The sequence below is a fragment of the Hippoglossus stenolepis genome, chromosome 12, assembly GCF_022539355.2.
Source record: "Hippoglossus stenolepis isolate QCI-W04-F060 chromosome 12, HSTE1.2, whole genome shotgun sequence".
Classification (NCBI taxonomy): Eukaryota; Metazoa; Chordata; class Actinopteri; order Pleuronectiformes; family Pleuronectidae; genus Hippoglossus; species Hippoglossus stenolepis.
The window spans coordinates 17151611-17264231 of NC_061494.1; the positions used below are offsets into that span (position 1 = coordinate 17151611).

Below are 112621 nucleotides of genomic sequence, written 5' to 3' on the forward strand. Positions count from 1 at the left end.
GGTTAAGGCCATGATTGTCTGCCGTGGCCCAGACAGAGGTCAGCAGGTCTCAGTCAGGGTTAGGACCCCAGGTGACCCCAAGTCTGTGCTCACAGTTGCGTGTTGAATTCATGTTTTTGTAGACTTTGCACCGCTGTCATTGCTGCTTCCCTGCTTTGTTGCAGAGTGAGGACACAGTGAGTGAGACAGAGACATTTTAAGGTTATGATTCATATTCTGTTTGGCCTGGGGATCTTCTAAAGCTAAAATAACCATATTTAACATTGTTGGATCATCTTGATGACATTGATAGTTTTACAAGTCGCTTTTAAAAGTGATTTTGAAGGGATGATTTGTAGTATCAGTTTTACACATTACTACTCCGCCAATATCTCAGATAAGTCTATTTGGCTTTCCTTTATTGGAGTCTGACAATTATTTGTTTATCAAGACTAATAACAGAGAGTTGCGTTCCCACTGAAAACATAAGCACCGTGTAGGAGAACACGATTTTTATGTCTTAAAGAAATATGAAATAATTCCTGATTTTGCCCTCATCAGAAGTGTAAAGAGGGAAAATGTTGATACTACGATTAAACATACATATAGACAAAACTGAGCATGTGAAGCCAGTATGAAGAAAACATGCATATAAGTATAATCACATAAAAAATCCCTACATTATCTTGACAACTCACTTGGAGCACATCTAACAGGTTAACAAGTGAAATGTAAGCTGAACACATCATCTGCAAAGCCGCCATTTCAGTCTCAGCTGGTGCGTTAAACATAACAGAGTATAATGTGTACTGCCACCCTACTGTACTATTCATTCCTTCATTACTATTTTATATATGCGTATGATTAACACTCATTGCGTGGCTCAGCTCCCAACCTCTCTGTCGGAGGCCTCCACTAAAGACAGCTCAAGCTTGAGAGACTTTTTTTCTCAGTCATTTAAATTTTTACACTTCCATTTACCCGCCTTTTAATTTAGCGTATAATGATGCCATTAGAACAAAATCCATCTGGAAGTTCTGTTGGGAGCGGTTAATGTTCCATGGCTTTTTGCTGCTAATGCCATTGCGCCTGCATTGGCAACAGATGCTCTGAAAGCAACAGATACATTCTCGCCCAGCATCATTACAATCATGCCCATGTCCAGGATAAATGTTGCTGCTTGTTCAGGACTATCATACCTGCAATGGGACTGTAAAACACAAAGGATATACAGCAGACTGTATCGCTGCCAGTGAATTGCAATTTTTCAAGCCGTTTATTCACGAGCTCGGGGTGTAAAAACGTGTCTCTTGTTCCAGACAATGGTGAAAGGCCGTAACTCTTGAAGAAGTAAAGCCGAGGGAAACGAATGGGAAAAGTTCAAGCTTTAACACTGAGCGTACTGTACAGTGTTTTGTCGCAGTAAAAATCTCAACTTACATCGCTTCTCCGTGCTATTTCAGAAAAATGTCCCACCCATCAACAAACACCCTTGGGCAGTTAATCTTCCGTGATCTAAAAACTGGAGTGAAAAATTGTTTTCAGTTGTTTTTTAGGTGATTAAGTACAACGGATAATTAAGTGGAATAACAAACAATTTCCTCCATGGAGTATTGCTGATTAGCGGTGCTCCCCAACGATGCCGTGGCCTTTTTTATCCTCTCCGCTTCAATTATGTTAATGCTAACTTTCTCTCCCAGAAATTATTGTGATTAATTTTCTCTTGTTTTGAATTACAATTGCGCTGGCTGCTAGCACTTTAAAGCATTCATTAATTCCCAATTAGATTGGTGGGCTCATTTGCTCCAGTGCTGCTTGGTTCTGTAGCACTTTGTGTTTAATGTGCTAATTGGGCGAGATTAAAAACAACTAACCTCTTATGAGAAGAGAAAAGTTATTCAACGGTTACATTAACATAATTTATCCCAGGATGCTTAATTAGACTTTGCCACAATAATCATGACAACTGGCTAACAACTGTTATCAACAGTTGGATACTAAAGCTGAAGTAAGTTCAGGATTCAGTCGTAATGGATGTAGCACATGTTGGTTTCCTTCGGTTTTGAGCAGCTTGTTAATGTGTTGTCTGTGCTTATCTCCAATCATCCAACATGTCTAAGACAGTGCGGTGTTTCTTCGATTTCTGTACTTGATGTCCCTCTTGTGCTTTGTTACAACCACTCGAACAGCATTAACAGCTCACTACTCCATTTACCCAAGACTTGGACTGTCTCTAACTCATTTACCACCATCAGAGGATCGGCGCTTCAGGCAAACATGAGTAGGGTTGGATGTAAGGAAAAAAGAATGCTTTCATGTCCCGATGTGATCTCCTCAAATGGGACCTGGAACCTGGGAGTGAAATATTGTTTAGCTGTCTGATATCGCACAAGCTTTTTCATCATAAGATGAGAGATGTGTGTAAGGCTGAGAACTGGTCCTGAGAGGTTTGGTAAAGAACTGGGGTTGTCCACATCAAAGAAATACAAACCTTGATCATTGCATCTTCCAGAGCTCGGTGTGGGGTTCTCTGGTCGAAACTTTTTTCAGATTACAGAGTCCTTTCATCGATAACTCAGTTTGGCATTCGGGAAAATATCATCCAAATTTTAAGGTTTTTAGTTAAGTGCTTATTTAGTAGCATTGCTTTCCACCTTGCTTATTTACAACCATCCGTGTTCTCCGGCTTCACGCTGCACGACATCTTCCGATAATGTGAGAAATATGTACGTAATTTCAATAATTGTTCATTTTATCTAATTCAAACTTAGTGGTTGTGTTGCAGGGGGCCTAAGCAAGTTCAATGGCGAATTTGGTGCAATTTCGTCATGCAGCACGTTCAGTATTAATACATTTTAGTTATACAGTCAAAAAGGGCTTTGTAGATTCATCAACATATCTGATGTTATTGATCACGACTATGACACTGATTCTCCAGTTCAGGGTTCTGGGTACTGACTCGAGCTGCACCGAGCTTTGAATAAATAGGTGAACAGCTTTGTGCAGCAGTGTGGGCGTAGAATCAGGATAAGAAGAAGTATAAAAATGAAAAATGAAATCCTTTAAAGCTCTAAAGTAACTGAAATTACTTGGTAAGGATTAGAGAAAGAGCATAGGTTGAATTATAATTTTGAATGATATAGTTGACATTGAATTGCGTAGAGTTCATGTTGCTGTTTCTAACCAACAGTGAAGGCTGTTTCTTTTAACTCTGACCATGAATCACTCAATGACATTGACCACATGTTTATTATTGTAACCATATTACAAGGTAACATAGCACTTGTTTTTAACCCAGACTACAATCTTCCACTAAAACCAGTCTGGTTGTTTTTTTGCCAAAACATAATCAAAAGTTTCACATCAGAAAAATTATTTCATTATCAGCAGGGATCTTTAAGTCTATCTGTGTCTTATCTACTGCTCCGATAGGTCACTCACACCATATAGAGACAAACTACCTATATGGTTGTTCAGGGTGCAGGACTTTGTTTCTTCTAGGCGTAAAATTTAGTTTCAAATTTTTCTTAATCAGGAGTGTGTAGTGGCTGCATATGAATCATGTCAGGTGTCCTTGTAACATTGCAACATTAGATGACCCAAAAGGAAGTGGAACATGGGGCCTACTGTGGGTTGGTATAATGACATCTGGCGTGAATAAAAACTATCATCTCAGTTCGCATATTGCTTTAACCTCTTTTATGTCTCAAGTGCTCGGACACTGGCAAAATTTATTAGCAGCCTTTTAGAATTACAATGCAGTGAATATCATCCTATCTAGTGTTTTGTTCAGGTAATTCGTGGAGCATTTCCAACAGTACTGAAGCATCAAGATGAACACCATTGTGTCTTCTGTACAAATGGACACTTACTTATTTCATTGCACACTTTTCATCTATATGGAAATGAAATGATGCGCTCTCAAGCCTTGTTTGCTTGTTTGTGTCCAGCACGGACAATGAAAGGAAAATAAGAATTGCCTGTGTGCTGAGAACTTCTGTAGCGGCAGCTCTCTTGCATTATTTCAGGGCAAGAGGATATGAGGGCCGGATAAAAGAGATGTCCAGATGTCACAGGCAGTCTAAATTTCTCATTTTGGTGAAGATCACACGCTTTTTCGAGGGTATGATTGCAGTGTTTGTGCTCATATGTGCATGCTGCTGTAAAGATGCAATAATTTGGCTGTAGCGTTTTAATCAAACAGATGATTCACACTAGTGAGGCTCTGGGAGATTGAGGGATCAAACATGTCACATGGATTCATGATGAACATAAACAGTGGCGTATCACGTGTGTTATTATATTACAGGTGCATGTTGTAGATAGAGGAAGAGAAGCATCTTCAGACCGTCCAGCTCCATCTCCTCCATTTCCTGCCTCAAACAGGGGGACAAAGGGACCCTTGTCTGCTGGTCATGCCCAGTGCCACTGGGAAGTTAAGGCGGGGAGAATTAGGAAGGGGCAGGAACCGAGCTCCCAACTACAAGGTAACAAGGGAAAACCAATCCCTCCTGGAATTATCCTGATACTGGAGACACAGGGCTCACCAGACAGCGGATCAATGTGTCTCTCCGGGGAGGAGAAGGAAGGAGGAGGGGACCAGAGCAGGATATTGCACCGAAGAAAGTGTGCCACACTGTGTCCAAATTACCCCCAAAGTTGTAGAGGATCCTGTTACCTGTTCAGATGTTTTAGTTTGAATGTTCACTTGCCTGCTTTGGCTGTGTGCCCATGCCACACCTACCAAGGAACCGGCTTTGGAACCGGTACTACAGATTACAATGGCACGGAATTGTCCAATAGGCTTTGTTCTCTTGAGGTCTACCACAGAACATAAAGCACAAGTCAAGCTGAGGTGAATGAAAAAAAAATTCTCTTAAACATTAAAACATATTGGCAGGAATCTTGCTGTAGTTTAACTGCTTGTACTTTGGTTCAGATTAGAAGTATTCTACCTAACTGCAGTGTCTTTAATAGATGGCGACATTTCAAATACCAAACCACAGATCCAGTCATGTGGTTGTATGGGTCGGCCATAAATGTGGGAGTTAAACATTTGGTAATGGGTACATTATGATTTCACATAGATTTAAAAGGTAATTGATTGTTCATTGACGGAAACACAAAAACTGCCTCATTGATAGAAAAAACTTGGGTCATGCCCAAACCATCAGTAATATCTGCAAAGACCACAGACCTATTTATTTCTGTGAGACCACTCAAAAAAGTGCAGTCATCCATCCAAGAAGTTTTTAACTTGTCATCTGGCAACATACTGTGTTGCTCAATCAAAAATCACTTTTGTTCAAGCACACATTCTTGGAAGATGACTTGCTTACTTACTAATGTGACCACAGTGGTCCTGATAGAATGATCATCATTTTGACAACTTACATTTCCAAGTTTGTTGCTTTCCCAATAATCCCCTTGTGAAATGTCTAGAAAAGGTCAGAGTGAGCCCAAGTGAGAATGCAGCCACAAAATGTCAGAAGATGCACAGCATACAAGTCGGCATGAAAAGGAGTGAAAACATGTGGAAGTTGTTAACAAAGATGTGAACTTAGAAAGACAACAAGACGCGAGAACTTTTAACGATAAAATTAAAAAGAGTTAACCTGAAACTCCTCGTGTGTTTTGGTTTTCAAGGATCTAACACTCAACCGACTTTCTTTGTGTTTTATCGTCTCACTGATTTGTGTGAAGCCTGGTAGGAGGCCTCCCCCGTGGTCCACCACTGACCACTCTCAGTAAGTTGTATTTATCATAAGCAATTAGAAACACACTGTAGTTTCATGAACAACGATAGTTCTGCTTCTAACCCTACTCCTCGCTAACAAAGTTTTCTCTTCGACTGTTTCTCCACCACTTTCCTCGCCCGGAGACTACCTGTTAACCTTCCAGCACAAGCAGATTCAATAAGACCGCGCTTCTCTTGTTTTCCTTTATCCACCAGCACACATTGCTCTTCCCCTCGCCTGTTGTCTGCCTTCCTGAAAGCATTAGGTATCCTCTTTGAGCCAACGTGCATTGGAAATGAAAGAGTAAGACACTCTTGGTCCTCGTCCCTCCAGCTGCCCCCAAACACACACACACACACCGCCGTCCCACCCTTACAATGCACTCTTTTCTAGTGCCATGTTTTGAGCGAATGTCATCATCCAACATCCATGAATGAGCGGAGCGCGCCGCGTCACATATTGATCCACTCCCTTTGTGTGGCCTCCCAAGCTTGGGATAATTAGCATCGTCCATTAGAGACTTTTCTGAGCTAACGTGCCCATTAAGAGTCAAAGCTTCTGTTCTTTTTCTGTGAACATTCATTTGGCCTGGATTTTCTTCTGTAAAGAGCATAATAAGGGAGCGGTGAAATTATGTTGTGGACCGACGAAAAGTGGAAAATATAAAGTGGGTGTTTAAATGCATTAAAAGGCATGTAGCTTTGATTAACACCTTAGGTAGCTGGCAGCTTTGTCCATGTGCTGTAAAGGATCATCTTAGCAAAGAGCAGAGCTATCATTTTGAGTACGTTTTAAAAAGGTGCTTTGTGGAGGCCTTTTTTCTCCTCATAGCCAAAATGCAAAACTTCTCTTTGGTCACAATGATTCCAGAAGTAACCTATTAGCAGGTCTTCGTGATTTTTGAAATTTGCCTTCATAAGGTGAAGAATTTGAGGGATTTGTTAGCAACAAAGCTCCCATTTCCCTGGCTCCTGTTGAAGATATTAATTAAAATGTGCACAGTAACAAATCCAATAGGAGAAAGAGAAGTTTTCTGATGACAGGGTGATAAAGTGTTAGGAGATCCAGCTATTCAGAACACGAACAAGTAGCTTCAATCAGAATATGTTGATACTTGATGGAATTGTTCCTTTGGTGGTCCAGGCCTGAGTATTGATTGCAACACAAGAGGTTCACATCTACTTGTTTACTTTCTCTGTTTACTGTTTGCATTCCAGTGGCAGACAAAGATATTATTTCTCAGTTGAGGACCCTAGAAAAGCGGTCGCACTGCGCTCAGTGTTCGACCCCGGCACCCAATGAAGCGCCGCTGATATAATGAGAAACTGTGAAGGGAAACTACCGCAGCCAGTAGAGGCTCTTGGCGAGGCATCCAAACGGCGGCTTTCGCTCTCGCCCCGGCGGATGGCATTCTGGGATGCGTGCGTGTCATGTTGACCTTACTGACCATCAGCTGGCTAAGAGGGGAAATGAGCGCGGTGCATGAGAAGGAGGGAGCACCAAAGTAAAGTGCTCACCCTGAGCCATTATGATTAACCATCAGCAGTTTTTGTGTAATCATCGGCAATGTGCACACAACAGACTCCTGCATGGAAAGAGCTGCAGAGAAAAATCAATCACATTATATTACTGTAGACGTGCTTTATTGACCTCTGTTGGTGTTCACACATTTCATACTTGATTTGTATCTACTGGCGGACGTTTAGAACAATGTGGGCAATTTGGACAATGAGGAAAAACAGGGCAGCATTTTCAAGCCTGGAGCCCGTGCTTATGGATTGAGTGCTGCTTTACGAAAAAGAGCGACCTATTTAGACGCACTTCCTGCATACATTTCGTGAAATATCCAGAAGCGGCGCATTGGAGCTGTGCCCTCGTTCAGGCCCATCGGGGATTATTTGTAGTTTGGACTGACTTTGCAGACAACAGTAAATAAGAGTTGGATGTCTCATTATCTGAACACCAAGCCGTGACAGCTGCATTCATCCAAAATGCATTGTATCTAAAGGTTAAGAGAAGTTATGAGAAAAGTAATGTATTATTAAAATACCTTTCGGAGTGAAGTAGCCTCTGATATATTTTCCTTGGTAATGAAAGAAGGATTCGGTAGAAATGTAATAATTTGGAGGTCCATTTCGTCAGGTCTTTATTCTCCCCCTCTCTCTCTCTTCAACAATTTATCCGGGGAAAGTGAAGAGCTCACAGCCAGCGAACAGACAGTAAACATTTTGTTATAGTCAGAACCATCTCTTATTACTGGTTTTTCATTAAAAAGGAAGCCTTTCGAAGCATTCAAAGCATTTCGGCAGATGAAGATGCTTCACAATTTTCTCCCTCTCACCCTCTTTCTCTCCTCACTACACCTGAATCCTTTCTCCTTTTGATGCTGTTAAGGGAGTAATTGAGTGCAGAAAATGGCTTGGCTTATTTGGACTGAGTCTGATCCAGAAATGATTAAAGCTAAAGGGGCTTGAGGTATTCAAAGAGAGAGAATGACAGAAAGAATATGGTTAATGCTTTTTCTTTTTTTCTCTCTTTCTTTTCCCATTTTGTGAGGAGCGAGGGAGACAGGAGGGGTGGTCAGGCTGAGCATTGAGCAGCCAGACAGGTTGGTGTTCGAGAGGGATTCGGGGGGGCTCACAGAATAGCCCCTACTCATACCCCTATTAAAAGCATCAGGATTGTCAGAGACGGTAAAGACAGGAAATCACTGTAAGAAATGAAGCTTCTTTTACCAATTACTGAATACCGAGTGCACACCTTGGAGCTCTTTGTCCTCTGTAGCACCAGCTCCCTGTCTCTCTACCCCCTCTTCTCTCTCCCTTTTTCTTTCTTCCCGCCTCTCGCTCGCTCGCTCCCTCTCTCGCTGGCTTACAGCCTTTGAGTCCGATGCATTAGCGCCAAGGCCCGGAGAAGAGGCAGCGTTTTTCAAAGCCCAGTTGGACTCACTTCTAGCCTGTCGTTGTGGCTCCTTTTCAGGCTTTTATTCACAGACAGTAGGGGCAGGTCTGAAAGAGACGCCCTCAACCTCACCACTCAAACATTTATCTCTTCCCTTTTTTCCCTTGCTACAGCAGAAATGATTAGCGGAGGGAGCCATTTACTGATCCGCGGCACCTTTTCACGCAGCGTGTTAAAAAATAAAAAGGGAGCACATTCAGCTCGTCAGATTAACACACACCTACACACTCGCTCATCCGCACATGAACCTTCAAACACACACGGGGCATACACGGGCGCAGTCTATCACACAAATCTGTAGCATTCAAATTGTGTAGTGGTTATAGGTGACAGCAGAATTTTTTACAAATAAAGTCTCTTTTATCTTTTCAATAATTAATAGTGTGTGAGCCTGTAGTGGAGGTGTCAGGTCATTGAGTTTGGATAGATGGGCTCTGCCGTGCCCTCTCACCCCCCCACCGTGACTCCAGGGACCTATAAACACCTGGAAGACTGGCTCTCCATCCCATATTGACCATGTCAGTTAATTACTTCCCAGTTAAAACAATACCAGATAGCTAATGTGGCCAGTAGAGACCATTTAGTGCCTGTGGTCGTGTGGGGTTGTAGGCTGTTTGTGTGTGTGAAAAGCACAGCGGCGCTCCAATATGAGTCCACGGGAGCTATCTTAACCCATTTTCACATTATGGGTTCTGCGAGGATTGTTGCTGCAGATGCGGTTATGGTGATAGCCACTGGTAATGGTGTCGTTAAAGAAGATATAGCTGCCAAATTATAGGTTCACAGAGCATATTTGCCAGGGCTATAGCTGCCTTCAGGATCCATAACGTTGTTAGTGGGTTTTCATAGACCATGCTGACGGATGCTGTCGGCTTGTTCGGGGTTTGCTCTTATCAAGACACATGAGGATATTATTATGTAAGATTACTCATTTTGGAGGGATTTAACTCAGGGTCTGTTCTATGGTATAGCCGCTCCCCTCGCACCCCAGCCCCGCCCCTGCCCCACACCAATCCCTTTACATCGTCCTCCGCTCATCTGTCATCCACATCCGTTGGCAGACAGCGGGGGGGACACTTTTCAAATCACCCAGTGTTTTGCCACGAGCGTTATGTTGTGATGCTAATAAGATTTTCATTCATTTGGAAATGTATTACTTCATTTTTGCTCCATACATACAGGTGTTTTTAATGGCTTGATATTTTTAGGTTGGTGTTAATGTCAACCATCAGGAAGTTGCCAGAGTTGACAGCGAGTGTGTGTGTGTGTGTGTGTGTGTGTGTGTGTGTGTGTGTGTGTGTGTGTGTGTGTGTGTGTGTGTGTGTGTGTGTGTGTGTGTGGCATGAGGCATCGCTGCTCTCTGGCAGCCATTTGCAAGGTTAATGTTGTAGAAAACAACATCCATCTCGGAGCTCCCCCCCTCTCAAAACAGTTTCATTAGTCCTCGTGCTCTGACCCCTCTTCTTATAGTGTTGTCAAATGTGACATGCATCATATTATAGGTGAGCGATGCAATCAATACAATTTCAAAGTCTGTGCTGCTGCCAAGTTGCCCGGCCCGGTGCTCGCAGCGTACATATTTTAAAACACAGGGTCAAATTGGCACCGTATATGTGCCGCCTGGCCGTTTCCCATTCATCCCAAGTTGGCTGATAAATAAGACAGGCTGAAGGCACTGACTATCAATAATAATAACAGAGTGGGTTTAGTTCGGGACCCTGTGATGAACGAAGCTTGCTCGGTCTTTGCACAGCTTTGTTTGGTGCTGACACATCGGTGTTCATATGGTGAGTTCGCCTCAGACAAACACTCTGATTCAGAGGATTGCATTAGTTAAACAAATATACAACTGAATCAAGACTGTGGTGCTCTCCATCTTGCTCTGCACTGTTTAATATGCTCCTCATATTTAATCCTCATTGAACTGAAATAATGTGCAGCCGCATAATGTCCTATTACTCATCCTGTGTATTTAAAACAACTCTTCCAGGTTCCTCATAATGTTGTATAAACAAAATGTCAGAACATTTAGTATATACCAAGAATTTGTAAATAAAAGTAAAATGATAGATTAGATTTCTTTGTAAGAATGAGAAAAATATCCAGTCAAGTCTAAAGAAACTGTAACTGAAACATTCTATGGTGATTTATGCTTAGATGTTGGAGCCTTGTTTATATTTACAGTAAAATGAATTTTGAAATGTGTGGGGCTGCAGCAGGTAAAGACATTGTCTGTCCTTACAGAGGTAATCAGCTTGAAACTAGAGAATACATGGACAGTCCTGGATTTAAGCTGGTTTCTTTGTTTTAGGGTCCGGAGTATAGACTGATATGTGATAACATAACATCTTGCTGCACAACAAACCATGATATCTTGCATAAATCAACAGCTGTATGAAAAATACATGACAATCCAAACAAACTAAATTACCTTAATTATAATCAGAAAATGGATGAATATTCATCCTATCATGCATCATTATAATCATTATTATTTGCCTCCCACCAAAAAATCCTAGAATCCCATTAACAGTTAAAAAAAGACAAAAATATGGACAAATTACTACAATCCCACAAATACACACTTTCTGCAATGGAAATCGGGCGACTGGGTTTTTTCTTTAGACTTGGCTATTTTTGATTATCTTATCAAACGAAAATGTTTCTTTTACCAAACTGTGAAGGCAAAATGTATTATGTGTTATAATGAGTGAAAGTTGTTGTGGTGTTGTATCGAATGGGTTTTTTTGTTAAGCAAGAAATGGTTCTTGCGGGGAAAAATAAATATGTACATTTACCTCCCGTAATGATATAAATTAAGTTATTCGAAAAAATATGCACTGTGTACATACTCCTTGTATATCTGCTGCTGGACTTCAGTATACTGTCAGCTTAACATTGTTATTTCCCGCCTGGACTCTGTCGAAATATGCTTCTTCTTTCTGTGCGTTTGTCAAATGTGTTTTTTCGAAATGGACAAAGCAATGGAGTGTAGGTCTCATGTTTAAACAAAGTTAGAGTCCGACTCGTTTGTGAAATGACCTGTGGGTAATCAGGAAGTAAAATAAGCTTAAGCCTGAGCCAATAGAAATGGACAAAAAAGCACTGATAAATTGCTGAGCTCATTGTCAATTCCATACTCAATTGTGGCATTTTCCAGGGTAAATTGAATTGTGCATTACAGTCTGAATATGCCTGACTTTGGGGGAGTGATACATTTTATTTTCCCTCTTTTCCCCCCCACAGATGTGGCCTGTGAAAGCCTCGGTATTGCGGTGCTTTCAGTGAAAAGGCCATCTTTAGGACCTCTTGATCAATCTGTGACCTTTAAGTACATAGCCATCTCGTAAATAGGAGGGTGCGCTTACAGAGACTTCAAAAGCAAGGGGACCCGATAATTTCAAAATGGAGCGGTGTGGAGTGGCGCTGGTGGGGAGTCCATAAAAGCCTGCCTTGTTCTCCACACACCTCCTCTTTGCTCCACAACAGCCAGTTAGGGTAATAGCTCAAGGGAGAAAGGGGACGAGAGGGAGCGGGAGGAGGAGGAGGGATTGATGGAGGGAGAGAAAAACAGGTAATTACTGGTAATCATTGGTCGAGGAAGAGCTGATGATCACTACAGTATAACAGATTGTACTGTTCCAGGTTCAAAAACACAGAGGAGACCGGATGTGATGCTGTCGGCAGGTAACGACTAAGAAATTAGTTGGTAACCTTAAACTCCCCCCTCCGCGCAATCATAGAGAAACTCTCTTTCCCTCTTCCTCTCCTTTTCTCCCTTTCTCTGTCATCGAGAGGAGTTACATAAATCTCAATGTTCCACTCAATAAGTACTGTATAAGTAGGGACTATGGGTCCTTTATTATATTACAATCTTTTTTATTTAGATTGGACATCAAGTAGAGGCAAGTAGCTGCGGTTCAACAAGGAGACAGGGGGATACAAACAGAAATATTAGCGTGAGAGGCAGAAGCACTCGGAGTTTGTGGCTTGATTTAAAGCGGGAAATATATATTCATGAAATACTTCTGTCTATTGTCTGTCAGAAATGTCTGTTTAGTTAAGATAATTCACTCTGGCTTTGATTTAAACTGAAGCACTGAGTCAGATTCAGACTGTGTCCACCAGGCGATGAAAGCCCTGCAATGAAATGTGTTTTTTTCTTTCTTTTTTAAATCCATATCCTGCTACGACACTCTGGTGTAATTCCCCTGCAAATAGCTTCAGTTTTCTGTCTGGCAACATTATCAATTTTCTGCTAAAACCATGTAAGTTAAACACAGAAATACAACATTAATTAAATGAAAGTGCCTCTAACCATTTTGTAGAATGTGCCTCAACCTTTTCGAGAAATGACTGATTTGATTGCCTTGATTACTTTTATTTTTTTTTCACCATAGCATCACATTTTTGTCCTTCACGGTGTAGATGAGAGAATTACAGTTCGGTGAAGTGAAGCCAAGCAGCAGATTTATTTGAGAAAAGTCTAACTTTTGTCTGGTCACACAAAAATGAATGTGGAATGCAAACTACTGAAAAATTTTACTTGTATCCTGATTTTTTATATTTTTTTTCCAGAACAAAAGCCATTGTTACCTCTGACAAGGAGGTTATGTTTTCACCTCTGTCCTTTTGCCTGTTGGTTTGCTTGTTTGTAAGCAAGATTTCCCAAAAACTACAGGACTGATCAGCATAAAACGTGGTGGAAGGGAGCGGTATGGGTCAGGGAAGAAGCCAATAAATTTTGGTGCGGATCATGGAAATGTTTATAAATTTTGAAACATTGAGAGATATGGATTTTTAGGGTATAATTCATAGATCTTGATGGAAAAAATCTGTCTTATTTAGGGAACTGCTATCTATGAGTTTGTTCAATTTGGTGCAGCTTCGTTGAATTTAAGGGGACCATGAGGTACGGGTATGCGCTCTACTGAGTGTGATTCGAGTTCAAAATGGACTCAAAGTATATTTGCGGTTGGTTAGGTTTCAGAACTTGTGCAATTAAAAATCATCAATGCGGCTTTATTGTGGCACAGAGTATCACTTCTCTCTCTCAATGATTTCTTACACAGCCCTTCGATGAGCTCCAAGAAGTGTAGACTTTAGCAGAACCAGTGTCACAGGGAGACTTATTGATTTTGAGCAGTGTCTTCCTTGGGCTCCGTGCGACTAGACGGTGGCCTCATCACGGTGGGAGTCTTTAGCGGATCAATCGGGAGCACTTGCACCACTTGTACCTGTTTGTAACTGATAAGACAACACATCAGAGAAGTGATAATGATTAGCTGAGGATAAACACAGCAAATCAACCTGCTGCAGAGAAGAAAAGGGAGGAAAATATGGATTATCCATTGTTTTTACAACACAAAATAAAGCGGCTGTGCGATTGTGTTTCAGTCACTTACTCACAAATATCAATCAAATTAGACTCTGAGATACTCAATGGCAGACAAACATTCACAATCAACAGCAGAAACCTAAGTCCTGCTGCTCAACAATGGGCTACGACCTTTTCTTGGGACTGCGTGACAACGTCGACTAAGTGGCCGTGTTGTTGTGTCACTTAAGACTCATGAGATCATTGTAGTTTCCTCCACGTCCCATAATGGTGACATGGTGAGCCCATATCCTGATCCGGTCCCAGCTGAAAAGGGAGTCATGAGATCATTCAGTCTTGACCTAGATGCTAAAGAACATACCGGAGATGACCCTGCCAGACACAAAACGGTTTATATATAAAAATGGAGGCACGGAGCATTTGAATGACGATGACCTTTTAATGGAGGAAGAAAGGATTTTTTTTTTTCTGAAAGACGAGGCCATTAAACAAAATTAAAGTCACTAACGGACTGGGAGTAGTGTTTGAGGGCAGAAGCCTCTCATGTTGACACGTGACAGGGCTAACTGTTGTCATGGGAAGCACATCAACTTAAAACAGGTCGGATCAAAATGTGCCGCTGGGAGTGATGCCGTTATCCGCTGGTGCTGCCAAACAAAGCTCCCTCAATGCAGGTGTAATTCTCACTCTGTTTGTTGTAGTATCACTAAACCCATTTACCCACACCCATGCAGTATCCTGTGCTTCTTTTTTTTTTAAGTCCGCCTTAGCCAATGCATAGTTTTTGTCATGGCCATTCAAAGGGAATTACCAATAACACAGCTAATAATAAAAGGCTTGTAACAGATACATAGGGGTTTGTCATACTGCTACAGTTTAATCTGGCCTGCAGGTACTCCGGCAGTGGAGGACAGGTAACGCGAGACTCAAAGATTCGCTGCATTAGTTCTGCTTAGCTAACCGTGAATGCTAATTGCAGGAAGAGCAAACTGCTATACTCTCCCCTCCTTTTCCCCTCTCCTCCCCCTTTTGGCCGATGGTGGAGCCCGCTGAGAGGCACAGAGAGCGTCACACAGCTTCGCTCGGAGCGGTAACAAAGAAGGTTGTTCTGCAAGGGAGATTCAATATGTAGAGGGTTGAACATACAACTGCTGATTTCCTCACAACCATCATGGGGTCCTAATGGACGCTATTAAAGTGTGCAAGCTGAGGATTCACTCAGCAGACCAACTGTACACTGGGTTTTTTAAGCTATGATATTGGTTTCAAATTGAACATGTCATTTTAACTAATCTGCTTTCAGACATGCACTGAACTCCAGACACTTTCCTGAAATGTTCCTGAACTTTTCCTGCCAGCCCCTTGTTTGAAGCATGTCTGATTTAGCCCATGTGAGAATACAGCAGCCCCTAACCCTAAAACATTCTAACATGAGACGGACCCCAAACTGAAAAACAAAACAAAAAGGATACTATTATCTCAGGATGAAAAAGATAGAGAAAGACAACAAGATTCTCTAACTTAGCTATGCCAGTGTGGATGTGTTGTAAACAAAAATGTTGAATTTCAGCAGCAGAATTAATGCGTCATGTCCTGTCTCCCACATGAACTCTGGGAAATGTCCCCTTAAATTGGGTCCGGACATTTTGGTGAAAAGCCTTTGTATCGCTAAGGCATCGCTTTCAACATAACCACGCCATGTAAAATACTGAATGTTGTGACTGTATTAGTCACCTTTTAAACACCAGCCTTTGAAACCCATATTCCCCTAAGATGATGCAATTATATTCAATAGATCTGCTCAGCATTTGATTCTGTTATTATTGTGCAGATGTCATTATCACAGATCTCAATTTTTAAAGTTGTTAGCTGAAATGTCAATAGTGTCACATAATGCTAGTATTAGCAGAAGTAAGACATCTATTACAGTATAAAAAAAGAAATCAGAGTCCAAAAATCATACTATTCTCAAAGGTTCACAGTGGAGGGCTTAAATCCTTATTTAAGGAGTGTGATCCTTTCAAAGGAACCCAACCATGACACGCCTTTGTGAGAAAACAAGACAATGAAAGAAAGAGGGCTGAGAATGGGAGAGTTAAATCCAGTACTAATACTGATACTGATACTAATCTGTGGGCAAGGTCAAAGACCCAGTTACACACCAGAGGCTACAAAGGCTCAGAGGTGCTGGTCAGCCTGAGCCGCCAAAGCTGTGATTGCTCTCTGAGGTTCTGACCTGGGCAAATGAGAGGCCACTACCCTAGTGGCAACCACTATCTCCCATCAGTCTTCTTTGCAGACATCTATAGGCTACCTGCAGGCCCTTGGGCAAGAGCTATCATATAGCCACTGTACCAAGCACCGCTGTCTTTACCTTCCAGTGGAGATTTATTGTAATTAGAAGATTCCTTTACAAAAGCTTGGGATCAGCGTTTCTTCAAGGATCCCTGTGCGGTCCCATGGGGGACACCCTTTGATCCCGACCTTCGAACCCTTAGGGTTAAGCCTTCCCTTTGCAAATGAGTTTGACATGGTGCACCACTTCCTAATTGGCCAATTGCTCCACAGTGTTTCTGAGTCCTGCTGGTTTAACAAGTGAACGTTTTCCTTCGCCCTCTCTAATGTCTTACCACATCAGCACTGATGGCTTTGAAGTGAGTCTTTCTCTGCAGCTTATACATTCATACACTTTTCTAAGGAGTTATTATGGAAAAGGTTCAAATGGCAAAGAAATGACAAGAAATGTAAGATTCAAATTATGTAGAGCTCCTTCATATTCTTATTGGAAAACAGATAAATGGATTGGGTCTTACAACTCAATTAACAATTTAAAATCAGTGTTATTTGTGTGTGTTTTTCATTGGGAGTCCCACGTTTTCTCTTTTTTTTCCTTTTGTGTGTCTCACTCTACCTCCTGCTGTGTGTTAGTCCGATAGTGCTGAAGGCTACAGCAGCTCTTAAACCATCAGAGACATTGGAAGAGAGGAGTGGTGGTGTCGAGTCCCACCCTGCAGCATGTGGCTTGTAAGTTTCTGCCCTTCCCCACCTCTGTTTTTTTCCCAATCAGATTAGTTTGTCTAATAGTGAGAGGAATGGTTGTTGCCAGTGGACCCTGCAGGCTTGGAAGGAACAGGTGGCCAAGTGCTGAAATGGTTTCTCTGCATTGATCTGCAAAAAAACGCTGCATCCATGTTAGACTCCTGAATGACAAAGTTAGAACAGCTATACGTATGAGACTCTACAACTTTGTAGCTAATTTTCATATTTACAATTTTACTTAAATCAGTCATCAATCGCTTTAGAGTAAAGCATCTGGTAATTGATGAATAATCCATCCTGTTCCTCACATCTCAAGTACAATTACCTTTATATTACCTTTATATATCTCAAATGTACCTGCAGACCGTTACCTCAGATGGATTACCAAGTAACCTTTCCCGATGACCTCTGTGGTGTTTGTTCACCTGCAGGACCATGGGAATCACCCCTGCCGAAGTACCTCCTCCCCACGACACCGAGAACGTGTCTCACCAGCCGCCCAGCAGCAAGACAGATTGTTTAGGGGTGCAAAATTAGTCAGGTCAGGGAATCCTCGGCCTCAGGCCGGGCTAATTACTTTCTAATGTGACGACGATTCTTTTGAAGAGCTGTTTTCTCGCTGACCAAATCTCATTAGAAGCATCTTGGGGGTGCAAAGGGTGCCAGGAGGGAGTGCGCTGGGGCAGGCCTCACCAGGGCCAGAGGGGGGGCTCAGGTTACACACTGCTTGCCATGATGCATTGTTGGTGGGACGCCTCGGCTCCAGTGGTCCCCCTCCCCCTCCTCAACCACCACCGCCACCTCCATCCTCCTCCTTCTCCTGCCACTGTCCTCCAAGAGAGGCTGCTGCAGAGCCCCGCAGAAACTCTGACACCAGTCCAGAGGATGCACTTTGCACATGAAACCTTACACTCAACTAATGGTTACAAATGTGTTTTCAAAGAAATCCCAGGTCTCTTGGATAAACCATAGACTCATCATGTTGGTTGTGCATATATGTGCACACACACACACACACACACACACACACACACACACACACACACACACTCACACACACACTTATTGTGCACAAATTGGGCACAGTGACAGACAAAATTAGGGACAGTTGGTGTGAGATTAATAGACGACTACATGAGTGTTGAGATATTTTAGTTTACTCCTGTGGGACCTGTGGGACCAAACCAGTTTATATTGAACTATCTAAAGCCAGCTCACTTATTTTACTATCATAGTGGTAGAGCATTAACAATGTACAAGTTGTAACCAGAAATATCAGCAAATCCACAGAGTTCTCTTCCCTTACAAATAGCAGGTGCCATGTGGCTTTGACTGACACTTCACATGGATTTCAGCAGCCTCTTGCTTTCTTTCTCTCACTCCCTCAAAGACAATGTATTCCCTTCCAGGGGAGTGATCCCTAATTAGCTGTCAGGTGATAGTGTGCTGCTTTCATTGTGCTCCCTGCTGCTGTGCTGCAGGCTATGTGGTCAGCAGTCGGCCTCAGACTGAAGTGACAGATCATCTCTCTATACACCAGACCCCTGCAGCTGAAAGAGACCACTTGGTCTTTACAAAGAGATCCCAAACTCTCAATATTAAAAAGAGCTCAATATCAAATCTCATAACAAACAGATCACTGACCCAGCGAAGACAAGAGGATCACTTGAAAATCTCTGTGCTCTCAAAAATAAAAACATAAGCGAGTGATGTGTTTGTCTCCCACCAACTGATGACTGGATTTAGTTCTGAATTATTTAGTGGCCATTTGTGTTTATCAGTTTGTTCAACGCAGCCAATTTTAATGGAGAAAAGATCTTTCTTATATCATGTTCCCGAAATTCACTGAAACTGACAAGAGCCTTTTGGAAAATCACAATCACATTTTACTTATCAGTGGGAAAAATAACTACCCTTTCCTGTATTTCCTAATGAAAGCCGTATCTTCTGACTTCTCAGGATATGGCAGGTCACTCCTGATACAAAAGATATGATTTCTTCCTGTCTGTCTGTTCATTTCACTGCAGGTCTCCTCCAGACAGTTCCAGTATCTACCCAGGCAGCAGAGGGACCTTGTTTGAAGGTCATGTCAGCACTGGGGCGTAAACGTTAGACCTTTTTGTGGTCAGGGTAAATGTACAAGGCCGCCCTGCGGGAGCACTCCTTCCCTCTCTTTAATCGGCGTATAACAGGCCCTTGTAGAGCCAAACTGTCTGCGACACATCAGCACTTAGAAATAAAAAACCCTCAGCCAACCCCGCGACGGCTGCGGTTGGAGTACGGCAGCAGGATCATTTCAGAGGGACATCGCAGACAGGTCTGCTTACGTACAGCAAACTGGAGAGGGAAATTCATTATAAAGCTGGGATGATAAATACTTTGTCTTTTACCTTTTCAAATTCAAACTTCTTGATATGCAAATGTTTTTGTATTATCTCTGAGATAAAAAAATAAAAAAAGTTCCCTTGATGATATGGAAATTAGGCTCTGCTGACTTTGTTGACACAGCAGCCGTGCAGCTGTATTTTATGGCTCTACCTGCCTATGATAAAGGAACCTTATTTGTTCCCATGTGGATTTCCTTGCAAATTAATTTATTATAAATCACATTTAACTACAGTTTTAACTTTCAGATTTTAAGCCTTTCTCTTTAAAAATGAATCATGTAAAATTGTCCAAAATAAAAAAAGATTTAAGATTAAGAGTTGTTTTATAATTCTTCTACGTATAGTTGTTGCTCTGTGATCTGGAATACACGACTGAATAAGGAGGTAATCATTTCAAAAACTGCTCCCTTTACAAATGTTCCCTTCGTTCAGCTGCTGCCGTAACATTCGCTGTATACTATAAATAAACAGGATACTGTGTAAATAAACAGTCGACATTTAATGAGACAAAACCCAGAATATCTCCCCGTCAGTGTGGCCAATCATTTGAAGGAGCCAAGAAAGCAAACTTAACAGTTCTGATGCTCCAGCCGAGAAACTTAATTTACCAATTTGCGGGAAGAGAAGATGGCAGGAAACAAGCCAATTTGCCACATGTGCAGCGCACAACAAACCCCAGCCTCGCTCCCCGGCCTCATGAGAGGTAATTATTCCTAAAAGAGAATGCCATGCTGTATTAAGATGTAGCCATGTCAAAATGAGGGAGACAGCCTCATTACAAGTAATTATGAGGGAATTAGAAACATCATTTAACTAAACGAGCAAATAATGTCCAGGATATTGAAGAAGCTGCCTGCACTTCTGCCGACCGCTGCAAGTCCCATTACAAAAATTGTAGGTCTTTAATAGAATAATGACATGCTTTATCTTCCCGGCCTCTCTCTGGAGCAGAGGGAAGGGCTGGGGGAGCGAGGGGAGGATGTGAAAACAACTGTTGCAGAGCTCTCTGTCCTCCATGTGGTCTCCCTCTTGAGTGTGTAGCATAAGGCCTTCAAGATAATCCCCCTATTATCCTTACAAATACAAAATGGAGAGCAGAAAATTGTATCTCACATCCATTATTACGTCAAAGGTAATGCTAATGGACTTATCTCTAGAGTAATAGCCGAGTTCTCCACACGCACTGCAGCCTGAAATAGTTTGATGCATATTGGACGCCGAATGGGGCTTCAAATCGGGCAGTTCAAGAAATGGTTGGTAATTTAACAATGGAGCATAATGCATTTTGCCATTAAAGCACCATTTCAGTTTTTGGGTTAAATATTGTTCTTGGGGAGTTTAACTTGGGGATGCAAATGCTTGGATTTCATCTTGAGTTACAAACATCTCAAAATAGCCATGAGTTTAAGATAACTTGGTTTCCCCCTTTTAACAAACTTAAAACCTGTTTTCATTCAAAGCTTCTCAAAGTTTTTAAGCCTTAAACCTTTTATCCATATTCTGCATTCACCATTTCCCTTCTCCTCATATACAGTAGCATGCTCCTCTCCTGATAAGGAGAAAGGGTTTGGGCTTGGGAGGAGGAGGAGGAGGAGGAGAGGAGGGGGCAAACACAATTTCCCTTCAGCTCCTTCATTTCCAGTTGATATAAAACAGAATCATGAAAAATCGCTTCTGGTCCAAGCTCTCCTTTTTAACCATTAACCCATAAATACAGAAGCTGGTTAAAGCCGGTGGATGACAGGGCCTGCCTCAAAAACCTTGTTACGCTCCCCTCAAATTCATTTAGGGAGCAAACAGGTCTTGAGAGTTGTCTGGCTTAATGCATCGCGATCGCTTTTAAAACTCTTGTCTCGGGGCAGATCCGCGGCTCTGCATCTGCTCGTTCGGTGTTAAACTTCATAACCTCCCACTCTAAAATGACGCCCGTATACCCTCTTTAAATCAAATGGCTGTAAATATGTTGGGAGGCAGTTGAAAAGCCCTCAGCCAAATAAGTGATGAAGGGATGGGACATGTAAAAAAAATGAGATCTTCATAAAGTAGAGGGAACATTATAAATTAAAAAAAAGCAAAGTGATATATAATGTTGTTGCAGCCTGATTAAATGTAATGGCATCTCTATTAAGTTAGTTTTGATCTCCATCATTTTATCTCAAGATGTAAAAAGAGGTGATATCCGCAGGTTTTAGTATAATTCATTATGATCCTGTAAATATGCTCTAAAAACTGTCCCGAGAATCAATTTGCCCAGTGCTCTCCGTCTTTGCGGCTCCCTCTCCACACTGTGTGTAGCCCACAGTTTCCATTACTCCCATCATAAATTACAGCGTGGAGTGAATTACACTTGCTTTTCACCTTACCAGGCAGGTTTGATGAATCCTAAGGCACAACACATCATCTCAACAAATCTTCATCACCATGCCAGTCGCTGTCTCTTTGCAGTTTAAACCACTTCAAATCATTTTCATTGCCCGGCTATTAAAATTTGTAATTCACACCTGCCATTGCAGTGATACATAGTTACATGGAACTCCTTCCCCCCTATATACCTCCCGCCTACTGTATTCCTCCTTTCACTTTCCCTCTCTCTCTCTCTTATTCTCTTATTTGCTCATCTCCACACCTTTCTCTCTGTCTCCCTGTCTCTCTCGCCCTGTCTTGTAAATCAAACAACCTCAGGTGACAGGTCATGCAGATTTCCCACAAGTCAGCGGGGTGTAAACATCCATCCAAAAGAGTGTCGCATTGCCGTCACACCTGATGACATAATGACCACTTGGAAACTAATAAACAGCTTCATTCTACCAAAGCTATTGCTCCTTTTCATAAGCGCTACGGTCCCCGATCCCTCTCCCTATCTGTCTCTCTCTCCCTCTCCTATCTGTCACATATTCATCCCCCTGCACCTCACCTCTTCGCTGGTGCTGCCGGAGTTACCCATAAATCACTGCTGTTGTCTAACGCTATCCATTTTCCCAGAAACACAGGGCGGCTGTTGCAGAAATTGGGTCAGGCATAATCTGCAGGGCAGCGGAGCCTAGCTAGTCATGATTCTGCTAGGTAATGTAGCCATTAGCACACAGTGAGAGATTGGTGGGATGCGTTGAAGGGGTTGGGTGGGTGCTGCATGGGGGTGCTGCTGCTGCTGCTGCTGGTGGTGGGGGTCCCTTGTAGATAATGTGACACCCAAGAAAAGCTGCCACATGACACAGTTTTATCGCTCCCCATCAACCACGGGACATTGGTGAGTGTGTGTGTGTGTGTGTGCTCGGCAGTGAGTGCATGAGTCTATAGGTGGCTGTTTTGTATTTGCATGGGTTTGAATTGTTATGAGTTAGTGAATTAAACTTTGACAGTGTGAATTGATTCGCTGCGCTGGACCCTAGTGGAAATCTCAACTGGCTTCTGAATTAGCAGGACAGTCACAAGTGTAACTGATACAGTCACTCATTACGCGGATGGAGAAGAGAGAACGGCTTCGATTAATGACAGCAAGAGTCTTGAACTTTGACAATATGCCTCTTTATTAGGTTTCCTCTTACAAGGCCTGATGCTGGAGAGCCGCGGGAGGCAGACTTCAAATGAGAGAAGATCCCGCCCAAAGGCACGATTGGCTTGTGATAGTATGTGCCTGACTTTTCCCTCCTTCATCTACGTCTTAGATACCTCTATTTATAAATGTGTTACGGAAAAATTGCTCATATTATCAACCTCTTGATTTAGAGAGTGCCGTGTTCAGTTGCGATGATTTTAAATTCAAAATCTATCTGAAAGCAGGACTTTAAAAGTCTCTGTACAATGAAAACATCTGCAGGGTTCAGACCCAATTTAACATATTTTATTCTGCTTGCAGGCTCATTTGCTCAGGAGTCAAACAAATATGGAAGCTACAGTACGAGTCTTGCAGAGGGACGACTGTGTTCAACATTACATCCCTTTAAAAACTTCCAGAGATGAAATTGAAATACACCTGTCAACAACCAGATAAGATGTAAAGAAGAGCCAACATTAATGTAAAATACAATATTTATATAATTTCACACCAGCTCTTTTTCCTCTCTTAATTTGTACTTAGTGAAAAGTGCAGCTAATAAAAGTATAGTAGTCCTTTAATATAGCAGATTATCATGGGTTATTAATGTCTCATATTAGAATGTGTTTGTATGATTCTTTATGGGACAAAAAAATTGTGACATAATTGAGTAATAAAATAACATTTTCCTTTTTCACAAAATGTTTACCTTCCGTGTGAAAATTGCAGTCGTGTTAATAGTAAAGTTATAGCACACAAAAATGAACAGTGCATAAAATAAAACCAAGCCAGCCCAATTTTCACTGAAATAGAAAATTTATTGAATGAGAAGGTTATTATTGAAGATCTAAATTACAATAGAAACAATGATATTTTCCCCTTTAAATGGAAGAAGTGTTCTCTTCCTGTCAGCAGTTTTAGTTCCTGTCAGGTGGAATAAAATGACTGACTGGTCTTTTGCAATTTGTTTGACAAACCAGTGATGAATAATAAAAACATTTTCTCGACCGTGATATGAATCCTAAACTCCAGTGTTTTACCAGTTAAAGAAGAAAAAATAAAATAAAAGTACAAAATTATTATAATTAATTATACACATGGTGTATTTTTATACATATAGGGAAGCTTGGTGGCTTTCTCGTGAGACGCACAGCTGCTGCATAATAATTTTCTTTTAACAAATAAAGTGGTACAATTGATATACAGGGGTTAATGTGGAGACACTTATATGAATGTATTGTAGTAATGTGTGTATTTTTTTACGTGGACTGCAGTGGTGCACATACAGCAGAGTCAATCAATACTCGATCTTGTTGTACAGGTTGTATAAAGGTAACGCTGACAGGCTGCTCCCCGGGTAGTACAGGGGCGTCGGGAAGGCGATAGACCGCGGGACGGGGACGCGCAGTAAGGAGTTATCTCTGAAAACCAGCGGCATCCCCACCAGTGTCTGTGCGGAGGCGTGGGCCATGTTGGCCGCCTCCAGCTCGGCGGAGAGCTGCCGTTTCCATTTGTTCCTCCGGTTCTGAAACCACGTCTTGACCTGAGTCTCCGTCAGCTGCAGGCTGGAGGCCAAGCAGGCCCGCTCCGAGCTGCTCAGGTAGCGCTTCATGTCGAAGGTGGACTCCAGCTGGTACACCTGACTCCGGGAGAAAACCGTGCGCGTCTTCTTCTTGGACGAGTTGCCCTGCTTGTCCGCGCCGTCCGAGTGTCTCTCCTCCGACAGCGGTGACATCTGGCGGCACGGCCGGTCCTGCTCCTCCTTATAGTCCTTCAGCAGAGGCTGGTGCGCAAGGTGCGGCCGCCGTGCCAGCGCGCCGCTCCCAGGCATGAGTCCTTTAGCGGAACCTGAACGCACCACCAGGGGAGAGGCACAATAAATATATTTCCACCATGCTTTTTACTGAGAGGGGGGAATAATCATATTACATTGTTTTAACATACTCAGTTGGAGAGTTCGTCAAGTGTGAACTCTGACTTGTTAAATCGACTGCTGCTGCGAGCCGGTGACTTTTTTAAATAAACAACCCAGAGTGTACAGTATAAGCTATTAATTAAACCCCCGCTCCGTGGATTTAACGCTCAATTGACGACGTGTAGTGCAGCCATTTTGGAAACAGGTTTCATCAATTAGCGGGCTCAATTAAATTTGAAACGAGAGGAAAGACAGGGGGAGGTAATTATTCGACCTTCCACTCCTCTGCCGCTGTGATGATGATGAGGAGGACGATAGTGTCTGCACATAACAAACAAGTGGAAGTGCATGAGCTGCGTGTGAGTGTCACCAACACAGGCTGATGAAATGTGAGCTCAAGTGCAAACAAAAACAATAAACAGGCCTGGTTGTTTATTTATATAAAAAAAAGAAGGCACCTAATTGGGCCTGATTTCATGACATTTATAGTGTAAATAAATAACTGTAAAGTGTCAACAAATGTGTGCTAGAAATATTTGTAATTATTTATGTATCACTTTAACCATTTGTTTCATTCCCTAATAATAATATTATTCCACAAATTTGGCAGTGACAGTAACAACAATAATAGTCAAATAGAAAAGAATAGTAATCCTCACCTAAACACGAGAAGTTGTGCGCTCGGCTGCATGGCTCGCTGTGACCCGTGTCGGAGCAGAAGCAGTCCGCCGAGTCCTCCCCGCCGCTGCACTCCTCGGAGGAGGACACCGACAGCGAGCGCCTCCGCTGCAGGGGCAGAGGCAGCGGCGGCGGAGGCGGCGGACCCTTGGAGAGAGCCTTGGTCCCGGAGCGCGGCGCATCGGACGGCGTGCCCAGGATAGACTGGATGGTGAAGCTGGAAATCGGGCCCGACGAGCACTTGCTCCCGCTGTCTTCTGCGTTGCTCATTCTCGCTTCATAACAGTATTGAAGTATTGACTGAATCGGTCTGTCCCCCTTGTATTCCGTTATTGCTTTCTGGTGCGTAACAATTACGAAAGCGCCTTTTTGTCCCCCCTCTCTCCCCTTTTCCCCCTTCGCCTGTTTAATTGTGGAGTTTTAACATTGAGCTTGTTTTTTCTAGAGCTCGGGGAACATGAGTGTATTCCTGGTCCTCCTCCTCACGCTCTGGATCGCAGGCAGCAAGGTTGCGTCGCTTCATTTGCATGTAGGTAACCTCCTCCATGGGCCAATGGCAGCCTCCGACACAAGCCCGGAAATTTCAAACTCCTGTCACTGTTTCGAGATGGGAAGGGGAGAGCGAGGGGACTGAGGGGGACCAGCACTGCTCTGCCCTGCATTTGGAACAGTTACAGTAATATTTCTAATTTGAACATAAGCATGGTCATAATATTTACCTCTTTCTAACTTTTACAACATTAAATCTGTCTATCCCAAAAGCTAGTATGGTTTTGAATGAATTAAAACGTGGCTGTTACATTTTTAAGTGTCACATTTTTCCTTAAAAAAATATGAGATTATGTATAATAATATTAGATTTTTACTCAATCTGCCTTTTAGAATATTGCAGCTCATGTGGCACAGGTATGGCACAGATTTACAGTTTTAGTTTGTTTAATCTAATGTTGCTCATGTGCAACATGTCACCTGTACAACCAGAGAAAGCTTCAGTCAACTGATGGTGACTTCATGCATGCAGACCAATATCCTAAATTGAGTGACGGTGACACGCGCACAGCTTTGGAACTAACACAGAGGCCCGACTACTTTTTCCCTGGAAATAATAAACTCGTTCCGCGTCCATTATCTGCGATTAAGAATTAATTTGATCATTACTGAGCTAATCTGCCTCGTGATGGCCGCGCGTGGAGTGGAGGCCGGCTAATTGATTGACTAATTGATTGGAGATGGTGGGGGCTGCGTGCGCGTGTTGTGAGAGGTGGGGGCGCGCATCCCACCTCCTCCCACCACACCACCCATGTTCTATATCTCTCTCTCTCTCTCTCTCTCTCTCTCTCTCTCTCTCTTCTCTCTCTCTCTCTCGTGTGTGTGTGTGTGTGTGTGTGTGTGTGTGTGTGTGTGTGTGTGTGTGTGTGTGTGTGTGTCTGCGGGACAGCTGCGGGGCTTGATCTGGCGGTTCGGGCACATTATCCCTCTTTTACTGCTTTGTGCGGGAGCCCCAGACACATTACAAATGGTCAGCTTTAATCATCATGTCAGCTCTTTCCCCGGTAGCCACACAACCGGCATTCGGTGCGGAATCAGGCTGGAAGAGGGAGAAGACGCCGCCGCCGATGATGATGATGATGACGGTGGTGGTGGTGATGATGCTGACGGTGGATTCTGTCGTCATCATCACCGTAACAGCCAGACAGACGCATCTGGATCCGTGCGTAAATATCGCGCACTGGCAGCGGGGCCAAGCAGCTGCTAAACGATCTTAACAAAACGCCCACGCAGGGGAGGCTTTACTGAAAGGGGGGCAAATATATGAGGGCAGTCGGTGCGGGTGCTGGATTTATGGTGGTTACACATAAGGCGTGAAATCTGCAATGACAGTTAAATGGGTTTATTTTATATGCCGCTCTTTTCAAACAAAGACCTTTGTCAGCGCAGCCGCCTTCATCACTTTCAGACGACTTTTGCAAAGTGAGATTGCTTCATCGCGGAGAGACAGTGGACACCACATGGCTGCAGAGCGTGATTTACACGCGTTGTTGTTTTTTATGTCAGGGGCTCAGATTCGGCGTTTTTATAGGCCGAGCAGCGGCGTCCCGTGTTCTATGGAAATGTCCCTCCCTGCAGTCTCACCGGGGCCCTGGCTGCACGGTGAGGCCCAAACGAGCGAGGCCCTAAGTCCGTGCTCTATCACAGTGATAGGTGGTGTATGGGCCGCCCTACCGCAATAACAGAACAAGATCTTTAGCAGCAGAGAAAGGTCTGAGAAAGACAGATGAAGTTATGAGGCGCTCTGATCTGGGAATCAAGCTTCGATAAATATTAAACAAAGAGCCTTTACACGCGTGTATTATGATATATGGCGTGTCCAGGTCTAGAATAAGGAAATTACCAGAGAAAATGATATCAATAAATTTTCTAAGTATAAACGTTGATTATGTTTCGATTTTCATTCAGGAAAGCGAGGCCTGCTCTTTTTTCACGGGGCGTTTGTGTGCGTCCGTGCGCGCATGTGTGTGAGAGAGAGAGAGGGAGAGAGGGAGAGAGGGGAGGAGAGAGAGAGAGTTGTAAACGCAAGCAAAGCGCCCGAGCCCTGGAGGTGTACAATTTATGTAATCTAAGTGTGGAAATGAACTGGGTAATTTATTGGAAAACACAAAGTCAGGAAGATTGGATCAGCACAGCCTATCCAAGGGCTCCTATCCATCAAGTTCCAATTAACAACCTAACCATTGAGTTTTAATGGCTTTCCAATCTACTGCCCTGATAGACTCATCAATTCCTCGGGGAGAAATTAAGAAAATCGACCGCCCCTCGGCGTTTCGGTGTCATTCTTCACAGCAACTATATGTCAAATTAAAAACACAATTAAAATTTAAACTGTTCCAATCAGACGGTGCCCCGCAACCTATGTTTCACTTAATAGAACTTTGATGAAAATCTGATGCTCGCATTCAATCAGGAAAGCAAATGGGATGGGTTTAAAGCGAGATTTCCTTCTTTCGAGATGTGTCAAAAAGAGTTGTTCAAACACTTTGGGCTTTGGGGGACACACGAGGTGCTCGGATCACTCCTGTGTGGCCCCTGATCCCCAGGAGGCACCAACAAAATAGCATCATTTATAGCAGGGTGGGTGTGGGCAGGCTAAGGACCAAAGGGAAGGAAGGTGAAAGGGGATTTAAATGAACTTTTACGCATATGTCACCATTTTGCCTGAGGGAGGGATTAGAGGATCGTATGTTTTTGGATGTGATTTGTTAAAAGTTGAATATGTGCAATTGCATTTAAGCTTATCAATCTCTTGATAACACTGGACTCGCATGGTTTCAGTCTCGGTACAGGGGAACCCTCTGTCAACCCCCAGGGACTTCAGAAAAACCTCTTTCCATGACGCACAGCCAGAATCTGTTCTTCACACAAACGTTTTAATATGTGTACACAGCCTTTAATATTCTCTGTCGAAAAAATTATCGCCCAACACTCATGTGAGCAGAGCCCAGCAGCGACAGAGAGGAGACCAGCATTGCGCAGGGTGGTCAGGGCCACTTGTGTGTTTCCAAACTGGCATTAAAACCACGAGGGGGATGCTCAACATTACCCAGTCAGCTCTCCATTTTAATGCAACACACTGAGCGAAGTCCTCGGTCACGTCCGTTTGCCCCCTTCCCCTGCAAATGTGCTTTATCTGATTTTGGCCCCCGCTCCCTTTTTTCTCCTTTACATAAAGATGTCGCACAAATGGAAATTATCGAGTGGTAATTTTTTCAATTTATGCGCGCAAATCAAGGTCATGAGCTGATCCGAAAGCGGCGAGCATGCGAGCGTTGCTCTTACTTGACGCAATGCGCTGCAGACGTTTGCGGATCGATATGTGCCAGAGGAATAATGCCATACTAATCTATTAATTTGCAGTAATGGGGCCGTGTTGAGTGTGAATGGTAGGTGCGCGTCAATACTTGGGTGATCTGACGATATTTGGATGAACCTTTTGTCTCTTGATGAGGTCATCATATAGAGTTTAGAGCTGACTGATTCATTTCCGATAACTGTATTAGCCCACTCGTGAAAATAGAAAATTGCCCGTGAACCAAAGGTTGTTCTGACTGAGAAATCCACGTGCGTCCCTTATGGTTGATTTTTTACTCAAAATCTCATTTGTTGAATTTTTAATTTCAACATTTTGCTCTGTTGGAATGGTGTAAATAGTGTTTTCACGTGTTTTTAGCCCATTATCACTGGAGACAGGTTGAACCTCTAAAACACACGATGAATAAACTACGAGTGAATCAGGCCTCGTGGAGCTCTGCTGTTTTATTTAAAAGGGATCACGGTTGTAGTTTCTCTGCAACCTGCATGGACCCTGTCACCTGATGACAGTGTGAAGGTGGAGCCTCCTCACAACCTCTGATATTAAAACCTTTATTTAAATTTTTAAAAAATGCATCATAGTGATTATTTATAACTGAAAATATGATTTAATTTGTAAAGAATTATTACTGATCAGTGTTATTTTATTTTGGCTGCATCAAACTGAACAGAAGCTGAGAGGAGTGTCCCCTCCCTCTCCTCACTGCAGCCTCCTCCCCTTGGGTCTGCACTGCTCCCTTGTAACTTTACCTCAACTAAATAAATGAAATTAAATAAATTGAATCAAATTAAATAACCCACCAACTGTAAAATGTCAGCCTTAGTTTCATCCTGGACATAATGTCTCGCCTGGACCCTGTCAAAAAAAACACCTGGATCAATATTTGATTTCTGAACAATTTTGTGGCATCAAAAAGCAAAACCATCGTGATGGACTGATGGGATGGTGCAGATATGGAATTTACTTAGTTTGCTTTTATTATTTTCCAGGGCTGAAGGGCTTCAAAGTAAAATCTGCCCACATTGTGATCCCTGATTTGAGAGAAGTATTGAAGTATGAAAAAACGAGCAGGATCATCTCATCCTATTTATTTTTTATCTAGTTTTTCTTTATAAATGTATTGTTTCATCAAATGGAATAAAAACGAATGCATGAGTTCGCTGAGTTAGTCGCAGAAAGTGACCGGTGACACCTGTAGGTTCATGTGTGTTACAAAGTGCCAGTTTAATAATTTATTTCTAAATTCTACACTTTTTTTTCTTACTTAATTTTTACAAGGTAATCCATTAATCTAGGATAAATGCTTCCATGTAGAGACACTATGAGATGTTCTGTAAATAAATTACAATATAGGGATGATCTTCAATTTTTTTTCGATTTTCAAGTGTTTTTTAACATGTTAACAAAAATTGGACAGTTAGCCAAACTGAATGATCGAAGGCACCAGATGTAGTACGTTTCCTTAAAAATGTGGTATACAAAAATTAAAAATTACAAAAATTAAATGAATAAATAGATAAGAACAATTTTATTAAGTTCTCAAATATTTTTTTCGAAATGTGTTTTATACTAAAATTAAAAAAACTAAAATACAACAACATGAAAATGTGTTGACAGTCACATTGACAGCTTGTTGCAGCGCCAAAATAGTGTGAATTTTCTATAGCTCACCTGTAACTAAGCACACACACACACACACGGCCGTGAGAGAGATGTTAAAAGACAGCAGCTCACACTCAGGGAGTAATGTCCTCTTCTGAATACATTATCCATAATTTTGGCAAGATGGTGGTAATTACGCATCTAATTGACCGAGCCACTTTTTATGTAAAACAACGTTTTTTAAAGTGCATAATACTAAAATGATTACAGGAACCCACCTGCCCGTGCAAGTGTGTCTGTGTCTATTATCAGATTAAGCGTTAATCTGTCTCATCACTGCCATTACCTTTCATAATGTTTACTTTTCTTGGTGCGTGAAAATGTCTGAAATGCTTGAACTCAATGTATAAAATATACAAAATAGCTCAATTTAACCTCCTCAGGTCGTTTATAAAATATTATAATCCACCACCACAGAAACCACAGGAAATAAATCGTACAAAAATGTCTTAAAATGTAAGGAATATGTATTCTCCATTTATTTCACAACATGGTTCAGCAATACAATATCAAAACGTTGTTTTTTTTTTACTGTACAAAGGAGAAGCAGCACGTGGCAGCTCCTCTCCACCGCATCTCCTTAAATATATACATTTACATATTTTATACAACAAAACACCCACCACGCTGCAGTGTGGGGGGGGTGTTTTCTTTACCTCCTTGTTCAAAAACACAAAGTGGATGAAGCAGACGCTGGAGCTCATGACGCTTGTGCTTGAAGGACGTGTCCATTGTGGAGAGAGTCACTAAAACTAAACATGAAGCTACAGGAGCAGTTTACAGCTGAGAGAGTCTTGATTGTCCCCGTCAAACGCTTCAAACGGCAAATAAAATAAAAAATTTAAAAGGGGAAATATTACAATAACAGCATCATCGGTTCTCCACCGTGAACAGGTGACCAAAAAAAAAAAGAAAATCCCAGCACACCGTCAGTGTATTGCACATCATCGTCTTATCAGTTCTGGAAATGTGAAGAAAAATCAAACAAGTGTGTTTCTTTATAAGCAAGCCTGCGACTTTAGGCCGCCATGTTTGTGTGTTTGTTTTTTTGTAAACAAGGTACATTGTTTTGTGGAGCTGTAAATTTGGCCTGTCCAGCAACAGTCATGGTGTAGAGACCAAGGGAACATTTTTAAAAGACACACATCAGGCAGTGTGAGCAGGTGGACCCCAGAAGTGATCATTTCATTTAATAATAATATTAATAATAATTAATAATAATATAAAGAATCAGATTTGAATGTTCAAATCACTTGTAAACGGCACCCTCATGGAAAATGACACAATTTATATTTGCCAAAATAGCTCCATGGTTTGACAGTGTTTATGTCTGTTTTTTTTTTTTATTGTTTTTTTTTATTTTGTCAGTTGTACAAAAATATTAAGTCTCTTCTCTTTTTTTTTTACTTGATTTTGGACTCAGGACCCAGCAGTTTTCAGACCGGTCTGAGCAGCGGCACGGATGTGACGAGGGGATGGGAGTAGTAGACGCCGGGGTGCGGGAAGGTGAGCAGCGGCTGGCTCACGGGCACGCTGCCCCCGATGCCTCCGCTCTCCCCGGCCGAGTTCTCGTGGTAGAGGATGGGCACACGCACTATCCTCTGCGCCGCGGCGTGGCTCAGGTTGGCGGCCTCCAGCTCCGCGGCCAGCTGCCGCTTCCACTTGTTCCTCCGGTTCTGGAACCAGATCTTTACCTGCGTCTCCGTCAGGTGCAGGGACGCGGCCAGGCCGGCCCGCTCCGAGCTGCTCAGGTAGCGCTTCATGTCGAAGGTGGACTCCAGCTGGAACACCTGGCTGCGGGAGAACACCGTGCGCGTCTTCTTCTTGCGGCACGGCTTCTTGTCGTCGTCTCTCTTCTTCCACTCCTCCAGCTCGTCCTTCTTGGCCTCCTCCGTGTCGCTCTCCTCCAGGATGATCTCATCGCCGCTTTTGCTGTGGTTGTGCTCGTCGTCCTCCTCGTCGTCTTTGGCGTCCGGCTCGGATTTGAGCACCAGGTCCGGAGAGTCTCTGTCCGTGCCCGAGGTTGGAGAGGAGTCTCTGACGCCTAGTTTGTGGGTGACTGAAATGGGGACACAGGGGGATGTGGTCATTAACTGATGGACTGATGCTCTGGGTTTTTTATTAGGTTGCACTCAGCACAGACTGGGAGCTTTGGGAAACTGTGCTGGTTATAAATAGTGCCACAAAATGACATAAAAATAGACTATTTATAGTTACACATTACTGACAACACCACAATTAAATATGGACAAATTTAGCCACTGTTTTGCTCTAGTAAAACAGCCTAAAAGAATAAAACATAGGCCTGCTCTACTTCTTACTCTTATTTGAACAAGCCAGGGTTTTACAACCAACTTTCAGAAAACCCTCTTTGTTTCTTTGCATGAATGATGGTGTCATTCACATCAGCGTGTTTTAAATCGCACATGGATAAATCACACAGGGACAGGCTGTCAGTGACCCAGCCTCAGGGGTAAGATGTTCATGCTGAGCGCCAATAGACAAATCAAAAGCACGCTGCGCATCGTCACCCGTATCCGATGATTTCACGATGTCTGCTTCATTTTATGCACAGTGTGTCACTTTATTGATCTATTATCCCGCGTCGTGGCATAACAAAATGGGGCCTTCGTGGAGGACCAGGCGTCACATCACTATGTAGCCCATGCACTCTGTGGCGAGGACAGGGTGCATCACCAAAACGCGCTAAATCCACGTTTGGCGAGGATAGTTACGCACAGAGGAAATGGCCCAGAGAGTTCCTGGTTTTTAAAAACAAACATAGTCCCCCCCCCCTCTTTCTTCTAAATTCCAAAACATCAACATCGGTGCCCATAATACAACATTAGCACTTCACGACTCAGCCTTACCTTCAGTTCTGTGTAGGTGGGCGGCCGAGCCGAGGGTGTACGGGTACCACCACGCCGAGGTGCGCTCCAAGTAGTGAGCCGGTAGACTGAACCTCTGCGCGGGCAGGTCAAAGCGTGGGAAGTGCAAGTCCCCGACCTGGGAAAAGGAAAATCCTCCCTCCAGGGCCGCCTTGGTGGCCGCCAGCATGGGCCTGGGTTTGGACGGTTTGCTGTCACAGTTCAGCAGGTTCTTGATGAAGAAAGGCGAGTCCTTGGCCGGAGCGCACGTTTCTGGCGTTGTCTCTGGCATCGCTGTGGCTGCGGTGTGAACAGCGGAGCACCACGAAAGCAGGAACACGCACACACACAAAAAAAAGAAAAACAGACAACGCTCGCGTATCCGGACTGCGAGGAGCCCCTGGTTTTCTTCTATTACTATTATTATTATTCTAAACGCGGAGACTGGACTCACACCCGGGCGAGCGCGTCACAGCACGCGTCCTTCTCGGCTAGAAAAATCAAATAAAAAATGTTTGCGAGGTAGAAAATAAATAAATAAAGCGCGCGGACGTGGAGATGTCTCATTCCGCGCTCTCCCCGTCAAAAAACACGCAAAAGTGTGTCCGCCGTGTCAGTCAGTCTAGCGCCTGATGCTAATGATGAAATAAAAATGTCATCCAAGTTAAATGCGGAAAGTATAGGCGATTGGGCATGTACAATGGCAAATGGGATTAAGGGAGAGACGGCGAGGGGAGAGAGAGAGAGAGAGAGTGTGTGAGAGAGGGAGAGAGAGAGTGTGTGTGTGAGAGAGAGAGAGAGAGAGAGACCATCCTCCCTCTTTGTGGCTCGTGGCCGCGCTGTTCTCGCCTGTTATTGGTCTCATAGAGTCCAATTAGGCAGCAAATGAACACAGGGCTGTTATTGCGCCAAAAAGGAAGGTTTGGGATGAGCGCCTCAACACACAACTAACACAACAGTCAATCACTCACGAGCTTACTCAGAATCCAGATTGCTTTATTTAATTTAATAATTTTTAAATAATTTTTATCTCTGTATAAATTCAGTGACACATTTTTGAACTACTTTCACTCAGGCTGCAGGTGTGGGTTGTGGATAAAGTGTGTTTTTAGATTTTAGGAGATGTTAGACTGTATTTCTCTTCTAAAAACTCACCGAAACATATATGCATTTTAATATAGGCTGTATTCAAAACTCATCTGAGGCCTTACGGTGATACCTTTCCACAAGGGGTCAGTTTAAAGTGGTTAAGATTAATAAGGAGAAAATTGAGTGTGCGTGATAACCAAGCACATATTTCTAAATAATAATAAAAACAACAACAATAATAATAATAATAATACTAACGTAACAGTCAATTTAAATATAGCAAAAAAGAATTCCAATAAATAACACAGGTCTCAATTGTGTTAAAATTTGAATTCAGATATGAATAGATCATATAAAATATATCTATAAGAGTCACGATGCCAGCTGTGGAAATGTCAAATAGCTGCTCTTCAAATATTCGCTCCTCAGACACAATATGAAACAGGCCTGAGATCAGGCTGCAGCTACTCCACGTGTCACCAATGGGCGATTAGATTCATATTTCTAATTCATCGATTTTCAGAGAGGGACACTTCCACAATGTCTGCGGGTCACACGGTCATTTATCCCCCCTCCCCCCTCTAATCGATTTGGTTAATTCATCCCTCAGATTGCACTCTTTGTAAATGTGCTATGTATATTCACTCATTGATATTAATTGACTTGTTTAAAAAAGAAGAAGAAGAAGAAGAAGCAGTAGGAAAGCTGGTGTAAGAGGAGGTAGAACGGGGAGGCAGCGTCCTCTGTGGGCCATGTGGGTGAAATGCAAGTGTGTGGACATTGGTGTATATTGGGGGTGAAGGGGGTGAAAAGCAGAGTGTAGGTGTCAAGGTTAAGGTTTCACTGGTTCTGGTTTTCATCCCTGTCATATGTGGAGTTCTTACATGCACCAGCTTTTCCATGCAATTAACACATGTTGTTCATTTAGTGAGCTGCTCGAGTGGCGATATCCTGTTACTGTGATGTAATTACTGACTTTGCTTACGTTGCTCATCCCAACAGCTAGTTCATGGTGCTCTCACACTCAGGTGCAAATGTGTATCTTTGATTAGGAGCTTCTACAAAATCCAGAGAATTCACATTAGCCTGATAAATGCAAATATCTTGGGAATATGGCAAACTGGTCTGTGTCTAAAAACAGTTCGGGACCCATTGTGTTCCCTAGAGTACTATTACGAAACGTGACTACTTTCTGGCAAGTAAATAAAACCCTTTGAAGATGAGGCTAGGCATGCCTGATTTGATTTAACCCCAAAATGTACAGTTTATAAATGAATTCACAATTTTTAAAAAGTAAACACAGAGCAGCATATGACTGATAAATATAGAAATGGAATCAAATGTTTAAAATTAAATTAAATGTCGTTTGTTATTTGGGGGCTGTTCAGTGTGCAGATATCATTACTCTCCTCTCTATTATTTTAAACCTTAAGTAAAAGTAACTGTATTTATCACGTTAGCCTGTTTGGTTTTGAATAGTGAAATAGAGATTGTTGAGGAGCTCAGTCATATTTACACCACAAATATTAGCAGTCCAACATGGTGTCATGATAACACAACAGACGCTAACCCTGAAAATAAACAAACTATGATCCTGTGCTTTGAAAAAAATACATTTAATATTATGCATTGATAAGAAACATGCAGCAGACGCTGCCCACAGGCTACAACGGCCTTCTGAATGCTCCATAAGTCTATTTTTGTTGCTCCTCGGGTAGGTTACTATGACTTTTATATTATTTATTTCAAAGCGCCCAGATATTGATTATTTCACAAGGAAAAATGACAAATGGCAGGAGGGAATGACACGGTCAGCAGGTTCTATTAGAGAAATGATAGTGTTGCTCGTGGTTTGTTAAAAGGTCCAGTTTAGATACTTTATAGGTTTACATCCATCATCGTCTAATGACCTATTTGATGAAAAACACGCGCTGTGGTGACAACGGCCCTGTGCAGCCAACTTCACTTTGTAATTGCTCCCATATTAAATATAGATTTTTGTTTTGATATCTTGTGAGAATTCCTTTCTGTGGGTCAAAATTGTGATAAAAGACATGGATGCGATGGCGAGAGCTCGGAGGGAGAAAACTGGGAGGAGAATGGGAGGGTTAAGAGATGTTGATGGTGGAACGGGGAGTCTGTTGTTTTGAGTTCTGGACAGTGGTGGAAGGGAATATTCAGATTCTTCAGTTAAAGCAGCAACTCTGCAATTCAAATATAATCCAGTGCAAGCAAAGGTCATGCAGTGAAAATGTTATTTACGTAAAAATAGTTCAGTGTTAATATTTACAGTATGTAATACCTTGAGAGATTCTGTATAGCCTATGCGATACTATTACATCTGATGCATTAACGTTTAGTATTTTGTTGTCATAGTTTTATCTAATTTTAACTTTTGTAATGTAATCTACAAAAAAATCATATTCTGATCATATAGTGTTTTTAATCTGTAACTGGTATCTAATGCTGTCTGATCAATTTATTCAGATCTCTTACTTAGGAGTAAAGATTCTCTATTACTAGAAGAGTCTGACAGATTGGGCATTTCAGGGGCTGAATCCAATACAGATAAAAGGGAGTAAAACATTTCCAATACTGATATATACGAGGATAGATTTGAAATAAAATCGGCAATGATTCCTGAGATGTCGTTATCAAAACAGAATGACACAGAAATGTAATTGAGGGTTGATATTTTACAGTTCAACCATTAACTTCATTATTATTAACAGTAAATAAAAAGAAAACACAAATACAAACAAATACACAGAACTGTGCGGAGGAGTATGAGGAGTATGCAAGTGTTATTAGCAAATTGTTCATAACGTGTCAAAAGTACTCAATGCATAGTATTATTATGAAGTCATTTAATCTATAACATTGCATCGAATGATACAAAAATGATATGTAGATATTTTGTATGTGAAATCTTCATGTGCAAAATTAAACATGAAACATGTTTAATGTACCACAATACATGGCATTTTATAATATGTTATATATAAGTAATATAGTAAGTATAAAGTTCAGATGAATGTAGATGACTAACACATAACATCCGCCTCTAAAATGTAGTAGAGCAGAAGGATAACGCAGCATGGAAAAAATATACTCAAGTCAAGTACAAGTACTTCAAAATGGTGGTTCAGTACACTTAGTACCATCAATTTTCATAACCATATAGATCACATTCTGCTGTGCTACAGTCTATGGATATGATAGACTAAACATTATCTATAGCTGTACACAATAACTGTGGCCGAGGTAAAGATGGATGTAATTTGATGAATCCTTGCACGTTCCCTCTCTGAACGTGTTATTTGTTGTTGGTGAGAGGAATTGAAGTTGAGAGTTTCCACAACAAGCTCTCTGTGTCAAACTGCCTTCACACGGACGCTACATTTATCACTGAAGCCTGTCCAGCCTGTGTCCTTCTCACACTTTTAAGTGGCCACTCTGTGTTTGGGAACGAGACATTAAACCAATGAAGGCCACGCAGAGATCACTTGGATTTAAGCATTGCTTCTTAAAGTATAGGAAAGGAATTGGTGGCCCTCCACTGACCCGGCAAACTTTAATTGGGATTGTGCCGGTATTGATTGTAAGTGGCCTGGCGAATCTTGAATTACGGCCTGATTAGCTTTTACTCGGCCCCGTGCACCAACCAGTCGAAAGGAGCTCAATGTCATTCAGGTTGGAACACTTCAGCGGCCACTTGACTGGAGGGAATCTTGTTACTTTCTGTGCAAACGGGAAACAACATGTATTTAAGATGAGGATGACAGCTCTCCTGGCAAATCTACCTCAGTCACATGAGGCTGTGATATTCCCTCGGTGCATGATCAATCACTTTTAGAAATAATTTGAAAACATGTCACTTAGCATGTACCGTATGGGCACAGAGAAGATGTATCCTCCCTTTTTTTTTATCTCCCCTGCTCTCATTTTATCTACATTTTATCACTCCTTCTCTGGCTTTATTGTTTCTCAGCAGAGATGATGACCTCTGTAAGGTTTGGACGGAAGCAGTCACAGGAGCGATGTAGCCCTTTTTCTCTATTATGAGCAGCTTCATCCGAGCCCCCTCAGGCACCCAGCCTCAATATCTACCCTCTGTACCTCTAAAAACTCTGCCCTGGATCGTCAGCTTCTACCCAGCCCGCCTGGATGTGTCATTACAACTGGGTAATCTGGAGAGGGCAACAGAAAAGTTCTCATCAGTGTCAGGCTGAGATATAGACATGGGCCGGGTAACAAATGGCCGAATGCACAGGCAGCAGAGCAGACCATCAATAAAGCAATTTCTTGTGTCATAACAGCCGCGTTTTTCCTAAAGCCAGCCTTTCAAAACTTTTCCCTCTGCAAATCGCTGCAGCCCGACCATTAGAGTCCTGCCTTGTGAATTTAATGGATTCCGTACAAATAATATTCCACCATAATGGAAAAGGTTGAAGTCACTGAAGACAGATGAAGTCATAAACACATATAATTGAGAATCAAAGACCGATAAATTTTAAACTGCTATCCATTCTCTCCTCTTAGATGATGATCTATGTCAGCGCGGCTGCAGGAAAATGGAAGAGATTATGGGGGGAAATTATAACAATAAATTTTCTAAACATACACCTTGATTATGCTTCGATTTTTTTTTGGAGGGGCAGCGGGCGAGGGAGGGAGGGGGGTGGGGGGGGTTTGAAAGAAGGCTGGAATTGCTGAAAGCTTGCTGGCTAAATGGCACCATAAAATAGGTTCCCTGCTCTTTTGCCTGCAGAGCGGAGGCATGCCTGGAGGTGCGATCCCCCCCACCACCCCCGCTCTAAATGGGGGAAATGAATTGTGTAATTTATTGCAAACGTGCACACAGTGAGATTAGATCAGCATATCCCATCAAAGGAACAACAATCAATCAGCCTCTAGTTAACAGCTTGAAACACATAAACCAGGGCACCTAATGGCTTTCCAATTTAACAGATTGATAGACTTATCCGGTCCTAAGGGATGAATTAAGAAAACTGGGTACTTTCACACAGGCACTGGCACTTTTGACAGGACCTTTTCCCCTCCCTCTGGCTTACTTACTATCTTTGCTCCCAAATATAGAGATAAGTTTAACCTGAAAATAAAGAGAAAACCGGTTCTCTCCCCCCCTCAACTCCCCCTCCCCCACCCCCTCTTTCTGTTTGAGAAAGCCCTCCAGAGCTGATTTGTTATTCAGATGAGGCGGCAGTGGAAGTGTGTCAGATGTGGAGAATGGGCTCATTTTAATGACCTGATTATCGCGGGTCATTTGGAACTGTGAAATCAAGGGAGCTATTCAAAGCCACTTAACAATATCTAAATGTGACCTGAGTGACCCGTTCAAGAATGTAGTCTGAAAAATAAAAAAAGGAGCTTGTTTGTTTCATATCTCATTAATCCCGCCGCTGATTCATGGAAACTCATCAGCAGAAATATCTGAGGATCACTCAACACTTTGATTTGGGAAGTATTTGCTTTCCTCAGACTTGAGGAGTAGCTGCAGCCAGCAAGCAGTCAGTTAGCTTAGCTTAGCATAAAGACTAGGAACGGGGCAATATCTGGCATGACTTTAACACATTGCGGGCCCTGGTACTTCCGGCCTCCTCCATGTTAGAGGATGGGGCATAGGCCTAACAACAAAGAAAAAAACATACATCAAATAATTTTTTCTCAAAGATGATTTCTGTCATTTTTAGGTAGTTCTTATCACACTGATGTATGTTGAAGTGTTTGTTTCACCAGTAGTTTGTGTAGTGGTTTTAGTTGGTTATTTCATGCAGTAAAAACGGGGTGAAACGTCACGATTGACAGCTGAGACTCACTCTGGATTGGTCGAGTGCTTTTATCAGTGGGATCTCGATACCGCGGATCCATCTCCCGATCACTGCTGCACTTAATCTGTCTCCAAAAGGGCATCATCTGCACAAGATGGCTCATTCACAACACATTCAAATAAGGTTAACTGGCTGTACTGTCCTGTTAAGAGCTTGGCAAGGAACCCAGAGCCTTGACCCAGAGAACTGGTGTAATGCACACTCAGTGCCACCACATTATTTTGTCCACAACCAAGGAGACAGCTGATCCCTCTGTGCCGCTGCATAATAGAGGAGCTGTTGGTATCAAAGATGGGATCTTGAGAGGGATGAGAAAGTGCTGCCCTCGACCCCCGTGAGCAGAGCAGAGGAAGCGACTTGAGTGCGCACCGGACAGAGAGCATCCAGACGGCAGAGCTCCTCTCCACAGCCTCAGTCCTCTGAGGCCAGCGGGCTGGGACATACACATGTGACTGATGTGTGCGCTCCACTGTAATGTGGCAGAACTCCACATTAACCAGAGGAGCCACATCTTCTCCCTCAGAATTAAGTATGTGAAGGGCTGGGGTCAATTTTCATTGTGACTCAGACACTTGGAGGAAATGGATTGAGATTCAGCTCACGGGTTTGGGGATGAGCCAAAATTGATTACAGATGGATCAATAAATTGGCTAATGAATAAGAGCCCATTACTAACCAATCAAAACTAATAGCACTTTAACTGCCTCTTTGTTCCTGCTCTTCTATCAGGTTTGCAGAGAACCTGCACTTATCTGACACGAGGGAAGGAGGAAATACCCAAACACAAAACAGGAGCAAGACTATTAAACTCAACAAGCTTCACACTTTCCAAGTCAGAGAGCAAAATTGGTGTTTTCCTACTTGACACTAATATTCATCTCCTCTCTGTGGACACAACTCCACTGACCCAATTGTTTGGCCTGTGAGCTCAGTAAAGGAGCAGATGATTACAGAGAGAGCGGCCAAACATGATTGCGCCCCCTCCTTGTGACGGACAGTAATTGGAGTTTGTTTGCTCTCTTTTCTCCCTCTCTTGTGTCGCGGGGTGGTAAAGAGTGTTATTACTGTCAGCTGATTAGTGTGGCTCCTCTGCCTCTTCCTTCAGCTGTCAGGACGCACTAATGAGAGGAAACCTGAGCAGAGACAAGTGAGGCCAGCGCACACACACCGACACTGAATGAGTGAATGAATTTAACATCCGCAGAGTGAGTGTGAGAGAATCATTCGACCCTAAATGCACCAATCTTTTTATTTAGTGGATTTTAGTGTTGTGATACCGAACCAATGTTTATGCAGCAGTTTGAATAAAACACTTGATTGTTTCTACATAACAATGATTCCATGCACAACGTGAGTTTACTTCACTGACCTGCAAACATATGACCCATACACTCGAAGATGGACGAGGCATGGATCGAGGTCCAGCTGATACACGTGCTCCGGTTCAACCTGTTTTTATAGCATCAGATTTCTAAATAAAATCAAACTTAGCAGAAAAAACTAACAGTTAAAAGATGCATCAGTGTGGTAAAGTCTGCCTAAATTCACAGAAACCATCTTTGGGTAAAATATATTTGATGTGTACTTTAACTCTGCAACGTGGTACATATTGTAACATTACTGTTTTTGTTCATCATCACGTTAATTCAATATCATATTAGCAATATTACCTCTCATGTGCATTCTTAGCTAGGTGTACCTAATAAAGTACCTACTGGGTATAGACAAAGATACATAGAGAAAATATGGATATACAAAGACTCAAGCGCTATATACATACAGACCATTTACATGTTACATGTGATATTAAAACGACCCAGAGAGGCTATGTCAAATACTACCCAAACATACATTTAAATAAACGTCATGTTATTTTCCATCTTTTTAAGTAAAAATGGGACACATGTGAGGGACCTTAATGGATCCCTCACAATGACTCCCTTAATACATCAAGCATTCACAGCAGCCACTGACAACTCTATCTCCCTTACATCTGAACACACCCCAAGGTCCTCAGGGCACCCAGGAAAATTAACCATTTAATAGCAATAAATAACAGAGTCTGACTGAGAGGGACTTCAAATCAGCCTCTCTCTCCCTCTCACACACACACACACACACACACACACACACACACACACACGATTGTAGGTAAAATCCTTGTTTTCACATACACACCATGGGTAGTGTGTACATGAACACAAAGATGTTTTCGGCAGTACTGGATTGTAACTGTCAAAGATTTGAGGTACTTTTACTTTAATTGAAAACTTTTGTATGATTCTACTTTATACTCTGCTTTAGCTACTAGTTACTTTTTATATTTATATAGGATTTATAAGATTCTGTTTAGAAAGATACGCTGAGATGAAAATGTATAAACTGTAAATAAAAGTATTAGCTTGCTGCAGCTCTACTTCAACCAACTACAACAGAAACTTCTCCTGAATAAAAATGCTATGATGATGCAAATATTTTTTACATACTTCTACTTTTTTAAAACATCTTTAATGTAATGGGTGTTTAAGCCTGGCTTTATCTTCAGTGATGGTTCAGAATACTTCTTTTACCACCGTTTACCTTGACTGATCTAAAGAACTACAGAGATGATCTGTGCTATTTTGGACTCTGTTACACCCACACAGAATCGTTACATCTATCTTAATGGCATTCCCATTAAAACCTCCTACTTCTTTCTTTGTTTCCCTCCTTTTTTCCATCTCTGACGAGGTATATTGTTACCGGCCCCTGTATTATTCAAAATGGAGCATTGATTATTTGTAAAAACATAAGTGCAAATCAAATCAACATTGCTCAGGGACAGATGAGAGCTGCCTACCTGTGCACACACAGGAAAGGGGGCCAGTTATTGACCAATTGATTTGATGTGAAGGAGGGGCATTTGTTTTCCCGCAGCGAGAAGACCTTGACTGTAAGGCTAGCAATCACTCCACCTCCTTACCCCCAACTACAACTACCTCTAACACCCAAATGTGTCCTCAATCTCCACTGCAACGGGCCCAGGTATGCAACTTTTCCGTCAGCACCGTTATGTATTTGGCTTTCTATTTCACTTTAATAGGGGAGAAATTGGCAACATATTCTTTTACAGCCCCCTGGCACCATTAGAAAGCCTGCTGTCATTTGGATTATTTATGAAAAACTATTTCATGCTTACTTACATTTGCCACTTATTTTCCCCCAGTGTGACCTGCTGCAGATTTAGTTCCATTTCGAAAGCCTTAAAGCCAATTCTTTATGTCTGCAGGTCAGCCTCCTCGATTGAGTCAAGATTGAAATACCAGCGTGTAGTGGGGAAAGGTATGGCAAGAGGAAACCAATAGTCTTTTATTGTGTGGAGGGCTATAGTAAAGAGAACAGGAAGGGGAATACTGAAAAAGGAGAAGCGATGGAGGGGTGAAGGCAGTGGGGGGGACTTGGGGGTGATTTTTAGGCGGATATAAAATCGGAGACACCTGCAGAAATAAGAGGGAATGCAAAGGCAGCAACAAAAGTTGGAGGAATGAATGGGCCACAAACATCCAACTGCTTGTGAGCGGCAAAGACAACAAAGAGCGGCCAAGAACTGAGTCAGCGAATTGGCCCAGAAAGTAAAAACACAAAGGACATAAAAGGAAAATTGCTCCTAAATCCTCAAGATTTTATATTTCATCCAAAAACATGTCAAATTCCTTTCCCTGCGTGTTGTTTTACAAGGACTACAATGATCAACTTTGCTGGTTTCCCCTGTATTTCTAGAATCTATACTCATATTCTCATCTGTAGAAGGAAATTGGCAATCTTTGTCTTTCCACATATTAAATAAATCAAAATAAATTTCCCCACTAAGGAGCTTGACGGCCCAGGACAAAACAGTTACACTCCCCCTCTGGAGCCCGCATCTATACTCATAATCCCAAACTGTATAAGATGGGTTCTTTTACTCTCCATTGCACACAAACACACACACACACACACACACACACACACACACACACACACACACACACACACACACACACACACACACACACACACACACAAACACACAAACACACACACTCTTGATCTGGGTTTGGCCCGGTCTTTATACAGTGACCCTAATAAACTGCGGCGTGGCCGGGCAGGTTTGTCACTGTCACAGGTAAATGATGTAATTAATGAGTGTGTAGCAGAGTGGATGGGAACCATGGGTGTTAGCTTTTAAACACCTCTCCAGCTGACTGAGTTTGGGGAGGCCCAGCTGGACACAGGCGGTGGATCGATACGGGGTCAGGGGTCAGTCAACCCTCCCATTATGGCCGAGGCTGGCTCCCATCATCGTCTGGCTAACGATGCCTGCAGGAGGGCCAGCGACGGAGCCGCTGTGGTGAGAGGACACAGCTTCTGGAGCTTTAAACTGAGGCTGTTGTTCTGCAGATGAAGCCTACATCTGTCTTTGTATCTATGGCGGAGCATCCAACCAGGTTCACTGTGGTTGGAGACTCTGCATATTGTTTTTCTGAGACATTTTGGAAGGTTATTTGACTGTTGTTGCCAGTAAAGTCCACAGACCCAACACAGTCCACACTTCTGACTGGAAGTGTTTACATTTTCACACATTTAAAGCAGCATAAACGCAGCAGCACAGGCAGTGTGAAAGCTGCACACTACGTTACATGACAGTCTGTACGTTATTTCTCTATTATCATCAGTGAACAGCATCTTTTCAAAAGAGTGATCTCATCATAACAAACATAACAAGACAGTGCTATCTGCAGAGATGTCCTCTGTCTATAGTGCCAGTACTGTCACTGACTAGAAACGGACAAAAGACAGCATGGGAAATAGTTTAATAATCAATAATTTTAAGTGTTTTAGTTTGAAAAATAAAACTCATTATGTTACAGTATCTTTAAAAATGAATTGTTTTGCTCTCTTGCCCAGAGTTCCTGGGTTTGTTCGACCAACTTAAAAAATTACTTTAAATGGGAGCACCGAAATTAATACATTTTTTTCAAATTACAGTTCACAAGTTATATTAACACAATTGATCATTTTAATTTGAAAAAAAAACTTGTGTGTTACCAATTTTCAAATGGTTTTAAAGATGAGCAATTTTTTCAGTGTACAGAAATCAAAGATTTATTTACAATTGTACAGATGCTCATATTTATGTTGATGATTATTTTATTTTGAGGGAAAAAAAATGTAAGCAATTTTATACGGCTATACACCCCAAAGAATTTGATATTATAATGGGGTTTAAAATTAAATACATTTTGTAAATTAATCTAAAACTTCCCTCATCCTCCATTTCAGTCTCATCAGACTCAACAGTCACTCCACTACACCACACAGAGAGCAACACTCAACAGCTAATTTAAAGTGGGCCTCACGTTTCTTGGAGCTTTGAGTATTTTTTTAATCCTGTAGGTGCCCCCGAGAAATTCTGTGCCCAGTTCTGTTCATGATGTTGATACATTATTAATATTAGAGCAGGGCAGCATGGGAAATCGTTCCTGGCCAGATTGGCTTTGATCAATATCCTGAAAGGGCAGAAGCCTCATTAATCTAAAACTTCCCTCACATTAGCAGGACTGTCCGATTTAGACCACTCTTTACTGTGACTCAATAGCCACTCCAGGAGATCCATACAGAGATCAAAACTCAACAGCTAATTTAGAGAGCACTGGACTTTTTAATGCCGCCAGCCCCCCGATGAATTCTGTGACTAGCTTTGTTCATATTGATGAATTGTAAGATAGGGATCTTAATTTGTTAAGATAAAAAAAGATGTTTTATAAAAAAACATCCCTTTTAATGTGTTTTACCTGATTCAGATGTTGCGTTTATTCAGCACTTCTTGAAAAATCTATATAAAAGGTGAGGGGAATGTTTTATTACCTTTAGAGACCTTTTATCCTATGATTCAAAATAAAAGCCCGACCAATAAATCGGACAAATTCATTCAGCATATGTGAGCCTCTCACAGACTATGTTTGCCGATATGAAAAGTTTTATTTTACAAAATAAACTAAAACTTTTATTTTACTGCTGAAATAATTGCCATTATGTTCTTAATATTAGGTTGAATTTGTGTTTTCTCTCTATTACCTCAGCAAAGGAGGTGATTTCACTCCCGTCCATTTGTTTGCTTGTATATCAAAACAATTTGCCTATTTGTTTCTTTTGTTTTCATTAAACCTTTGTGTCATTATTGGGGTAAGAAACTTTTTTTTTTGTACACTGTAGCAACAAAGTGATTCAAACTGCTTTACATGACCAGTTAAAAAGGTATTAAGACAACACACAAAAATAAATAAGTTCAGGGGTTTATTTAGCTACTACCAGCAAAATAAAGAGACGTGGCTAAACAAGAAGAGTAGAGCTGAAATTATTAGTTGATTCATCGATTTGCAAATTGGCAGAAAATTAATTAGACAATATTTTGATTAATAATTTTTCAAGAAAAAGCTCCAGACATGCTACTTGTCTCATGTGATGGTTGACAAAATATTGTTTGTATTTAATTTGGAGAAAACAAGCACTTTGAAAACCTGCTATTTTAGACATTGCATGAACCAAACCATTAATTCAATGGAGAAGGAGACAATAATTAGCAATTGATGAAAACACGTGCGAGCTTAAAAAAAACAGAGATCTTGGTTTAGTTTCAGTCAGCTGCAGAGCAAACGTGTGCAGTGTGGCAGACATGTTGAGAGTCGATGCTCTACATGAGTGTCCCATTGGAGTTTAAGGATGTTCCAGTGGATGCACTATATTATCTTGCTATTGACAGGCTAATCCATTGCCAGGCTTCTTGCTGCACGAGTGAAATGCTCGTATTAGGGCAACTGTGCGTTCAGAGGCATCATTCAGGACAATGAGCTATAGCCAGAGAGTGACAGGCTAGAAAAATGTCCCCACTTTTCAGGCTGTACAAATGACGTTTGGCCACGATAACTCACAACTGGACACTTCATTTCAAGTCGGGAGCTCGCCAGCCAGTCAAAAGCTATTATACCATCTTCTTTATTTGTGACCCTTGGTTTTGGTAGTGGGACCATGAAATAAATACTGCTAAAATGCCACTTCAGTCAAAAATATTGGCCAATTCTTTTCTCTGTCGTGACTGGGCGCGGATGGCAAGCTGTTTCTGATGGTATAAACCTTTAAGAGTCAGGTGGTCGGGCAGCTGGCATCCATCAGGCCCAACAGCACCACGGGTGAGTGCGGGATATATATGCAAGTGGATGAGAGTGACCAATGCTGCCGATTCCTCGCAGCCATTCTCAAAGCATAACAGTCAAATGAATTGATTACCAATTCATCACAGGAGAATTGCTTGGTTTGAGGAATAATCACTCACCGATAAAGAAGAAATGGCTATGAATACATTTCAAGGATGACAATCTTTGAGGAGTAATAGTATAATTTGTCACTTGTGACAGTCGATTTGATTGTTCTCGATATTTCAGCCTGGTGGAATATTAGAGAGAATCACGCCACGTTGTCGGAGCCAGGCTGAGGTGTGTGTGTGTGTGTGTGTGAATTTGTCGAGTCGTGCTTTAATACGGTAATAAGGCAGTCAGAAGAACACTTAGACTTCCTGAGGTGACAGCAGTTTTATCGCGTGTCGCCTCATAAACTACCATCATATCTGTTCGCCACTATTATCAAATGGGTGTTTAGCGTGCTTCAGTGTGTCTGTGCGTGGGTGTGTGAAAGAGACAGAGAATGAGCGAGCTGTATGTGTGTGTGTGTGTGTGTGTGTGTGCAGAGAATGCAAACAGATCAGCACAAAAAGTGAGTTGATCCAGGCCGAGGGCAGAAAAATGATTTTGAGCTTTTTATAAGAAAAATAATCCCGTCCTCCCACGTGGACGTGAAACATTTCTCTTTTCGCTCCTAATCTCTCTTGCGATCCAGGCAGCTGTGGTCAAACTTGGGTCAATAAAATGTCCGTCTGTCCATTGAGGTGCCACACCTATCAAAAGATGAAAGTTTGTCTTTTAAGGAGAGATAGAATTCAGTGGGGAGAGAGTGGGCCCTTTCTGTGAGGCATGCAGGAAATTAATCAAGGAAATGGGGTTTTTGGTGTGCCTATATCACATCTAATCTATCCTTTGTCCACATGTAGCCGGCTCCCAGCCTCACCAATCAAGAGCGACACGCTGGCTTTATGAAAAGCCACTTGTTCCCTGCATAATTGGGGGTTCTCATTGCTGAGTTAAATGGGAGGTGGAGGTGGAAGGAGGGGCAGTCTTGTTTGCCCATGTAAAGTGTGATCCAGATAATAGCATTCTCATCAAAGGCGGCAATTACATTCATTACAACGGCGCAAGGCGCGCCTGCAAGGAAATTAAGTGGTGAGAGGAAAGAAAAGCTTAATATATACCTCCTTTATCCTATCCCCCACCTCTCAGTTCTTTTTCAAATGCTCCACGTGGAGCGGGAGACCTCAAGAAAGAAACAGTCTCAGCAGAAGAAGAATAAATCTCGTCAAAGTCCCCCTTCACCTTTCTGCCTCCGAGAGGCTCCTGTGTGCCGTTACTATGGCTGCACTTGTCTGGGATTAAAAAGCTTTTCCAGGAGGGTAATCTCTAATGCAGCTCTTACACAAGCCCAACAAATGACACCAAGTCTTAAAAAACTGCTTAAGACCTTCTCTAAATTAAATTCCCATTTCTTTCGGTAAAGGAGGAGCAAATGAATTGTCCTGTGTGGCATTAAACCACAAACAGCCTGTAAATCAAGCAGTTAAGAGGAGGAGGGAACCTTTTTGTATTCAGGCCTTTTAAATGTGAATCAGAGCAAGTGGATAACACTGCAACCTTCTCAAAGACAGGTGTTGTCCCAGAGCCCATTCTGCATGTGCCACTGTGTGTATTCAAACTCGCTCATATGAATTTGATTAGTCCTGAGGTTGAAGATTTTGAGTTCAAGTCTGATCTTTACAAAATGTTAAATATATGTACATTCAATTTTCCTAGTTAAATTGACAACATTTTTGGATGAGTGTGTTATCGTTAGATGTAAACGTACCCATGGCTGAAAAAGAAGGTTTACTATATAAAGTAATTTCTATACAAGTCCCCATCAGATTCTATTGGATTGATTGATTGACTAATGTGACCACAGCATTATAACGTGTAAATGCCAGCCTCACTAATCCCTATCTGAGTATTACCTGCTCTCCCACTCATTAATACATGCCCAATGCCCTTTAACAGAACAGCTTAATATATTGCGCCGTGGACATGTCATTAATGCAAAATTAAGTATGACCAATTATTCGCCTTAAGTATTTTTAGGCGTAATAAATCTATCCTTTTAAACCGAATGCAGCATTGATTCTAACTGCGGGACATGCTTAGTGGGAAACACAACATAAGATTATTGTTTCTATGATTTATATGATGGGAGTTAAAAACAATAGCGCTGAAACAAATGAGAGCGCAGAGAAGTGTGCACTTTGTCTTTTTGCTGCCGACAAATCATTGTGGCTGTGTGTGAATTATTCAACGGGACCTGGCCCCGGTGGAAACCTGAGAATAATTAAATTGCAATAAAATAACATTAGTGTGGACAGGCTGTTAGGAGCTGATGTAATTGGCTGCTCCGGCGGTCATGGTTCAACCGGTGAGGTCGACTGTCATGCCCCCCCCACTTCCTGTGTCCTCTGGGATAGGCAGCTGACAAACACAGGGCTCAACTATCTGACTGAACATTGTGTGAACAGTGACAGTCACAACCTGTGTGATGGTGAGGAGTCAAACCTCGTGAGGAGTCAAACCTCGTCCTGGGACCTCGTCCTCGTGGACCCTACTCGTCCACATGTCTTAGCTTTGTCTCTTGTGTCATGTGTGGAGAACATGTGTCTCAAACCAGTGTGTGGTAGAATCATGGGCAGTACCTGCTCCACCACTGAGACATGTGCGCCATCCAGTGTCTGGATGTTGAACTGTGCTCGCATGAGGACAAGCAGCAGCAGGTGTACAAGATGGACCTATGGGGGGAAAGTTGAAATATGTGATAATATGTTAAAATAAGGGACACACAAGTTATATTTATTAGAGAATATAGTATAGACAGGAAGATAAAGTGTAAACACCAAACAATCGACTTGTGTTACAAAGTGAGGAGCTCCCTGCCAGCTGGTTTACATTACTGCTGTAATACCGCAGCTCTGACAGTGGCAGTTGTAATGCGGTAAAAGGATACAGCAGCCTCCCTCAACTTGGTCGTTTATCATCTTCTCCTCAGTGCCTTTCCTACAACTTTGACACAAATGGGGCAACGCGATCTTCACCAAGCCCCGACTGGTGAATTATTGATCATGATAAAACATGAATGAGTCAATAGCTTTGGAAAGTAATGCAATTGTTGTGGCTCATTTGCCACTTGCTCCTAATTGGAAGCTGTACATCTAGAAAGTGTGTCATGTCAGCGACGAATGAATGGACACGCTATCAGTTAACTTCATTAGCTGGTGTCGAGAGAGGGGTGTTTTAAATTCACACATCTGTAGAAAACAAAAAAAGTTACTGTCTCTAAGTGCATTGTTGTTCAAAACTGATACAATTTGGAATAATTACAAAACAATATCATTTTTTAATTAGGAACATGCAAGATTTCTAAAACAAGTTCCTCCTGCATAAGAGTTAAATGTTGAAATGAAAGATCATCAATGTAGAAAATCATTATAGGGGCTTTGCCAATCTCAAATTATACACTGGTTTATTTCTTAATATTAAATTTGAAACTAAGCAAGAAAAAAACAGTTGTATGTTTCATCAGAAAGTCGATAACAAACTGTTTAATCACTTTCATGACCAGAAAAATGTTCTCCTGTCTGTCAAAGGCAACTTTTACGTAGCTGGTTGGATAAAGTTTGTTTGTAGGTATTTGATTTATTATGAAAAATTGCATCTTAAGTAAGTGACCTCCCCAATCTGGTGTCTAACTATGGGCAGAATGTGGTCAAATACAGGATTATTAAATAATACATCAATGTTAAACAGTAACGTACCCAAATCTACTGTATTTTTTTACTTAAACCTTTTAGGCCTGTGCTGTATTAAACTGATATCTTCGGTATTCAGGCAGAGAAAAGGGCAAGCATTTCTTTCACTATTTCAAACCAGGTGGAAAGCAAATCCCTAGCTTTACCGGTGGAAACCTTTCTCCTCAGATTCACTAACTTAATGGTAGGAAACCATCATGAGGGCTGTGCCAATCTAAACTGATGCTATGTCTGTGGTCTTCATATTCAATTTAAAACTAAGCAAGAGGGTTGCATGTTTGCATGTTTTGTCAGAAAGCCAAAAACAAATCGGCAAAACTTCTCCTTCTCCTGTAGCTGGTTGGATAAAGTTTCTTTTATAGATATTTGATTTATTATAACATACATTATAATTTTAAAGATGTGTACTAACCACTCTGATGTTTAATTACAGGCCGTAAGCTGGATGGAGCACATTTAAGGATGAGCAAATAACACAACAATGATATTATACAGTATCTTACCCAATCCTCTGGAGCGCTTTCAGGCCTTGTAGGTCATCAGATTGACAGACAAACAGGTGCATAGTCCATTCGCGTTGCTCTTCTCCGTTGCTTCACTGTGGATTCTGTGATTTCACACAGGATAGACGCTTGTGGCACTTTTCAGTATTTTTAGTAAACAGCTTCAGCGGTAGGAACCTTTCTTCTGCTCTTCGCTGGTGTCAGGACGCCTTTCAGCGGTGCACACGTGTTGAACCTTCACCCCTCCAACTGGTTTATTGTTTTGATTTCTCAGGTTGTGTTTCCGTTACACTCGCAGCTAACGTGTCGACGTCAGAGACATAAAACCAGCAGTTCTCTTGATGGTTTTATTTTTAAATCTCAGACCCGAACGTGACACATTAAAATGACGGCGTGGACCAGATAACGGGCTTCCTGTCGATAAAGATGATGTATCTGAGATAAGCTAACTTTAGCCGCGGTGGCTAACGCAGCGTACGTAGCTCCGGTTCCAACATGACGGGGACGAGGAGCTGTGTGTAGCGGGGACCGAGCTCACACCGGACCGCACTGGGCTCCTGTTCTTCGGACACTGGTTTCCAGCACTGACCCGTCCCCGTGTTGGAAGTGAGCGAAAGTGTTTAACATCCAGCCGGCGAACAGGTATGTGTGTGCAGCTCCGATCACCAACTAGCTCCATGTTGTTTCTTTGACTTTTCTCTCTATCTCTCTCTCTCTCTCTCTCTGTATTTGTTAATGGTGTTTCCTGTTGACGTGTCGTTTCAGTGTCGGACTCCCTCTCTCTCTCGATGGGTGAGGAAAAGCCGGACACGCTGGACTTTGTGAAGGACTTCCAGGAGTATCTGAGCCAGCAGACCCAGCATGTCAACATGATATCAGGCTCCGTCAGCGGCGTCAAGGAGGCGGACGAGCTGCCAGCAGGTACAGGTCCTGTTAACCTCTGCTTATGGCCCTGATGTGTAAATGTAGGCTTCTGGCTTTGCTGCAGTTTTATACTGATTTGTTTCTGATAACTTGGGACAAACTTTGCTGTTACCTGTTATCATCAACCACTGGAATAACCCATCCATTCATTATCTATACACTTATCATTTGAGGATCAGAGCTGACATTCGGTGAGGGGTGGGGGATATTATATAGTTATAAAGTATAACCTGAGTTTGTATTGTAGGTTTTATATTTTTCTCTTGTATGAATTCTAAGTTCTGCTAATGTTGATGTTCACAGACTGCAGTCAGAATGGCCTGGATCACCCCACAGTGGACATGTCCCTGGAGGACAGTTCAGGGATCCTCGTGGATGGCTTCGAGAGGACCTACGACGGCAAGCTCAAGTGCCGCTACTGCAACTACGCCACCAGAGGCACAGCACGACTCATCGAGCACATCCGAATTCACACAGGTGAGTGTTAGTGGTTAACCTTCGCAGGACGCTGCTGACAAATATTTTGTTATTTAGCCTGTTTTCCTCAATTTAACAGGAGAGAAGCCGCACCGCTGCCACCTCTGTCCATTTGCCTCAGCCTACGAGCGCCACCTGGAGGCCCACATGCGGTCGCACACAGGCGAGAAGCCGTACAAGTGTGAGCTGTGCTCCTTCCGCTGCAGTGACCGTAGCAACTTGTCGCACCACCGCCGCAGACGCCACAAACTCCTCCCAATGAAAGGCGCTCGCTCACTCTCCCACAAGAAGATGCTGAGTGTTTTACAGAAGAAGGCCAGCTCTTTGGGTTACGGTCGCCGGCTGCTCATCAACTTCAGCCCCCCTTCTATGGTGGTGCACAAGGCGGATAATGTGAATGACTTCTCTCACGAGCTGCCCCACTTACGTCAGGAGACCTATGGTAATCAGAGCGGGGCAGTCGAGGACGGGCTCGCCACTAATCAAAATCATATTCCCCATGATATGATTATGGATAACCCCCTGAACCAGCTGTCCACACTTGCAGGCCAGTTGGCCAGCCTCCCGTCAGAGTCCCAGGCCCTGACTCAACCTCCCATGTCTCCAGGAGCAGAATCCATCGTCGATGAGAAGCCGTTCCTCATCCAGCAGCCCCACCCTTCCACAGCTCCTGTAGATGTCACAGCCAGCGTGGCTCACGCCTCCTCCTCATCCCCAATCACCCCAGAGCACCGGGCTCCTCCGCACAGCAACTGCAGCCCTGGAGGAGGACCCTGCAGCGAGCACAGTGGTCGCACCAGTACGCCTAGTGTCGTCTCCAACAGCCAACCCAGTACGCCAGCCCCAGGCCTGTCCGCCCCACTCCAGGACCACCACGCGCTGCATCACTGCCAGCACTGTGACATCTACTTCCCCGACAACATCCTCTACACAATCCACATGGGCTGCCATGGCTACGAGAAACCGTTTCAGTGCAACATCTGTGGCTACAAATGCAAGAGCAAGTATGACTTCGCCTGCCACTTCGCCCGCGGGCAGCACAAGTAATGGATGGATGAGGAAACATTTGAGCGAACTTTCAACGGACAGCTTTGTTTTTATTAATTCCACAGTAACTTTATTTATTGGTCTTTTACTTGGCCTTGATGTAGCCTAGCCTTTGACCGTTGTACTTATACAGGAAAATGGCAAAATTCAGATGGTTCCTTTTTGTATAATTAAAGGTGCCCATTCAAGTGTATTATTAAGGGATGATCAGTGTTTTTTCGTAAAGGTTGAGAATTTATTTGTGGTGGTGGAGAGAGTCATATTCAAGGGGAACCAGAAAAAACAACTACTACACTTTATTTAATGATTAAGTAGCCAATTCATAACGTTAGTTGACTTTTTTTGACAGAAAATAATGCTATGTTGCAGCTTCCCTGAAGTACGTGAGCTTAACTGATTGCCTGACTTTTAAAATTTGTCTTTAAAATGAAACGCATTCACTCACAAAGATGCGATCCGATAGCAGATCACTAACCGATTTACAGATTATTTGACTTTTTGATTGAAAACCAGGGACTGCTAGATGGAAATTATTCAGGAATCTTATCCACTGTTATATTTCATATACCTTTATTAGAATCAGGATTGTCCAAACACAATACATCCCTTTCAAGGGACACCACCAATGCAAAGGGCTATTGTTTTTTTTTTTTGTAGTTGCTAGGTGTAATGTTTTTGCCGACTGAAACCCTGACATCACCTCCCAGAGGAAACATGACTGTAGCTCACATGTGCCTGTCAAGAGAGTGAAGTGGGAGGTTCACTCTCAGATTTACAAACAAAGGGGAAATCTGACTGGACCACTCAAATAAATTCTCAACTCTCCCGGACCTATAGATACATATTTCTCCAATGCTTCTCACACAGGAGTCAAACTGTCAGACTTGAGTTACTAACTTAAGCCTTGTTGAAGTTATTTCAGTGCTTGGTGCATTACTACTATTTCTTTGCAGTGCCTGACAAAGTCACCTTTCTTGTGCGTCCAAGATAAAGAGGACTGTTACTTTTAAGATTATTATTACACTTACCTCTTCTTACTGTAACTGATAGGCCCAGAACCTTAGAAAACAAAGTTTGGCCGTCACTTTCTATGGCGGCCGTGACTATTTTTCTTTCTTTTTGCCAAAATTCTGCTCAATAAATGCTGCTAAGAAACTTTAAAATCATCTGTGCCAGCTGTACAACACAGGTGACACCCATGTTAACACCTGGCCAAACTTTGTACCAGTGATTCTGGTCAGCCAGCAAAGTTGTTTAACTAGATTTTACTGATGTTGTGTTGTTTTGAAGTTCCTCCACACACTTTGAATCACATCATGTTACATTCTGATCTTTTGATATTGTATGAAGTCACTTTAATATCCAGTATCTCCATGTTTAGGACAGAATCACCAAGTCTTGTGTCTCATGTGATCACTTTTTTCAGAATTGCCACGTAGCACTGGGAATACCACGTTTTAGCCTTTGTGAGATTCCCCCATTTATCATATGGATCCCAGTGCTTTTCTGAATATTTACTGAGTATTGTATTGAGTGGTTGGATTGATGTTCAGTGTCAAAAAAGCAAAACCATGTTGCAGTAAGACTGCTTCTTTAGCAAGATTGTTCTTTGTCTCGGGTACTGTTGTCTGTTGCTTAGCAACATGCGTGGAGATCATAGTTACTGTTTGTAGGACCCCCTCTCTGTCACCATGCTAACCAGTAATAAGAGCATCCAGTAATGACTGCCTTATGCTCTCTGTGTGTCGTAGGTTCTTAGGTGAATGTTGAAGCCTCTTGGCGATCACTCTCCCTCTGGGATGGCAAATCATTTTAATGTGAGATAGATAAACTAATTTATAAGTAAAGTGTTTTCTAACTGAGCTGCACTTTTTCTGTTTCTTTTTTCTCCTCCTTCTTTGTGCTCAAGAAGAGAAATAAACAAGTGACATTATTGATTTTATTATTGTTGTTATAAGCTGTTATATATGTGTTTTAGAGTATGACATAAGAAAGTATACAAACACAGATTGTCTTTTGATGAGGCTTTTAATCAGGTACTGTGATAGAGAAAGAAAATATATATATTACTGTCACAATGAACAGGCTGGAGAGGTTAAACCTTCTCCTGCTTTTGAGTTCCCTCTTCGTTTCTCTCAGGGTCTGGTGAAGAGAAATCGTGAAACATCATGAGATCCCAATGAGTTTTCTTTAAGCTCAGCTAATATGATTTTTTTAATTGATCCATCATTGATATGAAAACCAAGTACAAATGGCTACAGACCTTGGAGTTTGATGGGACCCAGGACCATAGTTTGGCTGTGATGTTCTGACCCCAGGTCTCTGGACGTACGCGCAATGCAGCCACGGCGGCAGCGGGAATTGTAGTCCTGGGCCTGGCATACCAGGACCTTGCACTGGATGTACACTGATTCTGAGCCTCGCAGGAACTGGAAGGCCTTAAATGAGAAACGGGCGTAGTGCTGGGTGCCGCTGACATAAGCCCTGTAGGTGTTGTCCATAGGACACCTGAAAGTGAAACAGGGACATGATGGTGATGATCTTTAATACTGATGAATCAATGCATAAGTAGCATAAGAGGAAGATTTAACTACTTTTGATTTTGATAGTTCAGTGAAAGCTGAGTATCTGGTTGGGAGATGACCATTGGGTGAGAAAACCTCAGGCACAGGGAGCCTCGATTCATCCAGTGATTCTCAACCAGGGGTCCAGGGATCATTTCTGGGGGTCACCAGATGGTTGTGCCAAAAACTATATAATGTATTTACAACAAAAATGATGTAATAGACTGGGAATCAGGGGTTGGGTTAATTGGAGATTTTAATTTTTTGCTGTGAATGTGAGTGAATGGCTCTTTTGTCTGTATCCAACCTCAACCCTCAAAAGGACAAGTGGACAGACAGACCAGTGATAAGATCCGCTTTAGAATGGATGTTGCTGAGTGTGTGTGAGACTCAAAGTCTGTGCCCACATGAGTTGGAGCAGCCTGATTATACTTGTAGAACTCTTACCCGTTATGGACCAGGTAGTAAGCTCTGGTCTGGAAATCATTGGGAGATGGCGAGGCCACACAGGTGTCAAGAAAGAGGACCAGGCTGCTGTCGTACACTGTCTGGCTCACTTGGACGTACATGTATTGGTTGAGCGCCACTTCATATGGAAATTCAGTCACCTGCCAATGTGAAAGTAAAATATCAGCAGCTTGTGGAAGCAACTGGAATCTTCTGTACCAACAGTCACTGCTTCACTACCCAAACGCACCTCGTAGTAGAAGCTCGAGGACGTGTAGAATTTCATGCTGGTGTTGAATCTGCCTGAGCCTATAATGCTACTGTTGTGATTGTGCTCCACAAGGTACATAATCTGGGACACTGACTCCTTCTCCATTCTGCAGGCCACCTTCAGCTGCAAGAAGGACTGGCGAGTGATCTCTCCTGTCTCGGAGGTGAAGGAAGTGACGATGTTGTTGTACGTAGCTGTGCCGTCCGTAAACTGTTCAGGGTAGAAGATGGTGGAAAATATCATTTGTGGGAGAATTATAACAGTTTATTACTAATGTTTTCCAGAGGGTGATGAATCGTCTACCTCTCGAGTGTTGCCACAACCGTTGATGGGGTACCGGAAGGACACCTGGTAGCTGGAAACCTGGGGTCTGCATCGTCCGTCTTCCAGGGTCAGATTGTGGCCATAGAAGCCGAGAGAATTCAGGTAAGACCTCTGCAGCACAATGTTCATGCTGCTTGTGGAACATTCCACTCGACCTGACAAAGGAACAACAGCCTGAATTACTGTCAGGATGAAGGTGTAACAGTATTTATGTTTTTCTCCGAGTGTGGCTCTGGGGTTATTTGGCCCATCACTTTGGCTGCGACTGAAAAATTCTAACAGCCAGCTGATGAACTGCGAAGACATTCACAGAACTGAAAATTTAAAGTGTCAGATGGATTATCTGTTCAAGGATCGTGATCATGATGGTGATGGCGGCCGACAGAAGAAGAAATGGATACATCATTTCACAGATTCAAGGACTGAGGTGCACTGCAGAAATTGTTATGCGCCTCCATAAAACTGAAAGAATCAAAAGAGACAATTTAAAAGGAGAAAATTGTAAAATTTTAAGAAGTAGAGGCCAAAATATACCAATTATCAGCCGTTTGCTAGATCCTATATTACCCAGCATGCAACCAACGGCAGCTTGGTAAATGCCCCCAGTTTAAAGCAGAGGCGTTCTGTGATAAACTTATCATCTTCCACCCAAACTGAGAAATCCCTTGTGACAGTTTACAAGCCACAGCAGACTTCACACGACTTCACACATGACGTCAGCCCACACCACTCGTTTACAACAAATAAAATAAGATCCAGACTATAACTTCCTACACAGGCTATTAAATGTGCCACAGTTTTACCTGCACTTCTTGGCAGAGAGCTTACGAAGTCGGCTTTGAACCCTCGACCAACCACGGAGCCATCACTTCTGAAGGCCACGGTCATGTAGTTGGACGTGGAGTAGAACGAGTTCAGAGTGTTGTTGCACACTTGCCCCAGATATCGAGAATGAACAGATGGCCCATCGTAGATTTTAATATAGTCACATGAGCAGCAGTTCTCCAATCTGTTGAGAAAAACATGATTAACCGAAGCAAAACTCAAAAAGTCTTTGCATGTTTAGAACCTAATTCTATGTTTTGTTTTAGTTTTTTTTCACAATTTACACAAGTTATTCTTTACTCACTGCAGGTAGGTGAATGTCAGGAGAATTCGTTGGTCATGTGTGGTTCTGATCTGCCAGACGCAGTTGGCCCCATCGTGGTAGTAGTTGGGATGGTTCGGGCTGGAGAACGTCCCAGAGCCAACCAGTTGCCTTCCACAGGGTTGCGCTAAAAGTGGATAAGATGGTGCAACTGTCATTGCAATGAAATATATGTAGCAACATTTAACTCATGTGTGCACACGGAGGATCCTACCTGTGGTTTGGCTCGCACTTGTTGATGAGCAGTGGTCTGTTTGAGAAGAACAATAAAAATGAAGAAGAAGAACTGCACAATAACTTCTTAACTTCTAATTCTTCCACTGATTGTTATACACCATTAGCTGGAAACAGACAATATCATCTGTCACTCTTGGCACAGCATCACACTGGGATTTGATCAATTCAGAAAGCGACGGCTGCAGAGCCAGTTAACACAGTTGATTTGTTGGACTTGGCACTTACACTTGTAGTCAGAGCAACAGTTGCCATAGTACTGACAGGAGCTTGTGCAGGAGCAGTATCCGAAGTCCCAGCCACAGTAGTTACGGCACGTGCGATCTCGGAGACACAAGAGGATACATTATCTTTTAAGCTTCAACACGCATAGTAAATAACTCTGCTTTCATTGAAACTGGCAGCGAAATGTATTGTGGACGTATATAAGACGGTTAACACTCAACAACAATAGCAACATTATTCTATTGATTTAAGAGGTAGTTTTGTACCATATGAAGTTCCATAGTCATGTGGTACAGTTGTGTAGTAGTAGCGACCAGCACCTGATGGAATACAAGTAAACATACAAAATAAAAGGTCAGCGACAGCACAGGTAACAACAGCCACTGATCCCGTCAGTGTACAAAACACAAATGCAAAACGTGTTGTGAGAGGACATTAGAAAAACATCATCCAAATCCAAAGAGACACAAGGGTAAGAAGCTGGTGCACAATACCTGGCGCTCCATGTACGGTGACCACGGTGCAAAGAACCAGCAGAGTCCACATGGTGAATTCGTTCGTTTCCTAACCTGCTTCAGGTGCTGACACAGTTATATACCCAGCAGCCCGCTCACAAACTGTGGTGTGGTCGGACGTCACCGAATGTGAAATAAATGAATTGCTGTGTAATCGTTCATGAGAAACACACACATGCTGAAGCATCATAAAGATAGTTGTGCAAAGATCGTTCACCTCCAGCTGCAGGATGTGTGTTTTAAGATATTTGTTCAGACTTTCTTGTGATGATCTTACATGTGGAACTGAAATCTGCTGCACTTCTTTATTATACTTTATTATACATAACTGATGTATCCAGACACAATAACGCAGTATTAACATCAAACATGTCTGCATTTTTATTTTCAAAGTAATATACATGTGTGTATACTATAATAATAATGATGCACAGTAAAATGTCAAATAAGACCTCACACACAGTATCTTATATCTGTCCTGTTATCATGTATGAGTACAACATGAATCATATCAATTCTTTTAATTATTTTACAATAATAATTTAGTTTTATTTGTATTACTTGCACTATGATGTATTACGTTTTACTGTCCTTTTGTTGTATACCATTACACCTGTAAGCACTTTGGTCAACCAAGTTGTTTTAAATGTGCTATATAAATAAAATTGACATTGACATTGACAATATCCCTTTTTTTCACAGACTTTTGAATTTCTATGTGGTCATTTTGTGCCTCTCTGTAGTAGTTTTTCATCTCTCTGTGGTAGTTTCCTGTCTCTTAGTGGTAGTTTTCTGTCTCTTAGTGGTAGTTTTCTATCTCTTAGTGGTAGTTTTCTGTCTCTTAGTGGTAGTTTTCTGTCTCATTGTAGTCTGTAGTAGTTTTTCATCTCTAAATGGCAGTTTTCTGTCTATTAGTGGTAATTTTCTGTCTCTTAGTGGTAACAATCTATCTCTTTGTTGTAGTTTTCTATCTGTCTGTAGTAGTTTTCCATCTTTTTGTTGTAGTTTTCCGTCTCTCTCTGTAGTAGTTTTCCATCTTTTTGTTGTAGTTTTCCGTCTCTCTGCAGTAGTTTTCCGTCTCTCTGCAGTAGTTTTCAGTCTCTTTATAGTACTAGTTTGCTTAGTGTAAATGTTTTATAAGTTGGACTTTAGTGTATATAAATGTAACTATTCAACTTTAAATTAGATATAAAGTTGAATACTATAGTCTTTTAAAAACATTTAGTCATTTTACACTATTCCTGTCTTCTGGGATTTTAAATTATACTGTTCAAGTATAAGATGCACTTAATGACATATTTGTTAAAAAGCTTTGTTGATGTTTAGTACCTCTGTAGATATTTCACATTTTACCAATATAAAACATACATAAATTCACATAAATTCAGAATGTTAGTTATTTTACATTTCATATCTGTACATTGGTAACACAATCCCTCTTACTGTTAGCGTCACATAAAGACTTCCCTGTTATCAGCTATCATTAATGAACAATGTGAATAAAAGATAAAATCAAAGCTGTAAAACTCTTCACATGACGTTTCCCTTGCTCATGAGAAAATGTGCCCTGTTGATTCAGGTGTGTGTGTGTAGGATTTATCCAATAAGTTCACGGATGTCAAGAATTAGCAAATAGAGTTCATACTGGAGGTTGTTTGAACTTTTCCCAGGACACGTTGTGCCTCTACGTTTAGTCGTTTTAAAAGATTGATAGCAGCATGACAGAAAGATGAAGTCAGGATACAAATACATTTCTCTGATACTTTAGTTATTCTCACTCAAAGATTTTAAAATACGAGTCAGCCAAATACGATTCTACAGTAAACAAGATTTAATGAACATTATTCTAAGTAGTCCATCCATTATCTATACAGCTTATTCTGTGAGGGTCACAGGGGCAGCTGAGGTGGAGTAAACACAGGACCAACGCACAAAGTCAAACAACCATTCATATACTCATATTCACACCAACACTCAATTTAGAGTGTCCAGTTAACTTCACTCCAATCAACCAATGTGTTTGCACAGTGGTAGGAAGCCGGGGTAACCACAGTGAACACACACAGACACGGGAAGAACATGCAAACTCTACGCAGAAAGACCCCCGGCCGAACCCGGGATTTCAACTGGCAACCTTCTTGCTGTGAGGCAACACACATAGCAAAAAAAGCCCAGAATTGGCCCACACTGTCATCCGGCCCACATCTGGCTGGATTGATGGCACTTTGTGAAACATGCCGTACTCTATGCAAGGTGTTTCCTGTTCTGGGTCACAGGTAATACAACGCGTCAAAGGCTGGCCCGAGTTGGCTTTGTGCTGTTTGGACCATATTCGCCATTTACCATATGGGCCACTTTAGACCCATATTTGGGCCACATTTGCTATTTCACAGGTGGACAACTTTAGGCTCACATCTGTTTTCTGTCCAGGCCACAAGGAGACCAGAGGTGCTGCATCACTGCCGGAAGTGCCCCACATCCGGATGTTATCTGAGAACAGTGCTACTATTGTATAGTAGTGATTCTTATATATTTAGATTCTATCAAAAAGTTAAATGTTTATAGAAATGAAGACAGGATAACATGAGTAATAAGATAATGGAAGAACAAAAATACTAGTGTATATGAAAGTGTAAGTACTAGGTCATTATTCCCTCTCTCTTCTTTTTTATTGTTTTTCTGATACAGGTTGAAGTGACTCAGGTTTGGGACTTTTCCTTTTCCCCTCAGCGGTCGTTTGACCCCATTAGGCAAGTTAACAAAGAACATGCGTAAGTAATCAAGAACACAAATAAACATCTCCACAATGTGCCGTCATTTCAGTGAGTCACTGAACAGCCTGCAAACACAAACAAGCCTGGCTGTGCCTCTGCTGCTGCTCCTCCTTTGTGGAGGCCGTGCTCCCCTTTTTTCACCCCCCTCCAGGGTGTGCTTGCATCATCCTCCTAAAGTCAACAGTTAGAGGGACATTGGGTGGTCTCTCTCTCTCTCTCTCTCTCTCTCTCTCTCTCTCTCTCTCTCTCTCTCTCTCTCTCTCTCTCTCCATCAGAGACCTATAGCAGCAGCTCGTCAGTACAAAGCGGGCCATGACTCAATGCTGCTTTGGTTAATCAGTAACCAGAGTGGGGGCACCGTGGGAGGCTGGCTGGGTTAAAGTGAGGGAGCAGGGGAGTCAGGACCTCACTCAGCAGCAGAAGACACACACGGTAAGAGCCAACGGCAGCTCAGTGATTGACTTTTGATTGTGCACCACAGTGAAGGTAAACATGAAGTTCAAATAATGTCTCGTTATATTCTTCAAAGCCAAAGATTGTGTCTAAAACTGTCTCTTTAGCAAAAGTTTTTGTTTTAATTTGAGGTATTTTTTACTTTACTTTGTGTAGTTGCTACTCGAAGGTTATTGTGCAGCTGATTATGTCAAAAGTTTTGTCCAAAAAATCAGGAGACTGACAAGAAACATCAGGAATCAGCCACTTTGACGTGTGTGGAGTCGGTTGTTACACAGGTTGCGTATGAGAACGTTTGAGTTCACCGGTGTTATTGATCAGAAACCAAGGCCATGTCCTGCGGTGCACGTCCAAACAGAGGAGAAGTCGAGTGTTTGCTAACCTCCAGTCCATCAGTCCACATTTCCACATTTCCAACTCAGAGGATAAAGTCCTATTTTTGCATAAGAACAAATACACAAGTTCCTCTTGTTCAGAGACATTTAGTCTGATACAGAGTTTTCCTAAGGAAGAGAAAGTTGTCATTTCAGCTATGATGACCAACTGTGTTTACTTTGCATTGTCTCAACAACGTTGAGAAAATGTGAAATATCTTATTGAACTTGTCAATAAACTTGTTTATATTTTATTTATATTCCTTAGTTTTGTTTACAACTTATATTTATCTGTTAATCCGAGATATTTGTTACAACATAAATATTGTTTGATATATTTTCCGATCTGCAGTTTTGTCTTTGACGATTTGAGAGTATAAATTTGTACTTGTGCATATTTTGTCTTCATTTTACGGGCGGCTGAAGCGTCCATCTTTTTTGTCTCAGCAAACACAAACTTGTGCTCACACACACACACACAGACGGGTCTTCATTATCTATGCGACCTCTGTTGCCTGCTCTCATTCACTGACCAGCAGGAGAGCCGCCACACAAAAAGCGATCCATCGATCACTGACACCCCGCTCTATGCCCAGTGTTCCTGTCAGCCAATCCTATCACAGACGGGAAACCACTTTCAGCCAGATTTTTGACATCATTATGGTCATTCAGCGTTCACAGACCGCCCCATACTCACCAACAAGAGGCAGTTCAAGTTTGTATCTTAAACTAAAAACATCTGTCTCCCTCCGCAGAAGGAATCGTTTCAAGGTGACGACCAACAGAAGCTAAAATGCAGAGATCCCCTCTTCTCCTCCTGCTTTGCTGCTGCCTGACAGCGACTCAGGCCAACCGCGTCTACATTCACCCCTTCCAACTCTTTGCTGCCGACAACGTCATCTGCGTGTCCCTGCAGACCAAGCCGTCCAAGCCCCTGGAGACCGTTCCCGTGACCCCCCTGGATACCGAGGTCCTGACACCAGACAGCAGGGACCAGTCGGAGCTGGAAGCACAGAGGCAGAACATCACGGAGAGGACAGCGGTTCTGGCGGAGCTGCTAAACGTTCTGGGCCTGAGGATGTACCAGGCTCTCAGCAGCAAAGAGCAAAGCACCAACACCCTGCTCTCTCCCCTCAACGCCTACGGATCGCTCGTCACTTTCTACCTGGGAGCTTCCAAGAAGACAGCAAGCTTTTTCCAGGTAATTTCTCTCACTATAGACGGTGTGCCAGAGGGTTTTAGGAAAAGCAGACCCTGCTGACGTTTTCCTTTTTTGAGTGAAGTAATGACTGATGACTGATGACTGACCATCAGGTCTTCAGCTTTAACTGAAAAGAAGCCAACCTTTCTTACTCCTCTTCTATCTTTGCAGCTTCTTCTGGGCCTGAACAGCGGCACTGACCGAGAAGACTGCGTGTCCTTGGTGGACGGACACAAGGTTCTCAAGACCCTGCAGAGCATCAACTCTCTGGTGGACGATGGACCCAAGGATGAAATCACTACGCAGGTCTGGGCCTTCACTCGTCCGGACGTCCAGCTGTCCGAGGACTTTGTTCAGGGAACGCAGGACTTCTCGGACACGTCGTTCATCCGCAGCCTGGACTTCTCCAAACCTCAGGAGGACAAGCAACTGGTGAACGAGTTTGTGGAGAAGACGTCGGGCGGGAAGGTGAAGAGCGTCTTTAAAGAGCTGAACTCCAGCAGCGACCTTCTGTTCGTTACCTCCTTCAACTTTCAAGGTCTGTGTCTCTGCTGAGTTGATTTTGAGTAGATGGAGTAAAGATATCGCACATTAAGACATTTTATTCCCGGGGGAGATGATATGAAACCAACTTAATTCAGAATATAGAGTTTTTAATGCAGACTAAAAGTATCTGATTATTTTGTGCATCGACCCAGATAACAATACTGAAACTCTATCAGTGTCTCCTCCTGCACCCCCCTGCTGTGCCTGACTGTGTTCTCTGGTTGTGTGGGTTCAGGCAGCTGGAGGACAGCCTTCCAGCCGGAGAGGACCACCTTGCAGGAGTTTCATGTGGATGAAACGACAACAGTGATGGCTCCGCTGATGACCCACACGGGTCAGTTCTACTACCTGAATGATAAGGTAAAACCTAGATGAGGAGCACTGTGTTGTTTTACTGTTTACCACACATCTGCAGCTGTAAAATGTGACGAGAGGACGAGCTGGAATTTTAAGGACTTCACTCATCTCAAATGTTTGTTCTGTGACGATGTAGATGCGGCGGTGCACTGTTGTGAAGTTGTCTCTGAGCAAACGCTCATACATGCTGCTGGTCCTGCCACACGAAGGGATCAACCTCCAAGACATCGAGTCCAAGCTGCGCACAGAGGTCATGTCCGGCTGGCACCACAGTCTCCAGGAGGGGTGAGTGATGCTCGTTTTAAAAACACTATATCAAGACCACGTTCAACTTTTGACTAGAAATCTGAAGGATTTTTTGTTTAATTGTGAAACTTCATGTTACATTATTAACCTGTAGTGGAGGAAGTACTCAAACATTGTAAGAAAGTACTTCATTTAACATATACTTCAACTATAAAATAAAAGTACTTGCAGAGTTAGGCCTATTCCCGAATACAGCGCTCTACTACATCATTGGTTGAATCCATTTTTTCATCACTAGTTTCATCCCTAGTGTTGCTGCTGCAGGAGGTGGGGTCTAATGTTACCTGGCTGCTCTGATTGGTTCAATGGACCAATTCCCGTCTCGTTATTGATTACTTAAAAAAGATTATACAATGAGTACATTGCAAATCTGTAGTGGAGTCGAAAGTACAAATATTTTTTGATATATACGTAGCGGAGCAAGTTTGAGTTTAATTTATTTGTGGTCCACACATTTTTTTTTCCACAAAGGATTTGTTACAAAAAACAAAGCAATAAGTTTGCAAATAATAAACAAAGGAGAAAATAAACACATCATAAAACAAATGTATAAATAGAAAAAGTGTATAAAGCTTATCATGCCCAGAAGAAAAGTACTTTCATACTTTTTTCATTTTTCCATATTAAAAAACAGCAGTTTATTAGTTTTTCCCTTACTGTAGAAAAAACGCCCCTGGACCTTAGTTTCTGTCTATCAGTGTCTCATTCAGTCAATACTGGGTTATCATATCCACGTAGGGTTAAAGAGGATTATTTAGGAGAGAAGAGGTCAGGTACATTTCCATTTTTGCTCAAATATCCCCATGTCCAATTTTGATATATTTGTCTGTTTAGTCTAAATAAAATCCTTTTTACTCCCCCTCTCATGCACCCAGTCTGTTGGAGCTGTCGCTGCCAAAGTTCTCCCTGTCGTCTGAGAATGACCTTCATGAACTGCTGGCCAACATGTCTCCAGAAATCGAGGCCAAACTCTTCGGCTCCCAGGCCGAGTTCAGTCAACTCAGCAACACCAAACCCTTCACAGTAAATAAGGTGAACTACACAAGTGTTTAGCCTGTTATGTAATAATAAAAACCACTGGCTGTGCATGCGTGCATCGCTAACACGCCTGTCTCTCCTCAGGTGGTGAACAAGGTTCTGTTTGAGATGTCGGAGGAAGGAGCAGAACCTCAGGACAAGATAGAAGAAGCGGGCGTCCCTTTGAAACTCACCATCAACCGCCCGTTCTTCTTTTCTGTCATAGAGGGAGATTCTAACGCCATCCTCATGCTGGGCAAGATCACAAATCCCACACTTTAAAGTCGCCTGGTACTGAAAAGCAACAAAAGCATCGGACATGAAAAACGTCAAACAAAACCAGACACATTTCCTTATGATCTACTTTACCACACAGGTCATACCCTTGTTTCTGCTCATGTTCAGCAGGGTTGTCATTTTCTTTCCCCACCTGAACCTCTCACCTCTCACTGTCTCAGTATTTATGAAAACTTGTTCCTTCAAGCCGAGTTGTTTTCAAGCAGCCTGTTAATTTGTTTTTCCTTTAAATCTTACAGCTGAGTTCTGTACAGTGTTTTTAAGTATAGAGTAGGTAGAGGAACCACGATTCTCATGACTCATACATTGTATATTGTAACTAAAGAGTTTATTTTTGTTTTGTTATGGTTTTATGATTTGCTGAAATAAAACATTTGTTTCCCAATGGAGTTGATCTGTCATTGTTTTTTAATCAGGGTTTCAGACTGAACTGTTTTAAATGAGTCTCAACATCCATCACATGCAAGCAGGTCAGCGAGTAATGCTGCACTACAGGTCATTCAACCTGAATGAGTTTTCATAACAACATGGTTTAAATTCAGGTCAGATGTGGTTGTGGTTTATGAATCTGTAGCATTGGTTTCAGTGAAATCAGCAGAGGTTCATATTCCTGGATCTGCTCCCTCATGTAGATCCTCTTCAAATTTTAAAGGGTTCTTCCCAGATCCATACCGCATCGTTCAACCAAGTTTCATGGTAATCTGTCGACTAGTTTTGACATAATCTTGCTAAATAACAGACAAAGAAACACTAATAAAAACACAAGCTCCTTGGTTGTAGAGCAAAGGCCCAACAGTCCCCTTTAAATTCAGTAAAGCTGCATCAGATTACACACACGCATAAGTTACCTAAATATGCCAGAATTTTAAAATCAACATCCATTAATTATTCCCTGAGAAATTAGGTGAAAATGTCAAAAAGGCCAAAATCTTGTGATGTTAAATAAAAGTCATGAAAATAATTCCTGGATTCGCTCCCTGATCCAGATCAGCACTAAAATGTAAAGGTGGCCTAAGTTACAAATCCTTTTCCCAGGATTCATGGAAATTCATTCAGTAGCTTTTGCTTAATTGCACTGACAAACAAACAAATTGAACCTCCTTGGTAAGAACATCTTGTTGACGTGTACAGAATTATAACCATCAGGGCTTTGGAATGAGTGATTCACAACCACTTGTAGTTCACTTACAACCTTTGTATTAAAAACACAGAGATTCATCACTGTATCCAAAGTTCTCTCCTTCTTTCCCCCCAGAGTTCATTATGTTAAACGTATCATACTATACAACCTCCATACAACTAAAACACTTCTTTATTGGAGATTAATCCTTCACCAAGTAGCAGAATTTAGACCAATAGTGTTTGATTCTCTCTTTAGAGCTTTCTGACCAAATCAGAAAAAGTAATCTCTGTCGAGTAGTGCATCTTCACCCCTCCTCCTCCTCCTCCTCCTCCTCCTCCACCGACATCAGTCATTTTGGGAATCTCTTTCATGGACTCAGCATGGTGCCGTCCTTCGTATTCACAAACCTGCAGCAGAAGCCATGATGATCCAGACAGCAGCAGTTTCACACAGTCATTTACAGCTGAACTAATGCTGAAGTAAAATGCTCTGAATTCTGCATTAAATAGAGATGTTTTTCTCAGATCATCCTACATTCTTCGTGGTATGGCCATCATTAACTAGCCCATGACTTTGGTCTGGACAGGGACAAGTGTCTTCACAAAAACGCAGGGATAAGTGCAGCAGGTTCATGGGTTCCAGTTATTGTGGAATCAACGTTTTACTGGTTCTGTTCAGCAAGCTCTCGCGCCTCCTTCACAAGGTCCATCAGGCTGGAAAACATGGAGATGTCACTTGGCTGAAGACCCATCTTCTGGATCTGAGACGAACGACAGAACAAAGCAATGTAACCAGCAACGTTTATAGCTTCAGAAGTTTCATATTTAAGTACGTGTCTGCATGGATGATGAATGCGTTTGTGTACTTGTCAAACAGCCCTCACCTGCTCTCCCAGGTATTCCACGTCCAACGCCAGCTGAAGACGGATCTTGCTGTCGTCTGTCGGTCCACCATTTGCTCCCGCCGCCGCAGCTGCGGTCGCACCCTTTCTCGCTTGCTTAAGTCTCTTCAAACTCTCCTCCATCTTTCTCACTGAGCTCAGCACCTCTGAGATGGTCTCATAGTACCTGGACCGTGGAAAGTGTCATTGGTGAGAGAGGGTTCCCCATCTGGATAAGCTGAGTTACACTTAAAGGATGAGCACATGCTGTATATATTTACATCCCCACTTTGGTCAGTATTTTAAATTTGTCAATATAAGAACTACCTCAAGGTTTGTTTGAGTGTTTAAAGTTACCTCTGTGTGCACTCACAAAGTGCAACTCGCAGCCATTCTTGTGCAGTAGAGGGGGTGACCAGCCCTGTCGAATCCATCAGCAACTGATGTAACGGACGTAAGGCGTTGTCCATGTAAGCTGACGCACGCACCGGCAGATCCTACACAGGGAGGAAGTCATAAAAAATATGTTTGTATAGAATTCAATATTTCAAGGACGTGTGTTAGTTGAAACTTGCATCTTGCATCAAAAGAAAATGTTGTAGGCTACATTTTCTTAAAATAGAGCTGTGCAGACGTCAGTCATTTTAATCTAATATACATCTAATATGATGTTGTTATCCTTGATGAAAAGTTATTTACAGTTAAAATAAATCCACAGTAATGTATCACAACAAGTTCTCAGCTACAAAAACGTCTGGCCACTGGGGGGCAGACAAGCATACTATGAATGAGCATAGGGAGTTTTTTGCCATTTCAAAGATCCATTATGAAGCTGGATGATTGCATTGATTTCTGAAACTCTAATGATCTTCATATACAAGAAATCTCTTCAAATTGAGCTCAGCCTCTAAACTGAAAAACCATTTAGGCAAGGCAATTGTATTTATAAACAGAGGTAGTGATAGATTCAAGGTGCATTTAGTTCTTTAACAGGCTCAAGCTTAGAGCCGACAACAGTAAATTATTCCAGTGGCATTTGTTTGAATGTCATTCATGTATCAACAAGCATTATCCCTCCAGGTTTCCTCATAATCTTACCAGTCACTGCTTTTCAAATGTCACAACACAATTCAAAGTGCATTAGCCTTCCAGGTTTGGTTTTGATCAGACAAATATTTGCTCCATTGCTCCGAGGGATGTTTTATGACGGGAGAAAAGAGGAGAAACGTGCGTGTGCGTGTTTGCATCTTCGCTGACCTTGTTGGTCCTGCGGTAAAGTCGTGGAACCTCAGACGCGCTCTTTAGGAAGCGGCAGGAGCGCTCAGTCAGATGCTGGGTCATCCTGGCGTTCAGAGTGGGAGCGCTACTTGACAGGGAAACCTTGGAGTCCGCCAGAGCATCTGTTATAGAAGAGAGCAACAGTAAATGCAAGGAAGTACACTGACAGACTGAGCTACACATGAGCTGGAGGAGTATTGTAATATGGACAATTACATTTATATTTACATTGACCGTGTGTCTCCATAGCATGCATTATATCAGATTAAATCTGCAGCAGCTTTTGTACTGACACATAATTCCGGAAAACTTACAGAAACAAAATCAGAAAAGATTCTGGCAAAAACGGCAACGCTAAAATGAAAAACTAAAATGATTAGAGCCCGAACAATATGGATGTTCGGGGGGTTATGCCGATATTATAATAATATAAGAAATTGTCAATGATTCCGAACAACAAACAACAATGTCGTTGTTAAATCTTTTTATTAAACTAAAATTTTAACATCAATGTACATCTTTTCTGCACTGTTTATTCTGTAAAATAAAAGATTTCATATCGGCACATATCAGCAAATATAAAGGCAGATACCAATATGTCTGTGAAAGGCTCATATCAGCAGATATTTTCAGTCAGGCTCTAAAAATGAGTTTTATAGGCATCTGAATGGGCAGCTTACCTTCCACAACCGCAAAGTTTTTGAATCCAATTGCTTCTAAACGCTGTCGGACCATTTCTGACAACTCTGAGATCTAAGAGAAGACGAACCAAACTGTCAGTTTAGAAACAATCAAGTGGAAACTGGAGAATGAATTTAAAGCATTAAATAAAACAATAAAGAATTGTCTGTCACTGATATAAAAGTTTATGTGCAGGGCTCCAGACTAACTTTTTACATTGGTTGCACCAGTACCCCAGACCTGTGTGTGTGAGTGTAAACTCTGCAGAGGAGATGAGATGAAGGAGCGACACTATCATATAAAGAGACACGCCAGGTAAATGTGAGGAGCACCGGTGCGACCAAGGAAAATGTTTTGTTGGACTCTGGACCCCTGGTGTGTGTGCGCACCTGCTCCTGAAGCTTTTGGATGTCAGCAGCAATGTAGACCAGCTGTTTGGTGGACAGAGATGCAGGACTCCCACTCTCACTGCCGCCATCTTCCATCGAGGTTCGGCTGGAGGTGGAGGACGCTGAGCTGGGCAGAGGCCTGGCTGGTTCTTTAGTCACCTCAGGGGCTGGAATCTTCGTCAACACCTGTCCAGACACAAACACAGGTGAGGACAAAGTGCAACAAAATGAATTGTTTGCATTCTGCTTTGTTGACACTCCTGCTTTTAAAACAAGTCTTTAAATGAAATCTTTGTCGTCGTCCTGCCGTTCATTTAAGATCACCTCATGGAGAAACTTGGCGTATCGAGAGTAGAGCTGCAGCGTGAGCTTCCAGAAGCGATGGGCCAGTAGTGACAGGTAGACCTTGTCAGACCAACATCTCGTTAGACAGGACCACAACACCTCAGACACCTGCAGGTGGTAAGCACTGCCAGCTGGACATGCACAAGACACAGACACACAGTTACTGTGAGTTAGGTCCACACTGGTGTTAATGGCAGAAAATAATGTCCTACCTGGTGCTGCCTCGAGTCCATCACTGATGGCGATCTCCAGACTCCCTGCTATTTCCTTGTACCTGTAAAAACAAAGAGAGACACACAGAGAGGGGAAGCACAAAATAATCAATGTGTTGTCAGTTTATTTCTTGCATAAGCTCTGATGTCCACATGCTCATGACGTGAAACAAAACCGTTTCTTTGAACTGTCCAGGCCTCTGTTGTGAAATGAGGACACAGCAGCCAAATCTTTGTCTTGAGGTGCAATGATCAATCTGTGTATCGAGTACTTTACAGTGTACAGTGTGTTTGTGGGAGAGGGAGGAGGCTGAAAAACATTCGACAACTGTTTATACTTTGTTCACAAAGATCAATGCCCATTAAGTCAAGGTCCAGTGTCACGTTTACGGGAAATGTTTACTAAGATGGAGATACACATCCTAAATGTACCTTTGCTTCTAATGATAATGTTCCAGATTCCTATGAAAATGGTCTTTGTTAAACATTTGCCAACTTCTCTCTTTCCCCTAAAAAAACTGCTGACAGGCTGCAATTTAATCAAAGCTCGTCTCTTAAGTCATCAAGCAATTCTAGTCAATTCTTCAAAATGCTTACTGTGCAGAAATTACATCCTCACCCACGTCTGACCATATTCATTTAGGATGAGGGGTCTAACTATAACAGATTGAACACCTATTCTTCACTGCATGAAAGTAAAAATGCTGTAATCTAAGGGTTTTGTGTATCTAACTCTAGTACGAGTCTCATTCTAAACCAAAATATCTTGAAGGAACAGTCTGACATTTTGAGAAATGAGCTTATTTGTTTTGCTGCAGAGATGAAAAGACCGATACCACTCTCATTTCTAAAAATAAATACAGGTCTACAGCAATGATGAGTTTCTTTCAGCATAAAAAGTGAAAATACAGGAAAACAGCTGGTCTGGGTCATCCAAAGGTAACAAATCATCTATTCTACTGCTAAAGAATGAACCTGCTGTAAAAATGATTCATCGCGCTATAACAGGAAGTTATGTGTGGAACAGTTTCTCTGCCGGCCACAGTAACTTCCTGGAGTTTCCACCAGTTGTCTAGCAACCACACCAGTACTTGGCCAAGAAATAGGTTGATGTGTACAGATTGTATTGAGGCGATGTGTACCGTAGCTGAAAGTAGACAGGAAGGTTCCATTTGTTGTGGAAACTGGTGTAGGAGGGATGAACTCTCAGTCTCTTCACACTGGCCTGCGAGCTGCACTGACGCTCAAACCTCCGCACAAACTCCATGCTCGCACTGTAGCGCTGGAAAAGAAGACAGAGTCCATAGTAAACACACAAACACAGAGGTGAAACTACACAACTTGAATGCATACACACACCCACTGTGTCACTGTGGCTGTACCTCATAGAATATGTCAGGGTTTCCAGGGTTGAAGAGGTAGGACAACCTCTCCTCGACCCCTTTGATTATCTCCGGCCAAACCGAGTTCACCATGAAATCATAACCTGGCACGGTGTCGGCTTTGTCACTGAGGAGAAAGAAAACATCTGCACATTAAAAACATAAAACACAGTTCTACACTGAAAGGTGAATAGTTGTTACTTAAAAAAAAAAAAGGTCTGGTGATAATGACAGAAATGTTCAGATCTTATGCCTGATAATTGCATGAATGTATCAATAAAACTAAATGAATAATTATCAAAGTGCATTCAACAGCTTAAAAAAAATATTTAAGAGGATTTCAAAGCATGATTAAAAACTACTTGATTTTTACTTACAATTTTACAGTGTGTTATCATAATACGAATCTTAGTGTTGTTACTACGCAGATATTAAGTCTGTGTGCGCAACTTATTTATCTCACAAGTTATTATTTTGTGGGAACAAGATTTAAAAATGGGGGGGGCTCCGAACTATTTCAATGAATTTGCCTCCATGATAACATGAATACCTGGATCTGCCTCCTCCAGTCACCTCTCTTAACAGTCTACAGTGATGAGGAACAAACTCCAGCAGTCTGGTGTACATCAACTGGAGGCCATTCGGACTAGACTTCACCACCTCTTCTACTATCACCTTAAAGAAGAGGAGAGAGATGAGATCTTCAGTTGATGATCGATAAAGTTTGTTAAAGCAGGATAAGCAGGATTTTTCTGACATTCAATTGAACTAGCTCAGTATTTACATAGCACAATCTCCTTCTATCATAATTATGAACTAAAGAGGCCTCTTAGTTTAGGCATCTAGTTTTTTAAGATAGATACATGATCCATTAACTTAAATACATCACATTAAAAGCAAAGAAGTATTTGAAATTCCCCAGCATGTGTGGACTGTGTACCTGATCCATGTATGGTTTGACGAGCACCTGTCCCACCAGTGCCTCAGCATCTCGGGTCTTGTCTATGGTGGCATACGTCCTCAGGCAGTGACGCACTATGTCCACATTGGATGTCTGAAGACCCTCGATCAGCAGGCCCTCAAGGGACTGCTGCAGCATGGAGGTGATCCCTGCGATACGCTGACAGAGAAGGACACTCCATCACTTACACTGTTAAAAGGTGATGATCACAAGTAGGCTTGTATATTCTAGTGAACACATAAAGCAAGTGAATCGTGCATCAGTGTGCTAGTATCAAATATATTGGAGATTAATTCTGTAGAGTCAGTGCAGTGATGTTGTTTTCAATGATTGCACAGAAGCTGGTTATCTCTGCCAAACAATTACTGGGCTGGTGGATTAAAAGAAGAGCAGCCAGACAGAAAAACGGTTTCACTAACTGGGAATTGATTCATCAACCGTCCGACCGATTGACCCACTAACACTTACAGGTCTAACTTTGTCCAGCAGGGGCATGCCTTTGCTCTGTACAGCATGGAATTGTAGCTGGTTGAATTCTGTAGCTATCCTCTCCAGGATCTGACCTGCTAACAAAGGACTGAACACAGACAGACGGACATGAAGTCACACACAAATGGTTATGCTGGTGGTTTTGACATAATTTCTATCAACACTCTGGATTTTTGTTCAAAAGTTCAAACATTCCACAAGATAACAAAACATATATAATGTCTTCCACACCACAGCTCCAACAAAAGATAGATATGCAAATTTAGAACTAGGATCTTTTCTAGCTAATTCAATGTGTCCATTGGTGGTCATTTATTGAGTCAAGCCAGTGGGTTTGATCACATTCCAGTTCCCCACCTGCTGGTTTCCAGAGAGCTGGATTCCTTGGAGGTCTGCGAGTGGAGGATCTTCTCAATCTTCTCCACTGAACGCACCACCTGAATTAGCCTCAACACATAGACCTGATGGATTGTAATAATTAATGAAAGTAAAATTTTACCACAAGGCAGACAATTATTTACTGAAATTTTGAATAACCTTGTTGAAACAACATATATCCAAAATTTGACAGAATAATAAAGTCAGACAGGGAGGTGATGAGCCAAACCTTTTTCTTCTGCAGATCCTCCTGTTTGGACAGCTGGTTGTCGATAGCTTGAATCACTTCACTCACACAGGAGCGCAGACTCTGCAACAGACCAAATCCAGGAACGTGCATAAAGCCTCAGTGTCAGGAATCAGTGAAAGTATTTAACTTAATCAGAACACATACCATGATCTCTTCTCGTAACTGTCCCAACGGCACAGAGAGCTGATTGAGGGCTTTGTCCATCCCCACCTGAGACAAGGGAGCAGACATCTGAGATTAGAAACAGTCTACACTGACACTAACCTTTAAAAATTAAAGCTGTGTCGTGTATTATGCATTTTTGGAGAACTGATTAATAGTTTAATAATGATTATCTATTATTTATTACTATATAGTATTATTTGACTATAATTATTCATTGATATAGCTTTTTGACAAAATAAGACCATCTATCTCACACTGATTTCTGTCTCCTGTTGATTATTGTTGCATAAAGCTCATAAACTACAGCCACAGTGGTCGATACAAGGCGACACTAACGACAACTGACCAGGTTGGTGGAGAGGTTGACAAAGTCGGCGTAGTCCTTGTTGATGAGCTCCACCATGGCTGTTTTCAGCAGCTTGTAGTAAAGCTCCAGGTCCTCCCTCATCTCCTCCAGCTGGACCTGCTTCCGACACTCCGCCACAAACTGGTCCACGTCAAAGTCATCCTGCAAACACAGAAGACACGGAGACAACGGACCAGGAGGTTACATACAATAACATCCACTGTGGACATGGACAGACACGCACAGTACCAGTAAATAAACACTAAAAATATACATAGCCTCAAAGTGACAGACCAAACAGACCAAGTAGGACCTTTTACATTAAGATTTTAACTATAATTCATACACAGTGAGGTTGCAGTTCATCATTAATAGCAACAGCCGTGTCTGTCATTAAGGATTAAACGTTTCTTACATGGACAAACCTTCAAGAGAGGTTTAAGTAAGACCAACCACCACCAGTTCAACTTAGCTTAATGCTAGCTAGTGTAACAGCAGCAGCTCCGGTCAGTGCGTCAACAAAACGAAACGTTAACAGATTCTCACCTTCATAAAAACATCTTTGTCGAAGCACAGAGAGTCTGGGCCCTTCGGGAGATTCATGTTTGGATCAGAAACACACACACACACACACACACACACACAACCACAGAGAAGGAGAAGAAGACGACAAGCCTCCAGTTAGCTGCTGTCACCGAGCTTCCGCAAACATGGCAAGAGCACCAACGAAGAAGAGTCACTGGACTGGAACAGAGGAGAGAACGCTGCTGCGCCCTCTAGAGGTCGGTGTGCTGTTGCTCGATTCAGTCTTTAATACAGAAGAAAGAAAGGTCAAGTTCTCCCTGAGAATAAATATATTTGTATATATAATGTTTATATTATATCATAATGCTTTTTACGCTTTCTGATCACCTCATTCTGATTCAATTTGTATTGTTTCGTTGTTGTTTCTCCAAACACACCTCTGCTGATTGTGGCCAAACAACTTCTCTGTCCCTTCCAGATGTTCCTTTGCAGACTCCAGATGTTGACTTTTACTTCTGATGTCTTCAATGTAGATCCTTCCTATTTTTTGTACATCAACACAGAGTGGACCAGAGAAACACCACCACTGTGTCAGATAAACCTTCCTCATATATTTGTTTACCCTCTCTGCTCACTTTATATGAGAGTGTTCTTAGTCTCCCTGATCATGTTTTCACTTACACAGCTCCTCTTGACCGCCATCACCTGTAAAGTACATCTCAGACATTTAAAGCCGGAGGTGTTCGATATCTCATGAAGGCTCATTTGAAATTGTAAGAGGCTTCTCTCTCTAGTCAATATGTACAGACAAATGTATAAATATAGAAAAATACAAGCATGAAAATAAAAAATGATCACAGCAAATATAAAACTATACAGATAATAGAATAAGACATATTTATAAATAGTGCAAGACTAATAAAGTTGCTTTGGATAAAAGCATCAGCTAAATGACATGTAATGTAAGGTAATTTACTGTCACTGTCACTTTTCTATCTTAACTTTATACAGTATTAGACCAAAGTTAGAATCAAATAACCGTATTGGTCAAAGGCCTATAACCTATGTTAGAGCCCGTGTTCGCCCTGTCACTGCTACACATGTTAATGACAATATTTCCTTTTAATATTATAAATTAAATAATGTATATCATATAAAAACCACTACAGCTATATTGTTTATTGCATTTTATCATGTTATGTTGTGTTGAGGTGAGAATGACTATGTCATACTTCTGAGTTTAGTTAAAAAGGGGATTGAGACAAGATGATTGAAATCTGGAAAAATCACAATGACCAGAGCAGTTTCTACCCGAGGGAGATTCTGTGATTGTACATATAAGGGCTGCAAAATGGAGCTTGTGGAATTATGAAACACTGTCCCATATTATACATTTCTGTGTCAGACATTTTTATTGAAATACCATCTCATCCTCCCTCATCATCATCCTCATCATGTGCAGCATCTCTGTGGGTGCAGGTTGCTCGGGGCTCTGTGGTTGGACGGCGGCGCGGGGCTGTGGTGTCAGCTGATGCAGCAGCAGCCACTACTCGCTTTTCTCTCTGTGCGCACAAAACCTCTTGTATTTTCAACCCGGATGCTGATTTGTGCCATGACGGTCCTGCCCAGTGCGCAGCGCTGTGGGGATGTTTCAGTACCCTTGAAGCGGACAGCTCTCCCCGGATCCACACGCTCCTGAAACGCCGGGCTCCGCATCCGAGTCCTGGAGGGCAGCGCGGGGGGATCCTGATTCACATACCCGAGACAGGGGGAGGGTGTTCCCGCTACGTTAAAGGCTTACACCTCCCTGCTCTTGCAAAAAAATCGTGACCACTCCGCACGCCGCCGTAGTGGACGGGTGAGACAGAGGGAGGAAGGGGGGGAGAGCATCACCACAGAGAGGAGGAGATGGCGGAGTGCGGCCGGAAGGCGCTGTCCCTCCTGGAGGCGGCCCGGTCCCGGTACGAGAGCCTGCAGATATCCGACGACGTGTTCGGAGAGTCCGGGGATGACAGCAGCGACAACCCCTTCTACAGCACCTCCGGAGACTCCGACTCCGACAACTACATCGCCGAAGTGGGCGAGGAGGAGCATCCGCAGCAGCAGCACCACAAGCGGGGCGACAAGGAGAGCGGCCACGGCGGGAGCAGCGGAGCCGGTCCCCCGGGGTCTCTGTCCCGGAGCCAGGCGGAGGAGGAGGGCTGGACGGAGGGTCTGCAGGATGTCACGGTGCCGCCGTACAAAGACACATACGGTGAGAGACGTGATGCACCACAGCATGAATAAGGTCATTGGTGGAGGATGAAGTGGTTGGATGGAGACATGCAGGGATATACCAGTGCAGGTCATGTTTTATTGTAGTGTGTGTGAGTGTGTGTGTTTGTGTGTGTAGTGAGTGAGAGAAGCATGATTCTGCATGGTTAAGTGCTACAGTGACTTAAAGCTGCTGCTGCTCCTGCTGGTGGTGGTGTGGTGTGTGTGTGTGTGTGTGTGTGTGTGTGTGTGTGTGTGTGTGTGTGTGTGTGTGTGTGTGTGTGTGTGTGTGTTTCAGGGCAGGTAGACATACAATTACATTTTGTGAAAGCATGATGTCTCTCCTGGTTCAACACACATACAGCAGGGTGTGTGTAGAATGTGGGTGTGTGTGTTCCTGCAGCTTCTGGGTGTCAGCAGCAATGTAGACCAGCTTGTTAGCGAAGAGTGATGCAGGACTTCCACTTTCACTGCAGCCGTGTGGGTGTGTGGTTGTGTGTGTGAGTGTGTGCGTGTGTGTGTGCGTGTGAATCGTGACAGTTAAACAGCACCGTCTCTTACAAACTGTTCTCATGCTGCTTAAGTGATAGTCAATGTGTTCCACGCTGTGCTCGGATCAGTTTTTGTCCATAAGTCCAGAAAACATCAGCGAGGTTTGGGTTTATTGTGCAGGGCTTTCATTCTGGCCCAACGTTTCATTCAACGTTTGGATTCGTTCTCCACTCCCATCTCCTTCTTTTGCCTCAGCTGAAGCAAAGACGATTGTTGGAGATGCACTGTTGCACCCTTGGAGGAGAACTAGCATTTGGCTCCAGCAGATATGGACCAAGCCTCAGTCCACTCACACACACAGCACAGAAACACATAGTCATGCATTACAGAGCTCACACAAAACTGACTGTAGGCCAAGTCACAGGAATCTACTGCAGGATAGAATAGCACTCAGTAGAGCTTATACATCCGCTAAGGTCCAACAGTTCCCTTAAATTCAATTAAGCTGCACCAAATTGCACAGACTCATAGATATCAGTTCCCCTTAATATGCCTGATTTTGTTGAAAAAAAAAGAAAAAGCCCCATCTCACAATTCTAAAGAAAGTGGGAAAAGAAATTCCTGGATCCCTGACCCAGATGCACACCAAAATTGAACGACCCATACCTCATCCCTCCACCAGGTTTCATGATAATCCGTCCAGGTATGAGGGTGAAAACATAACCTCCTTGGCAGAATAAAAACTGCACTATTTGCGTGCAAAGATAATCTGTTTTGCTAAACTTTTTAACGCCAAAAGCACAATGAGTGTCTTGCTGAATCTATGGTGTCCAAATTGAAGTTGGCGGCGTCGGCCTGCTTCTGAAAGCACTGAGCATGACAGCCAACAAAACCCACAGCAGCTCTGTGCTTCACTTCTAAAACCACAAGTTTGAGTTTACAGGGCAAAGCCTCCTCTCGGGCTTCGCTTGGATTTGTTCTCCAGTTATCCAGCTAACTTCATTAATCCTGCTTTGTGTGACGAGGCCCAGATTTGGAGCGGTGCCTGTTTCACTTATCCAAAATAATCTGAAGCAAGCTGAGCTAAACCGGGGTAACACCAGAGGTCCTCTGCTGAGAGACGGGTTACAGGATGTACTGAACTCTCACATCCTGCTCGGTCCTGCGATGTTGACTTTAGCAATAGGGAGGCAGCAGGTGTGTCTGTCTGCTTTGTATAGTCTGGTCTGGTGTGTAATGTGTGTTTGCACAAGCACAGCCAGCGAGGGTGTGGTCCTGCCATCAGATGATTTAGAGTCGCCCGGCTGGATGGATGCAGCATAATCACACTCGAGTCCACAAGTAGCCAAGACCCTACTCTGATGTGAACGGCCTGAGGAGTGACTGCATCCAGAGGATCAGCACAAATATGCTTCTCAAACAATTCTAATGGAATCGGACAGAAAGCTGCTTAAGCCAGTTTCCACTAAGTCTGATGAACTGGTGTCTGTCTTTTTGTCCCCTTCCTCTCTGTCTCCCTGCCCATTTCTCTGTCTCTCTGCGCCTCAGTGTCCGGCTGTGACCGTGCTGACACAGACACATTGTTGGTGTGACAGCTCTGCTCCTCTGAGACCGCGCACCCCCGTACATAAATCATCAGCTGCCGTCAGAAAACATCAAGTCTACCTAGAGATTCCAACTTTTTTTTTTTTCACAGTTACAGCAGCGACTCGTCTTCGGTTGTGAAACAGGTGCAGGGTTTTTGAAAACCACGCTTGCATAAAAATGTGATTTACAGATGAAACTCTGTGCCAAAGATGAGGTTGATTATCTTTAACTCAGCGTGAGATTGTTTCCCCTGCAGTGCAAAGAGTGGTGGCAAAGGACCGAGCCGAGGATTATGTAGAATACATGCACATCTGATATTATGTAACCACCTTATCGAGATGTCGAGGGGAATTATAGAGCTATTTATTAATTCACTCTGCTGAGATTACTGCTCTCCATATGTCGCTTTATCTGTCCGACCCTGTGTTTCTCATTTCTGAGCACGAGTACTGTGAGGTACTGTGTATTTACTGGTTGCATGTCTGACTCTTCATTCTTGTCCAAATAACGTATTCACAAAACAAAGCAAAATACATAAAGTCAATACAACATGGGACCTGGACATGCAGAGACAAACGTATGTCCAGGTCCAACATTTTAGTTTTTGTGTTATTCTGCCAAAAACAGACAAACTAACTATAAACTGGGGTGAAGATATAACCACATTATCAGAGGTAATAGAATAAAATAAACTATAAACAGAATATAATACAAACAACATGTTATGCATAGTGCATGACAGGAAAAAAACTCTAAAAGGTTAACTATAACTTAATATAACTGGAATTGTGTTCTAATGACCACAAGATCCATGATGCTGCAAACTCAAACAACAGTAAAAAAAAAGAAAGCAGCACATGAATAAATAAATAAGATTTACATACATCTCATAGCTATAAAATGGGTAATTATATAATACTGAAGGTATAAAAATAATGTCAGTTGCACTATTTTGCACTATTTTCCAGATTTCCTGCATTTAAACTGCACATAAAAATACATTAGTTTTGGTCAAGCTATTTTATAGAACATGGACACTCTTATAGTGTAGTAATAGTACTTAACAGTATGATTTACATGTTTCATCTGAGCTAAGTCTTTATCCTCTGCACATACACGATAATCTCTCATTCTTAAATCCACGGCTATTAAGCTCGAGCAGAGAGATGTTTGTCCTGCGACAATAGAAACGCTTCAACTGCCGATAATCACCAGGGATAATTCCGTCTGCACGCTCAACATCAGTGGAGTTTTGTAATGAGTAATGTGGGATATTGATGTTTCAAGGTTTCCCTCATTGACAAAAATCAGCTGATATCAGTCGACTGAAAGCAGAAATATGTAAATGTTTTTCATCCAGTTTAATCAGAGTGAGACAGGCTGGACTGAACTCCAGCTGGCAGAGATGTATAAAGAGAAAAAACCTGTGGTGGAAGGTTGCATTTGCTCCAGAGCAGATGAATCAAGTCCAATATCCATAAGGAGAATTACAAAAACCTTCCTCAGGTTATATCTTTTTTGGCTTCATTCCTGAGATGAAATGAGATGAGGTGAGTCACTTGTCCTTCGCTGGACGTTCCATCTGAATGTCTGATGGTTTTTTAACAAGGAGTGGCTCGCTCATAGGAAGCTAGGCTGGATTTTACATTTAGCTTTTAAGTCTAATCGAATGCAAATGAGTGGATTTCGAGCCGAGCCCGGCTCCTGCTGCGGTCTTGGCATCGGCTGCGCTGGCCGGCTCGTACTCTACTCCGTCTCTTTCTCCTCTTGTCCTCCTCCACATGTTGCCTGCCATTTCATTAAACTTGTACGTGTTATCTTTAAGTCGGCATTAAAATGCTGAGGCATTATTTGAGGTTATCCACTCAGAGCCAACGAAAGGGTAGAGACTGAAAGACTTCGCTGTTATGCAGAGATAATGAGATTGTGCTGTTAAATTGAGCCTGAAGTTGTTCTGCTAAACGTCCAAATTTCTCTCGTGGATCTGACAACCTCGGAGAAGATGTGTAATTTAATAGAGCAAACGCATCGAGCCAGTCGCTGCTCGACTGTGTTGCTTTCACCTAAAAGCTGCATGACACAGGACTTTTAAATGGAAGGTAAATGTCACTTTCTCCTCATGTGAAGGACGATATGTCCTTATACTTTTCACTATTTAACTTTCCAGCATTGCAGCATATTTAATATAGAGATGTATTTTTTACTCAAGTAGTAATTTCATTTTTTTCTAAATAGTAGTAGTAGCTTCTCAATCTCTCCAGGTCTGCTGTGCACCTGCAGGAGCTCACACCGGGTGCAGGTCCCCTGTTTGGAATAGACATGGTAATATGATAGAAGGATGATATTAGGTTTCGTTGATACTTTGCTTAAACAGCATCACTCACCAGCGGATGCTTCACTGACAGTTTGACTTCAGACACCCTTTATTCTACACTCACTGCTGACACGACTACATCAGAGCGTGATTTTGATTCATCGCCCGTCGTTACACCAAAGCAACAAGACACGGAAACATCACGCTGTGACAAGCACCAGCGTGTGATGGCTGTCATGTTGTGTAAACTTCCTGCCTGCTGCCCTGGGCCCGATGACATTCACACCAAAAGCTGTTGTGGCTGATTCATGAAAGAGCCCAGTGATGATGGTTGAATGTGGGATGTTTCTCTGACAATTTAAACCTGCAGTAGCTCACAGATGTCCTCTCTGTTAATTTCAATGTATCAACATAGTATCCATCATGTCTTACAGTGTCAAAAGAGAAACCTTTATTTCAGCAAAGTCATTCAAACTGAAGCATCAGTGCCAAAGTTTAAAAGCAGGGATTAGTTCATAATGGACTTTCCATCTGTAAGTCTGTCCATTTATCTCTGTCACAGCATTTCACTCTTCTTTTCTTTTTGTCCGTCCTGTCCTCATCCAGGCCCCGCTCAGAAGATGCCGGCCACCGCCACAGCCTTGGACTTTTTCCAGCTCTTCGTCCCGGACAATTGCATCCAAAACATGGTCACCCAGACCAACATGTACGCCAAGAAGTTCCAGGAGCGCTTCGGCTCAGACGAAGGCTGGCGTCCCGTCACGACCCAGGAGATGAAGGCCTTCCTGGGCTTCGTCACCTCCACCAGCGTGCAACGCTGCGAGTCGGTGCTCAGCATCTGGAGCTTGGGCTTTTTCAGCAACCGCAGCATTGCCTTGAAGATGAGCCAGGCGCGCTTTGAGAAGATCCTCAAGTACTTCCACATCGTGGCTTTCCGGCCGTCGCAAGGAAGCAACCAGGGCCTGTACAAGATCCAACCTTTCCTGGACTCACTGCAGCAGTCGTTCGGCTGCACGTTCAGACCTTCTCAGACACAGGTTGGTACAAGACTCCAGGCGTATTGTAATGATTTGGAGCTGCTGGGTGCTACATTCACATTTAACTGCACAGTTGATATTTACTGTTTTTATTATCTGCCATTAACTTCATAGTATTTCAAGAATTTCTAGGTGATATACAGGTGATATTAGGGTATCGTTTTACTCATAGGTACATATATATATATACATGCACTTTTAATACTGTAGCTAAGGGATTCCCAGATTACCTTTTGAAATAGAAATGTGAAGGAATTTGCCTGTGAGGTCCACCAGAGTCCTGCTTTGGAAACCGTTTATGCAGCAAGTCTTTAGGCGAGCACAAATGTTTAACAGACTTCCCTCCAGAAGACTCAACTTCTACTTGTTCTCAGTTGCCCTGTGTGAATTACATCTGCATTTATGCAACTAGGGCAGTACGCTCCAGATCTGCTATTCTATTTTTGGGTGAGCTGGAGTTTATTGAACTCTGGTTTTACTTTCTTCTCCAGATGATCAGCAGCTCTGCAGGTTTGAAAGGAATCACGCATAAACAACGTGATTCAGATCAAATCAGCGCTTGTAAATCATTGTTGTGGTTCCTTCTAACTTTATCTTTTTGAGAGCGCATGGCGATAATATCAGAAAACGACCTATTTCACAGTGTTAAAGAAAGTGAAGAACAATTCCTGGATCCAGCCCCTGATCCAGATCGGCACCAGAATCAAATGGCTTCTTCCCTGGTCCTTGAAGCATCCTGGCACTAAGTTTCATGGTTATCTGTCCAGTAGTTGTGGACAGATGTAATCCTGCTAAAAAACACTCAACCAGACAAGCGTGGATGAAAATGTAACCTACTTAGTGGAGGAAATAACAGCAGCTGGTGTTGAATGTACTAAATGAAAAGAAAGCATTGGCTGCAATTTACTGCAGATTGTTCATGTCCAGCTCAATTCGTTTCTATTCCTGACTTGAAAAGTAGTGACTCGCGAAAATGGTTGTGTTTAGTTTGTTATTGGCCGACACGGCGTTGCTTCCACTTCATTTCGGGGATTTTCTCATTCTACTAAATGTTCTTCCATCACAGCAACGATCAAATCGCCGTGGTGTTCAGAGTCTGGTTCGGACGAGAGCACCAGCGGTGGATAACCATATTGCTGTGGGCCCCTGGAGCCACTGTCGAGCTCTTAAAATTTTATGTATTTCTGGGAAGGAGTCGACTAAATTGCTTTTGGCCTTTGTACAGTACGAGCGCTCTAACATCTGCGTCGCGGTGCATTTAGGAAAACAGATCCTCATCACGTCCACATCTCACTCAGCTATGTAAAAGAGTGAAAATGTCAAAGCTGGTGTAAGTGGCGGTTTGGAAAAACATGGTGTCTCTAATCACTTAGAGGTAAAAGTGAATGAAACAATGAGGGCAGGCATGTATGTGTTTGTGTCTGTGCGTGCGTGCGTGTCTGTGTGTGTGTGTGTGTGTGTGTTGTGTGTTTGTGTGTGTGTGCGTGCGTGTGTGTCTGTGGGTGTGTGTGTATGTGTGTGTGTGTCATTACATGTGTATCTAGGCCAGTTTGTTTTATCTGTTGGTTTTCAGTGCCAGGGGCAGAGAGAGGGCTCAGATAGTGAGAGTGGCACAGACGGAGACTGTTGCTCTGCAGACGGTGGAAAAAATGATCTGCCCATTTTATGTGCGACTCTGGAAGAAAGAGGTCGATGTCGTGGTTCGAGTCTGGACCGAAACTCAGGATATTTAATTATCGATTCATCGGAATAATCTGGTGCATGAAATTCTAAATGTTAAATGCCTGAGGGAAATATCTGAGCGAGCTGCAGCAGATAGCGCTGCGCTAATGTGTGGCAGCTACAGGATGATGTATTTCTTAAAAGGCCATTATGGTTTGAGTGATATCATCCATCCATTGGCTGGAGAGCCTCATTCATTTTTCACTCTTGTATAGCTGCATATTTGACTGTGAAATGACTTGTTGCTCTGGACCTCAGAGCGGTAGAAGGCTGTTGGTCGGCTGCCAGGCTCTTAACTCGAGCGAGCCGTCAGTCCCGCAACATCCCTCCATTTGCATCTCTCTATCGCCTCCCTGTAAAATAAAATAAAAAACACTACAAGGTCCTTTTTAATACATAAAGACTTTATCCCTACATGCCTAATCTCTTTATTCCTTATTTCTTACATTAGATTTTGTTGCATTCATTCAGATGTTTTTTTGTGTGTGAGCACTTTGTACTTGTAGATTCAAACATGAAGGACGAAGCAACAACGGAACCAGTATGAAAATATGAGACTGACGAGGAAGAAGAGATTTTTCTGAAGGGTTTTACCGACAAAGCTGAACATTCTCTGCTCAGTCCATTTTTTCTCTCCACAGTATCTCTCTCCAACACATACAGGACTTGTGAGGATGTTCGATTTGATTCTCGCTCACCCTCAGCTGTAACGTTACATCACACCCGCTTCTATCCATCATACAAAAAACAACATTTCTTGTTTTCACCTCCTGTAAAAATCCACTAATACAAACTCACGTGGGCGGTGACGTTGTCTGTGTGTCTCCAGGTTCTTCATGAGCCCTTGATAGACGAGGATCCCGTGTTCATCACCACCTGCACGGAGAGAGAGCTGAGGAAGAGGAAGAAGAGGAAGTTCAGCCTCTGGGTTCGACAGTGCACCTCCACCGGATTCATCTGTCAGGTAGCAGCATGAACTACTTTGTGTGTGTGTGCTTGCGTGCGTGTGTGTAGGTCAAACTTCGTGACGGAAATATTTTATGTCAAATGTCTGAAAAAAACGGTCATGGTGGAATCAGAAACTTTGAGTTCTACCTCTTGTTTCATATTCCAGGATGCTGCAGTTGTTCCCTTCCACACACACACAGGCAGGTTCACACCAGCAAACACACATTGATATATTGAAGAGGAAACAATGCATTTACCGATGTACCGGATCTAGCTGTGCAGACTTTTTGTGGCACACTGTAGAATATACGTAGAATCCTTGTAGTTGTAATGATCCTGATTTACATGAATCCTGGCACTGAGATTTCTGCTCCGTCAGTGGAGGTGAATGGATTCCTGCTCATGGCGATGAATAGTCACATTAAAAATTCGACATCAACATTTCTTTCCAGAAACAGTATGCCGGTTATTTAGAGACCTCACTATTCTCAGAGGGAGAATAATTGTGCTGTAAAATATAGTTCCAGTTCAATATATCAGGGTTATTGTTGTTGCTGTTTTTTTCAGTTTGGGTAGAAGTACACAGACACACACACACACACACACACGCACACACACACACACACACACACACACACACACACACACACTGCAGTGTCCCTCGGGAACAGTGACAACGTGTCACCTGCCTTTGCTCATAAATGTACAGTGCACAGGCTCCTGAGGGGAACAGGTGGGGAATAAAACGATTAACTGCACTTCAATGATGGAGGGTCAGACGTGTCCGACCATTTCTGTACCTCTGAGATCACTGTAACACTCACACTGCAGGGAAGACGTCCCCTCCCCGGCCTGGATGGAGTCCAGGATTAGATCAGCAGAGAGAGGAGCAACCATGATGAGAATTTCAATCTCTTCTTCTTCTTTCTTTCTTTTTGCAATCATTGGTTTGGTGCTTGAAATTGAACTGAATTGAATACCTTATATTTAGTTCATTCTTTTTTTGCCATGGATTTTGTGAAGCATGTTGCAACCTTGTTTAGATAATTGCTATACAAATATTGTTATTATTGTTATATCAAAGAAAATAACTGATAAATCTCACCATTCATCATTTTCATTTTTTAATCCTAAATCTCACAGCTTTTGTTATTTAAAGCCATTCTCCATTATCCCATTTATCCAATAAATAAGCATCAACATTCACTCAGTCTTTACCAGTCCTCTGACGTGTGTCCGCACTGAGGTCTCCTCTCTCTAAATGAATTGTGTTGCGGTTGAAAACAAAATCTAAGAAATTTAACAAATCAATGGAGTGAATCAATGCGAATCCATTAGCCAGTGCAAACACAGAGACACACAGAGACACACACAGACACACACACACACAGACACACATGTCTGACGTAGATGTCAGCTAATCAGACTAATGCTGTTCAGCTCATGAACAACAGCAGGAAGTGGAAGAGCGACACTGGATAATTTGTGGGTTTAAATGGATGCTTGTATATTTCACTCTGGTTTTCTTTGGAGTTCAACCACTTACTCACATTTCTTTTCAATTTTGTCCTTTTTTTTTTGCACTTTTTATTTATTCCACGCATAATAAAACAAAACCCATACGGAGATGTAATCATACCTGTTTCAGATGATAGTGCATTAATACCACAGTCAATCCAATAATATAACCTGATCATAACAATCTACCTTTAACATTCATCTCAATCCATCACGTTACCAATTCTATAACAAACTGTTAACTGCATCCTCTTAGCGAGCAGCGGCTCCTAACTTATCTCAGAGTAGTCCAGTGAAACAAATAGGACCATTCTGAAACAGGTAATGAGAAATAAAAAGAAATAAAAACACAAAGAAAATCCGTCTGGTTTGAGCTGTAGACTCGCCTACTGCATAATAAAGAACTTTTTTACCCTGTCCTAAGTGTCCTTGAGCAAGATACTAAACCCAGAATTGCATCTTGAGAGGGTAATTGATGTGTGGTAGAGAAAGTGCTGCACATAGATGCACTGCATGAATATGTTTGTGAATGGGTAAGTGGCAGAACTGTGCTGTAAAGAGATGTGAATGGTCGAGACCAGAACGCACCATACAAATAGACTATTTACAATATATACTGAGTTTCTGTTAAACGTACATGTGCTCTCTCTCTCTCTCTCTCTCTCTCTCTCTCTCTCTCTCTCTCTCTCTCTCTCTCTCTCTCTCTCTCTCTCTCTCTCTCTCTGCAGATCTCAGTCCATCTGAAGGACGGCCAGGGCACAGACGGTCTGGCCACCTTGAAGAACAAGCCTCAGCTCCACAGCCTCGTGGCCAAGCAGCTCTGCCAGAACATCTCCGGCAAGAACACCATCATCTTCACCGGGCCGTCCATCACGAGCCTCAGCCTTTTCACTGAATTCAGCAAACAAGGTATGAAAACTGAAAGTTATTGACGCTGCATTGATAAACAGAACCAGCTGTCATCTCCTCCCTCCCCCTCGCTTTCAGCCTCGGTGAACAGATTGTTTTCCCTCTCGTCGTCTCCTCTCCCTCTCTTTTTGCAGTTTTTATTTGCTGAACCATTTTTTTATCATGTTGTGATAATAGCGTCCCCAGACTAAAAACAGACAGGAAGAAGGATAAAATCTGTTTTTACACTCCAAGTGGAACATATGTAACCACATCTCAGAGACATAAAATGGCAAGTTACTGTTTTCCCCTCAGCTGGGGACGTTTCTACAGAGTTCAACATTTCAAAGAATACATATCTCGAGGGTCCCGGCATTCTCTGTACTTTGCCTTTTATATATGAACAACACAGCAGGTGATGGTCAGGCTCAGAAGTGTTCGCAATAACAGGTAAATGTCCCGAACATCCAGGCGAGGGGTGAGCAGCAGGACGCAGGACATGACATGTAAACGCCGTTGCAGAAATCACGTGACACCAGCATCAGCCCTTATCACCGAAAACTCTTGAATTTCATTTGCAGCGTCTTGTATGTGTATGATTCCTCCATTTTGCATTTGTCGCACTGTTGACATTTTCCAGATGTTCTTCACATGGGCTCACTCGGACATTTACCAGACATTTCACTAGGGCGCTGGCAGGAAAAACCTCTGGAGAATGTCCTGAGTTCAGTGCACGTCTAAAAAGCAGCGATTTATTCACGTTTGGCATAACAGGACAATCAAGTGTAATATTCTGTCTGAGCCAATGAGAAACCAGCCCCAGGATGCTCTGCAGCAGCATACATCTGTTGACCTGCATAGTAAATCAGGGGTGATTCACTGGGGGGTGTTCAGTCTGGTCACAGCTTGAAAATAAATCGATCGTTAAAGTGGACGCTTAAGTGAAACACCACTCAGTTTAACCTCCGACAAATAAAAGTTCTGAATTAGTTGAACTGTTAACGGCTCACAAAAACCCATTATTCTGATTATCTGTTACTTTAACCGAAGGCGTTGCTGAAGATCTGAAGGAAATGGTTTTGCTGGAAATTGTGATATTTTACGCAGATAATGCATCTTTGATTTCATCCATAATCTTCATGCTCATTATACCAAAGGCAATTTTTACTATGAAAGCTAAATCCCATTAAGTTGGTAGAATCCTCTTCAGTGACCTGCCTCCGTCTTTCATCATCGGAGCGGATGTGGGACAATGTTGTCACAACAGCGTGAATCAGTGAAGGCAGACAGAAAATATTAGAGATTTATATGAGACAAGATAAGAACCCTCTGATGATATAATCTCATAGAGTTTTACATTCCCCTTATCACAAATGCTCTTTGACTAAACTCGAACAAAAGAGCAATTTTAGCCTCAACGGAGCAGAGCTGAAGTGCAGCAATGAAAGACACACAAGTCCACAGATGTAATCAATATTTAGTCGTACTAATTGGGTGAAGCTACCGGGAGACGTTCAGCTGAACAAACTCAGCTCTGAGCTTGTGAAGACATTGTCTGACAATTTTCTTAGTTATCATGCTGGGTTAATTAACAGACTTAATTACCCGGTGCAATACTCTGCAGCACTTACTGTGGACACACACACACACAGACACGCACGCACGCACGCACGCACGCACGCACGCACGCACGCACGCACACACACACACACACACACACACACACACACACACACACACACACACACACACACACACACACACACACACACACACACACACACACACACAGATAGAAATCATTCTCCAAATTGAGGGCATTAAGAAATCAGCAGCAGTCGGCCACAGGATTGTTTTGTCTCTGCTCGACCGTGAGAAAAGAAAGAATTGAAATGGCTGGAGGGACAGAAACAACATATCACAAAGATTTCAAGAAAAGAAGAGGAGAGATGGTTGCATTTACAATCGAGATAAAGAAAAACATCATAATTCTCACAGTTGAGAACATTTTGCTTAAAAAAAACGAGTCAAACAATTAAACAATATCCCCAAACACTTTTAAAAAAGCTATTATTTTTCAGTTGTCCAACTCATTACTTGCCAAACTCTCAGCTCTAGATAAAAACGGTATATTATTATATCAGGTTTTATTTTGTATTATCTGTTATTCTCTTAATTACCTAGTTTGATTTATAATGCATTATTTTGTCTGTCGGTGCAAAAACCAAAAATATTTAACATAGACTTACACTTTTCTGTTGATCTAATTATCAATTAATCTACTGATCATTTCATTTTAAGCTGTATTAGTTATTCCCCAAAAAATATTTGTCCAAATGTTAACATGTCTTTTTGTTTAGTCATTTTACTTATTGTTTTTGTTTTCACATGAATCTGTCTCCAGACATCTTCTGCTGTGGTCTGCTGAGCACCAGGAAGAGCGACTGCACCGGCTTACCACAGAGCATGCTGGTCTGCGGCTCCACACCGGCGCAGCGCGGCCAATCACGGGTCATGATGAAGGGCGGCATGTCGCTGATCAGCTGGTACAACAAGGGACACTTCAGGTTCCTCAGCAACGCGTACTCCCCAACTAAACAAGGTAAACACAGAAGAAGCTAGTAAACAAGAAGCTGTTTGTATCTTTACATCACAGTTTCCTTCGAAGCTGTAAAGGTTTATTTTGTCTAATTTATACACATTTAAAAAAAGTGTGTGCTCACAGGAGATGGTGCGCTTAATATTGAGTTAATGCACAAATATATATATTTGAAAGAAATTACAGGTGAGTCGTATTATTTTTTAGAGATTATTGGACTATCATGAATGGATGCAAATAACCATCAAGTGAAATTAGCTCATCTTTAGGCTTTCGCATCAGGGAAACATTATTGAGAGCTCCTAATCCATGATAATCCCATTCAAGGGAGGCAACAGCATCACGACACTCCCCTCCTCTCACAGCCTAATCCACTCTGGATGAAACGGTTTTGTTAGGTGTTAAACCAAGTCGGAGGACCGCAGCGTGTGCCTGAGCTCCTCTGAATGAGGAGAGTGGAAGTCAAGCCTCAGATCCGTTAAACTGGTTTTACCCACTATTGATTTTCTTTCCCCTCGGTGTGTGTGCATGTGTGTGTGTGCGTGTGTGTGTGTCTGTTTGTGTAGAAATAGAGTGGTACCACTGAAGTTAAAGGAGAATAATAAGTCTCCAATTCCAAGCCTATAAAGAAGCCAAATCCAAATGTGCGACTGATTTGCAGCTAATATTTACCATCAGGCCTTTGTCTTTCCAAGTTGAGATCTGTGTCGGCATCTTCTCTGTTTATGACACCTCTTTATCACTCGCTGTGAATTTCTACAGGCATTTTCCTGCTGTATTCTCACATGGGCTCACTCAGACAGTTTGTAGACATCTCAGTCGGAGGGCCGGCAGAAAAAGTTCTGAAGCCGAAGCAATTGACTCGGACATTTGTGTTCTCACCTCCAGCTCCTCTGAAAAAAAATGTGAACTCCATTGTATGTCTGAAAGTGTCTGTTGTAAACAAAGATCTTTAAACAACGCAACCTTGGAGGGGCCGAAGAACAAAGAGCAAAATAAAGAAAATGATAAGATAAAACTTTATTGATCCACACAACTGGGAATTTCAGGTGTTACAGCATCAGGCAGAATAAAAATATAGAAAGGCAATAGAATAAAAAAATGAAAATGCAGAATATGTACACAATATAAACCTTTTTCATGCGGTTAAAGTGGTTAAAGGTTATTGAGTGCAGTGGTACAGGATGATGCATGTAACAAACTGTAAGTATAAGGAGATATTGGGATAGAAACCAAGGCCCACCTCCAGAGTCTGGAGGACATTAATCCCCTCAGCGGGAGCTCCTCTCTCTTCTGCACTCTCTCTCTCTCTCACTCTCAGTTTGTGTGTTTCCCGGCAGGTTTGATCATCAAGAGGAAAAGTGGGGAGATCCCATGTCCTCTGGCTGTCGAGGCCTTTGCGGCGCACCTCAGCTACATCTGCAAATATGACGACAAGTACAGCAAGTATGTGAAACTCCATTTTTATTTACCACTGGCTTATGGTGACTGACACTATAAAGAAATAGCCTGTATTTAGACAAACATTTTAGATTGCATTCCCTCCCTTTCTATAATTTCTAGGTGATCTAAACTAGAGCCCACTCGATAAATAAGATCTAGTAGTGTAGAAATGTAAGTGTTTAAGTGGCTGTTGTTGTCCCACAGGTACTTTATCTTCCACAAGCCCAACAAGACCTGGCAGCAGGTCTTCTGGTTGAGCATCAGCATCGCCATCAATAACGCGTACATCCTCTACAAGATGTCGGACGCCTACACGGTCGAGCGCTACAGCCGAGCACAGTTTGGAGAGAGACTGGTCAGAGAGCTGCTGGATCTTGATGACTGCTCCCCCACACAGTGAAGAGGAGGAAGAAGAGGAGGAGGAGGACAACGGGAGCGCAAAGCAAAAATACACACACACACACTCAGACACACACTAACACAATCCCCACACATATATTTACACCCTTCATTACGGTTGTACAGACTCCGCCGTCTGTGTCAATGTGATAATACTGAAGCAGTGCCAAGCCTGTGTTGTGTCTCTCTCCCTCTAGTTGTTTTTTGTTGTACTGCGAATAATCATTAACTCACAGCGACACACTCACACATTAGAGAATTATGAGCCATGGGACACCCGCCTCAGCTGCAACTTTCCAACACACACATTTACTGAGGATTCATCAGCAGGAGCAGTTTCACAAGCAGACGAAGGCAGGAACAGTGACACCGGGAAGAATTCACCGTTAAATGATGTCAGCATCAAGTTTAAACTCTTATCAAAGAGGGAAGTTATTGGCGTGAGCCTGAATCTCCTGTGTGACTCTTTAAACACATCAGGCTAGAAGGCTACTTGATATATAACACACGCGACCCTGTAACTAAAGCTTAGTAAACCAGGACTATGGTGTGTTCACACGCTGCATGCGTAAAGAATCTGGATTGTGATGTTCTCTTGTTCGATGTGAAAAATGATTTCTGCTCCAGGTGGGTGTTTTTTTGTTTTTTTGTTCGTGTGTATTTATTCAGCAAGTTGGAACTGCCATTTGTGTGTGCGACTTTGAGCCTGAGGATGTATTTGTACGGCTATTGTGACCCAAATGTGTCGTGTTGCTGCATAACGTCCTCGTCAGGTGATGTAAAGCCACACCCAGCAGTGTGCCGCCAATTCACAGATTCTCCTTCAGAAGAGATAGAAAGACATTTTGTTTCAGATGTCATGAAACCCCTGAAAAGCTCATTTTGGGGAATTTCTCTAAAATGAGGGGGAACCGTTTTGTTTATTAATGAAATGATCAAAATCTGAATCCCCATCGCTCATGTTGAGAGAAGCTGAAAAAATTGGTTTTGAAAAATCTAATCTAAAACCTACTTTTGTACCAACGACACTTTTATTGCCAGATAAACTTGTGGTATTTGCCTGTTTCAGGACTTATTGCTATGCAAGCTAACTGTGCTTTGGCTTTGTTCACGATCTCCTTGATTGGATGTTCAGTGAGCCTGCGTTGCTAGGCAACAAGTGCATATCTTGGCCAGTGGGCCGGGGTTTGGACAAATAACGTCGCTTGGCAAGATTTACATTCCAAAAAAGTAAAAAACGAATCCCTGGTGGTTTATGAGCTGTCCCATTAAAGCAACAAATCATAACTTAGGAAAAAAGGCTTTGGGGTAATATTGTTGTACAGTGATTTGCTTCCTCACCTCTGGTCTCATCAAAAAAGCAAATTATTCAATGATTAAAAACATGCACTTATTTTATCAGCACATTTGCAAGATGTAATACCAGAGGACTTATGGACTTTGAAGAATAATCAGTTTCAACCACTGTATTTTCCTGTGAAATTGAAGCACGAATGCCTTTCGGACAATTATTAGCGTGAACGTTGTCTTCTTCCAGTGACACATTTCTTGTCACATAACAAATTTAGATCTTCCCCCTCTTGTCAGGCCGATAAAAGTGTGAGAGAGGAACTCAACTCACTCCCTGTCCTCAGCCCACACTGCTGTCTGTAGCTTTAAAGAGGATTTGAGTCCAATTTGCTTTGTCATGCGGTCGACATGTTATCGTCACGCTGGAATCAAGGTATCGATGTGCGCTTGCTCCGTCGGCATGGTTAGACGTGTGAATACGTGTTGCAGTACGACGACGGTCTCTACGCTGGCAGAGCCGTGTCGTTGAGTGATATGTTGGCAGGACTCATGCACTTTCCCACGTCACAGTCTTGCACTTTTGAGGAGATTTGTAAAGTTGGCGACATGTCTCTCTTAGATGACCCTTTGAGTTTTGGATTTGAATCCGATGATAGTATGCACTGCTCTCAGAAGAATGAAGAAAATATAACTGTACGTAGGTAAATGAGATGGATTATATAAAATGACACCGATGAAATAAAACTGAACATTAATGACTATAACCAAAACGTTGAAAAGATCTCCACTGTAGATTTAGAGTATAAGGTCGAGTATGTCTGTGTATATTTTGTTAAAACTGAGTGTATGTCCATTGTCACTCTGTCACTGAGACTCAAGATTGTGATTTTCTTTTTTACTTTTTCACTAATCCAAAGCATTGTTGTTGTCATTGTTGCTCTTGTGTGTATGTGTGTGCGTGTGTGTGTGTGTGTGTATGTGTCTAATCACTGTTCACCTTGAAGTAACACTGTTAGTCTTAAAAGACATTCCCTGTTATGTCATGTATTTGTAAACCGATGATTTTAATACACTTATTTGATGCCGACAAACTACACGCACTCGTAATAAATTGATTGGGTCATATTGTGAAACTGAAAATACACCTGTGGCCATTGTGGAAACATTCAGCCCCTGCACTTTGCATAGAAGTAGAACTATATTGGTAATTAAAGTAGACACAATTACCAATATAATAAAAATCCTTTCAATTTCAATAGGGCCTCTCACCTTCGGTGCTCGGGCCCTAATTAGTAATTTTTTTTATTTTGTGCATAAAAGAAACTATGTAAATGCTGAAAATTCAAAAAAAAAAGCCAAAGACAGTAACCTTCCTTAAGATAAGCATGAAAAAAGACATAAAATCCATATTTCCATCACATTTTCTACATCGTATTCATCCATTGAAGTTTATCTGGGGCTCTTTTAATCATGTCATCTTTTGTTTTCTGCAGTGGCACCTGACTGGATCAATAGCGCCACCAGCTGTTTAACTCGATGCTCCCATCTCCTAATAATCACATGTGTGGATGGGAACGAACATCTATTTTGATGTAAATTCTTTAAATCTTGCTGAATATAAACTTGACTGATCTTATTACAGATATCAACTAAATACCTTGTTGAATAGCAGCGTTTTACTGCCCTCTGATTATGGGTGTGGTCAGAAGCACCTTTAGCCACACCCACCAGTGATGTCACCTTGTAGTGACACACCCTGGAGTACACTTGTTGGTCACATTGGTCATTTGTCCACACCCTCAGATATGACACGTGAGAGCGTTGGTTGTCATGGTTACAATAATGAATACTCAGAGAGTACTAGCAGTAGTGTACCAACCCTTCATCACCACGGTTACGATAACTACTACGATCAAACTTGGGTAGCTTCCTTCAGCTAAGCTAAGTCCCTACTTCCTTAAACGTGAGGTCATTTGTTGTCATGGTTACAGAAAGAAAACATGGTTAACGTTGTGGATTGGTCATGGACGAAAAAAGCAACAAAGACTAATCTAAACAATCTCCTGTATGAAAGTCCTGTGTTTTGTTCACACATCCATCAAACCATCCCAACCTCAAGCGATCATGGACTCTTTTGCCTGACATCCACCTTTGCTCCTGTCATAATTACTATAGCCGCTAGAGGTCGCCAGATAAGAACATTTAATCATCGTGCTTATAAGCTGCTGCACAGATGACTTAGAAGCTTGTGTACGTACATGAATTAGAGTAGCACTCAGTAGAGCGCATACCTCCACCACCAGTCCTCTAAATGCCCGTGAATTATTCCCCGAGAAATCAAGAAATCTATTGAAATAAATCTCACAATGTTAAAGAAAGTGAAAAAAGAAATATCCAGGATCTGCCCCCTGATTCGGATCCACACCAAAATCTGATGGGTTCTTCCATGACCCACATCCATCCACTAAGTTTCATGGTAATCCATCCTGTAAGTTTTTATGTAATCTTTTTTACAAACAAACGGGGGTGAAAACAAACTCCTTGGCTGAGATAAATCCAGAAAATATGATGTTGCATCAAAAGGCTTCCAGTGCAGACTGTCCAGTGATATTTAGGAGATTACTAAAATATCAACGAATGCTTGTGACAGTCCCTGAGTTAATTTTCCATTTGGTTCCACCAGTTTAACACACGGAGAAATCCATCACACGAAGGCAGACAAACCAATTTCTCCACTAAAGACCTTGATACATGCATGTGTAGCTGCGTGTTGCAGGCTGAGTCAGGGACATAGATGCTTTAATCAGAGTGAAGCAGAAATAAAAATGTGAAAAAGTCAGCTCTTCGAAGTAAAATAACGTCTGGGACTGCACATACAGCTATTACACAGACTTTAGTGTGAATTTGTCCTGTCATGCATGAATAAAAATGAACGTGTGGGATTTCTGCAGGTGTGTGTGTGTCATCCACAGAGTTTCTGTAGTGTTTCTAACACTCAGACCACAAATGAGAACAAATTATGCAGCAGGGAATCTGCAAGGCCACTGTTACTTAGCAACAAATTATATATATGAGTGTTCGGCGTGTGAGAGAGAGGAAAAAAGGGTATTTGAAGTTTTTCTGGTGATAAGGTAAAATTGTTATCACCCCAGTTGGAGAGGAAGCCGAGGGGCTTCTCGTGGCCTCCGTGTGATCGTCTATCATCTAACAGAAGGACAGAGGTTCCTCCCTGTGAGGCTTTAGTTCATTTAGAGGAGAGTTATATTTCAGGACATGTAAATCAAAAACACGTTGAGGTGATTTAGAAGAATTAACACAATGATTCTGTGCAGTTTTCTCTGATGAACCAGATATTTGTTTTGTCCCTTTTCAGTTCATTTCAGTGTTTTTAGAGTTTATGCGAATGCAGAGGAGATTAGATTAAGAAAACAGGTCATAACAAAATTGATACAGTATCAAACTCCTTTCGTGCATGCTGTGAATAATAGAGGCTAGAGAAATAAATCACTGCCTCTATAGAGATTACGATGCTGAGGATGTTTTATGAAGCCTTTGCCCTTGTTCCTCTGCTGCAATGACTCATTTCTAGTGCGACTGTGAGTTTTTAAAACACATCTCAAAAACACAGATCCAGATAAAACTGTGCATACTTGGTAATTCTATCTGCACATAACAAATGATAAGGGTAAAAATTCCCTGTGACTGGTGTTGGTTTCGTTTTTGTTTACATTGACTGTATAGGAAATGTGTGGATGTGCGAGGACCCCGAAAATCAGTAATTTTGAAATTCTAACAGCAAATTTAGCTTTAAAACAAATGAAAATATTGACCCAAAAAGTTATGTTACTTTAATGGATCTCACTTTTTTTTAAAAACCTTGTCTTTTTACAAACAGCCGAGGTGACAGATGCATTCCATTCATGCCCATTCATTTGTGTCAGACGTGCAAATGGGAGTAAACAAACACAGATGGGAAGGAAATATGGACGTTTAATCTTTCATCGAGTTTTGTCAGGCGATTGATGATCTGAAATCTTTAGCTGCTCATCAAAAAAATATTACAACACTCACTGTCAGTGGCTCTGTGGTGACGAAGTCGTGTATATGATGATGTCCATGTGGTGTAATGTATGTGCCATCTCTGTACAGTGCTTCATGTCGTTATGAGTGACACAGTTGTCATAGTTAAAGATAACTAAGATCAGCTTTAGATGTGACAAAGAACTAAAATGGCTGACCTCAGGGCTTCATTACTAACTGCTGTACAATATATATACATACTTCAATCATAAACCTTACACTAAATGGACTTAAATAACCGTAACAGGTGCTATTAAACTACTGTAAGATAATAGTAGAATTAGACGTTGGCCTCGGAAAATAAATAGTTAACACCAGGATCATATATTCAAAAAGTCATGCCAATAAAGACAAAAGAAGTTAAAGTTTTCTAGAAAAAGTGTCAGAAATATCAGTAATAGCAGAAACCCAGATCAGACTGTAATGTCCAAGCAGTAGAACTTTTTTCTCTTCATATGATTCTGGTTTGTAATGGCGGATACAGAACGTTGAAGTGTTGTGTAGTTTCACAGGAGGCTCAGAATGATGTATGTGTGTGTGTATGTGCATGTGATGTTAAAATTGGGTTGAGTCAAATGTGTAAAAGTTACTGGTGTGTGCTGGACCAAATAATTTTATAAAAATGTGTGTGGCCATGAGTTGTACAAGGTTGTCGTGTAAATGTGTCCCCATTAAAACTCTTGGAGAAGTTCATGGCTCTGTTGCAAATGATGGGGAATCGTGTGGAAGACGGCGATGACGTAGAATCAACGTCACTTAGAAACTGCACAGACAATTATTTCCCCAGAATTTATGTTTTCTCTTTGGACAACTCACCTTGACTAAAAAAAAAGGAAGTAAAGTGAGGATCTGAGATGAGGAAGTAAAGTGAGGATCTGAGATGAGGAAGTAAAGTGAGGATCTGAGATGAGGAAGTAAAGTGAGGATCTGAGATGAGGAAGTAAAGTGAGGATGTGAGATGAGGAAGTAAAGGGAGGATCTGAGATGAGGAAGTAAAGTGAGGATCTGAGATGAGGAAGTAAGGTGAGGATCTGAGATGAGGAGGTAAAGTGAGGATCTGAGATTAGGAAGTAAGGTGAGGATCTGAGATGAGGAGGTAAAGTGAGGATCTGAGATGAGGAAGTAAAGTGAGGATCTGAGATGAGGAAGTAAGGTGAGGATCTGAGATGAGGAAGTAAGGTGAGGATCTGAGATGAGGAAGTAAGGTGAGGATCTGAGATGAGGAAGTAAGGTGAGGATCTGAGATGGACTCACCTGCAGCACCAGGCCTCATGTCTTCATGTTCAGTTTTTCTGGAGACAGACCAGATGTACCAGATGCTGTGTGACACACTCCTCTCCACAAGTAGGCGCCATCTTCTTCTTCTGGTGTTCAATGGCGGTTGGCAAACTGGCGCCATCATCAGTTCACTATCCATGTTTAAAGTTAGAGAGGCGGGATCAGTCCAGAGCAGGACACAATCTGATTGGCTGAACAGAACCAGGCGGGGAGGTGTGAATGGGAGCTTCAGACATGGTAGATCATCACAGTAAGTTGTATAATTATATAATACACATACTATATATAAGATATCATATAATATAATATATAATATAATATTAAACTATAATGATCATCAGCTTGAAATTAGTACCAGAGGATATCAGGCTGCGCACAGATGCATGTTGGGTAAACAGCTCAGAGATATAAACCCTTGTAAAAGATCCTGAAACCACAGCCACAAAAGCCTCTCTTGTGTTTTAAGGGACTTGTATTGAATTTCTATAAACAACCTAATGAACTGGTTTGTAACTTATATGATGTCATAAGGGGAAACGTTATAAGGTGTAATGCTTTCTCAGCCCTGACAGACAGATGAGTTTGACACTACATGATGTGAAAGGGCAGCCTGGTGAAATGATCAGTTTGATAAACCATCACAGCCATTAGTGAATCAATAAAACTGATGTAACTACACAATGTTCTGTTTAGCAGCCTGTTACAATGTGGATGTAACGGGAGACAAAACCAGTAGAGGGCAGCACATCACAACTCTCCCAGTCACTCTGCCCTCATCAGCTCATTGATCATCCTCTGAGGGTAAATGCATGATAATTGGTCCAAGCACCAAAGTGAGACTGTGTAATTGAATTATTTTTGCACTTTGCAACATGCTCCGTAACACACTGACTGGCCAGCTTCCAAAAACTGGAGGTAACTCAAACAGCAAACTCCAGGAAGAGGCCGTTTGGCAAATAAAAGAAAAAAGTGTTGTGTTTTCCCATCTGCAGAGTTCAAGAAGCTCACAGTGAAAATATTATCTCTGCCTCTGACTGTGTGTGGTGGAGCATGAGTGTGTGTTTGTGTGTGAGAGAGAGAAGCAGAAGTCAGGGGGACGGCATGAACCAGTGATGGCGAGTGCAGCATGCAGGCCTGACGCTCTCCTGGGCCTGGAGGTAACGTTTGTAATGATTTCCACACAGCAGAGCAGCCTGCGGTGAACCTGGACATCAGGAAAGATCAGTGGAGCTGAGCGGCGAGCTGCGACTCGTCTTCAGGGCTCAAACAAGGACCTGCCACGCCAAACACGTCAGAGGCCTCATCAGGGCAGGGACAGACTGAAAGTCACAAACAAGGGACAAATCATTAGCAATAATACCAAATAACAATGTAAATCATTATTTGGGAATATTATGATTGGATTTGTACAGACTAGAGTGAGTGGCTTTCATTTATTTAGTATTGAAGAGCCACTTTTTTTCTATTTTTTACAATAAAACAAAGAAAAAAAAAAAAAGAAACAGCCAGTAGGGTAAAGTTATGTCACTGTTTCCCATTATAAATAGGCACTGGTGGGAGAAGTACTCAGATCTTTTAATGCGCATGCAGTAGAAATACTCTGTTCACAATGAAGGGAGATAAGGGCTAACAAAATTAAAAAATCTTGGGGGGGGGACTCTGTGCTTTTGACATTATGGTCATATCTCCCTTAATATGGGTCACAGATGAATAAGTCAACACTAAATCTCGTTTTAAAGCTACTTTCCTGCTCCATATTAATCTAAACAGTATGTTCAAATTTAGTCTATAATGTCGCCAAGCCCTTCAGAAAGTTTGGAATTTGTTTTTTGAGTTATTGCTGACTCATCATGATTTATCTGAAGTCGTATCACTAAATCTGACTCATTATAAGATAATAACTTTTTGTGTTGGTGGTAAAAGGTGGAGCTACTGGACTTTACATACTGTTAGTAGATTAATCGGTAATATTCCACCATGGTTTATAGGTTGATTATATTTAGAGTAATTAGAATTTGCAAAGTAACTAAAGGTGTTAGATAAATTATATTTTAGCTTTTTTTTCCTTCTCCACGAGGAAGTGCAAGTGCAAAGTTTGAGGTCAAGTGGAATAAATCTCAGCACAAGCAGGAGCTGTTTGAGTTCTGAGTGGAAGCATTACAACAACTGAATGTCCAATCAATAATTCCTGCTCTCAAAGTGAAAGACCATCCTCTGGATTAAAGACAGTTTTAAAAAGTATTATAAATGTAGTGCAGTGAAGAGTAAAATGTTTCCTCTAAAACATTGTGGAGTAGAAGTCTAATGTAATGTAGTTTAAATTGAAGTACTCAAGTAGGATACAAGTACCTCAAAATTGTCCCTGAGTAGATGTACTTACTTTAATGTATCTACAAGAAACAAGCATCATTTTATACTTAAATGTGTTAAATTGTCTTGTTCTTGTTTGCGGACAGAAAATTTGTTGAAAATTCCTGAAGCTGAAACCACCACGAGGAATTATGGCAACCAACTAACAGCTTGTTTTCCTTCTTTTGCTGCGAAGAATTTTTACTGTTGTGCGAAGAGTGCAGCTTGAGTTTAATGGAACCAAGAGATGCATTTCCTCGTCAGAGCGTCTGCTCGTGTCCCACTTATTCTGGGGCCGATTTTGTTGTTGTTGTCGCATTATGAAGCAACCGTCAGACAGTGTTCCCGCAGAGGTGAAACTGATTTACTGCACCGAGTCGAGACTCCAGAAATACTTGTTGTATGAAGAACAAACTATTGTAGCGCAAGAGCGACGTGTTTCAGCATGCAGCTTTAATCGAGCTCGTATATTACGTCAGAATGAACACAGGAAAAACATGCATCTGCTGATATAAGTGAGTAAGAGGCAGTTTAAATCAGCCACTCAGCTAAAAATATTTAAAAAAGAAGAATAAATCTAAATGTGAACACCTCGAACTATTAAAGCCTATTTAAAGTCACGCTGGCGTATCCGACGTTTGCAATGTAAAGGCTGTGAATAAATATTTTTACCCATAAGCACAGCATTCGATGCAGGCTGCAATGTAAACAAGGCTCAGACGTATGTTTTTGCACAATGATACTGTAAAACATTACCAGAGTCTTTCCCAAGTTTATAACCTCTGTCTCCACAATGTCTGCAGTCTCCACCCATCCTATGTGTGCAAGGTTATGACATTCTCAGCCCACACTCTTTCAATCAAGCTCTTAACGCTGCACACACACACACACACACACACACACACACACACACACACACACACACACACACACACACACACACACACACACACACACACACACACACACACACACACACCACTACTGTATGCATTATGTTGTAATCATTGGAATAAGTGAGTAGTAATCATATTTATGGTTTTCTTGCAGTCTGAGGTCAGGGTCATGTCACGATGTGTCACCTGCACTGTCCTACGCTTTTCTTTTTCGTTTTTTAGCAAAGAATGAAATCTCATTTTATCAATTGGCCTTTATTTTTTTTGTTTGGGTGGTTATATATGTATTTACCAAATAAAGGAGTTGATGCTAGTTGATCTACAATGATTAACCTCGGCCTGTGAGTTTCTTTTCACACTGCGCCTGCTGCCCTGTTGCGACACAGTTCCACGTGCCTCAGTAAAACAAAAGTTTGGTGAACGTCAGCCACTCATTTTGACATGAAATATGGCTTGAACACAAACAGCCTTCATGCTCTGAGAAGGAACTTCTGCAGATAAGAGCTGCTGGCTGCTGGACCTCTGACACTGCAGGCAGAGAAAACGCTAATTAGTCCTCAGCAGCGATGAGTTATTCTTGACACGAAGGTGTGGAGAGACTCTCTGCAGATCTCGTGTAGTCGTTTTCCAGTCAGGTGGCATCATGTGTGTGAGGGGATCTAACACTCAACTGTCATGTTTCCTGAAGCTCGCTGCTCCGCCGTGACTCACCATTCTCTCTCTGCCTGAGTCACTCTACTATACTGTAGATAGATAGATGATGGACAGATAGATAAATATATACATACATACATGTGGGAATGGGAGGATGAGTGGACAGGTAGATAAATGGGTGTGTGGACACATGGATGGTCGATAGATAGATAGATAGAAAGGTAAATAAATGGGTGGATAGATAGAAGGACGGATGGATGGATAGATAGATAGATAGATAGATAGATAGATAGATAGATAGATAGATAGATAGATAGATAGATAGATAGATAGGTGGGTGTTGCTTTCTCATGGAGACAATGGCTGCCAGCTGTACTGTGTGTGTCTGCCTGTGTGTGTCTGCCTGTGTGTGTGTTCGTGTGTGTGTGTACGTGCGCTGAGGGAGCCTCTCTCCTCTCTTCTCCCACTCAGGTCACGTCTAAACAACAGGACGGGGTCAGGACCATACAGATTAAACTATTACCATTATGATGTTAGTGGGACTCGAGGGTGGAATCATGAGCGGCGGTTATGAATACCAGGTTTCATAGGACGCAGTTAAAATGACGCGCAGCTGCCAAAGAAGAAAGGAGCGAGAGAAGAGGTGGGAGGAGGGGGCCGAGAGTTAGGGGATGTGTGATTCTTAGCCTCTTTACGTGTGTGTGTGTGTGTGTGTGTGTGTGTGTGTGTGTGTGTGTGTGTGTGTGTGTGTGTGTGTGTGTGTCTGAGTCATGTGTTCGGTGACTGTGTGTAGGTGTTAGGGGATATTTTGGCTGCAGCGGGGGGATTCAGGCATGAGAGAGGCCTTCGTCATATAATAGGATAATGTTTTATCTCATCGGAAGAAAGGAGGAGGGACGGGGGTAATGAGAAGAGGAAGAGAGAGAGGCTGATTCTTTTCATAAAGCAGATCTGGCACGGCTGTCCACCCACTAAACTGTACAACCTGCTGCACACACACACACACACACACAGGCACACACACACACACACACACACACACACACACACACACACACACACACACACACACACACACACACACACACACATCATTATGTACACAGGTTACTCTCTGGTCAGACAGGTTAAAACAAGCTTAAGGAAACTTCTTTTCATTTTGTAACATCTATTTATGGAGAGAATTATGTGCTTATCCTTGTGCTACAAGAGACTACATGTCTGTCAGAGGGCGCATGTGTGTGCACCGCATATGCTGGCAGGGAGACAGTTCCCACAGTTTTTCGATGTCATTTTTTGTTTAGCTGCTTTATATATTCTGAATGACACTTGAACACACATTTGTTCCGATACATCGAGTAGATAGGAAAGCGCAGCAAGGGCCCCCTTGTTGGACACTGGAGAGTCCCGGATAACAGTGTTTGAACGCCGCGCCTCGCTCCCACCGCAACACCTCCAGGCCAGAGCTGAACATAACAACGTGTTCCCAGTCAACTCGGGGCTCGTTTGAGCAGCTAATTTAAAATGTATGAAATTCATGTGCTGTAGGAATGGAGACTCTCAGGTCTCAATCTTCAGGTCTCGATCTAGATTCTCGTCGCCTCCTGTTGATGCCAGCGGGTCCTGCTCGTGAGTCCTCAGCCACGCTCAGTGAAGACACGATGATTATATGTTCAGCGTCTTAAACCTCCTTCTGCTCTGGCTCCAGAGTTGCAGGGAAACGTGCGTCCAGGAGAACAGGCCGAGATCGGCCGTCTGTCACAGGGCCGACGGGGGAAAATACCCAAAGGCGGCTCTTCAGATATGAGAAGAATTTATTGTGCCGCCAGCACAAAATACCCCATTTTTTTACATATTTGGGATGTGTAATAAATTCTTTTATTAGTACTTTGGGTGAACACTTTGGCCAAGTACAGCTGAAACTACCTCAGTCGAGAAAAAAACATTCACATTGTTTATCATCTCAGGGCTGACACTTACAGATGTTGACATCAGCTTCCTTCTAATAAACTGTATGTAACCTGTGTGCGTTTGAACTGTGGGCGGAAACCTCACCTACACTTCAGGTCTAACATTTTGTGGGTGAACGCACCGAAACCCGACATGACTCCGGAGCTCTGGCCCGGCGCCAGGCTGTCATCTGTTTGTTTCTGTGAGAGATGTTTTCACAGCGAGACTTCGAGCTTCGATTTAGCCAACGCGGCTTTTGGAAGAAGAACTCGTGCAGGTACGATTTCACGTTAAAAACATTGAACTTTAACATGGCAAGACGTTGTCATCTCATCTTACATATCAAAACAAAGACTTTTGAACTGATAAAATGCCTCAATTACTTTTATTACTTTGTGTTTTTTGGACGTCAAAACCTCGATATTTTTTACTCCCTGGAAAACAACGGCTCATTACTGGTGAGGATTAATAACTCCCCAAAAAACACCACGTTCTTTTTCGACCCTTCAACTCTCCCATGATGAAAATTGACCTGTTTCCCTGCTCAAGTCTCTTTGGTGTGTTTTTATGAACAATGCCTGATTTATGCTAAACCCATCTAATTTTGAACGTCAGATATCCTCTCCCAACAGATCTCTCTCATCAGGACCTTTGTTTTACAGAGAAGAAGCGATCAAACGTAACAATAACCACTGTATTCCATCAGTGTCTTTTCTGTGGAGTTTTTGTGTTATGACAAGAACTAAAAGTTTCCCCATGGAGCTTTAAGTTTGAACGGAACAAAACCGATTCTTCAGAATGAAACTCTAGACACTCGACGCAGGATCAAGTCAACTGCGTTCATACTGAGTGACAAGTCATTGACCTTCTACTGCATGTAATAACAGAACTTCTTTCTTCTACACACACACACACACACACACACACCCACTCTCCCTTTCATAAACATTTGATGACTTACACATTGCGATGTCTGACATGTTTCTGATTAATCGAATGAGGAACCGATGTGGGTTTAACGTTGCTTTTTGGAGGAGGAAACACACTTTCAGGACTAAGCAGAGCCACATGTGGCGCTGTGTCTGCAAAGGTCCGGGATCAATTTTATTATTTAACACTTTTAAATCAAGATAAGTTGTTAGAAGAAATGAAAACCATGTTTTCGAGGAATAATAGACGGTTTGAGGAAAAACTCTTGTTTTCATAGTCTGTGATTTTTCCATATGCTCAAAGACGGAGATCGATTATTATCATGTAAAACTATGACCTTGGTCAAAGCAGTGATGTAAGGTTCGGTGTAAACAGAAGTATAAATTAAATTTATTCATAAAGATGGACGACACGATGGCTCCCAAAAGTGAAACCAAACTGTCTCAATCGCCACCTGGTGGCTGGATGCATAAATCCAGCCTCCCCATGTTATTGGATGGGGCAATAAAAAAGTCAGTAAAAGTACACTTAAAATTAATATTTTTTCGAAAATGATTTCTCTTATTATAGGTATCCCACTGATGTTTGTTCAAGTGTTTATTTTTCTTGTAAATTTGGTTTTGATAATAATATTTGATGCTATAAAAAAAGGATGAGATGTCGTGATTGACAGCTAAGACTGACTCGTGATTGGTCGAGCTTGTTTCTCGGCTCTGGCTCAGGCCTTCAAACACACTATATACATCTGACCATCACGCTGGACCGAACCTGTGAGATTACAGTGATAATAAACTCTGACTAAACAAACAACAATGTGCTTCACCGCCTCTAATCTGTGAAACCATAACGCTGAGAAAACAAGAGGAAACTATTAGCTGTTTGGTCAGGGAGGCGTTCGGTAACAGCTGAGGAGTTAACGGTGAGCAAACAACTCGTGTGTGTGTGTGTGTGTGTGTGTGTGTGTGTGTGTGTTGTGTGTGTGTGGGACGATACACAGCCTGCAGACCCTTCTCTCTCTCTCTCTCGCTCTCTCTCTCCACAAACCAAGATAAGAAGTCACACAAAGGCCTCCTCCTCCACACGTCAAGTGCAAAGGGTTTGTTGTATCCTCTGAAGGCCCACTCAGGGTGTCACCATGAGGGGTTCGCAGGTGCAAAGATATTTGCCTGATAGGGAGAGAAGTCTAATGGGTTTGACCTTTGAACTCATTTTACATGTGGAGGAACCAACCCAGGGAATATTATACCTAGGGTGGCTCGAGGTTATCTTAATGCACGTCTGCCAGAGTTGGACTTCGTGGTTCATCTGAATTCTTTATCAGGAACTGTGTTGATCTAAGACTATTACGTTGGTTTACAGTTTATGGGACTCGTCATCTTCTTCTTATTAGTCACTGTGGTGTAATGTTGAAACTCCTTGACAGCTGAGACCACGGTGTTATGCTTCTCATGGCGAGGCAGTGACCAAAAAGATTAATAAAACAACTTGTGACTGTGAATAAAACAAGACTCAACCCCCGAAGAGCAGCAGCTGAAACTGATTAAGAGCATTTGGCTGCTCGGGTCATTATTTAATTCAAGTCTTTTATTTCAAATTGAAATTGAAACAAACAGAGAGCTAAATGTTGGCTGGAGTCTTAAAACATTTCTTCCTTTTTAACACAGATATCGTCCTTCACTATCTAACTGAGGGAAAAGTTACATTGGCTGCCTCTCTCTTTTTATGTGTTGTACTTACTGAGAGAATGTTTCAGCGGAGAGGTAAGATCAGTGAAGCAAAGTGGTGTTTCAGTATTGATTATGAGTTGTCAACAACAAGGGATAAAGGACGGCTGTGGCGCAGGGAGGAGAGTGGGTCATCCACTAAGAAGAAGGTTGGTAGTTTGATCCCCAGCTACACAAGTGTCCTTCAGCAAGATGCCGAAGCCCAGAGTGCCCCTGGCGGCTGTACCGGCAGTGTGTGATAGTGTATGAACGGGGGGGAATGTGACTTGTACTGTGCAGCGCTTTGAGGAGTTGATAACACTCAAAAATTACAATATAAACACATTGTTCATTTACCATAAATGAACAATAGGTGAATGGTTGCTTGTCTGCGTTTTTTTGACCCTGTGATACGCTGGTGTACCCAACCTCTCGCCATATGAGATTGGCTTCAGTCTCCACGCAACCCTCAAAGGATAAACGGCATAGATAAAGATCATGGATCGATGGGAACTTTGAGAGCTCTACTAGAATTTAAAATCAAGTTGTGTGGGTTTTATAAAAAACCCAGATACATTTGCTTTCTCCCAAAATAGCAAATTGTCTTTAATAGAGGAAATCACACACAGCGTCCTAATAGCCGACCGCTTCAGGGGCCTGCTCTAAAAGAACAGATTATGATTAGCCAAAAATTCAGGGGTCACCTTGAGACTCAAATCAGTTGACTTGGTGCATACTGCCAAACAAATCTGCAATTAATCAAACCACAGTAAGTGATCCTGGGGCCTCAGGGGGTCTGACTTCCAGTTAATAATTGATCTTAAGTCGAGGCTAATGTTGAGCTGAGTGAAATGGTCAAATGGGCTGTGTTTGTGTTGCGCTTTTATCAAAAGTGCTTCAGTACTCGATTCAAACTGACCCATTCACACACACTGCAGCAATTGGCCGAACAAGGTGTTGGCTGAACCATCAGGAGCAATTTGTTGATCAGAGTTTTACACTTCAACATATGAACAAACCGCCCTATACCTGCTAATCCTTTGTTGGCAAGAACGTCACCGGCTTGCGTGGAGTGAAGGATATGATGAGTAGGCAAAGAAGAAACCATGGATGTGAACTTCAAATGCAGCTCTCTCATTTTTATGCTTCTGCAGCGGCAGGAGGCATTTTTAACCTTGTGAACAGAATATCTCAGGAACACCTCCAGGGAATCTTTTCAAATTTGGTACAAACGGTCAGTTGGACTCAAGGATGAACTGATTAGAATTTGGGGTTCAAAGGTCAAATCACTGTGACCTCATGCTCTTGTGAATGTGATGTATCAAGATCCCCCATAGGGAATTCCATTATATCAGGTGCAAACATTCACTTGGACTCAATTTTGTTCAGTTGTCATTTGAACCCAAAGATTGACTGATTAGATCTCGGAGGTCACAGTCGCAGTCACCTCATGAATTTGGAAAACAAATTAATCTAGACTGAAACTGCACTTGTTGGCGAAGGCTTACACCTGCAGGGTGGTCACTTCACCCTTTGTTGCTTGTAACTCCTGTATAGTGGCTCTCTGTATGGAAACAGTGTAATTGAGTATGAACTCTGGCCCTGATATTTGAGTTCAGTCCTCTCACACTTTCTAACTACTGGGCAGTTCACCTGAAGCAACATTTTTTTTTAAATAAACGCAGAGTCTTGGAATGAAACCCTCCTCGATTTCTGATATTATCTTTAACTTTGTAATAGTGCGTCAGCTGCTCTGGTATCTCTTCAATCTCTGATAACAACATGTTCTATTCTGAGAATATTGGGAAGGGTTGACTTTGGAGGGAGTTGCGTGTGTGTGTGTGTGTGTGTGTGTGTGTGTGTGTGTGTGTGTGTGTCTGTCCGGGCTCCCCGTGGTCACTCTATTGGTCTTCTGAGTGGGTGGTCTGTTCCAAGAGAGGAGCACTGGAAACATTACACCTACACACACACACACACACACACACACACACACAAAGGGAAACTGGGAATCACACCAACGCAGCACAGCAGAGGGTGGAGCAGGAGCCTTCTTCCAGATGTGTGACATTAATTTAGTTGATCCAAAACATGAACCGGTAGCTCCCACTCACTCATCACCACTGTGTGCGTGTGTTTGTGTGTTTTTACTTTTTTAAATATTCAAACAGTACAAGTCAACATGATTCACACATTCTGTATTATTTAGAAGAATCGGTGAGAAAGAGAGAGAATCGAGTTAAGACGAAAGAAAAAAGAGAGCAACCGAAATGCAATTTCTCCTCCTGAGTTTTAGGAGGGTTAGGGTTAGGAGGAGGAGAAGATGGAGCAGAGAGGACTTAAGGGAGACGAGGTGCATGATTAAAAACGGGGAAAAGATGAGGAGCGGAGCAGGTTATGAGAACAGTCTCCACTCTGACCCACAGAGCAGCGCCCCTGGACTTTCATACAATACTTTCCACCGCGGAGGAGGAGGAGGGGAGGGGATACGGTGCATGGAAAGACAAAGAGAGAAAAAAAATGAAATTAAATAAGAAGACTGGAGGAGGAGAAAAGAGAGGATATGTAGGAGGACGGAAGTGGTTGATTGGGTCCCCCCAGAGATCCTTTTGTTTAGATTGTTCTGCATTTCACTTCTTTCACTCTCTCTCCTCCACCTCCCTCTTTTCTGACATCTGAGGTAGATTACAACAGAGACCCCGGGTCACATTTATGACTTAAACCAAGAACATATGGTGTGTGTGAGTGTGTGTGTGTGCGCGCATGTTTGTACGTCCATTTCAATGCAGTGGGATTCCCCCTCTGGTCCCCGAGTGGTGGTCAGATTTATTTTCTTGTCCATTGTGTCTTGCTGGGATATCAAAGAACTATTGTTTGTTGATCAGCGAGGGTGCTGCAGGTTACTCGCAGGTTCTGGACATGAGCGCCTCCCCTCTCTCTCTCTCCACATCCTCTCATCTTGTACAGTTTT

General features: G+C 42.3%; 7 protein-coding genes across 8 annotated transcripts; 3 read left to right on the forward strand and 4 right to left on the reverse strand.

Moving 5' to 3' along the window:
- Positions 1–23959: 23959 nt before the first annotated feature.
- hmx2 (H6 family homeobox 2) lies at positions 23960–26031 on the reverse strand. Its single transcript, XM_035172999.2, has 2 exons — positions 25552–26031; positions 23960–24825 (listed from the first exon to the last, which is right to left on the reverse strand). The coding sequence occupies exons 1-2, from the start codon at positions 25838–25840 to the stop codon at positions 24275–24277; spliced, it is 840 nt and encodes a 279-aa protein (XP_035028890.1). The 5' UTR covers positions 25841–26031; the 3' UTR covers positions 23960–24274.
- A 5576-nt stretch (positions 26032–31607) lies between these two features.
- On the reverse strand, positions 31608–34901 carry hmx3a (H6 family homeobox 3a). Its single transcript, XM_035171824.2, has 2 exons — positions 33971–34901; positions 31608–33159 (listed from the first exon to the last, which is right to left on the reverse strand). The coding sequence occupies exons 1-2, from the start codon at positions 34257–34259 to the stop codon at positions 32537–32539; spliced, it is 912 nt and encodes a 303-aa protein (XP_035027715.1). The 5' UTR covers positions 34260–34901; the 3' UTR covers positions 31608–32536.
- Positions 34902–52642: 17741 nt separating this feature from the next.
- ikzf5 (IKAROS family zinc finger 5) lies at positions 52643–56800 on the forward strand. The gene is made up of 4 exons (XM_035172421.2): positions 52643–53061; positions 53185–53340; positions 53647–53820; positions 53900–56800. The coding sequence occupies exons 2-4, from the start codon at positions 53208–53210 to the stop codon at positions 54865–54867; spliced, it is 1275 nt and encodes a 424-aa protein (XP_035028312.1). The 5' UTR covers positions 52643–53061; positions 53185–53207; the 3' UTR covers positions 54868–56800.
- Positions 56801–56845: 45 nt separating this feature from the next.
- LOC118118907 (deleted in malignant brain tumors 1 protein) lies at positions 56846–60625 on the reverse strand. Its single transcript, XM_047342400.1, has 11 exons — positions 60574–60625; positions 60346–60399; positions 60083–60202; positions 59835–59870; positions 59603–59747; positions 59277–59482; positions 58453–58628; positions 58129–58359; positions 57879–58039; positions 57131–57375; positions 56846–57009 (listed from the first exon to the last, which is right to left on the reverse strand). Exons 1-11 carry the CDS (start codon positions 60623–60625, stop codon positions 56963–56965), a joined length of 1473 nt encoding a protein of 490 aa, XP_047198356.1. The 3' UTR covers positions 56846–56962.
- A 3028-nt stretch (positions 60626–63653) lies between these two features.
- agt (angiotensinogen) lies at positions 63654–68304 on the forward strand. 2 transcript variants are annotated; one of them, XM_035172419.2, is made up of 7 exons: positions 63654–63800; positions 64951–65396; positions 65568–65934; positions 66178–66302; positions 66436–66584; positions 67481–67637; positions 67728–68304. In XM_035172419.2, the coding sequence occupies exons 2-7, from the start codon at positions 64989–64991 to the stop codon at positions 67902–67904; spliced, it is 1383 nt and encodes a 460-aa protein (XP_035028310.1). In that variant the 5' UTR covers positions 63654–63800; positions 64951–64988; the 3' UTR covers positions 67905–68304. The 2 variants fall into 2 exon arrangements, with proteins under 2 accessions (XP_035028310.1, XP_035028311.1); XM_035172420.2 differs by having other exon boundaries at positions 63785–63854.
- Positions 68305–68309: 5 nt separating this feature from the next.
- cog2 (component of oligomeric golgi complex 2) lies at positions 68310–77520 on the reverse strand. The gene is made up of 18 exons (XM_035172417.2): positions 77345–77520; positions 76799–76960; positions 76432–76497; positions 76267–76347; positions 76017–76120; positions 75639–75747; positions 75150–75329; positions 74760–74884; positions 74210–74336; positions 73970–74109; positions 72828–72889; positions 72595–72746; positions 72271–72456; positions 71881–71953; positions 71180–71322; positions 70280–70419; positions 69926–70109; positions 68310–69802 (listed from the first exon to the last, which is right to left on the reverse strand). Exons 1-18 carry the CDS (start codon positions 77399–77401, stop codon positions 69704–69706), a joined length of 2190 nt encoding a protein of 729 aa, XP_035028308.1. The 5' UTR covers positions 77402–77520; the 3' UTR covers positions 68310–69703.
- Positions 77521–78889: 1369 nt separating this feature from the next.
- Positions 78890–100584, forward strand: pgbd5 (piggyBac transposable element derived 5). The gene is made up of 7 exons (XM_035173484.2): positions 78890–79577; positions 84576–85006; positions 87558–87692; positions 89923–90103; positions 92487–92684; positions 94022–94127; positions 94329–100584. The coding sequence occupies exons 1-7, from the start codon at positions 79232–79234 to the stop codon at positions 94522–94524; spliced, it is 1593 nt and encodes a 530-aa protein (XP_035029375.1). The 5' UTR covers positions 78890–79231; the 3' UTR covers positions 94525–100584.
- Positions 100585–112621: the final 12037 nt, after the last annotated feature.

Coding starts and splice junctions, on each gene's coding strand:
- LOC118118907 (XM_047342400.1), bottom strand. CDS start 60,625: ATGTGGACTCTGCTGGTTCTTTGCACCGTGGTCACCGTACATGGAGCG. Junction 59,871..60,082: donor CTGTTGCTCTGACTACAAGT/GTAAGTGCCAAG, acceptor CTTCTCAAACAG/ACCACTGCTCATCAACAAGT. Junction 59,748..59,834: donor AAGTGCGAGCCAAACCACAG/GTAGGATCCTCC, acceptor ATCCACTTTTAG/CGCAACCCTGTGGAAGGCAA.
- pgbd5 (XM_035173484.2), top strand. CDS start 79,232: ATGGCGGAGTGCGGCCGGAAGGCGCTGTCCCTCCTGGAGGCGGCCCGG. Junction 87,693..89,922: donor CCACCGGATTCATCTGTCAG/GTAGCAGCATGA, acceptor CTCTCTCTGCAG/ATCTCAGTCCATCTGAAGGA. Junction 90,104..92,486: donor CACTGAATTCAGCAAACAAG/GTATGAAAACTG, acceptor ATCTGTCTCCAG/ACATCTTCTGCTGTGGTCTG.
- hmx2 (XM_035172999.2), bottom strand. CDS start 25,840: ATGAGCAACGCAGAAGACAGCGGGAGCAAGTGCTCGTCGGGCCCGATT. Junction 24,826..25,551: donor GCACAACTTCTCGTGTTTAG/GTGAGGATTACT, acceptor TGGTGCGTTCAG/GTTCCGCTAAAGGACTCATG.
- cog2 (XM_035172417.2), bottom strand. CDS start 77,401: ATGAATCTCCCGAAGGGCCCAGACTCTCTGTGCTTCGACAAAGATGTT. Junction 74,885..75,149: donor TCAAACCATACATGGATCAG/GTACACAGTCCA, acceptor CTCTTCTTTAAG/GTGATAGTAGAAGAGGTGGT. Junction 72,747..72,827: donor TGGACTCGAGGCAGCACCAG/GTAGGACATTAT, acceptor GTGCATGTCCAG/CTGGCAGTGCTTACCACCTG.
- hmx3a (XM_035171824.2), bottom strand. CDS start 34,259: ATGCCAGAGACAACGCCAGAAACGTGCGCTCCGGCCAAGGACTCGCCT. Junction 33,160..33,970: donor CCACCTACACAGAACTGAAG/GTAAGGCTGAGT, acceptor TCCCCATTTCAG/TCACCCACAAACTAGGCGTC.
- agt (XM_035172419.2), top strand. CDS start 64,989: ATGCAGAGATCCCCTCTTCTCCTCCTGCTTTGCTGCTGCCTGACAGCG. Junction 65,397..65,567: donor AGACAGCAAGCTTTTTCCAG/GTAATTTCTCTC, acceptor CTATCTTTGCAG/CTTCTTCTGGGCCTGAACAG. Junction 66,303..66,435: donor TCTACTACCTGAATGATAAG/GTAAAACCTAGA, acceptor GTGACGATGTAG/ATGCGGCGGTGCACTGTTGT.
- ikzf5 (XM_035172421.2), top strand. CDS start 53,208: ATGGGTGAGGAAAAGCCGGACACGCTGGACTTTGTGAAGGACTTCCAG. Junction 53,341..53,646: donor GGCGGACGAGCTGCCAGCAG/GTACAGGTCCTG, acceptor TGATGTTCACAG/ACTGCAGTCAGAATGGCCTG. Junction 53,821..53,899: donor GCACATCCGAATTCACACAG/GTGAGTGTTAGT, acceptor TCAATTTAACAG/GAGAGAAGCCGCACCGCTGC.